This window comes from Thermobia domestica, chromosome 5, assembly GCF_964235325.1.
Source record: "Thermobia domestica chromosome 5, izTheDome1.hap1.1, whole genome shotgun sequence".
Classification (NCBI taxonomy): Eukaryota; Metazoa; Arthropoda; class Insecta; order Zygentoma; family Lepismatidae; genus Thermobia; species Thermobia domestica.
The window spans coordinates 237,911,085-238,034,527 of record NC_137458.1 but is presented as its reverse complement, the minus strand read 5'-3'; the positions used below and the strand labels follow the sequence as shown (position 1 = coordinate 238,034,527).

General features: G+C 36.4%; 2 protein-coding genes across 3 annotated transcripts; both read right to left on the bottom strand.

The window, feature by feature from the left end:
• Positions 1–1,918: 1,918 nt before the first annotated feature.
• On the bottom strand, positions 1,919–72,129 carry TyrRS (Tyrosyl-tRNA synthetase). Of its 2 annotated transcripts, XM_081759815.1 has the most exons (12): positions 71,970–72,129; positions 58,977–59,273; positions 45,274–45,501; positions 40,889–41,064; positions 36,231–36,352; positions 33,411–33,551; positions 29,673–29,858; positions 16,364–16,585; positions 15,238–15,351; positions 11,703–11,853; positions 9,373–9,511; positions 1,919–2,046 (listed from the first exon to the last, which is right to left on the bottom strand). In XM_081759815.1, exons 2-12 carry the CDS (start codon positions 59,226–59,228, stop codon positions 1,936–1,938), a joined length of 1,842 nt encoding a protein of 613 aa, XP_081615941.1. In that variant the 5' UTR covers positions 59,229–59,273; positions 71,970–72,129; the 3' UTR covers positions 1,919–1,935. The 2 variants fall into 2 exon arrangements, with proteins under 2 accessions (XP_081615941.1, XP_081615942.1); XM_081759816.1 differs by lacking the exon at positions 58,977–59,273 and having other exon boundaries at positions 71,970–72,124.
• Positions 22,059–29,666, bottom strand: LOC145686474 (uncharacterized). Its single transcript, XM_081759818.1, has 3 exons — positions 29,441–29,666; positions 26,770–27,029; positions 22,059–24,621 (listed from the first exon to the last, which is right to left on the bottom strand). The coding sequence occupies exons 2-3, from the start codon at positions 26,944–26,946 to the stop codon at positions 23,221–23,223; spliced, it is 1,578 nt and encodes a 525-aa protein (XP_081615944.1). The 5' UTR covers positions 26,947–27,029; positions 29,441–29,666; the 3' UTR covers positions 22,059–23,220.
• Positions 72,130–123,443: the final 51,314 nt, after the last annotated feature.

The following is a 123,443-nucleotide window of genomic DNA, read 5'->3' as shown; positions in this document are numbered from 1 at the left end:
TGGGGTCACAGCCCAAGTCCGTTATGAGTACATATGAAAAATCTGAAAGTTGTTGGAAAGAGATGGTTTTTAATCTAAGATGATGCATTTTTTTTTTTTTTTTTTTTTTTCTAATCGCACAAGCCGTTTGCGCTCCATATTGGTAAGGCACCCTATGTTAAATGAAAAAGTAAACATTTTCACCGGGCTGTTCGAACGTAACGTAGTGCACGTTGTTATGTAAGGGAGCTTAAAATACCTCTAATCAGTTTCCCAACAATGACATATTGTTGGTATGGTGAGGGTCCAAGGCAACATCCTGCTGAACTGGCAACTTCTATTTCTCATTTAACATAGGGGACGTTACTAGTGTGGAGGCCAAACAGCTGGTGCAATTGGAAAAATTCCACCATTTTAGACTGAAAATCATCTATTTCCAACAACTTTTCTCTCTCTATTTTTTTCGAATCTTTATTCATAACGGAGCTGGCCTACGGTCCCGGACTTTTGATACACCCTCTATCTAGATTACAAATCGTTCACGAGATTTTGACGGAAATAACATTTACTTCAGCCTTCCTCTGAGAATGAGATTTTCTAAAGAGAAAAGTGCAATCTACAGAAATAAAACCTATGTACAAAATAACCGCAGATATTTTGAAAAAAAAAAAAAAAAAAAGTTTGAAAGTATACAATAGGAGTGCTGGAAGATTAATTGCTAATTGTATATTCATGTCCAGAGATTAAGGAATTTACTTTACTTTCGAAACAAGGAGACTTCATGGGACTAAACATACTTTTGTAGATGCCAGAAAATGTCACGTCAGGACTGAGACAAATGACAAAATGTGATCACGTAAGTGACATCTAGGAGAATAATTAATTCTTCGCGGGTGGTACACGCAAGGGCAGCTTGGTAGTAAAATGTGAAGTATAGCGTATTCCGTGGAAAGCATTCATGGAAAGCATAGAGGATGGCAAAAAGGCATCTTGACAACATTACACGTCGCTGTATCATCAGATTAGAAATGGGGCAAAGCCAACATGTTGTGGGAGCGGAGTTATGATGTGGTATGTAATATAATTTCGCGGCTGTTAACATGTTTCCAGGGTGGCAGAAAGATTTGAAGACAAGTAGTAGCAGCAGAACCCTGTACCACATCCCTGGAGCAAAGTCCGCTATCTGGCATTAAATGCCCGACGACGTTCAATCAACAGCATCTGACTAGCTCCTCGACGGCTACACAAGGTGTCCCTTTATGCAAAGTGACCGCAAGAGGCGTTTTACTCATATGACACCATCATGACCCCCTTAAAACGGTGTAGATCACCGAGTGAACTCAAGAACAGTAGGGTGGAATATTCTTCACTGATGATTTGGATTGGATTTAAGTTTCAATGTCCCGTGTGTCACTTCTCCGTGATATATCCCTTAACTTCTGGTCACAACTGTATTAGTCTTGAATATGGACATTCCCAAGAATGTCATTCCTCAAATACGCATGATCTTGTAAGATAATTTGTTTTTTACGGCACTCACCAAATCTATGTATGATTACAAGCACAAAATTCGCTGTAATCACCACACATAGTTTGTTTCATCTTTTGGTTTAAAAGGAGGACAATTGTTTTGACCGTAGTGGGAAAGTATATAGATTGAGATTGTCTTATCGTCAATATTTAAAGCTCATGAAAAGGTGATTATTTTTTAAAACATATTTTTAGTGAGTATCGTTCGATTTACAGATATAGCGCCGTGGCACAGATACAATGTAGTTACACAGAGACTGGCTTGTGTCATTGACGTAGAAAAGTTAAGAGGTCATTTTTAAATTGGACATACCAATAAACTGAGGTGAGAAAGAATTCATTGAAGAATGTGGGATTGTTTCATTTTATATTTAAAGGTTACCTTTTAAAAAAAAATGAAAAATATATATAATCAACATGTAAAAATCATTTAATCGGGGCATTTTTTAAAGTTTTACAAACAATTTTCCCTAATTTTGTTGTAAGTGGATTACCCTGCCACTGAGCCTCTCCTTCAGACGAAGTTTTCAGATCAACCTGGAAAACAAAAATGTTAATATTAATCACAGAAAAGTCCTACATGTACCTGTTAATGGTGCAGACTTGCTGTTATTCTAGGCTATATCTCATTCCACACTGCTATCAAATGATTACACAACCATATATTGAAGGTAATCATTCTTTCATTACAATGTTGGTACATATAATATCTGGTTAAAGCCCATAGCTAAGGATCCATTTTCTATGACATTTATATACAACAGCAAAGGAATGGAACAGTGTGAGTATTCCAAGTGCTTCTGAAACCGAGGATGTTATGTTTTGAATGTACTATATTCCAGATGATTCGAACGTACTATTTGATACTCGATGTATGCAATCAAAAATGAGAGCTTTCCAATGGCTATATGCATAGTATATGCGCCTATAACTCAGGAAATCCCAGGATAAGCTCATATGTTCCAGATTTCACGTTAATCTGTACGTCTCATATAGCCTCCATACCTTAAGAGGGCTGATAGAACTACAAATTAACCAACGAATCGAATAAATATGACTTGGTTCCCCTACCGTTTTATCGAAACTGATCAGCTGGAGCGAATTTTTCTTTCACACAGGTTGTAATTCTCTGTACGTACCGAAAACTGCATTATTGCATACACTCTTGGAGTCTGTTTTTCCTAGTACAATCAACATGGTTCTATCTTAAGAATGCATCAATGTTCTTCTGTATGTACTCTTTGTTGTCTTAAATGCTAATCACTATGGTAGCACAATTCACCCTTGAACACAAATTTTCGTTCCTCTCCTGGGATCATGTTTACTTCACACATATTAAAAAAAGAAACGCACGAATCATAGATTAAGAGGATATGGAGGAATGCTTCACCTAGCGCGACTCGCCGAATTTAAAACATCACTTCAAATGAAGAAAGTGCTTAGCATGTTTCTTGTTACTCTCAAAGTGCATTCTTAGGATATTATAATGCAAATCGCCTGTTATCGTTTGTTTGTTGAAGTTTAGCACCCTCTTCAGCAATGAGGTTTTGTAAGACGTGAACCTACAATTTAAGGTAAAATCCAAACCTCTGTAATGGTTAAATGCTCTTCCATGGGGAGCTCCAATTATGTGCAGAAAAGGAACTCGCACTAGCCACCAGATCACAAGGGGGAGGGGTTTAACGGTTGTCGAGTTACAGAATTGAGGTTTCCATTAACTTATTTGGTAAGATCTAGTGGAATAAAAATGTGGGAAGAAACAAGGGAACATAGAGAAAATCCACAAACACGGTGCTGTTTTCGTGAACTAACCAAATCCAGTGAACTACAATCACTTACATCCTTGACTGGAGTAAGAGTTTGAAACCCGAGTCACTTAGGATCAGCACCCCTCCAGGTAGTTTTAAATTACGATTCGTTTTGACTTTTTATTATTATTATTATTTATTGCATTAATCCAGTTGTTTCATCTTTTACTTTTAGGTTTATGTGATGTAAACTTGATCCTAAAAGGATCGAAAATTTATGCCTACGATTGAGTAGTGAAAAGTGAACATGATGAAATGCTTCTGATGCTAATGTACAACCACCGGCAAAAATGGGTATACATATCCATTTTTCAAGACAATAAAATCGAATAAATTGATTTCAATACATTGCTATTATATTACGTGTAAGAGATGGTCTTACACTTACCACTACTTGCATATTTCTGGGGAAAAAAGAGAAGATAGATAGAAAGAAAGAAATGTTTCGAACCTATACGGAATTCTGAATGGAGAAGGGAGAAAAAGAATTTAAAACTAAAACATGAGCTTGTATGAATCATTCCACGTGTAGGTAATTTCACAGAGGTACTTCTTTTTCTATGGTAGTAATGAGCAATATATAATGCACTGAAGACCAGAACAAAAATGAGAACCATACTTGGGGGACAGGCAAATTAACAGCCTTGATTAAATACTATACCACAAGATGAGGCGAGTGAAATCACAGTGTCAGTCACAGGATTGAAAGTTATGAGCTACAAACGATATAACAGTTGTAGAGTTTGCTCTAAGTTGAAAGGTAAAAACGAGTGGATATTTGGCACACCAATGATCTGGCTTGGGCCTAAAATCCACCTGACGATTGCTAGGGAAGGCCATTTTAGGCTTATAGTAACGTTCGATTCCTGGGTAGCAGCACGCATTAACACAGCTGAAAAGTTATTGCGGATAGTTCAGAAGTGTTGTGTTTTGACTTGAGGGAAGACGGTTCCGAAAATTATGACGTTTCGGTAGTGTGGCTATTCTTTCTGACACTGGTGAGATACAGACAAGTAAATGAACAGTTATGAACAAGGGTTTCCATGTATCAAAGAAACGGATCAATGCCAACTTAATACAAACAAAACAGGTACACCAACTGTGGCTGACTACTTCATTAATAGCGTCAACAGTTAGATAATTGATTCAGCAATCTTTCGATTAATTTGACAGCTTTTTTCATTCTTCTCTAACCCGAGCGCCAAAGTTTTCCGTTCCTCATAGTTTTAATATCCTACATCTTGTATTATTTCTACTGCGACCTTTGTCTGGATATTTTTCCTTCTGCTACTCTCTCCACAACCAATAGCGTGATTCCTGTGTGTGAATGTGTTCACATTCCTATCTTTTTTTTTTTAACCTTTTCTCTCCTACCATTTCCAACACTTTCATTGGTGACAAAATTTATTTCACGTATATAAATTTATCTTCATTCCAATCATTTACCAACCAACTCCTTGCATTATTGGGAGGCACGGCGGGTCAGTACCTTTGGCGCGAGTGGCTCCTGGTTTGATCCCATACGAAGTAAGTTTGTGATGGACAATATCGTGTCCGCCAGTTTTCCCCACACGGTTATTCAGTTTCTTCCCACATTCTCATTTCACCAATTATTTCATAATGATTCACTTCCATTATTCATCTCCCTCTACTTTTAACTCAATAATACTGATTGTATTCAACTATGGTGCCTACCTGGACAACTACTTTTTCTGTTTATTTTCTTTCTTACTTCTCTTCATATTTTATAAAGCTTTTTTCCAAATGTACTTACACTGTACTTCTTTTTAAAGGATAGCAATATATATATATATATAGGCTGGACAATTTATCTTGATCATTCGCTATAACGGAGAAACGAAAAGAGAAAATCAAAACTTTGCACGAAGCAACTATGAAGAGGAGGACATCTTTGCATGTATTAAACAGAAACACTTAACGAACAGAGTTGCCAACCCAATATAAAGTTATGTTTATTCAAATGGCACTACGCCAGATTATTTCATATTTCAAATTGTGTCAAACGAAAACTAAAAATACCATATTTATTATTTAGTGTTGCAAACTATGGATGTTATACAGTGAAACCTGTCTATGTTGGCCACACATCGGTTCCATCGGTGTTAAAAAGTGGCCAACTTACAGAAAATAAGTGTGATTTTTTTTTTTTTTTTTTTTTTTTTTTTTTTTGTATTTTTAGAACAGGATTTCTAGTATTACTTGACTGTAAAATTTTAATAATAATGACACGTCAGCTACTTTTAAATAATGTATATAGAGTAATCATAACAATATACACTACTAGAAAAATACTATAGTATGTTTAATACACACAATTCATTCAACTTTCTAATTTTTGAATCCATTATGAATTCATGAATTCAATACATCAGCTTCCACTGAACGCGCACACACCGAAATCGGATTCGCTCTTTTGCTGTCTATAGGGCAGCGATTCCCAGCTGGTGTGCCGCGAATGGGCCGCTGGTGTGCCGCGAGGAAATGAAAACAAAATTATTAATTATATAGCAACCAAATTACAAGCAGGAAAAATGTGTATTTGTATTTCACATTATTATGAACCTCTACAATGGAGTTGAGTTGAGTTAATTTGACTGAGTTTAACGTTCTGTTCAGCAGCGAGGCTATATGAGACATGGACCTACTGATTAACGTGGAATCCGAACCACATGAGCTCCCGCCGGGAATCGAACCCGAGCCTCCACCTTTACAATGGAAAAAATACTGTAATTATATTATTGTATATACATACATTACTACTACACATATTGTATTTCGAAAACAGAATTTTATTAATATTTAAAAATTTTGAAGTACGTATATTAACCATGTAATTAAATTATAAGTTTCACACTGTGTTACTTGTCTGTACATTTTTAATGTTCAAAAAAGTATTTATTATCAATGTTATGACCATTATTGCTTCTTTATTGTTACAGGTTATTTCATAACTTAAAATTATAAAATCTCATTCTACCCTCTCGACAAAGCAAACATTCAAATTACCTTCATCTGTTTTAAAAGTACAAGAGATTTGTTTGTTCGTTCGTTATTTAATGATCTTCCTTAGTGAAAGTTTGGATACAGTCTTCAAAAAGAAAGTGTATTTTTAAAAGCCTGAGTCCTATATTTCGTTGGAATTGTTTTCTATTTTTGAATTAGAATGAAAAATAAGTATAATGATCTTCGATGGGGGAAAACCAGTGATCGAGCTTTCTTCTCTGTGAGAAGGAGGTCAGTAATTACAGAAAAAAAATTACGACGGAATTTTCTATTTACTACTACTAATAATAATAATAATATCTACGAGTGTGCCGCGAGAATTCAAGTTACACCCGTAGTGTGCCGCAAGTTGAAAAAGGTTGGGAAACGCTGCTATAGGGTAAGAAACTCATCTGAACTGATTAAACAGTGACAAATATTTTCTGTAGATACCTTTCGAAAAATAGGAAATCAGTTATTAAAAACAAATTTATTTATAATGGTTCATTCTAGAGGTGTACACAAATGACCACAACGACCAATACCTGAAAATAATACTCTTCAAACGCAATAGGCAAGAGCAAAAAATGTGTAGCCAAATGGTAACGAAAACTCGTTAAGGGTTAATACGTGCAAAGATGTCCCCCCCCTATAGTTATTTCGTGCAAAGTTTCTCTCTTTTGGTTTCTCCGTTATAGCGAATGGTCAAGATAAATTGTCCACTCTGTCTGTATATATATATATATATATATATATATATATATATATATATATATATATATATATATATATATATATATATATATATATATATATATATATATATATATGTGTGTGTCAAGGGATCTTGATAATTCATGTTATTAATTTACAACATTATTCATTTTAATTTTAAATTGTAATAATTCCCCAAGATTTTTATTTTTATTTTATTTTATTTTATTATTTTATTTGAATGTCGAATAATTTTGAATTGTAATAAAAAATATATAAAATACACGAAGAAATATTAAAATGGTAAACATAATTATATAAGTCAAAATAGAATTCTCAAAGATTGTTTGTTTTGGTTATGGTATGTGTGATGTCTGAAAACAGTCTGCGAATGTAAATGATATAAATTGTCTATGTGATTGTAAGCATTTTTGTAATTTCATGTTTAACATTAACACATTGCATCCGACAGCGTTATGTAAATTATGTAAATGCAGAGTGCTGACATGACGCTCCATTTTAAGAGGAATTGGTTAAAGCAAATTTCTTCAGGAAAAATCTCATATGCACGTCTATCATTTTTGACCCGAATTCTGAAAGCCATCTATCTATCTTTGGTTGTATAAATAATCCAGTCTTCTTAGTCAAAAGTCAGTGAAGGAGTGAGTCGTGAGGAGTTCGTAGACAGTCAACAGTCAGGAGACCGAACAGCGATAACAGTTATTGTCGAACAAGTAGCGAGATACTGGAACTCCACGAAATGCTTAACAATTGTATCGTCGACAATTAGTAAACTGGAGTTAGTGCTGAAATACTCCAAAAGACTGCAACATTAAGCAGAGTAGATCTCTCGTGAATTGGAGGTCAAATTCATCAAGATGCAGGTATGAACCAATTAACCTTTTCCTACTTATACATTGAGAATTGATCACCCACTTAAATTTACATAACTTTGATTTCGCTACACAAACACACACTTTACACACTAAATTTTTAACAGAATAAATGTCATCTTTTGTGATAATAAGTCTCTTTTATTTAGCTCTACGGTTCTGTTTTGCCGTCTCAAAACAGTGGTGGAGAAACCTCAAGCTCTATGTCAAAGCACATTATAGGTGCGTTCTTAAAAGCATTAGCAAGATAAGGTAATTTAGGAGGTACGTTAGGCTAATGTCACCAATCTGGGTTCGCTCAAATTCGCTCTACCAAAATTAAGGCTACATTCCACTCAGGTTTTAAAGGAATAACAACCCAGGTTGACAATATATATAGTCGCTCCATGCCCGCTTTGGGATTTGTGTGTGTCAAATTTTGATTAGTTGGTTGATTTGGAGTTTAGCGTCTCTTTCAGTAACGAGAGTATATGAGACATGGACCTACAACTTAATGTGGAATCCGAACTACATGAAATCCCACTGGGAATAGAACCCGGTTCTCCTGCGTACGCCAACTTTATAGCCACGAGGGAGCTCTTGTCCCAAACATAGTATTTATATAACTTCTTCCTTCACTTCTTTTTTCATCTAAATGGTGTTCCTATGAAACAAGAAACATAATGAGGTGCTCATCACAATAATTTATAATAATATGAGTTTACGAAACACCTTTAATATTACATTATCTCTTCAACACTTCCATGTATCAAACTTTAAATAAAATGAAGGTGAAAATATCATTAATCATTAATATCTCCTTACATTACTGGAGTTCCAAAACGTGTTTACAAAATATTTACGAAACGCTTTCTCTCCTGTCTCTATTAACCTTGTATTGCGCGTTTATGCCGTTGGCGACAAAGGGAAGTTCGAAGCTAGGCTCTCGGATCACTTCAATTTCCGCGCAATTTGATTTGAGAACCAGGACCATTTTGTAAACAGTTCAGATTATTAATATAATTTGATCTGGAAGTAAGCAGTAATCATCTACTATATCCACAAAACATTTTAAATTACTTATTATTTACTTGAAAACAGAAATCAACGCATTTTTAATTAAATAGTTAAAAAATGATAAAAGAAAACATTTACTCCATTGATTGCGTCTTTAGTCATCAAGGAAGTGAATGCTTTACTTATCTTTTTAATAATGACTTGTTATCTACACTTATAAAGCTATTACATTACAAATACTGGCATAGAGCTAATATAATACTAAAAAAATCTTCCCTCTTGTAACATCGATTCTTTCTTCATTTCTCCAATGTAGACGCAATGATATTACATCATTAAAAAGAAAGAAAGAGAAAAAAAAAGCTTACACACTACGTATTCAATTCCGTGAAAAGACTATTATCAAAATATTTCCTTGAAGACGTAGAAGTTCGTAGTGTGTTCCTTACCTGCAACTTTTCCCAGATTTTCTTTTTCGGGTTCAGAACATCATCTGGTGTTCCTGATTCGTAGCCCTCAACGACAATTCTATCTCCCGGAGCACTTCCTTCTGGGGGTATCAGTGGCTCCACTTGTCGCGGTGATTCCCTACAACAGGAATGCCTCTGTGCAAAATGTGTTTACATAACTTATCACTAAAGAAACCACTAAACAACTGAAAGTAACTTTTTATAAGGTACCAAGAAGAAAATGAGGCATGAGGTACTAAGCTTTATTTCGAACTCGAAAGAAAAAATTACTAACATTTTTTGCTTCCGTAGAAGTTAATATAGATAGCTGACGACAGCATTACCAAAACGACTGCGAGAAATTAACATTACAAAATAACTGTAAAAGCATCAGGCAAAGTAAATTCACTAAGTGAATGAATTTCATTTCATATTCTTAAAAAGCTACGAATTTTTTAACTAGTATTTTACTTAACATAAACTGAGGTTATAGATGAAGAGGAAAAGGATTGAAAAGAGATAACATTTCTAAAATTGATAACACATTTCCTTGCAAGTCATTCTAGATTGTTACATATACACTGAGTGCTTACTGAATTGCGACCACATATCTAAATTTTGTTGGTCCACCTTTTGCTCAGACGGCGACGGCCCGGACATGATTTGGCATAGATTCTAGTTGCAGCTGATATGCTTCCACGGAGATCTGATACCATATATTCCTGATGACATCCCACAACGAGCCCACAATGTCGGTGCAAGAGTCATGGTGCGAAAAGCTCGTTCCACAACATCCCATAAATGTTCTATAGGATTATGATCCGGTGAATTAGGGAGCCAATTCATATGGTGCAGCTCCGTTGAATGTTCCTTAAGCCAAGCAAGTACAGCCCTGGCTTGGTGGCACCGTGCATTGTCGTCCTGAAAAATGCCGTCTTCGTGTGGGTAGAAGTGTTGCATTGTAGGGTTTACGTGATCCTTTAACACATGCAGGTACACAATGGATGTCTCACTGTGGTCCATGCACACTAACAGTCCCATTCCATGCCAACAGAAAGAAGCATCCCCAAACCACAAAGTCGCCCCCCCCCCCCTGCCTGTACAGTACGCACAATGCACAAGAGGTCTATAGCTTTGTGCTGTTGGCGCCACACACACACGCGCATTCGAGAGGAGCAGGACAAACCATGATTTATATGAGCAACGCCCTTTTCCAATTTCCACAAATCAATTAGCGTGTTTCTGTACCAAGCGCGACAAAGTCAGCAGTGACGAGTCGTAAGGAGTGGGAGACGAGTGGGTAGACTGCTGTGGAATTTCAAGCGTGCCAGTGTACGCCGTACAGTTGCGTAGGATATGTGTTGTGCATCCACCATTGTAGTGGTCACGTAATTCCCGGACACTGATGGTTCATTTGGCTGTCCAACTTATCGGCTGGTGCGCTGACTACTACAACCATCAACTCTTTCCCCCAGACTATTTATATAATTTCATTCTTGTCACTGCTTTTCAAGTTAAATTACACCAAGCAAAGTAAATTCAGTAAGCAGATGACTATGTACGAATTTTAAGACTTCTTTACAACGTTTTATTAGCATTTTTCAGAAAAAGAACTTCTTCCATTTATATGAGTTCTATCTGCAGAAATATATTTAAAACCTCATATTCTGTCATATCTCATATCTTATCATATTTGCTTCGTGTCATCTCACCCTTAATACGGCGTGACATGTTATTACAAAAAATTGCTGCACACACATATCTATCTATATATATCTATATATATATATTAGCTCTAAGCACCCGTCGTTGTCGGGTCTTAATTCAGAATCTGGGTAAAACGAGTAAGGACCCTTCGTTGCCTACTCAAATTCAGATCAATAAAAAGAGACGAAACAATTCTTTACTCCATTCTCAGGTATTTATCCTCTGTTGTTATATAAGCCCACACAACCATGAGGTAATGAAGATTACACACAAGCAAGGCGTGTATGCTTTATGAAGATTACACATGTATACAACCTCCCCCCTTTCCAAATCTGACTCCCGAGCTAAAATTGAAAAAAAGGTTCGTACAAGAGTTGATCTGGTGAATATCTACCTATATAAAACATTTGGTTCACTCTTTTCTATTCGAAAAGCTGATGACAGACAGAGATATACATACATACACGTTGTTTATTTATATATTCATGCAGTAAACTCGGATGATTAACATTTTCTTTAAATTCTATTATTTCTTGCGCATAATTAACAAATATGAACTGAATTTCACAACGTGAAGTTATGTGTATTTGAAAAACAAATGCTAATTAAAAACAAATACTTACACAGAGCCGCAGAGTACCATGCCTGCAGATTCTATTCCTCGCATCTTTGCTGGTTTTAAATTGCATAATACAACAACCATTCTATTCTGCATTTCTTCAATCGGTACAAAATTCACCAATCCGCTAACTATAGTACGTGGAACGGGTTCGCCTAAAATAATTCCACGAAAAGAAACATAATTATAAGCTAAAGAAAATACAATCCCATATTTTTTTTTTTTAATTTCCAAATCTAATTCTACTGTACACATAATGTAATAATACAATTATCTAAACTTTAATTACATAATTTACTACACACGAAAGTTAATATCGGATTTATTAGTGTAACGATTACAAACCCTCGGGTATATCATGTATTTCAATCTTAGGTAGAATCAAATATCAGCCAGCTTTCTCAACAACATATTATCTAGAATAACGGAACTGGTTCAGATAAGGAACTTACTAGCACTGTGTTATAATGAATTAATGAAAATTATTTTGAAGACTCTTTTTAAATACTAACTGGCAAGTCTTATTTTGCCTATCATTATGTAGACTTAAAAAAGAAATATTTGTAATAATATGTTAACAAATAAAATACTTCTAAAAATCCTGATATATATATATTTTATGTTGTCTGATCAACTTATTACGCAGAGTCGTCTACATTTTACTGGAACCACTCATCTTTCAGCTAGAGTAATTTCCACAAAAATAATAAAATTCACTTAATTTACTGTTATATTATGATTAAAACTCACGGAAAGCTTTGGCGAAACATGTCCTAACTTTTCATGCATTGGTCCGCTCCGGAAATTAAAAATGTCCCGCCTTTCTGGCTATTAAATTACATCTCATATATGTATGATTTTGACATGAATTGCGTGACATGTAATAATCTGGTTGCACGTTAACAATAATATGCAAAGTGAATACTTCACACTCGTGTCGACTTTAAAATAAAATTAAAAAAAAAAAACTAATTGGCAATCCTGTAGGCAGCAGGGTGTTTACACAGTAGTTCCACTCTGACAACGACCCGCTCAAGTATGGAGGTCAGCAGTGAAGTTATTTTGTCATGATTTTGGTCATTAATCACCACTTAACACAATTTAAAACACACACAAAATAACTTAAAAGTATGATACGCTAAAACTGTGAGCAAAATTAAGTGTAAAAGGAAAAAGCTAAAATAAAAACAGCACGTAAAAATCTAAAAGCATAAAAATAAAAGGTTTCAAATAACGTTTATGAAATTGAGTCTGCAAATAAAAGCAAGAAATCTAGAAGTACATATACCGTCAACTCTCTCCCTCCAATAATAATAATAATTTGCAAAGACATCTGTTATCTGTATGTATCCAGTAAATTCGACTAGTACATGCTGCATATTTCTGGAACGACAGACACTCGCAATAGACATTACTTAGTAGAAATGAGACAGATGACAATGTCCAATAAGCGAATGCGCCAAAAGCAACTTATCTCTGTTACTATTACATGACGATGTCTGTCAATTTCCCAATAGCTTCACAGAACGGAACATTTTCGTTCACCAGGATTAAACTCATTTGCCTGTAACACGGTATCCGGCAGGGAAAATAGACACAGAAATTGAAGCAAAAGGCAGAATGCTTCAAAGAAGCCCTATCAAAGCTGCATTAGGTATTTTTCCTGAATGCTGACATGATCTGGCATTCGGCAAGGCAACGACGACAAACCTGCTGTTCTAGCTGACGGTATCTCGTAAGAATGTTTTGCATATTAGTGAAAGCATTTTACTGGCTTGGAAGAATGCGCTACAAATTAGAGCAAACGGTCGAGGACGAGATAAATTTATGTTAATTCAGCAGTGAAACTTGAACGCAAATGCCAAAATTCTGAGTTGTCCTAATTAGTATTGAATATACAGCCAACAGTATTTTCATCTTTGAAAATGTCCGTGAAACCGAGATCCGCGAAACGGGTCGGGCAACAATAGGAACTGTAGTTGTTAGCATTTCTGTTCGCATTGCAAAACGATGACTGAAATTTAAATGAGCTACAGCGGATGCTCTACGTGCTGCACCTATGAGCCCGTACTAGTAGCTGAATGCGACACTCACCCCGATGATCACCTTGCGCGTCCCTTAAGTACGGCAGCTTGAGCGAACGAGGGATCAGCCCTTCAGAAACTAACACTCTCTCACCTTTGTTCAATACTGACAAATCTTTATATTTACCCATCACACTTTCACTCTCAGTTACGTAGAGAACTGGCAGGGTCTTAAAAACCTTAGTGGGTGGTAATCGGAACTATCCGAACAGTCATATCCTCTTACTAGTGACATTGTAACTTAACTTATGTTCAACGACGTTGCCATAGATTTGGTCCCCATTACACTGTGATTAATGGCTTACACATTGGGTTCTTTCTTTCTATATAGAGAAGGGGGAAATAAACACTGACCAATTTACCTGCATATATAGATCATTCCTTCTCAATGGAAAAAGAAATATTCTGTTGAAAGCAGGTTGAAAGTGTCAAATAACAGCAACATCAAGCACTCGGAGTTTCCAGACTACTTTTTTCTTCGCCAAAACATTTGAGACATTCCATTCCATATTCATATGACGGAGAAGATCAGCTTTTGCCCACCCCCTATTTTTGCCGAGAGCTGCCGTCCAGTTCGAATTTTGTTCCTCTCCAAAGGAAGAAGGAAGATTTTTCTACTCAAAGTGTCAAATAACAAAACAACACAAACCATTCGGAGTTTCCACGCTGCTTTTTTTTTTTTTTTTCTTTTTCGCCAAAACCTTTCTCAAGTGACAGAGAGCAATATGCACTCACCCCTCTGGTCGAAAATTGTCAGCTAGCTTGAATTTCTTGGCAACACCGGATTTCGGAGAAAATATCGGTTTCACTACCATGTTGTAGGAGAAGAGGTTAATAGGTCAATTTTCCATACCTCCCCCCAAGGTTTTTAAGATGTTTCAAAAAGTTTAGCAATTACTTTCGTCACTTTTGTCAGTAAGATACCTACGCCCGTAGCAATACACTCACTACTGATATATGCACAGTGTCATTAACGTAACTCACGTGGCAACAAAGTAGAATTCTTTCCCAGGAGTGATCCTAATTCAGTGATTTTGATCGATCAGCAGTCTATATAAATATAAAAACCAGTTTTACAGTATTTTGTATCTTCTTTATTTCCTATCAGTGGTCGGAAACGCACATACGGAGAAGTTTTCCATGTATAGAAAATGGAAGAACAATAAAGGTGAGACAGTATTTGTCTTCTTATTTATTGCAGAAACTAAAGACTATCGATTTGCGACTTTACACCTGTTTGAAAAAATGCTGATTCTACAACATTCATTTTTTTTCACTAATCTTATAGTGTTCTAATTTGCTTGTGTAATGAATAAACCTGACTATTATATTTTGTTAACTTAATAACAATGTAATTTTCTTTACGGTTGAACATTATCGTATCATGAGAAGATAAACACTACTGTAATGGAAAACACTTCTGTACGTGACTGTTCAGAATGCATACTTACTTACCTATATCAATTTTCTCAACATACAAGGCATCAGCATCTGGGTGTTTTGATACTTCGACTATCTTGCCCACTCGAATATCCAATCGATAAGGAGCAATTTCATCTACTGCAGCTTCTGAAAATGAAATCGAATTTCATTGTAATTTATGAAGCCGCAAATTAACTACACGTAATAAAAACAGCCTCATACATCTAATACGAACGTATTATTTATTTCTACTATTCTTCGTATTTCTCGAAACAGGCATTTCTGCATATTCTCTGCATTTCTGACAGCATTTGTTTTGACCAATGCAGTGAATGTAGCACATACTACTTTCAGATACTAATTTATGGAATCTACTTGAAACAGAGCGAATTTCAGTAGATCGTTTCCAGTTTATACAACTTCACCGTTAAGATGATTAGCAGTCTTATTAAGAAACATAAATTGGATATCAACAAATGTTTGCTGAAGATATTTACATAATTTCAAAAGCTGGATCTTGAAACACAGATTTCACTTGGAATTGAATTGTCAGTTGAAAATTATTTCACACCTTCATATCCAATGCCAACACGAAATCTCATTGACCAAGCCTAAGTAAATATTCAACCACCTTTGTCATAAAATTCACAAAGTTTGCAAAGCATTAAATTTGCCAGAGAAATGACTATTTTTAACAGCCAAAACTGAATTGAAAGACAATCACACTGAGCAAAAAATTAGAGCCATATTATGGAATTTCGCATAATTATTAATATGAATAGAGTTTTCGTAAAAACAGTGAATTGACTAAGTACAGGGACAATTCCTTAATAAACCGAAACTGAATCACGGAATATTCTACATTAATTGTTCTTTAAAAGAAAACAATACTTAAAATAGTTCATGTAAACCCAAGAATCTGCTGACACGGCAATAAAAATGATGCTGACGACGTTCCAGAGAGGAAAGAAATATTCAATTAAAGTAATGAGCACGGAAGCACAAGGTAAGCCACCTTTTTTATTTTGCATTATTTTACTTAAATTGAAACAATATAAAATTGTAATAATCGGCTCTATACACTGTACTCTCTTTCTAATTTTGGAAGTAAAAATAAATTGAATAAAAAACAGAATATAGAATATACTTAAATACCTACTTTGTTTACCAGCTGGTGGATAAGCTTGTTGGATCAATTTCTTCAATGCCGGTGTATCAAACGCCTTCCTTACAGGTTCCAACAGTTTATTTAAGTAATTTTCCACTGCAGCCTTCAAATCACCAGGATGAACTTCTTGCTTAGCGAAAGCCTCCTCCAAAGCATTATAATTATCAAATGTCGTATCACCGCCGTGTTCTGGAGCCCTTTGTATTGTAAATCCTGGAGAAAAAATTATCAAATTAAATTGCTTTAAGAGCCTCCAATTTGCATTAACTATAAATCATCTTTTTATAAACGGGAATTAATGTGAAATTTTGAGAAAACGTTTTAATTTTTGAACAGATTTAAGTTTTCAGTTTTTTCATATACGAGGTTGTAGAAAACGTAAGATTACACAATTATTCGAGTCAGTTGTATTAATTTGTACTAACTAACTAACTAACTCTATGGCCTATGGAACCCGGAGGTTCAGTGCCGCGTTCACAAAAGCTCTCCACTGACTTCTATCCTTAGCTAATTGGATCCAGTTTCTACTTTGTATTCCTATCTCTGCGAGATCCATCTTAATATTATCCTCCCATCTGCGCCTAGGTCTTCCTAATGGTCGTTTTCCTATGAGTCTACCAGTCAAGACTTTGAAAGCGTTTCTACTTTCTTCCATTCTAGCTACATGACCTGCCCACCTAAGCCTCCTAGACTTGACGACCCTAACAATGTTGGGTAAACCGTATAGACTATGTAGTTCCTCGTTATGAAGCTTCCGCCATTCCCCATTCTCGTTCCTCTTGGGTCCGAATATTCTTCTCAGGATCCTGTTCTCAAATACTTTCAGTCTATGTTCTTCCCTCAGAGTAAGCGACCATGTTTCGCAACCATACAGAACAACAGGCATGATTATCGTTTTATATATTTTAAGCTTCAAATTCCTCGACAGAATTCGCGACGACAAGAGATTTTGAACCGAATAGTAACACGAATTCCCTGCTTTTAGTCGACATTTAATTTCTTCGTGAATATGATTTTCGTCTGTTAATATTGATCCTAAATATTTGAAAGTATCCACTTTATCAAAAGTATTATTTAATATTTTAACGCCTCCACAATTTGCCGTATTACGGTCCCGACGCACTTCCATGTATTTAGTTTTCTCAGCATTTACTTCTAAACCCATGTCCCTGCAAGCGTTTAATAAGATCTCTGCATTTATTTCTACTGTTCTCCTATCATCCCCTATTAAATTTACATCATCAGCATATGCCATAACCTGGTGAATGCCGTTCAACTCTAGGCCCTGGTTGCTATCTTTGATTTTCCTTATGGCGTATTCCAGCACAAAGTTAAATAATAATGGCGACAACGCATCTCCTTGTTTCAGGCCATTTTCGACGTGGAAGCTCGTGGACAAAAATTTTCCTACCCGGACTTTACTTTGGGATTCACTTAAACATATCTTAATTAATCTAATTAGCTTTCTCGGTATTCCAAGCTCTGTAAGAACGTTGTATAATGTTTCTCTCCTAACCGAGTCGTAAGCCTTTCTGAAATCAATAAATAGTTGATGTACCGGGGTATTGTATTCCCACTTCTTTTCGAGTATTTGGCGAATGGTAAATATTTGGTCGATAGTTGATCGATTTCGTCTAAATCCGCACTGATAATCTCCAATAATTTCATCTGCGTATGGGGTCAATCTTGCTACCAGAATATTTGAAAGGATTTTATAGGATGTTGACAGAAGAAAAATGCCTCGATAATTATTACAGTCAGTTTTGTCGCCTTTCTTGTGAATTGGAACAATGATTGACTCTTTCCACTCTTGTGGCAATTCTTCCTTGTTCCAGATAAGGAGAATGAGTTTGTGTATCTTGTTCCACAATTTTTCGCCTCCAGCTAAAATTAACTCAGCCGGAATTTCATCAACACCCGGAGATTTGTGTTTCTTTAATTTCTTTATAGCGGCTTCCACTTCTATTCGATTCGGTTCTGGAATATACGGTTCTGCGGTGTGTATCTCCTTTTCTCCACGCACATTAGTTTTTGGCTGCGTGTTCAGCAAATCGTTAAAGAAATCTTTCCATCTATTTAAGAGGCTATCCGTATCAGTGAGAACTGTTCCGTCAGATTTCTTTAATATATAAGCACGAGGTTGATAGCCTTTCTTAAATTCGCTGATCCCCTTATACATGTCCCGAATATTTTTATTTTTACTATTATCTTCAAGTTCCTTAATTTTAGCTTTCAAAAAATCCCGTTTCTTTGTTCTAAAAGTTTTGGAAGTTTCCCGCCTGATATCTGCGAAATTTTGTGTAGTTATTTCATTCGGATTTTGTAGCCACCGTAATTTTGCCTGTTTTCTCTTCTCTGCTAGTTTAATGCATTCTTGGTCGAACCATGGTTTGTTCCTACGTATTTCCGCGTGTCCCAATTTTTCTATTGCTGAACTTTTAATGCTATCTCTAATTTCAATCCAAGTATCCTCAACACTAGTGCACTCCGAGTCTTCTAAAACCGAGAATCTATTCGAAACTTCAATCTGGTATTCCTCTCTTACCTGGCTCTCTTCTAATTTCTTTAAATTAAATCTCTCCGTTTTCGGACATTGAGTATTACCTTTATTCAACGATAATCTCTCTCGTATTATCGCTGCTACCAGGTAGTGATCAGTGTCACAATCAGCCCCTCTAAACGACCGGACGTCAATTATGCTAGATTGTCTTCTTCTATCTACTAAAACGTGATCAATTTGATTATGTGTTTTTCCGTCTGGTGATGTCCAAGTGTATTTATGAACGTCGCGATGTGGGAGTTTTGTACTCTTCACGATTAGGTTTTTGGATGTTGCAAAGTTCACGAGTCTAACACCGTTGTCATTACTTTCCTTATGCAAACTTTCGTTCCCTATAATCGGTTTGAAAATATCCTCTCGTCCTACCTTCGCATTGAAATCCCCTAATAGAATCTTCATATGGTATCGCGGGAGTTGGTCAAATATCCGTTCCACTTCTTCGTAAAAACTGTCTTTTATATCGTCATCTTTATCTTCAGTTGGAGCATGTACATTTAAAACAATAATATCACACCACCGTCCCTTAAGAGTAATAAAAGAAAGTCTGTCAGTAACAAATTCAACCCGTTTAATTGCTGGTAATATTCGTTTGTGAACGAAAAACCCTGTTCCTAACTGGTGATTTTTATTTCCTTCCCCGTAAAAGAACGTAAAATTTCCGGAATTCTCAGATCCATTTCCTTCCCACCTAACTTCCTGAACTCCTACTAAGTCCATCCTGTATTTCTCTAACTCACTCGTTACAGATTTTTACGCGCCTGCCCTATAAAGACTTCTAATATTCCATGTTCCAAATCTCATGTCCATTTTCTTTTGCTGATGTCGTGCCAAGTTATCAGTCCTTGTCCGAGGCTTTTGTGAATGTTTCTGAACAAGTACCTTTTTTTACAGGATGAGGGTGTTAGCCTTACCCAAACCCCCAAGCTGGAGGACCACTCCTAGTCGTCTGTCCGCGACTGCTTATTCAGTATATTCGCAGCTAACCTCTATATCTAGAGGCCTTCTCCTCGATCCGCAACCTGAGGACGCGCCATGCCGTGGTGTGTATTAATTTGTACACAAATATGAATTGGGTTTCAAATCAGTAAATCTGATACAGAAATCGTCCATTCTGTTTATTGTTATTTAATACAAGGGTACTCTTGCTGAAATATTTTCACTAAAACCAGTCACAAAATCTTATTCTGTCTTTTAGCAGAATAAGAAAAGTTTACAGATATCGTAGAAGAAATTACATTATATGTATCTGAGAAGCAAGTATAAGCACACATTGTAGAAGTTCCAATTAAGTCCAAAAAAAAAAATAAAAAAATAAAAAAAAATAAAATAAAATAAAAATAAATAGGAATCGTAATTGTCATGAGCTTACATTCTGAATTCAAAGCACCAGATCAATCATACCGAGAGTTTATTCTCAGTTACGAGATGTGAATTTCGATCTAATAACTACTTTTAACTTCATATAATACTTTGAATTTCTCTCTCACTTAGGCCAGATATTTTCGTTCACTTGCAGTTCTGCTTATAATTTGCATCACTTGAATGCTTACCGTACGCTTCTGTATGCAAACTCAATTTTTCTTATAGTTTAGACTTAGATTAAAAATACAAATGATTCACTTTTTCCTTCTCTCGGCAAACCTTATACACTCCATCGTTTTCTGCTTCCTTGTTAAATTAATAGAAAAAAAGGCAAAAATAATAATTCCGCAGTTGACAAGGTGAGAAACAACACTCAGGATCTCTAAAAAGCTTTCTCAAGGATACACATATTAGAACGAAGAAATCTAGAAATACGAATTACGAAATAAACAAGGAGAAATAGGACTCATTCGACCGTATCAATCTCTCACAAACATCAGCGGTCCATGTTTCGTGTTCTCGACACTGTAAATTATGTAACTTGTCTCTACGTCGACAACTACAGTGATCGACGTGGTTCTATTCTTTGTTTGGATGGAATTGGGTACCGTGAATCAGTACTTCCCATATTGTTCAATAGGATAACATCCCAGACTTAGGTCAATCTTAGCCATTCAACACTGAAATAATAAGCCAAACTAGAATAACTTCCGTTGTCACAGCTCTCTTTATAACCACTACTTGGTACATATACTACATATAGAGGAAAAATATGCCTTCAAATGCCACTATTAACATACATAAATATCCAACCCATTTTCTAAGTGCCTAGTACGCAATTGTAACTAATAACTCAAGTGGGCTCTTAACTACAGTAACTAAGGCTCCGATATCAACAATAAATCGCCATTCAATTTTTGTTTATATCATCTGAGCAAAATACTTAATTATTCTTTCTCCGTTTCCCCTCCGTTTCCCTGGCTTAATTTCCATTATCTTCTGAACAAAAGGTTCCTTCCTGTATTACAGAAATATGCGTTTCATGTCTGTTAATCCTTTCCAACGACTTGCTTTGACTTCTGCGTTTACCCTCTTCGTTTCTTTCTGTCTGTACTACTAGAATCGGTTGTCTCCTTTGTTTAGGACCCATCGTCCCCTTTTGCGGTAAGGAGTGAAAACTACCTCTAGTTGAAAAAGTAAGATCACTTGAGGTACTTCAGTTTTCCTGTGGATGGAATAAATGTACAACCATATCTTGCTGTGATCCAAAGCATCTACAGGTAGGTATATGATTATTTTAAAATAGAACTTTCATAGGTCAGTATGAATACAGCTTAACGACAGGTATACTCCAATAGATGGGTTAATAATAACAAGAAAAGCAGAGAACGCTATGAACAGTGGCATTCTATATTCAGTCTTTCCACCGTAACATCAGCCACACAACACTCAGTTACTTTGTAGGGTTTCATTATATTTACTTTTGTATATTAGAGTGGCCGTGGCAAATTATAACCATTCACCATAGTACATGTATCCAAATGTGACTGGTCCCAGCAAAACTTTTCGTTATAATACTATAATTCAAGGGCTTGGGGCAACAAGTGGACAAGCCACAATATACAAATTTTACAGTACAGTGATTTTTAAGTTTTAAAAAATTCCATAATTCTTGTTATTGATTCTATATGTGCCGCTACTTGTTCCTTCAGGCATCAATATATCATGAATACGTTACTGCAAGTTAAAGTCTGATTTACCAATAAATTTTTGTAAAAATCGCTATTTTGGGGCAGAAAATGTTAACTTTTGTGGCTTGTCACTTTCTTGCTTAGAGATAACACATGAAATGAAAGTTTTGGGACAAGACTATGACATGCTTCATGAAATAAATTTTCAAAACCATTTTTTTTCTGGACGAAAAATATTTATTTGGGCAGTTTTGTAACACTAAAACCAAACATGGATTGAGTATAGCCCGCTCCCCCCAGTGATTTTTAACTAATCATAGTGATTCTAACGATTTATATTAGTTCATAATGAATCGGAATCGCATGTTATAAATATTTAAGATATAAATCTTGTAGTAGGAAGCTTTAGTATAAGTAGTAGTAGTCGTAGTAGTAGCGGTAGTAGTAGTAGTAGCAGTAGTAGTAGTGGTAGTTAGTAGCAATAGTAGTAGTAGTAGGAGGAACGGGTTAGAAGCCCCGCAGGGGTTTTTTGGGTTTTGTTCTCGATATAAGTAGTAGTAGTAGTAGTAGTAACTCTTCCAGTTCCGGTGACAAACAACTGGGGGGAGCGGGCTTACACAAGCCCCAAGCATTGAAGTAACTATATACATTCAAAACAAACTATTACATAATATTTTTTTCTTGTTACATTTATAGTTAAATTTACATTTTTCATGTTTGTATAACATTAGAGACAAACTCAATTTTGCCTGCCGTATAGATACTAAATAAGTTCCACATTGCTCTCATCATCATCATCATTTGGCACAAGTGTTTGGAAGTAGGTGCTGTAGATGGGAGGAATGAATGGTAAGAGACTTGTTACATCTTCAAGTTTCTTCTTATTTATCCTTAGTGGCGCATTTTTTTTTTTTTTTTTTTTTTTTTTTTGGTTTCAGTTTATCCAGTGAAATTGAAAGTGGTCGACCAACTCTAAGGAATTGCACCTCTTTGTACTCTTCGTTAACTGCATGCTTGATGAAAAAGCTGCAAGTATAATCAACATTAAATTTGAATGCAACTGCTGCTGAGAAATCAACTGGGCGTCCACACTTCGTTCTCTTTGTCTTCGTTACATTTTTTAATAATGCTTCAACATTTAATATGTCCTGTTGAGTCATTCGAGTTACGTGAAAAGGATTCTTTTTATTAGCTTTGGAAATTATGTCCATCCACATACTAGGATTATAAATTTGCTAATGTTTCCGCTGAAAATTCTCAATAACAAAAAAATCTCTATCAGATGGTAGAATGGTGTGTCCTGATATTAGAAAGTAATGAGTTATTTGCTTGAAGCGTCTCTCCCTAATAAGATGGAACCAAAGAGCCATCATAGTCCAGTTCTTATTCTTGCCTGGACAATTATCACTGAAAACAACAAGCTCCTCCACTTCGGGCTTCGTGGCTATAAATTTTATGAGAGCACTGCACATTTCATTACAGCCTCTGCGACCCGTTTCTTCGCTCCACACGAAAATGTAACCTTTCCCGTTCGTACAATCATGAATATTGAAATTGAATAGCCAAAGTTTCCGACAGTAAAAGGCAATACTGGTAGTGAGTTTTGGGACTGGTAAGGCCTGCTGCAAGTTCATGCTAATCACGAGTTTCTTATTATCTTTGCTCAGAGTTTCCCTTTTTAGAATGCCCTGCATGGCTTCAGCTCGCCTCTGGTGCAACTTCAGATCATTTTCGATAGTTTTTACTTCATCTTCTTTGCCTTCTGATCTTAAAGCAGCAATTTTGACCTTCGACATATCACATACTTTGTAAGTATCTGACTTAGGCAATTTAAAACTAATATTATATTCGGTGCAAAAAATTCTACGATATGCATCTTGACTGACTGGATTGTGAATGCCCTTTTCAGCGCACCATGGTAAGTAAAAATCTTCGTACAACCGGGAAATTGATAAATCACAGTCAAAAAACAATTTTTCCTGATTATCCGATCTGCTGTAATGGCTCTGGTACTTTGGTATGCTGTTTATGTGATCCCTAACAGACTGAAGTCGATTTTCGTCTATTCTGTTTGGCCTGTTCTTATCCTTGCCTCTGCTATCCGCTTTGGGTGTTGTAACTCCACTTGCAACTTGAGAAACAATAGAATTTATTCTTCCTTTTGAATTATGCAATCCATGAACACTCAAAAACTCACTTTTGCAAATTTTGATTTCCTCACCACTTACTTTAACTGTGTATTCGGCTGTAAATTTCCGTGAAGAAATATGTTTTTTAGTTTTTTTAGGATATGATCTCTTCTTAGGGTTTACTTTAATGCAACCAAATAAGTAAGCATTTTGTATGTCATAGGAACCAAGATCCCAAAATCCATTAAAAATGTCTACCTCTTTACCTAACAGTTTAGATCTGCACATTTTTTTGCAAGAACATGGGGGACCAAGAACTCGGCTAGAGACCCTTTTCTTTGAATGTTCGCTGAAGTATTCACGCCCTTCATTCTTCCTCCTCTTCCTCTTGGTTTTCGCATGTGACGAAGGGCTTCGTTTTCTCCATCGCTTACGAGACACCTTTTGGAGAGTTATTTCTGCTTGTCGTGCAGTACGTTGCATATCATCAATAGGCGCAGGTTCATCCTGAAACGAAATACAGAACATAATATATTGCAACAATACTTTAAAATCTTTTCACAAAATATAGCTAATATAAAAGTTTATTCAAATATACGAGCACACGTTGAGCAAAATTTGCAGGTGAAAACACTGGCTTCATTTGAAGACTGCATAGAAGAAAGACGAAATGTTAAGTTTCTTTTGTTCTGAGAAAATCGAGTCAAAAATAAGTCCGCCTTCCTCCATTGTGAAGATATTTTTTTTTTCCACAAGCAGTTTTAGATATGATAAAACAGTTTCTTCCTTAGTGTATTGCATTGTACTCCTCAAGGCGTACACATTGGTTTCAATAAGTCAATTTCGACCAAACAGAGGTATTCCACCTACCTTCCATGTAGTCTTCACTTAGAAAATCTTATTTGAAACATTGTCACAACTTAATTCGCTCGCCGGTAACTAAGAATACAACGGAGAGTTTTAAGTAGCTGCAGGGATTTCAACGATTCAACAATGAATCGGAATTCAATTCTTTTGCAAAGCTCGATATTCATCTATTCTTTTCATAATAGCAAGAACTACGCAAATTATAATTTTAACATAATTATGTATATTTACTTTAACAATAGTATAGTTAGCTATAGTAGTAGGTATACGTATATATTATCAGTCTTCTAATTTGTACTACCTTCAGAGATTTTTTTACTCTATATTTCTCTTGTTACCAGAAGAAATGATTTGTTTGTAGGAATCTACAGTGAATACGACTATTATCTACGATACTTTGTATGTCAACATCGAAAATATTTGAAAATTACTAAGGACAAAAAGAAACAACTAATATAATTGCACTGCAATAAGAGTTAATTACTAACCCCATTACAAGCAAATTAAACGCATTCAGCATAGTAACGAGCGTTAGATACGATTAAACTTTACATTAAATTTTCATGTATACAGTTTTTAGTCGTGTTTATGGTCCCACCAGGTAAGTTAGAGGAATATGTAATGTTTCTAGAGGACTCTCCTAGCAAGTTATATTCGTTTGTACATAGCACTGTCATGCCTTCGATACTGTTACAGGCGTGTTAAACAGTAACGTAACATGGTGGCAATTTCGACTTAATTTTTAAACAAACCGCTTAAGAGCATACGGTATACGTTTTATCTACTGGTGAAGATGTCTGGTAATATTAGGAAAGTGGTTATATGCAAGAAAATTGGATGAAAAGTTTGATAGTGTTTAACTGTCTTAAAAACCTTTGTTTTACGCCCATGCGTATGAATTTGGTGTGCAGGCAACACTGAAAGACATGACATCATAATTACGATTTTCTTCACGAAGAAATAATTCAGTGTTTTTTTCTTTGCTCCCTCTGGAACACCATGAATTTCAATATTATTAATTTAGCTCCATGCCGAAACGTATACGAACTTTCTAGTCTTTTGATCCTAAATTTACCGGTAGAATAAGGGATACTAGTAACTATAGTTGGGGAGCTAGAGTCAATATATTGTTCTCGTTCATTTTGTCGAATATGGAATCTCTTATTTTTGGATCAAGCCTGCTAAGCACATAATCCTTATCTTTGTATAATATACTAATTAGGCATATACACATTTTATGTTCTGGCTTCTTTCCCCTACTTCTGATGCGAAAAAATTGGAATTTACTCTGTTGCATTTACAAGAATCACTTACCAAGAATCATAGTGACACGATAAACATGTTCCGACTTGTGACAATTCTGGTTCCAAATAAATGGCAAAGTGGGGGCTGTATTCAAGGCTTTAAATAAGGTTTCATTCATATCATGCAGCAGGCGAACGTCATCTTGAGTGATTAGGACCCAGAACACTAGTACCACTTCCTGATTAAAGAGGAGTGCCTAGAGTAAGGAAAAACTTTGCCATGTTATTTGCATTTTTTAATTGTTTAATGCGAGTATTTAGTAGTACAAGGAGTTATGAGTAGAATTTTTTTCCTTACTTCAGACATTCCACTTTTCTTAACCAAATGATTCACTAGCCCAGTAAACTTAAAAGAAAATGAACACGTCGTCGATCTCTGTAGCTATCATAGCAACTTTATAATATAAGCCACAAGCAAAATAAAACACAAAAAGTTTCGATATAATACTATGACATGCCACAATTTATAATATGATTTAATTACCTGGCTCGATGTTGATGCATTGTCTGCGGACGGTTCGTAATCTGAGTCTTGATCTGTTATATTATGAAACACGCTCAAATCTGCACTACTTTTGCTCTCCAAATCATCATAATTGAACAATTTTCTTCTGCTCGCAGCATCATCCCAGCTGCAGGACGCCATCTTTCTCTGTGGCATGTCATTGTTTTTATCAAAAAAGAGATAAAAACCTTTTGGGCAAGAACGTGACTGTCACGATAGTGCTGCCATCGTGTCGAAATCTGACAAAATATATTTTTAAAAATGTAGATATACTTACAATACACCATTTAAACAAATAAAACGATTTTCACAAAAGTGTGGCTTGTCCACTTGTTGCCCCGAGCCCTTGAATTCATTTCACTCGCTAAGCCTACATGATTTTCTATTTACTGGTTTTACTCATCAACGACTTCCGTTACGGCAAACAGCATACTTGGAAAGATTTCAAAGAAATTACAACACTCGGCAATAAACTTTTTTTTTTCTTTCTTTTTTCTAACCTGATCCTTTGTAACCTGTTTCGTAGTACACGCTTATTTGGAGGGAAGTTGGGAGACTGAACTTAGTAATACTTCAGCTAGACACTGTTTTATATCCAATGTGTATCAAAAATCCAGGGCCATAGGACAAAAAAGCTGAGAGGAAAGTTGTTGGAAATAGGTAGTTTTCAATCTAGATAGTGGAATTTTTTCAATCGCACCAGCAATTTTCGCTCCACACTGATAAGGCGCCTCATGTTAGAACAATGTTTCCACTTCAGCAGGCTGCTCTAATGGAATGTAAGGGCAAGAAAAAATGACAAACAAAATGTACAAATGTACAAAAAATGACAAACAAAATGTGACAAACAATTGTGTGAGGAAACTTAGAACACTTCAAATCTTTTTTTTTTTTTTTTTTTTTTTTTTTTTGTGTGTGTGTGTGTGTGTGTATAATCACAGCTTACGGGAACAGTCTGCTGAACTGGCAATGTTGCTCTTTCATTTAACATAGGGCACCTTAGCAGTGAGGAGTCCAAACGGCTGGTGCGACTGCAAGAATTCCACCATATAGACTGAAAACTACGTGTTCAAACATCTTTCTTCTCTTTTCATTTTTCGTATCTTTACTCGTAACAGAGTTGGCCTTTGACCCCGAACTTATGATACATCCTGTACATTTCTACAGAACACAATACTAAATTTAAAGAAATTGCGTGAAAACTAACTTTGCTCTTAACAAGAATAATTATTTACGTTGAAATGTAAAATACATAAAAATAAACAACTGTTAATCTTGTAAAAACTTGCGCCTTCTTTCTTTCAAAATGTAATTTTAACATTATTAAGACAACAGATAGAAATAAAAAGAGATGACATCATTCAGTGAAGTATCTACTTAAAATATATAGGAAGTTAAAACTAAAAAGATAATCGGTAACGATGGACCGTTACAACCTTGGTTATAAAGTTACATTGCATTGCCTTTAATGATCGGACACACCCCCCCCCCCCCCAAAAAAAAAAAAAAAACAGACAAGTAGATTCGTTCAGACGTCACTCGAGAGAACATCATACAAGCGCTTGCAATCGAAATGAGCGGACGGCAAAAGTTAAGTGCAGATGAAACAGACATGATCACTGGAGCCACCGAATCCATCATTCAATATGTGAAAGTTTCGGCAAATTCCAGATCTCGCATGCTACAAGGGTGTACCGTAGAGGTAGAACAAAAACGAAAGTGATAACAAAAAAAAAAAAAAAAAATCTCGACCAAGAAAGTTACGGAAGTTTCAAATGAGTAGTGAAAGTATACTGGGAAAAATCGGACACTGTAGCTATTAGCTTCCGGTCGGCATCTGGGAATAATGCCAGTTTATATACTATTCCTCGCGCCAAGGATCACGAGTGAACGAGTAAATCGATTACAGTGGTGCAAAACATGGCGCGATTGGACAGTAAGACAGTGAAAGAACATCAATATGGAGTGATGAATTACGCTATACGTAGCAATCCGACGGAGCGTGTGAAAAAGGCGCATGTCAGGTGAGTGCTGCTTACCGGAGTGCATTGTTCATACTATGAAATTTGGCAACGTAGGAATCGTGATATTGGACTGTTTTTCATGGTTTGACTGGAATCCCTCGTGTTGATCTTGGAACAATGAATGCCAATGCCTATCAAACAAACCTAGACAACTCTATGCTACCTACGCTTTCAAAACTGTTTCAGCATGCCAATACCAGCAACCATGTAATTCACGCCATTACACCGTGGTTTGAGAAGATACAGGTGCAAGTACTCGATTGGTCGGCTCAAAGTCCTGACCACAACGACAGAATATCACAACCGCTTTATTTTCAATTTTGCAGAAAAAAATGGAGCAAATACCTGCCGAAGTCTACCGCAACTTTGCGGAAAGCCCTCTTATAAGAGTCGAGGTTGTTACCACGGGGAATGGCGGATGCAAAGCATACTAACTCATTATCAGAGAAAGATGAGTAACTTCTTCATGGTGTACGGTCATTAATGGCAATGTAATGTACGTATCAATATGTTACTTACATGTGCTAGTAGAAAACATTTAAAGGAAGATACATGATTATGTTTCAACTTTTTTTTTTTTCATGACTATACAAATATATGAACCAACGATACTTTAAATAATTTACCTTTTGTAATATCTGCCGTCAAATATTCCTGTTTCGTCAAGAATTTACATTATTTCCGGCTTTCAATCTCACACTAATATTGTATATTTTACTTCGTTTTTTATCGCTCATCTTCAACTGACTAGTTTACTTTTTAAACACTGAAGAAGAAAAGACTTCAATGAACTATAAAATTTTCCCAAAGATAAAGGGTTTGAGATATTCTTTCTGTATCACCCAGCAGAGCACTAACCTTCTCCAGGTTTAAACAAAGGAAACAGAACATGTTTGACGAAAGCAAGTACTCCATTGTCTTCAATGTTGCCAGGTTCACAAAAAGCCTTTTTCAATTTCTTCTTTACTGCTGCGGGATTATCTAATAGATCAATTTTGCTATCTTCTTCTGACGATGACATCTTTCCACCTGCAAGCCCTGGAACTAAAAACATTAAAAAATACTCAAACTTAATATAAAAGTGTTAAAGATTAAGCTGCATAGAGCTCAAAAACAAACTAAAAATTGATATTTTCTTTAATTGCATTTAAAAAATGGTGAAACTCTTCTCTTACTTTTTGCATATTATACGATCAACCTAAAAGAAATAGACGGATTAAATGTTTTTATATCATAAGTATGCATTTAGCACTTCTATAGGAAAAGTCTTAAAGACATCCACTTCTCGTTTGTTTTCGTGACATCAGCATCACGTGAGCACCTTGACGCCAGTTAAATAATATTGGCCCTAACAAGGTAAAAAAGGCTTTATTTACAACGCTCTTTTAGAACACTGTATGGTAAACAACCACCCATATGGAATGCCATCTATGATTGGAGCAAAGAAATTTGAGGAAACTGGTTGACTGAACATGAGAAAATTTCTGGAAGACCACCTGTGGTCTCATGTATTGGACGAAACAGTAATTCGTGTACATGAGACATACACGCACAGCCCAAGAAAATCTACCAGACGAACAAGTTTAAAATTATAAGTTCTAGAACAGATTGTGTTGAGGATTATTCCCTTACTGGTTACAGTTACCGAAAACCTTGATGAAAATTACATTTGTCCGTCATACTTTCTGCACGAAATGAAGAAGGTTATGACTTCTCTGACCGGGTAATTTTCGGTGACAAATCAACTTTCTACATTAGCGGGAACTGTAGTGAAAAATGTGAGGCCTTCGCCTAAAGTGAATGCTTCTATGCAATATCTCGTAAAAAGGTGCAGAGACCATTCTTTTTCCATGAATAAAAAAAAAAAAAAAAAAAAAAAGCGCAAATTAATCTACCCAGAGATGTTACGTAGGTGGCTACTATTTCAACTACAAGAAGACCAACAGTAATTTGTTTGTCCCTGATTGCGGTCCACTACACTTGTCATAAACTCGTTTGTACATTTAAACTCGTTTGTATATTGGTTTGTTTCTCTCTTCATTATAGTATTCATGTAACAGTCATCATTAAGATTATATCTATAGGCTTATTATATTATCTATGCTTCTCCAGGCAATCACAGCTCTGTCTGCTCTTACGTCATCCAGCACGAGAAACTCACGCGAACAGCGAGAACTAAAGAGAATTGGCGGTAGGCAGCACTAATTGGCGCGGAGACAAGGAGAATATAACAGCTCAAGAACCCTGCTGCAGAACATAATCTCACAATAATGTAATTTAACAATTGTATCAACATATATTATTATATATAAAGCATCGATATAAAATTTTAGTGTAATACCCAATACCTAATAGCAGGAGATGTAAGTATGGTTAATTATTAAAATTTTAAGTCCATTTGTGCGTTATTGATTGTGATTGTGTTATTGATGTGATTTATCATATCCTCAAGCCTCATGATAATCAATTTATGTGCATAGTACTGGAAATAATTCTTACTTACTGTTTGTGATGTTTATTATCTTTCGAAAATTATTATGCTGAATCTTCGGTGTGAAAGCATATTTAAGATTGTATTTGGAATCTTTGCTTATGTGTAGTTGACGTTGAAAGGAGCTATTACTTGTAATAATTTATTTCATCGTCAACACTCGGGCAAAATATTCTATCTACGACTATCTAAGGTAATGTTTGCTCTCTTTGGATTATCATCCTATAGAAATGAAATCTTTGAGTTTTACGTCCCACGGTTATGCCGGTTAGGCTAAAGGAGACGGTGATAGTGAGTAATGAATGAAATGGTGGAATGAAGAAAGTGGGAGGAAACGGGAGAACCCCGAGGAAATCCACGCACACGGTGTTTGTCCACCACAAAGTTCACTTGGCGGGGGCTGGGATCGAACCCGGGACCCCAAGCACCAAAAGGTGAACGCTCTACCACTGAGCCACCGCGGCCCCTATTATCATCCTATGGAGTAAACGTTATACACTGGTACCTTGAAGTCAGATATTACCTGGATGAAAATCTACTTCGACGTTGGATTAGTCGCTCAACAAGCCTGAACATGGCTGATATATTGGCCATCACGAATTCCGGGTCAACACGTTCGATACCATAAACAAAATTCATGCGTTCACTCAAGGGAAACATTTTAATAACCTGCTTATTTAGAATTATTAAAGGATTGCATCTTTCGCTATTTTATTTTCAAAACATGTAATTTCCTCTGCTTAACATGAAAATCTCGCACTGGACCTACACTACAAGCAAATACATAGGCTCTGGCCGATTTCTTTCTAATTTTTCTATCATTTAAGCGTTCCTTTGAATCTACTGGTGCGTAAGCGCAAAATAATACTGTATGTTCTATCATTTTCTTTCACTGTCACATTTCACATAGAAGTATTCACTAGTATCTAAGTGGTACTTGCCGTTAAATAAGACCAGATATCAATTCTCTGCAAATTCAACAATCACATTTCAGTTTTACCCATATGTACCTTCTCGCAATTGCTTAGATTATAGTCAGAATTAAAAATTTATCTTCATTTGTATTTCTACACAGGAATGACTGTAAAACTCAAATATCACGTGTAGTTTTTACTCTTAAAACAAGAACAAGTTAATAAACGTGGCCATTAAAAACACAAGAATATTATGTTTTAAAGTAATAAATGTGAATTCAAATATTATCAAAAACTTTTGCATAAAGATAAAATGTCTCATGTAGTTGCAAAACGCCTGAAAATATTTGCTATTACATGAAAACAGTAACTCATATTACTCATCTGTGAACAGTAACAACGGAATAAAGTATGTTTTAAAGGTCATGTATTCGAAAAATATACACGAATAGTACTTACACATAATTAGTATTTACAAGTATCTCACTATACCTTAACTTCGTTTTTAAAGTTCGTTGTGCAGTGGTCAGATTCTGAAGCATGAATATTTAAATAGGTGGCATACTATAGTGCTTAAGTAGTTCTTTAACCCGACACGGTAAGACCTACTACCAATTTCAAGCTACGTATCTTTGCTTTAGGTAAGACCTACTACCAATTTCGAGCTACGTATCTTTGCTTTATTAAAGTTCATCTTCCGTCGTTTCCAACAACTTGTAACTTCGAAAGGATGCTTTTTCTGCCGTATTAGACATTTTTTTCTTCTTTTAATGATGGATATTTCCGTGTTCGCAACTTTTTCGCTCTCGGCATATTTTACATTCAATCTGTATCATTTCAGTTCGACAAGTGAAGCGGCCGAACATGCCTGTTATAAAGTTAACCCTTAAGTACTACGCATGTTTTTTGTCACATAACTACTACGCGGAGTCTGTCAGACTCCGAACAATATATTGAGGAAAAACTACCGACACGTTGTTAATTTTCGCATATACACTTAATATAACTAAGAAGGTAGAGGAAGCGACAATTTGGAGAGGCGGTAGAACAGGAAGTTATGGCAAACGTGGAGTCTGACAGACTCCGCATAGTACTTACGGGTTAATGATCTGCTTCAACATAATTTATTATAACCAGTTACAATGGATATATTCAAGCTGAACATATTACACAATTAGAAATAAGCCTTACCCATGGGATTCATAAGATGAATTCTTTTTTGATAACCTAATTGAGGTAAATACTTTTCGGAAAAAGTGAAGATTTTTCGTTGATCTACACCACCAAATTGAGCATCCACATGCAGATACTCTTCGTCTAAAGCCTGTAAACCTGTAGGGAAAAATGAAAGATATAAGTGAATATTGATTACTAATACTATGACGGTTAATATAATCATTTCTATTAACGTATTCATTAAAAATCTTATAAGAATCCCCACCCCGAGATCCAAAATTTCAAATTAAGCGAAAATGTGATTATAAAAGACAGAAACTACTGCAATCTAGTCATCCGATCAATTTTAGACCTAACGAAACAGTTCCTTCAGATATAATATCCTGATCTGCCCTCTCACCCTAAAGTTTCGTTTTTTTGTTTATATATATATACAGGGTGGTTCAGTAATGTTGGACAGCCCTGAATAAATCGGAAACCAGAAGAGATATTAGCAAGAGTGTGGTGGATGCATATACTTGTGGAAGGGGGACGTCTTGTGAGGTACCACACAATGTTACCAGGTCAACAGTGTTGCCAGCTCAGTACAAAGTTGTATTTTTTTAAATGGAACATATAGAAGTTTATGCCATCAAAAGAATTAGTACAGAATGTGAATACCAACAAGCGAAACCGCACCTGTCAGTGTTCCAAATAAGGAAGTTATAAAGCTTCAAAGATCAAGAAATTAAAGTGTCCGTAGAGCAAAACTAGCAAAAAGGCAAGAAAAATAATACTACGGAATGAAAACGAGTAACCGAAAGAGTAAACCAAAGAACGCACAGCATCCAATGAGTAACAGGGTTGCCACAGTAAAGGGGAAAAAATTGAAAATTTTGCCGTTGCTATAGGAGGAAAAGTGCCCATATGACATAATGCTGGAAACACCATAGAAAGTCTATGTAAGATTCAGAAATCCTAATAGCGTTTGTTCGAAAGCGATATCTCTAACCGTTTTCGAGATACACCAAAGGTGTGCGGGGTTGGCAACACTGCATAATTGATTTGACGATTAGACCCGTGTAGTTCTTACATTTTGTTGGGCGTATCATTTTCATTACTCGTTCCTGTAGTTTGGAGGGCGAGGGAATTATTATGCAGTGTTGCAAACTCCGCACACCTTTGGTGTATCTCGGAAACGGTTAGAGATATTGATTTCGAACAAACGCTATTAGGATTCCTGAATCTTACATGAACTTTCTATGGTGTTTCCAGCATTATGTCATATGGGGACTTTTCCTCCTATAGCAACGGCAAAATTTTCAATTTTTTTCCCCCTTTACTGTGGCAACCCTGTTACTCACTGGATGCTGTGCGTTCTTTGGTTTACTCTTTCGGTTACTCCTTTTCATTTCGTAGTATTATTTTTCTTGCCTTTTTGCTAGTTTTGCTCTACGGACACTTTAATTTCTTGATCTTTGAAGCTTTATAACTTCCTTATTTGGCAACACTGACAGGTGCGGTTTCGCTTGTTGGTATTCACATTCTGTACTAATTCTTTTGATGGCATAAACTTCTATATGTTCCATTTAAAAATATACAACTTTGTACTGAGCTGGCAACACTGTTGACCTGGTAACATTGTGTGGTACCTCAAAAGACGTCCCCCTTCCACAAGTATCTGGATCCACCACACTCTTGCTAATATCTCTTCTGGTTTTCGATTTATTCAGGGCTGTCCAACATTACTGAACCACCCTGTATATATATATATATATATATATATACTTGGAAGGACGAAAGCTTACAAAATGTAAATAAAATTCGAAACATAAGATTGTTTTAGTCTCCTTCGACCAGACATGATCATTCTTTTTCAATAACAACAATTACAGTATTTTTACGGACAATTTCAGTATTTTTAAGAGCATATTTAATTTTTGAAAATTAATTCGCGGGTAAATAGCTAATGCAACAAACATACACACGTATAATATATATATATATATAACATATTCACTTTCTGATCCTCTCATCAACGATCTCCAAAACCACTGGCATGGGAAGGAGGGACTTATTTTTATTTTTTTCTAAGCCAAGAAATTTCTATGAGAGGACCATCTGATTAACAGAATACGCCAAATGAAAGGAAAGACTATAATTATCATTAAGGATTTTCAAGCACTATTTTATATGAAAGAGAGTAAATATATTACCTGTGTGGTGCGTCTTGCGGTATTATTTTTCTGCGATATTTCGTAAAACTCACTGTTTACTTATTCATGTAGTCAAAATCTCCGTTTAATTCTTCTCTTTGTTCGGTAAAAGAGAGAGCTTGATCACTAAGTTGAAATTCTGTAGATTTGTACAGTTTTTATTTTTATTATTATTATTATTATTATTTCATCATCTTGAAATTGAAAACTGTAGTTTCAATTCTAATAGGAAATAGATACAAATCTACAGAATCCTACAGTATATCCTAACCATTTAGCCATAAGTAAGACTCTTTGTGGTTATTACTTCTAGGCTTCTATTTCCACTAACATTTCCTTCCTTCACAACCAAGTAAAGTAGTTCGCGAACTAAATGCATTGAACCCTTGAACGAATCTTTCAATTAGAACAGAATGATAAGAACGGGTCTTACAAATGAACGGAACTTCTCGTAATTGTGACATTGACGATTTTTTCATTAATTCACATTTCTCTCTAAACAAATAACTTGAACAATTCCATATTCTTCAATAACCACGTTTCTACGTGTATGTAAATCGCTCAACACTGCCTCCCTAAAAGAAAAAAAGAAAAGAGAGAAGGGAAAAAAGAAGAAACTAAGGTTATTCAAAATTCGTACCTGGATATAACAAACCAGACAGAAGCGGGTGCTCTACTTGCTTTACAACTTCTGCCCCAGCTTTCTTAGCATCATGTTCTGTTATTACTGAAGATAATCTGTACATATCCAAAGTATATTCCCTGTGAACGAAGATTCAGAAAATTATAAGACCTATACATCTGCATACAAAAACATGGAACATAAAAATAAGAAAAAATGTACAATAAGAAACCTTCCATAAGAAAAATATATAATGTAGCTCAACTATCATCTTTGCACATTTTCTTATATAAAGTTTACTTGACACTTTGTAATACACCTGTGATTTGTAACGCGATACTAGAATCTGAAAAAGTAAAAGTAATTAAATGTACTGTCGTTTCAAAGAAGTTGAACATTTCTTTCATACCCACATGTGGTATATTTGACACAGAAGCTTGCAACAAAAGTAAAAATGAAACGAACATATATATGTATGTTTGCCAGTCCCACCTACAGGTAGTGTATAGGGTATCTGAAGAAGAGGAAATGTACATTTTGAACTACAACTAAGGTATACAGAGTTGGAAAAACACTGGCATGATTACAGAAATGTAATCGTAAGAAGAAAATATGACAGTGTTTCTGCTAAAGAAAAGAAGTAAAAAAGGCACTCTTCAATGAGTTACTATGGACAAAACTTTTAGTTTATATTTTAGTTATATGTATTCCTTTAAGTTTCTTACCGTATTTCTACTGTTGCCACATTACTTACAACGCTGCAAGAATAACAAATGCTACATATGACAACTCTGTACGTAATGTAAAACAAAATATTCTTATTTCTATTGTGTGTTTTCTATGAAAGAACACACTGAAATTCCTTTTATATAATAGTTGCAGAGAGAAAACCAACGAAAGATAAACAATTTATTAGTGAGAACTTTAACCAATTAAATTTCTCCTACTTTGATAACCAATTAAAAAGGCAAGAAAGATCTTGTAAAAATGAAATTAATATAAAACACTACTCAGTTGTCCATGAAGTGTTCTAGATCAATGTTCTGATGCATATAATTTCGATGATGTTTTCCTAAACTGGCACCTTCAACAAAGCAATAGAAAGGATGGTTTAAGAAATAAGTCTTACAGACGGTAAATTGTTTTTAGCTTGTTAATTTAAGGTCGTCAATGTGTATTCAATGAATTTCTAGTATTATTAATCCTTCTTGTCATATTCCTGTATTCAATTTTTATTACGGTTATCAGAACATGAATTGTCGTAGTTGACAAATGATTATTGTAAGCACCCAATATCGTAATAAAATTGTCTTCGTGTAGTTTTATTAGTTGTTGCTGAAGCTGTCAAATTTCTTCCGTCTGTATTGAGATCTGGATTCTTGGTTCGAATACAAAACAATGAAGAAACATTCCTTCCAATAAATGATATGCAAAACAATTCAGAAACATTCCTTCCAATAAGTGATAATGATTTATGTAAGAGTGTATGTTGTGCTTTTACTAAATAAATGTAGACTCACTATAAAACCCGTTCTAAGTACCAAAATAAAAATGTTGAGTAAAAAGCCCAGATTTTACTTCAGAACTGATGGCACATAGGCCCACGCGCATTCTTCTCGCGATTATTTGAACTACTTCCAGAGTGAATACTAGATAGCCCGATTTTAACTGAGCACACAGCCCACATTTCGACTTTAAACCGACCCTTTCCATTTTTGACACTCTGCACGGATTTCATTTTCAGTCTACAAATGTTTAAGATATACTTGAAATTGCAGGTTCCTCCATTGAATTTCTAACGTGTTCTTTAATTCATGTTTCATTCCAATGTAAGTCTATCGCACTTACATATTACCTCAATAGTCTCCTGATTGTCTTGATTTACAAAAAAAATTTCCGTACCGAATTAGTGATTTTCTACTATTAATCACAGGCTTAAAACTTGGCTTAAAAATATACTTTTGGAAAACTTGTTTTTAATCCGAGCAAAACGGAATCGAAATCCATTTGTTTTGTATTTGTATTTGTTCTTATTCTGCATTAATAGACTTGAAATTTCAAGTCTGCTTTCTTTAATGTAAGCACCATACCCATTTTCTAAGTGTAGTGAAATCAACTAATTGAAAATATAACTAATTCATTTTTTATTTTTCTTCTAAATTTACTAGCCAAAATGCTCCAATGAAGAAATTAATCCAAACACGTCGAATGTGCAGATATGTGAATATAAGAACTGTTAGATCTTAGTTTTAAGATTTCTTCATTTTCCAATTCAACAGTAAAGAACTAACGATCATGCCACTAGTAAAATGTGCCCTCGCTTGGATAAATTTTTAATTGCTTTTCTTGAGAATGCTGAATTTAATAGAACTATTTTCAAATGTATCTGTCCATGGAGTCATGAGGAAAATTTTTAAGAAGTTATATTCAAGTTGGGATAGTTATATTCTTTTATATTCCATATTTGAGATTACTTTTCTAGGAAATCCATGAACGCATATGCTTGAAAATAGTTCCATTGAATTCAGCGCCCTCCAAATTAGTATAAAAAGAGTAATTAGAAATTTATCCAAGCGTCGCACTTCATTCAACGAACCTTCTGATCCTGACGTAAATATTGCAGAATGGTATTACTCCCCTGTCATCGGATGATTGGCTATCGGCCAGCACTTCTTTCGAGGAGCAAGTGCTTGTACACTGTCTGTATTTTACATATTCCCCACACGCGGCCGTATTGTAAGCTGTGATTTGCGTAAGGTGGGTCAAATCCACTTTCTACGCATGCGTATTCTCTTTTATTACATTAATTCAATTTACTTCTTAGATGCAGTGTTGTTTCTGTTATTTAATTGTAATTAATTGCATTTCTGGTAATGAGCCTTATAAGCAACAAAAATATTGAAAAACAGCTTACTTGACAATGGGCTTTTTACTTCTGCCGCATGAATGTTCCAAGGCTCTTTAACCAATAAAATGAAACAATCACCACGTGTATTTGTTTGCATGAGGTACTGAACGTTCCTTGAATAAACTATAGTACCAGTATCGTTATTTTTTTTAATGGATATATTTTATTTTTATCGATGAAACTGTTATCATCAATCTGGTTCATATATCACGATCGCATCGTTCCACATACTGATAATATTCTACTCTTTACGTTTGTAGCATCTCAGATTCAAAATAGTTGATTATAGACCGCCTACAAACAAAATCAATTTTTTGTCGCGAAGGTCAAGGTATCAGAATATAACAATATTCAAGGGAAGAGTAGTGTGTCTCGTAGTGGTAATGGCAGGAGACCAGTTCTTTTTAATGATAGCAGCATTCTACTCCTTGACAGTCCACGAGTGGCCGCAAAAGCCCTTTGATAATTTTATTGCTGACAAGAAAAGTTAGTTAGTTTTAGTTTGTAACCCCACTATATGATTTTCGACAACAGGAGAGAGACTGTCCACTGCTAATCCTTCCCGCTGTTTAAAAATTGGGTTCTCAAAAATAAGAATTTAAGTTCACAATGCACGAGTATTTTTTCTTTCATTTAAATTTACCTTCCATAATATATCTACAATTTTCTGAACCATTATTTCTATTTGTAAGCGTTCTGATGAAGGTGACAGATTAGAGAGAAGTCACTAAAACTATAAACAACAATATAGTGTTTTAGAACATATGTCCTACGCGTACAATAAAATTATTAATACATGATGATCCACTGATCAGCTGTAAAAACTAACAGGGTGAGAGCGTTAAACTTGCGAAAAAAAAAAACTCGTTCCTCCTGTATCATTACCATTGATAAAATACACTAATTATAATTTAAGATATACAGAGGATCAACAATTGATGGAATGACAATGTGAAGTATCTCGAGAGAACTCACGAACATGATGTTCACTACACTCTCACATCGCCTGGAATTGAACCAGGGACCATAATATTCTAATCTACCGCGGTACAAATACTATATGTAGCATATTATTAAAAACTTGTCGGAGAAAATAATTAATACTTTATCAAATGTACTTAACAAGCAATACATGGAAAACTTAAAAATTTGGAACAAAAAAATGAGGGAAAATTTTCTTTTTTATAAAATTTTATCATCTACTTGTTCTAATTTTGTCTTCTCTCTTGATTGTTTTACATATACTTTTCCCTTGGTGTTCAGGGGAATCTCTTTCGAATTGTTACAGGGATTTTTTTTAACGTTTCAAAGGCTTATTCATTTTTAATCCATATTATCTAAATCTGTATTTAACTTTGATTTTGTGGATTAGGAAACATATTTCAGTACCTATTATTATTATTATTATTATTATTATTATTATTATTATTATTATTATTATTATTATTATTACAACTACTTGCGCAAACAATATGTGATGTCTGCAGTTTCAAATGTTGAGGTAATTCAGAGACAAGAAAACCATTATATTTGGTGTCTCTGTGTACTTCAAGAAACACAATATGAAACTCCAGTAACTGATACACAATGGATGCTGCAAATTACAGAATTTCTAGAAACATAGAAAAAGTGTACATCCATCGTGTTGCAATAATATAGCAGCAGAAATATCTGCCCAATAAATAAAAAACACTAATATCAACCTGTCAATGTGATGATCCTCTCCAAACGTTCAGAAGTCTTCGATTATACGCTTTTACATACATACCGTGAAAGCTGGTAGTCCGTTCCTCTGACAAACTTCAATTTTTCTAAAGGCACTCCAATAGATCTTAGCATAGCTTTAATTGCATTTTCGTAATACTGAACTCGAAGAGCTAACAGTTCCCATGGTGCTTTCATATTATCCAAGTAAGCATGGAGATCAGCAAACAAAATAGTAACCTGTTAAAAACGGAGTTAATATATTAAGAATGGTTACTTGGAGTGTCGCGAAATTTTAAAATTTAAAAATCATTAAGCACTTAGTAAGTAGTTAAAATAAATTTGGGACAGAATGTACCAGTCAACACCTCCAGCGGCAGCAACAATGTCAGTAGTACATAGTCACTTATAGGCTTACACTATTCTTTTATTATTAATAATAAAAAAATCAAAAAGGGTGTCGCGATGTCGTGAGCACTGAGTAAAGTGTATCGTCAGTCAAAGACTGTTAGGAGCTACTGCCTTAACTATAATGGGAAAGAATCGTAATTAAAGAATATATACGTTGCTGCACACAGTCCTCATTTGATTTTCGATTACAGCATTCTTTAATAATGTAGAAAGAAATTTGGAACGCAGGACAATATCCTGTGGAAACGCGTGGACGATTTGAACCAGAAAGGTGAATTGGATTGGACACATTTTAGGAAAAAAAAAAATCTTCTTCATAGCGCTATTAAGGGAAGACGAAAGGAAATCAAGGAGCAGAAAGGAAAAGAACGCAATTGATCGATGACTTGAAAAATAGAAGAAAGTATTGGGAGTTAAAAAAGGAAGCTGAAGATCGAAAAACGTGGAAGAAACATTCCCAGACTCGAACTTCATAGGAAAAGAATTATAAATACGAAAATTAGAATAAGTACAACAAAATGTTGCTAAATGGACAAGAAAGTTTTATTTTCGTTTTATTGATCTTATTTAATGCTTTTTTGACACGAAATTTGCCACACACACGTCTTTGCCGATTATACACATACTAACATTATAAGAAATATCGGGAGAATTCGTTATCAAATTATATTCCTACAACAACATATATATAGACATGCGACAATAATTTTCGACATGAGTGTACTTTGTAAAATACGTTCGGGTATTGGTAATGTTTGCCTCAAATACCATGCCCATATCCAGAATAGTAACGTAGGAAAAGTTTTCCCAATCATGTTTAAATGTATGTCCAAATATCGTATACAAATTGGGAAAAAATATGTAAAATATGTGTGACGTCATACCTTCTATTTTTTGGACACGCGCTTCGAAACAGTCACGTTTTAGCAATATCCTTCAAAGAATGGCTAGTATAAAAAAAATTAAAAAAGCTTTTAGTGAATCAAATATCTTCTAAATTCGATCAATACAATAAAATGAAGGGAGGGAGGGAGAAGGGAAATGTTGGCGGGGGAAGCCAAGTACATCATAAACTCTCACAAATATGTATTCTGCTTATAACATTTGACTGTCGTGGTAATAACGTCACAGTTCAAACAGTTGTTCAAAAAAGAAAGAAGAAAAAAAAAAGATTATAAACTTTCGTTCAAAAGGAAAAAAAAAAAAACAATATCGTAACAATGCGTTTAAGATTGCAATGTTTCGTCAAATATACAGAAGCTACAGTAACCATCACACGTAACTGTTTTATCCCGATGTCTACTGAAATGCTGTTAATACATATGCCAGCTAACGTTTCAGAGCTAAAGGGGGAGGGTAAAAATTGGGTTTTGTGAAGATAAGACAGGGTGGAAAAAAATCATGATTTTTTTTTAAATCATTTTTTTGATTGTTTCTATTTAACCTCCTCAGACCTGAAAACAAAGTTTGGTAGCTGGAGCTACCGTTGGCTATGAATTCTTTGGTCAACACTCATGCTAAGAAACCTCCCCAGGTCCGAATGGCATCTCACTTAGACGTCACTTACTTCTAGCAACCATCTAATAAACGTTAGTAATACTTTGTCTTTCAAAAGAAATTAACAAACACATCTATATGACAACTTACCTCGACTTAGAGAGCACGTTTTTGAAGCTGGTGTTCTGTCATCTATAAATATTTTGTTGAATTTTTCAAGTTGCCTACGATTCGTTCAAGGTTAGGTGATATGCCATTCAGACCTGGGGAGGTTTCTTAGCATCAGTGTTGACCAATGAATACATAGCCAACGGTAGCTGCAGCCACCAAAAGTCGCCTTCAGGTCTGAGGGGGTTAAACTTTGTTTGTTTATTTATTTAAATCACATCTTTCTCTTCGAATAACACAAGTTGCGAACAGAAGAAAAAACATAGGAATCAGTATTAAATGTTAATTATGTCATTTAAGTGAAAGTATTGGGATTTAATTTTGAATTAAATCCCAGTCGTTAACCTATTTAAATCCCAAACAATGTTTCTTAAGCATTAAGGAAAAAGTACAGCAATATTTATCAACATGGTACTTTTTTTTTTATTACAAAAGTTATTGATATTTGGCAGAGAAATATTTTTTAAAAACGGGCGGTCCAGAACTAGCTTGCGGTACAAATACATATAAAATACATAAATTTCGCTTTCGGAGAGAGGATCGGACTCCTCTAAATACGCCCCTATTATCTGGAAACAAACAGACGCTCACACACAAGAATTTTTGTCTTAGATGACGAATTCTGATTTCCCCGATTGAGCAATGGTTAAGTTCATCGCCTTGTATCAAAAGGGTTCCGAGTTCGAACCCCGGTGCGTAGTAAAATGGTTAGAAATTTGCATTAAACTATAGGTCCCTAGGCACTATAATTCAAACTTTATAGCGATGGGGGCACTAATAAGGTTCAAGGAGGGCTAAAACACCGTAACTTCATACACACATACACATCGTAACTTATGTAACTTTTTATGCAACTCAGGAGGGCGACACTTAAACGTAGGGAGCCGTCGCCCCCTTCCCCCTGAAATATGGCTGAATTCAACTATAATCCCTAGTCCCTACATTAAGATATCTTCACCCGATGGAAAGCACTGACAAAGACAAACCACCAAGCTTTATCTTAGACCACATTTCCATTTTACATGAATCTTGTAGCTATCATAAAAAAAGACCTTGGTACCCGATCTTTCTATCTACTGTTTAGATTTTACAACTTCTTGTAAACAAGGAAGGTATCACCACCCTTGCACCACCGCACTTTAGTGGACAAACAATTAACCTCCTCATTAAAAACGTGTATTTTGGCGCACTCCCCCTCCCTGTCCAGAAGAATCCGTTGTTTCGGAAGCGGCGAAACTGGTTTTTCCTTTATGTCAGCGGGAGGGCGATAGCAGGTAGCAAGCAAGACGTCCCAGAAAGTTGGACACTGTTCGACTCTTTGCAAGATGGAAAAAATGTTTTATGACCCTTACAACACTATGTGTACACGGTGAAATATGGTAGGGTTTCAGGATTTCTTTTTTTATGACAGCTATAAGATTAATTTAAAGTGGAAACGTGGTCTTACTCAGGGGCTTTGGGACAGTACATCAATCATAATTATGTCGAAACGAGAGAAAATTAATTCTTAAAGAACCTTAAAACTAACACAGCTGAACATAAAGAAAAGTGAGAACCAAGTTATGTAAAATGTGCAAAATTTTCAATTTTCAGGGAGGAGATCGGACCCCCCTAAAACGCTCATATCAGACACTGACAGACGAGCAGACAAAATAATTTAGTCTTAAATGTTGAATAGTGATTTCCCCGGTGCAATAATTAATGATTTACAAACCCTATGTTACGAAGAGAAGAAAACAGGATTGTCCCGTTAGCAGTTCAAAACTTAGAGACTTAAGTCAGTTAATATTTTAGAAGCCTAAAATATAAGTTGACCTAGATTTCAGTCCAGTATGACTCGACTGCTCTAAAATTTGCTACTTTATAGTTATACAATCTAGCTGTTATTTTCACTTCAAATTAATTTATTCCGAAATTTGATTTAAATCAATGATTTTTATTATAAAAATAAAGTTATTTAAATCTTGAATTAAATCGTGATTAAAATCAGACTGATTGAAATCAATCCACTCTGAGATAAGATGTATCCAAAAGATATTCCAAAACTTCCCTAAATTATTTCTACTATGTATGAGAGAATGGTATAGAACAACAACACATATCTTACATTAAAAAAACTTTTTGTTTGTTTGTTTGTTTTCCTATAACGAAGCTCCCAGCAAACAATATTTCATTCATATTCTTCCTTTTGAGATTCAAGAATGGATATTGGTACAGGTATCAGAATATTAACCGAGTTACAGCAAACATGGAGACAGAACAGGTATATTGGACATTAGTAACAGTTCTTTCGTGAATAATTTCACGTATTTTAAGACAAACGTAGTTCATAATGTATTCTTACAATAAATAATTATTGGGTAATTCACTTACCTCACATCCAGCCTTTAAAAAGTCCGCTATCTTTGACATAGGGACAAAATATGCAACATGAGGCTTCCCAGTCGTTGCAGTGCCCCAATATATCTTGACATCTCTCTGCTTCAGAACTTCATTTAGCTTATCTTCTCCTAATACTTCCTGTAAATTTCTTGTTATTAAAGCTTTCTTCTGTTCCCATGACATCACGGGACCATTAGCATCACCACTCATTTTTATCGACTGAAATATAAACAAAGGACAAGATGTCATCTCTACAATTTGTATTTTATGGCTTATTTTGTACTTTTTTTCTTTTAATGCAACAAATAAATTTATTTTCCACTTCTCATGATACCCGTAATAGAAAGCATGAAAACATACAATTCAAACCATGAGTTTTGTTCTATATTTTAAACCCATGTATGAATTTTAAGATGCAGTACTACAATTCATTTTTTTAAAAAATGTAAAAACTACTAAATGACGAAAAGCCATTATTGCTGTTATTACTACTACTCGAAGAAGGAAACAGGTTACAGACTATTTAGTCCAGGCTCACGCATGGCGAACAAAATTTGGATGGAGGATTTTTATTAAAAAAAAAAAAAAAAAAAAAAATCGACCGATGGGTGAATTGTAATCTCCGTATATTCGATTATACGTAAATATAGGGATCCAGTACTGCAAGAAAAACGAACTGTGGATGCCCATAGCTAGAAGTTTGGGTATCTCCTATCTAGAATGAGAACAGTAACATATTTTAGAAGGTAGTTAAGATTAAACAACTTGCAACTCCTTTTTTATTTTTATTTTTTTCCTGGAGAGCTCAAAGGTTGAACTGGAGTTGAAAATATGATTTTGAGTCTAGACTTGCTTTTGGCGTAGATTCGCAAAGGAAGAGAGGTTTCATGAATTCAGTTCTCGTAAGTTCAGTATGCTGATTGGGTAGATACACGATTTTAGAACTCTTCAGTTCCTAGCGATAAGATAAATATGAGAAAATCAATGTTCATTTTCTCATTTTCTTATAGTCGGCAACGATGAGATTGCTTCAAGAGCATAAACATGCCTGATTTAGTTCCTTCACTTTGTTATGTATTTGGTCTAGGAATTAATTCGTGCGGTTGGTACGCACACATTGAAGCTGTAGTACAAACACAAAATACATAAATACCTTAAGAAAAATATTGTCCATCGCTAGCCACCACTTTCGCCCATCTGTCAGGCAATGTACGGATTCCGTGGCGAAAGAAGTCCTCATCCTTGGAAGCGATCCAGTCAGAGACCCATGTTTCGATATCTTCTGAAGAAGTAAACCGCTGTCCAATCAAATCGTTGTTCATGCAATCGAACAAGTAGTAGTCCGAAGGAGCAACGTCTGGTGAATACGGCGGGTGGGGTAAAACTTCCCATCCGACATTTTCTAAATAGGTTTTGACCGGTTTTGCGACATGTGGGCGAGCGTTATCATGTTGAACAATAAGTTTATCATGTTTGTTCTCCCATTCTGGTCGTGTTCTGGCCAGAGCTTGCTTCAAACGCATTAATTGTCGTCGATAACGTTCTCCATTCATAGTTTCACCCGGTTGCAGCAGCTCATAGTACACCACACCTTTCATATCCCACCATATGCACAGCATAACCTTTGCACAGTGAATATCTCGTTTTGGTTGTGATGGACCTGGTTCACCTGGTTTCACCCAGGCCTTTTTTCGTTTAGGGTTCTCGTAATGGATCCACTTCTCATCACCCGTAATAATTCGATGCAGAAACCCCTTTCTGCTCTGTCGTTGAAGCAGCAATTCGCAAATGGTTTTTCGTCTTTCAACGTCTCTGTCTTTCAATTCATGTGGAACCCAATGTGACATCTTTTGAATCATTCCCATGACTTTCAAGCGTTTGGAGACTGTTGTTTGATCAACGCCTAATGCTGCTGCAAATTGTTCCTGTGTTTTGACACGAATCCTGCTCGAGCAATGCTGTCAATTCTTCGTCTTGAAATTTTTTTGGCTGTCCAGCTCGCTCTTGGTCTGCCAAGCCGAAATCACCACTTCTAAACCGTGCAAACCACTTCGGACACGTTCGCTCAGCTAGAGCATGGTCACCATACACTTCCACCAAAATACGATGACTTTCAGTCGCACTTTTCTGCATGTTAAAGTAATGCAGCAGGACACCCCGCAAAAACACTTTATCAGGCACAAATTGCGCCATGTTCACTTAACTACAAACTGGTGTTGTTGACGCTTTAATCCACTGCCCTATACTACGAACGATACGCGATGACAGGGGTTTGCAACACATGTGTGGATACACGGAACTGTGGGACGCTCCGTTCGTTGCGCCATCTCTTGTCCACCCGCACGAATTAATTCCTAGACCAAATACATTATCGGAAATGTTCAGTTTGGATGCAGAAATTGAAAAACTGTTTTGGATGCACTTTGAATCGGCGCTGTAAGTAGACACAAGCAAAAGATTTTACTCAATTTGGACATGGAAGAGGTTCAGCACGCTGTAACCCCCAGATAGATTTGTGAGGTTTTGACCTGTTTTCCTTGATAGCTCACGCAGCTTCGATGATCCTCTAGATGAGTTTCCCACGTGTGTCGGACTTCACTCAAGATACCAGAAAGGGCGAAAGAAATTTGGTCCATTGGACGTGCCCATAGATGTTCATTTTATATCCTCGCCCTTGCTCGCCCTCTTGTTGGGAATTTCTTCTTCCCCTCGCGTCATTGTGGGCGAGGAAATTTGAGGATGAGGATGCTCTCGAGAGTGCCATCCTCGCGAGGGTGAACATCTTTGGACGTGATAGCCACACCGACCTGGGAAATAAAAGTCCATCATGCATTGAGCTGAGTGAACCAGTGAATCGTCTAATACAAAGAATATCTAAATACAGATGACAAGGGACAAGTCCCCAGTTGCGGATAATGGGTATTCATTAAAATGTTTAAGGTTCCCATTTTTATCAGACGATGGACAATAACGATTTGACAAATGAGCACCTCCACCCTTAACAGAAATGCTTTATTGAAACTAACTTGATACATTAGCATGAGAACTGCCTTTTGCCAAAACACCAATCACTTTCTAGATAGTGACGCCGCATCAAATTTTCATTCACTTGCAGTTGCAAATCTGCTTTCTGTAAATCCTGAACACACATGTATCAACACATGACTGTTTTGAGTGTGATGTTTTGCGAAGCATTCTGAAGCATTGCTTAATAGACAAATTCATATCTAATGATTCGGAAGATGATCTAACACAAAACAGAGAAATAAGCAATCAGTTTAAGAATTATCACATTATTGCGAGCAGTGATATATTCAATATGAAAAAGCGGGAAGGTTATTACTCACAGCAAAAATTTGTAGCAGAATTTTCTTCTACATGCAACTGGTAGCGCTTTCGGAAGATGCTGCTTCCTTCATCAGCCTGTGGTAGACTTCAAAAAGGATAAAAAACATGAAAGATGGTTAAAAGGTTAGGTTATGTAAAAAAAAAAAAAAAAAAAATCTTCTGTCAAACATTAAAACTCACGGAAATGGAAACTCACTGACATTGTACACTACTGTTCACTGTTTTATGTTCTTGCTTTCCAAACGGTGAAAGTATGTAGTGAAAAGATTACCCCAAATAATATTTATTTCTCCTCTATCCAGGTTAAGTGAGGGCCTTTCTTTGTGAATATAATATGATTCTTTAATTTTTCATTCCGTTGCTGTTTTTGCTTTATCAATCAAACATGATTCCACGATATAATGGTTATAATCTCTAAGATGCGTTGCTAGACCGGATAACTGTTGCGAATTCCGAGATTTCGAGGTACGAACGTGCTCAATTATTCAAGTACAAATGTTCCTTTTTGTTTGTCCTATATACACTTTATCACACTGACATTTCACCCGATAGACCACTACTTTGTAAAGGGTCAGTAAAAAATGCTTTAAAATTGGTTATGTATTTATCTATAGAATTTGGAGGAACTTCTGAAATTTTGATGTGTCTTTGCAAAATCATCTTGATTTTTGCTGAAAAATGTGGAATCAAAGGGACACCAAAGCCATAACTGACAGATGGAACATCAAAATTTCAGAAGTTCCTCCAAAATCAATAGGTAAGTACACAACCAAATTTAAAGCATTTTTTACTGGCCCTTTATAAAGTAGTGGCATCTATCGGGTGAAATGCCAATGTGATAAAGAGTATATAGGACAAACAAAAAGGAACATTTGTACTAGAATAACTGAGCACGTTCGTACCTCGAAATCTCGGAATCCGCAAGTTATCCGGCCTAGCAACACATCTTAGAGATTATAACCATAATATTGTGGAATCATGTTTGATCGAAAAAGCAAAAACAGCAACGGAACGAAAAATTAAAGAATCATATTATATTCACAAAGAAAGGCCCTCACTTAACCTGGATAGAGGAGAAATAAATATTATTTGGGGTAATCTTTTCACTACATACTTTCACCGTTTGGAAAGCAAGAACATAAAACAGTGAACAGCAGTGTACAATGTCAGTGAGTTTTAATGTTTGACAGATTTTTTTTTTTTTTAAACATATTCTTAATCTTTTAACCATTTTTAACCATCCTTCACGTTTTTTTTAAGTCTACCACAGGCTCATGAAGGAAGCTGTATCTTTCGAAAGCGCTACCTATTGCATGTAGAAGAAAATTCTGCTACAAATTTTTGCTGTGAGTAATAGCCTTTCCGCTCTTTCTCAGTTTAAGAATTGTAGGAAAGACAAAAGTTTACATGCTCTTTAAAGGAAACTTAGAGAAATTTAACATTAAAAAATAATATCAAATAAAACCAATCTCAGAAGCTGAAGTAAGGGACATTATTAAAAAAATCTCAGAAAAGGCAAAGCGGCAGGTCCAAAAGAGATACAAGTTTAAGTAATATAGAAGCTGTAACACATATCATTTATTTTCATTAAAATGTACACCATTTACATAAATGAAAAGGAATTCCTAAAACACGCAATATATCAAACTTGATCATTCTAAAGAAAGAAAATTAAAAAGGCCCTACTAATCTAAAAAGATACAGACGAATGTCTACTATAAACTGCAGCAAATATATTTGAGAAATCTATTTTGCAAGAGACTAGATGGAATTAGGTAAAGACATGTGAAAAATTCAAGATCAATTTGTAAGAACGTGAAGTTTTAGTTTTATACCTGAAATCGGTGCTACTTTCTGCCCAAAATCGGAGTTATTTTCCACGATTTAATACAAGCAAATAGGGGTCATTTGCTTTATTTTGTAATAGGTGTGAAAAGCAAGTATATTGTAAACATTGAGAAAGTGATCTGTGAAAACTAATTAAAATAAAATATAATTTTTAAATTAAACGAATAGTTTTAAATTTTGACATCTTAAATTTAAAAGAATAAATTACATTTTTGGACTTATCATCTGAGAAAAAAAATGCCTCGATATCCTTCCTAAGCTTGGATTTATTTAATGTGTGATTTGAATACACATATCGACTAAAAACTACACTGTAGTGTTTCTTAACAATTTCGTCACTTCAAAAAACAATCAATTCACAATACACTTATCTAAAACGCAATTCATAGCATAGTGTTTCTTAACATTTTCTTCATTTGAAAAGAAATCAAATCACAATATACTTATTTAAAACGCAATTCATATCATTATCAACATACATTTTCACTTAATGGCGAATTTATAGTTTCTTTAATGTTTCTTATTTTTCAAAGGACAGAATTGTCAATATTTCCACATTTTTTTTCTTTAAGGTTTTGCCTCCTTACCGTAACTACGGAGTTGTATTCTGAAAAATATCTTTCAGAATCAACGTTGGAAGCTGGCAAAGATATTGCTTCAAGAGCACAGACAGCAAAACTTTTGTGTTCACTTTGCAGTACAAGGAAGGTTTCCTGGAGATTCATTTCTTTCCCGTTATCTATCGATCTTCTCATGCTATCTATCAAGGATAAATAGGCTTTAGCGAGCTCTGGAGGTGACAGTTTATCCAACCCGTTTACACGTTCAGTTGCTTTAAAATTTCAGGTGTCACACTATTTTCAAGAATACCCTGAGGGTTGAACACGGTGTAGCAACTGGAACAAGTCTTTAGAAGGGTCAGTTTCCATGAAATCTTCTAGTTTCTTCTGTAACGCCAGATACACTCGTGAACATTCTTGTAAGATTCTCTCTCATTGTGACAAATTCGACATTGCTGAAGTCGTTAAATTGGAGAAGATTCCATCTTTAACGGAGCGGAAGCCATATTTAAGGTTTTGAAGCTGACTGACCAGAAGGTGGGCAGTGGCGTACGTCGATCCTTCCAGAAATTCAATGGTCTGAACTAGATCCGAGGCAAGATCGTACACAAAATTTGCTGAAGTTTTCACAGCACTCACTTCTTTCGGTCTGTTTGGAAAGAAAATCCATTCCAGCATTTGAAATACATCCCATGTCCTCTCTTTGGAAGAATAACCCAGCATCTTCTATGTAAGTTGTTAAATAAAAAACAGCACAAAAGCATGAACTCCATCTTGTGTGGACAGGACTAGGAAATAACAAAGGAGCTTTTTCTTCATTCGGGTATTTCTCCTGGAGGAACTGAAAGTACAAATGCTTCCTTTTCCGTGTATTCAAAAATGCGGACTTTATTTTCATCACAACTTCATTTAGTTTGGCCATTTCTTTTCCCCACAGATTAGCAACTAAATTTAGTTTATGAGCCCAGCACTGTGACCCCACTGTGCGATAGATTCTATTTTAGTTCAAGGGCAATGCTCTTTTGCCATACATTTGATCCTCGGGGAGCAGTGGACCGAACAAAGCGTGGAATTTACCTCAGCGGCAAACTTTCACTAACCAACCGGTCTAAAAATAACAGGACTGATGGTCTTCTGTGAATCACATTTTGTTGCAATTTTTTATTTTATTAGTATTACCGACCAACATGATGATTTCGCGAATATATCGCTTTATGCATTGCATTTCGGTGTTATTTTGAAAAAAGAACCAAATTCGCGTTATTTCGCGATTTAAAAACACCAAAAACGGCCTTCTATCATCTATTTAGGTATATCTATATACTTTACTTTGCCTTTTTCAAGTTTTTGATGTTATCGTTAAAACGAAAACTTCACGTCCCTATCAATTTGGTTAAAGCAAGGGCAAGTCAATTGAAAGAGGCAGTGAATATTGCAATGAAACTAATTTTAGGAACATGTTGAAGTCATATTTCAGATATAATGTGTAGAAAAGATTAAGAAATATTAACTGTCCGGAAATATAATACTGTCTTCAAGAACTTTTAAGAAAGCAAGAGATTATTCACGGAAGAAGAATGTGTTAAATACGAGAGAATACCGAAGTGGTTTTTTTTTTTTTTTTTTCTTCCACAAAGGTCAGTTTGTGGCACTATCTTCTAATACTTGTTAATTGAATCCCTAGTTGAAATGCAAAAAGCAGAAAAGAACTCGAAAAGAAGAGAAGCAAAATTGAGAAATGTAAACAACTAGTATGCTGTAAATAATAGTATACTGTAAACAAAAGCACACTGTAAATACCAGCGAACAAGAAAATCACAAGTTATTGCCACTTGAAAAGTGAGAATTTCAAATATCAGGAAACCACTGTAACAAATTTAATGGCCTATGGCGCTAATTTACGTATACCAACTTAAAAATGTGAAAGAAAAACAGAAAAAAAAAAGAGTCAACAAAGTACAGAGATATTCCTACTCAAACTCTCAGAAGCAATAATTACAGTCGAATGGAATGTCTGAAGCATTGTTTCCTCTCTAAACTAAATATGCTGGTAGGCTTGCGTTCACATACTGATAAAGGAGACATTTTATTTCTACTCTTTTTAATCAGGATGATTTAAATAACACTAAATAATTTACTCAAAATACTTTTAAATATAAATTATAGATCTTAAGAAGGTGCTGGAAGACCCTTACGTTGTATGTTGACAGAAGAAAGAAAGAAAAAAAAAAACTCACCATTCATAAGAATTTCTTCTACTGGGTATCCTCTACTACAATGTACACACTCCATACATCCAACTATATACTTTATTGACTTTTCATCATAGCCGCAACTTCTCACTCATACCTTTCTTAACTCTGTTGTTACTTAAGCACAAACACTATTTATATGCTCCATTAACAAACTTCTATACTTCCATAATCCGGTTAGTACGTAACCCCTCTGTAATAACTCCATAACCCTAAAAGTTATTCTGTCCATTTGTGGCTAAGTAGTTCCGTGTTCGATGGCGGCTGGGGATGTGTGCCTCGGATACAAACATACGATGTTCAGGGGGATTAGGAATTATCTTTCTAGGGTTTCGGTATCTATGGCCATTTTACTCCGTCAAATATGAGAGATGACGGCTGTCAGCGATCATACTACCCGGGGAAGCGGAGAAGGAAGGAACCGGCCTGGGATATCAATGTTAAGTACCATCCCAGCATTTGCCAGGTGTAAATAAGGAGAAGCCATGAAAAACTCACTCGGGATGGCTGGCCTAGAAAGTGTTTTATACCTTTTCGACCGAATGCCTCTATCGAGTACCCTGTAGATGTTCAGATCTCACTTTAAGAAATATGTCCCGTCTCATGTAAAGGCATTAAACTTCAATTAATAAATCAATTCACAAAGTACTGGAGGACGGTGGCTCACTGATCTATTTCTAGTGGGAGAGATTACTAGTTCGATTTCATTCAATATCAACTTGAATTGAGAGCACTATCAGTGAGTTTTTCTAAGTCCTCACGTTTCCTTCAATATTCTTATGCTACTAATTCTTCCATAATCATTCAATTACGTTATCGCCCGACTCTGTTAACCTACAAGACATAATTGTGGGATGTTACGATGTTTTAAAACAATCATTCAATGTCCCTTGATGTTACACATCTAATACCTTACAGAAATCAGCTAGCTGAACGGTTATAAGGACTTGATTTTTCTTAATGCTGGTATATATCGATGTAAGTACAGTTTGCCAATCCACTATCCTGCCAAAAATAAATACATACCCTCAGGAATAAGACAAGTGAATAGCCGATAAATATGTAGGTATACCTAATAAAAGCACTGTTTCCTTTGATAAGTATATGAATTCATATCCGAAATTTTAATACGTAAATTGGAAATTTGCAGCACTCAACCATAAAATGAAAAATAACTTTTATAATCACGGATTCAATTGCTACATTGTTTTCAGTTCTACACTTGAAATAAACGTTTAGAAATCATACCAAGTTAAGACAAAAGTGTCTTCATTATAGTCGGGCATTTAATCTATTCCTTTGTTACAAATACCATGGAACTACTACAAGCAAGCATAAACGCATGAACAACCTGGAAGTAGTATATAAGCAATGTATACAAACGAAAGCATACCTGTAACAACATAGCAGCAACTACGATTCTAACTAAACAGGCGGTGAGAAAATTCTACTTTTCAGTATAGCTATCTCTATTGCACATTAAAATCACATTTAAAAAATGCAGTTATTCTCGTTTCTATGATAGGTTATATCACGAAGAAAAAGTGTTAAGGAGCAAGTAGTACCTAATCTTTACCTGCAATTTGTTTATCCGGTCAGACTAGACCAAGTATCAATTTTTGCGAAATTGAGTTACTCATACCAAAGTACAGATAATGATGTGAATTTTCATCTGGCAAATTTAATATAGTTACTAAATAAATTTCACTGTAGTTGGCCTTTCCTGCAAATTACAGTTGTTAATCAAACTTTCTTTTTCGTTTTTCTCAAAACTTTAAAAATGCTGGCTGGTCTAATCTGCCTGAATACCCTCCAATTCTTCGATAGTTACTGTTAACTTGCACAGCCGACGACTTCACGTAAACATTCTAAAGGGTGTCCCAACAAGAGCGAAATATTTAATATGCTTAATAGCATGCCTTGTTGAAGAAGGGGGACAAATATTTTAACATCATTACAGCCAACATCCCGATGGCAGAACTTTCTTTGTCTTTCTGCGATGAGCTTTTGTAAAGGAGGAATTCTGCAAAAATTTTCTGCAGAAGAAACACTTGTGATTCTTAAAAATAAGCTTTATGTGAGTAAAAAACAGTGCAAACTATATCAATGCGAGTAGTCCGTCCATTTAATACATCTATACATAGCAGGCATGTTTTTATTCTTTTCTGTTGGCTACTTTTCTCTCCTCTGGCAATTTTTTTGCACAAGCGCGGCAAATTTTCTGCAATCACATCGCAGATCGCGACATGTTCTACTATAGGGGCTAACATGAAGAAGAATGCCACATTTGTTTTACGCAACATGTCTTGCACTTGGGTTCGTAAAGCTGTTATTACAAGTGACCGTGTGGTGTCTATTTTGGGCTGATAGAGTGATAAGATCGTACTTCTCTACAATGCGGCAATAGGAATATCATGACAATTACTGGAGAACGGTTGAGTTGATTTTAGTTTAGCGTCCCTTTCAGCAGCGAGGCTATATGAGACGTGGACCTACTGATTAACGTGGAATCCGAACCACATGAGCTCCCGCCGGGAATCGAACCCGGGTCTCCCACGCCAAAGGCGCGTGCTACTGGAGAACGGTACCGCAATATAATTACCAGTACTTTTGTGACTACATTTGAACGGAAGTGGTTTCAAGATGTTACCTCTCATGATACCATTGTCTTGTTGCGTAAGGAATTCCCAGACCAAACCCGGGATGATTAGATCTGGCCAGCTAGGTCATATGACACTCCTTGTTACTACTTCCTGTTAGAACTTCTGAAATCTCTAAGGTATAGGTAAACACTAAACAGTGCGACAACTCAAGGAAGGAATTGAACGTGTTATCAGCAACATCAATGAAAAAGTATGTGCAAAAGTAATTATAAATTTAATCGAAAGAATAAAGCCCTCGTAGAGTAAATCGTCCTGGCCTGAGATATATATGGCAGATGCTATCTTTCATTCTTAAATCGGAATAATTTTATGTCGCAATATTGTGATATATATTCTGTGATATTGAATCACATTTTCGTGCAAAAATCAGACTTTTATATGCGGATATGGAGCTCTCTGGGTTAATGTTTTGAAATGGATTTTGGGTTAGTATTTCAATGTGTACATTGCAAAGAATAATAATACTAATTAAAACACTATTGCAATGTTCTTTTATATGCAATATGTGTTGGGAATATGTTTTTGACATTGTGAATAATGAACTGAAATTACATTCCTAATGCACTTATGGGTTGCTATGTCCTTTCGTATGCAATGCGTTATGAAGATATTTTAACATTCTAAAAAATTGAAATTACGTTTGTAAAGCATTTATAATATATGCATAAGTTGCAGGAAAATGTTTATACTAACATTTATTTTTTTTTCTTGTATTTTACTTTATTGCATTTCATATATATATATATGATCTTTTCCCGTTATGTCTTTGAAGCTTATCTATTTTCCTTTCTTGTCTAATAGAATAATGGTATTGTATTACATATAATATGTTAATAAGGCAACTGTATAATTGCAATCCTGTATGTCTTTTACAAATAAATAAATATTTATCCGCTGTAATATAAAAATATTTATCATTTTGTAAATACATATTATTTTATTAAACATATTAAATCGCTCGCTTTCAATAGGACACCTTTTAAAAGGGATTATCCATTTCCGTTAGCTATACAAATTGCTGTCATGCAATATCTGTTTCTCTTACGGTTTATACTCAGTACTGGCACTCTCAAACTATATCGTACTTATTTCTCTCCACTTCATTACCAACAACATTGACAGCTACTACAGAAGTTGATTCATTTACATTGAGCCTAAGTAAATATGCAACTATACCGCACATGCGCAACTCATCGCCCTGAGATTCTCGTGAGGCAAGTAACAGTATCTCGTTAGTCACGCAGCACATCAGTGTGGTCGAGCGTAGTTTGATGCAGTCGAAATTAACAGATTCTGGAAGAGGTTCATTATGGTCCTTTCCGGTGCTGAATTCCGGCATCGCACATCGTAGAAAGGTGTAAATCGCGTAAGATACGTGTAGGTCGTGCCACTGTGATGAGTATTATACGAAAATATGCGACACCAAGTCCTGGACATACAACACCGACGCGAGCAGCTAGAAACCGGCCTCCAATGAAGAGGATCCCACCGCAATTGCATGTGGTTCGGCGTATGGTGACCTTCGGAAAATCTCTCAATACAGCGTTTGATGGTCAGCAAACACCGCATATAGCAGGTGACAATCAATCGTACCATTCACAGGGATTTATGCTTCACGGTCGTTCGCAAGTGTAGCGTGCACAATCTGAAACCGTGTTATTGGACTAAGCGAAAAAAGAACTGCAGGAGGCTGTATCAACATCGTCTCGCAGGTGATCGGAGGCAGTTTGTTGTTATCCTTGATGAGGCGTGAACTTACCTCACAGACTACAGTAAAAAGAAGTTCGTGCCATCACATACAGACCTGTTGACGCCAAGGGGCGAAGGCGTCCTTCCGCCAGTGTGCAGTTTCCCAAAAGGGTTCATAATTGTGGCCGGTTTCTCGCACAGGGGCAAACTGCGACTCCGAAAGATGGAGAGAAAGGTCAAAATCAACCTATGTACTACCAAACTAATGTCCTAACTGAAATGTAGGCCTACCAGCATGAAATTCCAGCATTGTACCATCGAAATGCCAGTCTAATTAACTATTGTGCTTTCGGATTCTTCAAGCGGCACCTGTTCCATCGTAGAGTCCACGACGTCTCCGGCCTGTGGAAAGCTTGTAAAAAGGAGTAGGGTACAATACGCACGGTACTGTTGCAACGCTGTCTCCTGTAATGGAAACTATGGCCTACAAATCGAACACTACCAGGTGGTCAGTGGCGTATTTACGATTTTGTTTCGGGGAGGGCTTTACTAACTTTCGGGGGGGGGGGCTTTTCCTGAAAATGTGAACATTCTGCAAGATATTTCATATACTTTACTATAGTAAGTAAGATTTCGGGGGGGCTTAAGCCCAGAAGCCCCCCCCTAAATACGCCACTGCAGGTGGTATATTAAAAAAGGGCATGTCCTAGGTAAGAGACACACTTAACCCTTAACGGTTCACTATCTTTTCTGACTGTTTCCGGCACTGCTTGCAAAACAATATATCCACAGACTACCTTACGCGTAAAATTTACCAGAGTTGTCACCAGGAGGTAATAGCTTCTCTGGATCGCGGAAAGTATGTACACAAATAACCAGAAGGAAAAATACCTAAAAATAATAGTCTTCAAACGCAATAGGCAAGATCAAAATATGTGTAGCCAAATGGTTACGAAAACTCGTTAAAGGTTAAAATTCAGCTCAATATATATATGAATCAACCTCCGTATCAGATTAATGGAAATAAGCATATAATAATAATACATATTTCCACTAAAAGGCATTAATACAAACAATTCTATCCCAAAACAAAATGTTAACTGAACTTCGCACAATGAACGAACAGTTAAAAAAAAGCTATTCAAACTACAGCAACTGTTAATAAGGAGATCGATCAGTTAAATTACATTACATATTTTTTTTAATTCATCACCTACATACCAAGACACTAACATTTTAGATAATCTACGTGCATATATATTGTTCGTGCACTCCATTGCATAACAAACAACAGAGAGTGAAGACACTAATAAACATATATCGAAACCTCCTACCTCACGGAAGTTAAATTGTAAATTAAGCTGCTTTATATTAGCTGGAAAACTGAACCTTTCGCTTCCGTAACTTTCAATATGTTTGTACCATCGATAAACATGTGATAAAGTCACTGGAGGGTAACTGGAAATACTTTCAAACACAAGAGTATCTGCTTGGGTAGGCAGAAATCCTTCTATATAACTTTTGTCCTCTAAATATTTATTTAGAGCTTCCAACTCAGTGTTCAAAGAGCACCTCTTTTCACCCATACTAGCGGATATAAATGTCCAACATATTCCCCATTCACCCTATTCCTGAAACAAATTAGAAAATCATTCACATTACACAACTTGAAAACATACTTGCACATGTTATTCTGCCTGTACAAGCATGGGTGATATATGTCAAAAGCTTGCCAGTGCTACAAAAGAAAATGTGTGTTTACATTCTAACATCCTTCCATATATATATATATATATATATATATATATATATATATATATATATATATATATATATAAAACGATCAGTTCACTCGTATTTTATTTGTTCATTAATTTGTTTTTATACAGTACAAGCGTGTATGGAACAGAGTTTCTAAAGGAAAAATACTTTATCACTGCTGGGGAGAATCAACACCAGTTTGACAGAACCAATTGTTTTGTCACTGACGAACAACCTACAAAAATCTGTATTCTGTACATCCAGATGGCAGAACTTTCTTTGTCTTTCTGTGATGAGCTTTTGTAAGTCAAAACTCTTCTGCAGGAATTCCAAAATAAAAAATCAAGATGATACTATCATGATTTTATTACAGCGTTACATGAAGCATGGTAAACAGTTTCCAGCGATATCCCTAGTTCGAGTTACAACCTGTGAAGTCACATTTTTTGAAAGAGTTTTGCCAAAAGCAGATTTAAAATATGTATGATACAACATATTTATGCGAGTCGTCTGTGCATTTAAGACACCTACCCATAGCAGGCATATTTTTATATTTTTCTGTTAGCTATTTGTTTTTCCTCTGGCAATTTTTCTGCACAGGCGCGGCAAATTTTCTGCGGTCATATCGCAGATTGCGGCATGTTCTGCTATGGGGCTCTACATTTTTATTACTTCAATTCTTGTGAGTTTTATTAAATTTTGTACGTACATTTAAAGTTTGTATTCCTAATTAAAATACCACTTAAGGATTCATACTCTATGGTACTTACTTGGAATGAAACTATGGAATTCCCTTGTCGCATAAAGGGAATTCGTGAACACCCACTTACGTTTCGTGCTCTTAGCACTAGTTTTTATTTCGATTTCTAGAAAGGAAGTAGACAATTTTGTAGAGTAATGAAGTGGTGTAATTCTATAAGGAATAAAATCTCCTCTTGAACTCACGATTCAAGGGGCAGCGTCCTGACTGAAGATTTCTTTACCTTCCCTTAGAACATGCAATGTAAATGCCACTACCTTAAGTCAGGAGCAAGAGATGGAAGAAAATTGCTTTATTAACTCCTTTAGCACAAATGCTGTCATGTACATGTATTATCAATTATGTTTCCTTTAAAGTATTCTCTTTTTCATGTCCAGAGAGTATCAAGTTATAACAAAATGCATTTTCCTTTCTTTGCATTCGACAATATAAGTGATGACACCCTTTCAAGTTTGGGCTTGAAATGAAGCCGCGTGTTTAGGGGTAGCGTAGAAATATTTTTGTCTTTCTTCAGCAGAAGTAGAAGAAAAAGAAAGTTTATCAGTATTGTTTGTTGATATCTTAGGTCCACAGTTCATGAAAATAAATTAAGAATTGAACATTATGGCATTTACCCCACTTCTCTCTCCATTCCTCTCCTTACACTCAGAAAACTTTATATGATTTAGTTCTTAGACAAAGAAGGGAAGCGAGTGTTGTTTTAGATGCTATTTACATTGATTTGTTGCATTTTTATTAGCGAATGGAAATTGGGTGGTGTTAATTCGAGTGTAATGTGTGGTATATTATCAGGATAAGAGTGCTGTTACTGGGCTCGATTCTCTGACAGTATCTTATTTGTATTGCAATAAGTATGGATTTTTCCATATTTATATAAGAAATTTTCTATTCATACATTATCAAACAAGATTACGAAATATTTTTCTCTCTCATACCTATTCTAGATATTGTAGTTAAACTTGGCACATGTATTACAAACAGATCATATTTTTCGAAGTGGATTGTATCTGGAAATGAAACAAACTCTTTCAGTTTAATGTTCTACGACTATGCCTTTTAGGCTAAGGGAGACTAAGCAAGTGAATGATGATGGAAGAATCGGTGGAGTGAGAATGTGGGAGAAAACGGGAGTACCCGAGAAAACCCAGACACGATGTTGTCCACCACAAACTTATTCGGCCGGAGATCGAACCAGGGAGTCCACACCAGAGGTAAGGGTTCTACCATTGAGCTACCGTGTCCTCCTGAATTATATTCGGATATCCTTCAGAGAGCGCAAAACTTAACAAATGGCATTTTTTCTCATTTTACCCCAAATTTCCCTTCTCCCGTACATCACGCACATATACGTATAGTATCATTTGAAATGAAATGAAATCTTTGAATTTTATGTCCCACGGCCATGTCGACTAGGCTAAAAGAAACGGTAAACATGAAAAATTAATGAAATGGTGGAATGAGGGGAGGAAACTAGAGAATTCCGAGAAAACTGACACACACGGTGTTTGTCCATCATAAAGCCCACTTGGCGCCAGCTGAGATCGAACCAAGGACCCCACACATCAGAGGTGAACGCTCTAGCACTGAGCCACTGCGGCCCGGTATCATTTGAAAGATTTGAAGATAACGTATGAGTCATGATACTCAGACGAATAATACTGAAGGAGTAGCTACGTAACTGAAAATCAAAAATTTCCTCTTAAAATGCAGGAATTTAAAAGGTCTAATTAAGAGGAAAAACTTAACGTACATAACTGCGGCTACCAGGTGAAAGGGATAGTTAACTGATTTTATTTACATGCGTTTCAATTAATAATACAGCCATCCACAGAGTGGGGTCAGCCCGTACTCCAATAAGGTTAATGAGCAAGATATCGATCTAGCGCAAATCTCATTGAGCATAGCGATCCCGCAGTCGCTAGTGTGAGCCTCATTGAGACTAGTAAGCGGGTGAAGCAAGTGAGTGTGACTCTGAACCCGAGTGAACCTTGATTACAAAATGGCCAAGGGGATAATGTATGAACCATGTAACATATATAAAAACAAATTAATTCATTACAGTGTATATCACAATAATGGAACAGGTAGTATTGGTAGTATAGTTATAGTGCATTGCCTGTCACCTGAAGACCATTACTTAAATGATCCATGACATTTTATTTAGATGTGACAGATAGTAGAATAAAAGAAATTGGATAAAAATAAAAATAACGTTTGCATAATAATACTAATTAATTATTTTGAATAAAAGAAACAATTTTGTATATATTAAATATTTAAATAACAAAAGATAAAAACATAAATACACAAATACTATAAGGTATGCAAATTGTCGATAGATAATTTTAAACTGTTATACTATACTATACCATACATTAGTGATATATATATATATATATATATATATATATATTAATTTATACTTGATGTCCGGACGACTGTTACTCCGAAATTTAATGACGAAGCTGTGAACGCTGGAAGAAAAATGATGCGAATGACTGCTGTAGATAGAATGATGATTCGGTTGACTTTTTTATATTCATAAATTTCCTTGCTTGTTTTAATTGTTTTTGCTTGTTGAAAATTTTAACATTGTGTTTCTGAATTTTGGAAGTCCAAATAATAGTTTCCTAATAAATATTGTTATTACATTTAAAAATATAAAATGTTAATTATCTTTTTTTTTTTTTTTTTTTTTTTTTTCCCAATTTTTGGGAAAAAAAATATTTTTTACATTAGAACGCTATCAAATGTTTTTATGTTTTTAACTATTCTCGCAAACAACAGATCACAAATGTGCATATTAAGATCAGTTAGATGTTATAATTTTCGTTCTTGTGAAAAAGTTTATTTTCCAGTTCACACAACTTTGGCCTTAGGTTAATATCACTTTTGGCTGTTTTAATTATTTACACACATTCCGTGTACGCAAATACTTGCACTGAAGAGTATGATTTTAAATTTCTATTTTGTTTCTTTGTATTGTCAATTATATAGAAAAAACTTCATGCATTATAATAATAAATTACTTATATGATACATCACACTCGGATGATTAGTTTGATTTTACTTTGAGTTTAGCGACCCTTTCAGCAGCGAGGCTTTATGAGACGTACACCTACAACTTAACGTGGGATTCGAAGCAAATGACCTTCTGTCGGGAATTGAACCCAGGTCTCCAACTTCGGATGATTAGAACTGAAGCAGTAGCTATTTAACTGAAGTCAACAACGCCCTCAAGAGACGCAAAAATCTAAAAAAGGTTAACTGAACTTATAAAAAGCTTTCTTTATTAAAAAAAAAAAAAATGATCTGTGGAGTTTTTAAAAAGTCCTATCTTAAGTCGTCAATTTCCTTTCTTATAATATTTTTGTTTGGTTTGATTTCGTTTAACATCCCACAATTATGCCTGCTAGACTAAAGGAGACGTGAAGCTACTGATTATACTGGAATTCAAACAACTTTGGTCGTTCAACTACACCCCCACTGGGAATCGAACCCGGGACCACGCGAACCGGTCATCAATATAATATATTTGATGGTTAAAGGACCTTTGTACATTTCATAATCATACTATACGCCACTTATTCCACCAGATATGCTAGAAAAATTCGATCGCCTCCCGATCTCCTTTTCAATGCAACTACTTTAGTTCTTGTGTGTGTGTAATTATCCAAGTGTAGTGTTGGTAAAATAGAGGCAGATCTTTAGGAAAAACGTTTGTAGTGTATTTAATTTAAATTATGGTATTACAAAAGAAAGGGAAAAAAAAAGAATATCCAAACAAACATCGCTATGTTGATTCATGTTCATATTCACTTATATGAATAGACAAACGTCATGGTACTAAAACCATCATAGAACCTCCTTCAGCTTGAATCATTATCCACAGCTGCAGATGAAATGATTCACTGCGCTATAAATGAATCTGGTGCCTTGGATCATTGGAATCGACAGAAGCGCGACTCTTCAGACCATATTACATGCTTCCAGTTCGCAACAGTCCAATGTCTGTGCTCCTGAGGCCATTAAAGACACGCAACTTTATGCGCCGCAGTGCGTGGTACTCGGCTCCAAAGATGTTAACTTCGCAATATTCTCTCGGAAATTGGTGAGGATGGACCTGCATTCACGGACTGCGTCAATTCCCGTTGGGATTGGAGGAATCGTTTTGGGTTAGCATCTTTTTTGTTACCACAGTCTTGGGGCCGTTTTGCGTTCACATGCCTGTTAAAATCATTCCGGCTGATATTTAGTATCTCCCCCAATCTTGCACGTATATGATTTACAGTGTGTTACTTTACAAAATATAGCTGAGCTAGGGACAGCTAGCGAAGGGAGTTAGAAGCCCCCAGTGCCCTTGTATTTCTACCTTTATCGCAATTTAGACAAAAACATGGTACTCGGTTCTGGAACTATAAAACGAATTGGGGGAGATACTAAATGCCATCCATCATTCCCTGTAGATATTCTGGAGAGTCTACTTCGATAAGCCAACTGACCAGGCTTCATTCGTTGTGTGCTTGCCTACGAGCAAGCCCGAACACCCATTCTCACATTTTCGCTTCGATAATCTTGGCAAGCTATTTCCATACAGCAACTAGCAATAATCACTCCAGTTAACAACAATGGTCACGCAACAGCAGTGATAGATCATTTAGTCACGTGTTACTAGTGGAACACAATCTATAATTATACACATGCTTAGTTCATAAGAGACTTGTCACCGGTTATTGCTTTAGTAAGATCCACTTCCTTTGTAACGGTAGCATGTTTCATTTTAACAATCTCAACTACTTTTCAAAATATTCATTTTCGATTGCTTTTAGTTAAAATGACTTAAGAGCTGTATCCACTTTTTTATTATTTTTCCACAGTGGCAAGGAACGCGTATTGAAAAACGAATTGTCCTCACTGGATATTACTCTTCTCGGAAGGTAGAGAATCAGTTCATGTATCTGAGCATCTCCATAGCAGAACATGCCGCGATCTGCGATGCGATCGCACAAAATCACAAAATTTGCCGTGCATGTGCAGATTTTTTTTTTTTTTTTCCTTTAAGCAAAACTCTTTCAAAAAATATGACTTCACAGGTTTAACTCGAACTAGGGATACCACTAAAAACTGTTTACCATGCTTCATGTAACGCTGCAATAAAAGCATTATAGCATCAATATGATCTTGAAGCTTTGCTGGCGTCTACTATTAATCCAATGTTCTCCGGACTGCTGCCAGAGTGAGTGTTGCTGTGCTGAGCTTTCGTTACCATACAGCGGCAACATCTTCAGAGCTATGTGTTGAAGTGTGGTGGTCGTACAGTTTATATTATGGTCTTTAAGAATCGCTGTGTTCCTATTGGTTGTTTTTGTTGGCCAATGGCGTGCTCTGATTTTGCTGGTGGAAACTGCTCTCTGATTGGCTGATGGTTCTTTTCGTACTGAGAAGCTGGATCCAGATGTCAGGTAGATGATAACCTTCGTCTGTGTTGATGGATGGCTTGTATGTACGGATGAATAGAGATTCATGTATTTTCCTGTCCCAGAACTGTTTGCTTTTCTTTAGTACTTCAATTTGGTCCCACATGGCCATATGATTGTATTGTATGCATTGTTCGGCTATTGCAGATTTTTCAGGTTGTTTAAGTCTGGTGTGTCGCTGGCGTTCTTTCATTCTGTCTTCAATGTTCCTTCCCGTTTCACCTATATAAGTGGCGTTACATTCACAGGTGATCCTATAGATGCCTGGTGTCTTTAATCCCAATGAGTCTTTTGCAGTTGGTAGTAAACTCCTGATCTTCGGTGGAGGGCAGTGTACAGTCTTGATGTTGAATTTCTTCAATAGTCTTGCTAGTTGGTTGGAGGTTTTTCCCATATATGGAATAACTGCAATATTTTCCTTGTCTGCCGTGGCGTCCTCTTTTGTGGTGCAATTTCTGCTACTGTATTTTCTCATGGCTGTGTTGATCTGTTTCGACGAATATCCGTTGAATTTGAATACCGTTTCCAGATGAGACAGTTCTGTGCTTATATTATCTGGATCTGCTATTTGGTATGCTCTGTGTATTACAGTATTTAACACCCCCATCTTCTGTGCAGGATGATGAAAACTGGTCGCATCGAGGTAGAGATCAGTGTGTGTGGGTTTCCTGTAGATTGAATGGCCTAGACTTTCATCTGGTTTCTTGTATACGAGTACGTCCAGGAACGGGAGTCTTCCTTCTGTTTCTGTTTCCATTGTGAGCTGGATGTTGCGGTGTATAGAATTCAGATGCTGCAGGAATTCGTCGAGTTTCCGTCTGCCATGGGGCCATATGAAGAATGTGTCGTCTACATATCTGTAGAATACTGTAGGTTTGTATGTTGCTGTTTCTAGCGCTTTGTGTTCAAAATCAGAAACTCCAGCCATTTGGCACAACTACTACACAACATCAAGACAAACACAGATGACATACTCGTCAGCTTTGATGTGGTTTGTCTCTTTACGAGGGTACCACTAGAAGATTCTATTCAACTCCTGGAATCGCACTTCAGCAAGGATGTAGTACATCTCTTCAGACACACCCTAACGTCTACCTACTTCAGTTACCAAGATAATTTCTTTGAACAAAGTGATGGTGTGGCAATGGGCTCTCCTCTCTCTCCAGTAATAGCGAACTTCTATATGGAGTATTTTGAACACAAAGCGCTAGAAACAGCAACATACAAAAAAACCTACAGTATTCTACAGATATGTAGACGACACATTCGTCATACGGTCCCATGGCAGACGGAAACTCGACGAATTCCTGCAGCATCTGAATTCTATACACTGCATCATCCAGTTCACAATGGAAACAGAAACAGAAGGAAGACTCCCGTTCCTGGACGTACTCGTATACAAGAAACCAGATGAAAGTCTAGGCCATTCAATCTACAGGAAACCCACACACACTGATCTCTACCTCGATGCGATCAGTTTTCATCATCCTGCACAGAAGATGGAGTGTTGAATATTCTAATACACAGAGCATACCAAATAGCAGATCCAGATAATATAAGCACAGAACTGTCTCACCTGGAAACGGTATTCAAATTCAACGGATATTCGTCGAAACAGATCAACACAGCCATGAGAAAATACAGCAGCAGAAATTGCACCACAAAAGAGGACGCCACGGCAGACAAGGAAAATAATGCAGTTATTCCATATATGGGAAAAACCTCCAACCAACTAGCAAAACTATTGAAGAAATTCAACATCAAGACTGTACACTGCCCTCCACCGAAGATCAGGAGTTTACTACCAACTGCAAAAGACTCATTGGGATTAAAGACACCAGGCATCTATAGGATCACCTGTGAATGTAACGCCACTTATATAGGTGAAACGGGAAGGTACATTGAAGACAGAATGAAAGAACGCCAGCGACACACCAGACTTAAACAACCTGAAAAATCTGCAATAGCCGAACAATGCATACAATACAATCATATGGCCATGTGGGACCAAATTGAAGCACATAAAAAAGCAAACAGTTCTGGGACAGGAAAATACATGAATCTCGATTCATCCGTACATACACGCCATCCATCAACAGAGACGAGGGTTATCATCTACCTGACATCTGAATCCAGCTTCTCAGTACGAAAAGAACCATCAGCCAATCAGAGAGCAGTTTCCACCAGCAAAATCAGAGCACGCCATTGGCCAACAAAAACAACCAATAGGAACACAGCGATTCTTAAAGACCATAATATAAACTGTACGACCAGCACACTTCAACACATAGCTCTGAAGATAATTCACATCTTCAAAGCCAGAGACTTCGGTGATAATGCAGTAATGCTCAACCAATTCAACGAACACGAAAGAGCAGAAGGTCTCGCATCAGAAGAAGAACTGACACCCCAGCTTTCCGGCCCTTTCAAGGACCAGACGCCACCGCAAACAGAAGAAAACAATGAAGTCAACAAACCGGCAGACGAAGAAGAGTTTACTCCACTCAAAGGCAGGCACACCAAGAAGATGAAGTAAGATCCACCATCCCAGCAAGAAGACTCGCAAACGAAGAGGAAAGAAGCTCTCAAGGGAACACAACAAAAGAAGCCAATATTCACGTGTGTTGTCAAGAACGTGCCAATCTCCACAGATGTAGAGAACTTCAAATCTGAGTTAAGGGAACTAAAGATCAACTTCACTAACGCAGTCAGGATACAAACCCAGAAGGGACCGGCACCTTTACTCAGATTATTCTCAGAAGATCCTGCTCAAATAAATAGACTGATAGCGCACGGAATCACCATAGGGACAGCACATCATCGAGTCGAAACATCCAGAGCACCGCCACGGCCAATGCCGTGCTACAAATGCTATCAATATGGCCACCAGAGAGCTCAATGCAAAAACAGAAGAGTGTGTCACCGTTGTGAGAAGGAACACGAAGACTTGTGCAATAACCCCATTAACAATAATTTCTGTGCGACCTGCAGAAAAACCGGCCACAGAACAGGAAATGCCAACTGCCCGAAAAGACCACACCACAATAGATCCATGGCCGTGAAAAAAATCACAGAAAAGCAGCTTACTCAACAATAAGCAGCAAAACCCCAAGGAAAAATGGACGATGGCCCTAATAAGGACCAGAGCAGCTCAAAAACAGAGAATCGCAACGTCAGCAAGGAAGAAGAAGCGAAACTGATGCAACCACCAGCAGAAACCCTCCACGATTGGATACAAGCAGCTATGTTCAGTCACCAACAACATGATCACATGGATAACTTCAGTTCTAACACTAACAACAGAACCAGCCAAGCAGCAGCGACTAAACAAAGCAATACACGAACCTACAACCAAAATCTTCCAGCAGTTTATAAACCCTATCCTAACAACAGATGAACAGCTATACGTTCCTTCCCTACAATGATTCCCAGGAGCCAAAGCAGAATAAATAATAATAATAATAATAATAATAATAATAATAATAAAATCTGCAGACAGGTGACGACTCAAGCAACCGACCAAGGATCAAGAAGATGACCAGATTTGCATGTGCATGTTTAAAAAATAACAGAATCCCCTACTAACAAAACACTCCCCAATTAAAGACATTCTTAACACATTAATTCAATACAGATAAATAATTATTTAAACACAGTAAGATACTTTACATGGATTTTTGCCACCCCTTCAGTGTGGTTTTGCCATGTAAATTACTTATGCATGCAGCATGACCGATTTAGGGTTTTTTTCCCCTGGTTTCCAGGTTTTTTGTCCCTCTCTCAAAACATAATCAACCTTCTCTCGCGCTTTCCTATCTTCTTCTTTACCCTTCTTTCTTTCTATCTACACAACTATAGATCCGTGGAAAATGTCTCCATCTAAGATAGAAGTCGCGACATACATCCCCACCCGACAGATGGTTGATGCCTTACTCTCTGTCAGGACGCGGGCTTAACTGAGGGGCGTCCTTATTTATAATTTTTCTGTTTCTGTTTCTGCCGCTGATGGTAACGAAAGCTCAGCACAGCAACACTCACTCTGGCAGCAATCCCGAGAACATTGTATTAATTATAGTATCTTCTTGATATTTTATTTTGGAATTCATGCAGAAAATGTTTGACTTACAAAAGCTCATCAGAAAGACAAAGTTCTGCCATCGGCTGAGCATTAAGAGAACCACACTAAATGCGGATTCTACGAACTCTATTAGAAAAAAAGAAATCATAACACTTGCTGGATACTTCGACTGTTTAACAGTATACGCAAGTCTAAATTCTTAACCGTACATGTAATATATACTGGGATCTTTATTATTTCAATAATTATTGGAACTTTACGCCTTCCATCCTTGTTAATGTAGCATTTTTCTTCACTAGTGTCTGACGTAAATGTTTAGTAAATAACGTAGATATTTAGTATCTCCCCCAATCTCGTACATATAAGATTTACAGTATGTTACTTACTTTACAAAATATAGCTGAGCTAGGGACAGCTAGCGAAGAGAGTTAGAAGCTCCCAGAGCCCTTGTACTTCTACCTTTATCACAATTTAGGCAAAAAAAAAAAAAAAAGTACTCGGTTCTGGAACCATGAAACGAGTTGGGGAGATACTAAATGCCATTCTACTTCAGGGGGGCTAGTATAAATAGTGTGGACTATAGCATAAAAACTGCAGTTCATAAAACGCGAACCAACTTGTGCTAGGAGGTCATTAAGAAAGCATGAATGCTATTGAGGGCAGGAGCGCAGCAGCGGCAGCCCGAGCGACAGCAAGGGGTTGCGTCTGTAGGGAGCAAGCGCGTCAACGACGGAGGCTGTACACATAAACGAGGACAGTGGAAAAGAACACTTACGATATTTTTCACTATCACTCAAAATACATTTCAGTATGCTGTGCACTGAAAGAAATAGTAATTGTTTAGAGATGGGAGGGGGGGCAACATTAGTGAAAAACTGAACGATTTACAGGAGAAATGAGTTGATAGTGATGAGAAAATATCGTACACACTTTTTTAAAGGCAGTAGTTAAAGGTAAGTGAAAGTGATTGCCCATTTTATGTCGAGAAAAGAATTCAACGAACCCCTGCGGGCCTGGTAACCCGTTCCTACTACTACTTATACTATGGATCTGTATAGCGAAACTGCACATCTAATTGGCATTTATTCCGAAGTTGGGCGTCCGCTTTCGCCACGTTCTTACGCTCGTATCTCCTTTCCACATTTTCTGCAATTTGTTATTAGGTTCATTAATCCGTGCTCTTCACAAACTTTTAAAAGATTTTGCTCGTTATCAACGTATTGCTTCACAAATGTTAAAACCGTCAGTTCATTGCCCTTGTACATTCGCCATGTTGATAACATAAATGCTCGTTTCTTTCCGTTCGGTTACCTTGCGCCAAGTAGTTCCCTCCGCTCGCCATATAGTCTTATGTTTATAACCGCTTATATATAACAAATAAACAGATTTTTCGAGACCCTTATATATTATCAAGCACACAAACGATCAAATTATCCATCTCTTTCCTGTAAATTTTAAAAATTTTGCTGGAAACGGACGCCCAACTTTGGAATTTAACCCATCTAATTTAACGTATGAACCCATAAAACGCCCGAATCGGAATAGAATATCGCAAAAAAAAAAAAAAAAAAACTTGATGAAGAAAGTAATTATTTATATTCACATCATTCCTTCACGAAAAATGTTTCAAATCGTATCTTACCATAAATTTTCAATTTGGTAGAACCGTCTGCTCGAGTGAACCCGTGCAATCTTTAGAATGACATTACGCTTGTAGCGAATAACCTCATGTTAGTGGAATTATCCATGAGCAAGCTGGTGTTGACAGGTGGTTGGTCTTGGTCTCAGAGTAGGTCATCATGTTAAGACTTAGATTTAGTTTCGGCTAGGTTCCATATTCCTGGAACTACTCTGCAGCACTTAACCCGGCAATTTAATATTCGTCTAGCCTGTACGAAAAATTCAACATACTGTAAGCTACTAGTCGTCTATTCGAATTTTGACCCAGATAGTTCTATTGTATTTCTCTATATACTGTATTACAGCTTAAAGTGTACAGCTAGCATATGTGTTTCACTTACTTTAAAGCACACAATACTCTCATCAAACCAAACATAATGCACATTTCAAGGAATACAAGACAAAAATATGCTAGTTCCTGTCAGTTTTGTTGTACACCAAGCAGACACGAAGAGATCATTTTCACTTTTCGCTTCCACTAACAGATTGCGAATAATTTACGTTTCGTTTCAATTTGATATTATGTTATGGCTTCTGAAATGCTTGAACTCTAAATATATATATTTGTTACCTGTAGAATATTTCTTCCTTGTACCAAAATAGTACCACGTGTCACATCTTCGCCCTGAGCTCCTTGCATCCAAAACCGCAAAGATTCTAGCAAACGGATGTTTTACACATCCAACCAAATCGTTCCAACAATCTCGCCACCAGATAGCGTTCATGGGCTCATTCTATCAGAATATAGCCAATGCATTCTGTAACTGTTTCCGCAAAATTTGCAGATAGCAACACCACCAAATAACCCAATAATTAAAAAACAAACTAAATCTATGGTCTATGGAACCCGGAGGTTCAATGCCGCGTTCACAGAAGTCTCAGTTCACAATCTTCATCGACTTCTATACCTAGCCAACTGGATCCAGTTTCTACTTTGTATTCCTATTTCTGCGAGATCCATCTTAATATTGTCCTCCCATTTGCGTCTAGGTCTTCCTAATGGTCGTTCTCCGATTGAACTTTCACTTAAAACTTTAAAAGCGTTCATATTTTCTTCCATTCTAGCTATATGGCCTGCCCACTAGAACCTCCTAGATTTGATAACGCTAACAATGTTCAGTAAAGATATAAATTATATAGTTCCTTGTTATGAAGCTTCCGCCATTCCCCATTCCCATTCCTCTTGGGTCCGAATATTCGTCATAATAAGTTGTTCTCAAATACTTTCAGTCTACGTTTTTCCCTCAGAGTAATCAACTATGTTTTGCAACCATACACCGCAACAGGCATGATTATAGTTTTATATTTTTTTAAGCTTCAAATTCCTCGACAGAATTCGTAACGACAAAAGATTTTGAACTGAATAATATGAAATCCTTGCTTTTATTCGACATTTTTCTTACACTAAATAATTGTAACTGAAATGTCAACTAGCGCCAAATATATATATATATATATATATATATATATATATATATATATATATATATATCGGGTGTTGCAAAATAAGTGTTACAACTCTTGGGAGGCGACTCCTGCCATTGAGACAAGAAAAAAAGTTCTCTTCAACTTTCTGCTATCGGACATAGTTTCAGATCTACAAGGTGCCGAAAGCGTGGGAAAATGACTTTCGGACGCCAATAGTTCGGAAACTATCCAACATAAAGAGAGCGGGTAAAAAATTCACTGAAGAAGTCATACCTGCTCTATTGAATTTTGCACGTTTCACAATCCTACCGTGCACGCGCAAGGGATTCCCCAAAGGAACGTAGGGAGTCCCGGATAATCTGCCAAATGAAACTTGGTCTAAATGGATATGAATTGATAGGCTTTCTACCAGGTAACAATAATTCGTTTGTCTTAAGTCGATATTTGGAACAAATACAAAATGGCGGATACATTTATGCCCGTTGTGTGTGGTTGCATAATCGCCAGGTACGGATGCTGGCCAACAGTGACGTTCTGAGTATTAATTGTAGCGAATTTGTACTCAAATGCTCTAGAAAGACATCTGGAGTGTCGGTAGAGCATAACAGATGAAGCAGGGTGATTAACATGTGTGGAAACACTTAACGAAAAATGCCCAAAAATGCACTCATACTCAGTAAACGTGAGTTCAAAGCGTCGGAAATGTAAGGATTAGCGTCAAGAACATGAAAGCCATTGCCAATTCAACAATAATATTCCTTCAAACCGATGCAATATGATGTGCACGGTTGCATACCAATACGTATGCAACAACTGAGGCCAAGTTCAAATTGTGCAATGGGCTCAGTAAGAAACTGTGTAAACTAAATGAATGTCACTAGTGGGATCGCATGGTCGATATTGAAATGTGGCCAATGTGTGTGTTGATATCAACATGTAGCTAATGAACAAATGCCAACATGTCGCACTACTGCTGGGATACCATCGCACGTGCGAAAACTAGGAAAATAACGTTGTACATTCTGCTATTACATCTGGTGCACCTTTTGGTAGAACGTAAGCTCTTTGTTTGGGACATTGTCCCACAGTCGACATATATGAAAAGAAATATCTTAATGCATGGTTCAAATTCTGATAGAGCGTGAAAATAAGAAACTTGTATCATGTCCCACGTCTTCTGAAACATATGACGTACTCGAAATATAGGAAAATACTTCCAGAAATTCGTATCTTACACACAGTGCACATGCCAAGACAAAGACAAAAATGAACCGATTTGGCACATTTAACACTACAGCTGGAACACCATACATATGGAAAATAAAACGACATGAGAAATAGGAAGAAACGTCTGAAAGTTCTGATTGTTTACAACTGTGCAGTAGGAATAACAAAATGAAACACACAAGTATGTCGGGAGGCTGTACAAGAGGGCTTGCCAAACAAAGTGGGTACTCCTCAAAGAAATGAATACAGAGAAAGTGCTGCTTCGAATCTCAGGGCTAGAGCGCTCGCGTTTGCTCGCGTGGTCGCAGTTTCCAATCCTACTGGGAGCCCATGGCCTCAGATTCAAGACCCGAGTAGTTATTTTCCTATTTTTCCCACGTGGGACGATGCCCCGGCAGTAGTGGGAAATGTTGACATTCGTTCATTAGCTACATGTTGATATCAACACACACATTGGCCACATTTCAATATCGATCATGCGATCCCACTAGTGACATTCATTTAGTTTTTCCCAGTTTCTTACTGAGTCCATTGCACAATTTGAACTTGGCCTCAGTTGTTGCATACTTATTGGTATGCAACCGTGCACATCATATTGCATCAGTTTGAAGAAATATTATTGGTGAATTGGCAATGGCTTTCATGTTCTTGACGCTAGTCCTTACATTTCCGACGCTTTGAACTCACGTTTACTGAGTATGAGTGCATTTCTGGGCATTTTTCGTTAAGTGTTTCCACACATGTGAATCACCCTGCTTCATCTGTTATGTTCTACCGACACTCCAGATGTCTTTCTAGAGCATTTGAGTACAAATTCGCTACAATTAATACTCAGAACGTCACTGTTGGCCAGGATCCGTACCTGGCGATTATGCAACCACACACAACGGGCATAAATGTATCCGCCATTTTGTATTGTTCCAGATATCGACTTAAGACAAACGAATTATTGTTACCTAGTAGAAAGCCTATCAATTCATATCCATTTAGACCAAGTTTCATTTGGCAGATTATCCGGGACTCCCTACGTTCCTTTGGGGAATCCCTTGCGCGTGCACGGTAGGATTGGGAAACATGCAAAATTCAATAGAGCAGGTATGACTTCTTCAGTGAATTTTTTACCCGCTCTCTTTATGTTGGATAGTTTCCGAACTATTGGCGTCCGAAAGTCATTTTCCCACGCTTTCGGCACCTTGTAGATCTGAAACTATGTCCGATAGCAGAAAGTTGAAGAGAACTTTTTTTCTTGTCTCAGTGGCAGGAGTCACCTCCCAAGAGTTGTAACACTTATTTTGCAACACCCGATATATATATATATATATATATATATATATATATATATATATATATATATATATATATATATATATAATTTTACGTTGCGTTGATGCAAACTGGTATAGAATGAGGCATCCATTGTAGTGGTAGCTGGAACCGGAATTTCTTTGAGACATCTTGATTTGCTACTCTTCCTGCTTTGATCATTTCTCTCCCCCTCCCTCGTCCAGTGATCCTCTCCGTCTTCACACTGCTTTCTGTTCTTGCCTTTCCCAGGCAGTATCACACTCCCGCCCTGATCCCTCTCCCTCAATTCGTTCCTCTATTGTCCATTCTCCTTATCCTAAATGGTGGACTAGGGAATGTCAGCAATGGATTTTCCGACGGCGTCAAGCCCTTAAAGCATACCTCGCCACTCGCTCCTATTCCAATTTCCTGGTATATCAACAAACTCAAGCCACTACGACCCGTATTCTTCAACAAACCTGTCGTAATGCTTGGCGACAATTTTGTTCCAACCTACGTTATAGTTCATCTTTGTCCTCCATTTGGAAATTTTAGCGGTCCCTTCGTGACAAGACGTGTCGTCCTCCCTCTGGTGAATCTATTTCCTCTCCCTGGCTCCATCAATTCCATTCCCAGTTAGCACCATCCACGTGTCTCTTCCCTCCTCTCTGGCTCTCTCCTTTTTATTCTCCGGAACCATCTACCCCTATCCATCTTCCTTTGACTATGTCTGAACTTTCTCCCATCTTATCCCGTCTACCCAATTCTTCATCTGGCAAAGACGGCATACATTACCGACACCTACAACATCTTCCTCCACTGTACTAGAACTTCCTACTCACCTTATTTAACTCTGTCTGGTCTTCTGAACGAATTGCCCCTCCGTGGAAAGATTATGTTATTATTCCCATCCTCAAACCCACAAAACAACCTGGTATCGCTGAACATTACCGCCGTATTGCCCTCTCCTCATGTCTTTTAAAGGTCTTCGAACATCTCCTGAAACAACGCCTCCAATGGTTCTTTGAACACCACCTTTTATTTTACAAACAACAATACGGTTCTCGACTTGGTTCCAGTGTTTCTGACTGTCTGTCTGTTCTTATCTCTGATATTTGTCTTGCTTTTTCCCGTACCCAGTTTGTTTTTGCCGTCTTCATTGACCTTTCTCAGGCTTATGACTCTGTTCCCCTTTATGATCTTATAGATATACTTTGGCAACAAGGCATCCTTTCGAAATATCTCCGTATTATTTACAACCTCCTGGTCCAACGCACATTGTATATTCGCCTCGGTTCCGAACTCTCTGAAGGTCGCACCACTTCCCAAGGTCTTCCTCAAGGATCTGTATTATCTCCTCTTTCGTTCAATCTCTTTCTGGTCCCTATTCTTCGCCAAACCAGTAACACTGTACGGGTTCTTTCCTATTGTGATGATTTAGCCTTCTATAATAATTCTCCCTCCCCTCAACTTGCTATACCCAACTCATTTCAGCTCTCACCACATTCTCCACCTGGTGTTCCCAACATGGCCTAAGAATAAACTGGAACAAAACCTCCTTTCTAGTCTTTACTCGCAAACGCACTCCCGCCCTACCCTCCCTTGCTTTTACCGGTATTACTCTTCCTCGCTGTCCTTCTGTTAAATACCTCGGAATCGTCTTAGACTCTTCTTTACGTTGGACCCCCACTATCACCTTCCACATCAAAAAAATCATCCGTTTTACGTTTAATTCGTTCTATTTCCACTTCTACTTGGTCTACAGATTTCCGTGTTCTCCTCCTGTTATATAAACAGGTTTACTTACCTATTTTAACGTATGGTGTTTTTTTTCTATCTCCTTCTCCTTCTAAAGTCTTTAAAAAAATCCAATCCCTTCAATATACTACTCTCTGCCGTACTCTTAGCCTTCCATCCACCACTGCTGCTACTGCGCTTTATTCTGAGACCCGAGTTCCACCTTTAGTAATTCAGTTGAAACACTTCTCTGACAAATTCTGTCTTCAACGTTTCCAATTTACAGGATCCTCTCTCCTCCCTAAACTCACTCTGCTCCGACACCTTCATACAGGCCGCAAACGTTCTCCATATTTCGCATCTTTCCCTTTTATATACACCAGCTACCTAGGTCTTGCACCACATCTGTTACACATCCAGCGCACGTATACACTCCCTTGCTACTTGCACGACTATCCAGTTTTTTCCCAATCTTTTCCTATCATTTTTCCCCAATACCCTCCCGCCCATCTTTTCCCTTCCGTATCTTACCAACATTGTTTTTCCTCATCCATTCCTCCTCTCCCTAAGCACACTGTTTATTTGTACTGCGATGGTTCTGGCCAGGGCTTGCATCTTGAATCAGCCTTCTACGATTCCTCTCTTCAGCAATGTTTCAGCTTTAAACTGCCCCATTATATCTCTACTTTTCTCACTGAAGCTTATACCTTGTTTGCGACTCTTCTTCATTCTCTACAGCATCAGTATACATCTATATGTATCGCTACTGATTCTAAATCTCTCCTCCAATCTCTACAATCTTCCCCTTGGACTTCCAAATCCTCCTGGCTTCTTTATGAAATCCGTTTTCTTCTATACCGTCGGACTTCCCTCAACTATACTAATTGCTTAATTTGGTCCAAAGGTCATGTCAACATCCTTGGGAATTCTCTAGCTGATGCCGCAGGCCGTTTCGGAGCCCTGCACGGCACTCCCATAGGTCTTTCAATCTCGCCTATTGACCTTTTTCCACGACTTAATACACTTCATTATCAACGTTGGACTGCTTATAATGACTCATGTACAAAGGCACGTTGGTACTGGCACCATCCTTGTTCTCTCCGCTCTCCATCTTGGTTCATTCAACATACTTTCTCTCCCTCCCACCTCCATTTTCTGCTCCGTAACAGACTTCATATTCTGTATACTCCCCAACGCTTATATCTTCTCCGAAAACGTACTACTCCACTTTGTAACTGTGGTCTCGATACAGGCTCCATCGATCATCTTATTTTCTCTTGCCCTCTCTATCAACAATATCGCCCGCCATTTCTCTCTATTCTTCATAAGTTTCACGGTTCTGGTCCTTTTAATGTAGATTCGTTCATTTTCACCTTATCCCCACCTGTTCCTACTGCCTATTATCTTTATTTACAGATCTACGTTATTTAGCATCTTATAAGCATCTTTAAAGATTCATCTCAAGTCATCATCTGTTTCTTTTGATAACACCGTCTATAATTGCCGGGAGAGCGATCTTCGCTAAGGCAAGTTGCAACCGCAGAAGTAGATGAAGAAGATTTGCTACCCTCTTTTTCAGCTTGAAATTTCAACATTCTTCTTGGTCATTCCATTCTCGATTAGAGTGTGGGTTGTCATTACCTGTATAACTTCCATTTACACTTGGTTTTATCATTTTGCCCTTTAAGCACGAAGAAAACAATCTCTGAGCTTCAAGAAACCAGTTAACTAAATGTAATTATTTTTAAGTAAGAGCCTACCGACAATTGCATATACAGAGTGGCCCAAAAGAAGGTATATATATTTCTGCATTGATCACGCATGACATTCTAAAGCGTTTTTCACAGTCCTTTGCAACTTTCAAAAACAAACCGCGTAACTTGATGTTGTATCACTGCGCGCACAACTATTTGCTGATTGGTGAAGAGGAAATTGTTTCGTCTGTTTTCCGCAATATTTCTGCTGCAGCACGTGCATGTATTTCTGCTACTGCGATGTGCATTACTCGTCTCACTCTCACACCATTGCTGTGATATTTTCCCCTCCTTTAAGAGCAACTGAACATTGTTATTTTTCTCCCAACTGTAATTATAGATGAAATTACAATGAGTTATGTCAAATTATGAACTGAACGATAAAGAGATGGCGCTGGTATGTAACAGCAAGCATATTTATCATTATGGCAGGTTATTTCCTTTTCATCTAGTACCTACATCATTACGCATATTCATGAAAAACAGATGGTACTTTTCCCCCTTAAGTTCAATTTATTGATGTGCTTTCTTACATTGTATAGCATGTGAATGTACACATAATAACTTCAGTACTACAAAGTAAGTAAATAAATATTCTATGAGAACATTACAATTAGCTATTATAAGTCTTAATTTTCTTCAAGTGAATTGAACAACGTTGATATCTTTTGATAAAGTATTTGCTTTTCTTCTGCACGTACGGGTATGCCTTGTTTATGTTTAGTGGAATAACAAGGAGCAGCAGGTAACCTGCTGGCTTCCTTGGGCGACATCTTTAAATTGTGTCGCGCACTTCGTGTGTTTTGTCATTTGTTGTAACAGTTTTCTCTTACAAATTCGATTTTGGTTCAAGATTTCGATCCCATATAGATACATACTTTGAGTCGGATCCTAAATGTTCTTACGGTGCCTTAACAATACATTAATTACCATAATACGTTGCATTTGTTGTGTACTATTTGCTCATGGAAGAACAAACTGTTAGTCTCATTTTCAATGTTGCTAACTCATGGTTATTTTTCAGTTTTTCACAAAGAATGGTTGTCAAACAGTTGTGTCATTTCATGAAAATGGGCTAAGAAAATGAACAAGAGAAATCAAGTGAACTCGCTGTTCTTATTGAAGATAATTAGTTCCTTATAGTATTTCAGATCTTTGTTTGACCTTTCATTAGAGATGAGGGAATAGTTATTAAAGAAAAAGAAAGAGAGAGAGGGGGATAGAGAGAAGTTAAAGAGGATAAAACCTGTTTTAGTGATTCATTACGAAGTAATATGAGGCTAATTTTTTCAGTTATAATTTGTATATCGCCTTTTAAAAATGCGATCAGAATAAATGACCATTTTAAAGATGCAAAAACCGAGTATTCGGTGCCAGAAATGAAATAATGTACAAAGGAATCTTCAACATTTAAGAATTTTTGTAATATTGGATAGGAATGTTCATAGCTTTTGAGTCTTATTTTTTTCTGGCTGCAGTGAAATTAAGAGGAGGTACTATGCCCATGTTAAATAATGTGTCTTTATTCCTATGTATAACCTTAAAAGTTTCTTGGAATTTGTTGAATAAGATGTCGATAGAGTCTTCATACTCTCATGACTGGTATTAGTTTATGGCGTAGCTTTTCTGTTAGATATCAAATGAAAGGATAAGTCACGAGGATTCAAAATATATTTTATAGGTAATTTATTACATATAGCAAAGGAAATAAAAAAATAAATTCTCTATTTAATAAATAAGTAAACTCAGTAGTTTTCAAGTTCTTGCAGAATGAACAATTGCTTGTTCCGAACACTCGCTTGCCTGTAATGGAAACGTACAAGGAGCTCAATTTTGAAATGGAATGAGATAAAATCTTTTGAGTTTTATGTCCCACGATTATGCAGGCTAGGCTAAAGGAAACGGTGATGATGAAAACATGAATGAAATGGTGGAATGAAGAAAGTGGGAAGAAACTGAAGGACCCAGAGGAAACCCACGCACACGATGTTTGTCCATCACAAGGTTCACTGGCGCGAGCTGGGATCGAACCAGGAACCCCATGTGCCAGAGGTAAACGCTCTACCACTGAGCCACCGCGGCCCCACAACAGCTCAATTTTGAATAGATGTCGTGAGTACAACTGCACATGTTTCTAGATCTGATAATTAACTCCTTTGTGGCTATATGATCCGCATACTCGTCGTCGGGCTGGAGACCCGCGTTTGATTTCCGGAAGAAATGCATGTAGTTCGGATCACTCGTTCGGCTGTAGGTCCTAATCTCATAGAACCTTGTTGTTGAAGGGGACGATAAACTTTAATCCATCCACCCAACCATAGATCTGCTAGTAGGAACACTAAGTCATCATGTAATAGTGGATCTGAATCCTAAGATTTTAGGTAGATTCTCAGGTAGAGGAAACGTTAGGAATGGGAATAGTAAGTTTTAGTTGTAATTTACACTGGTAGAAGAAATTCAACATTCTTCACTTCTTCCTCCTGGTGCGTGTCTGTGTTTACATAGTATTTCAAAGATTCAGGAGAGCAGTGCGTACGCCACTACAAACGAGTGAAAATGGTTCCTGATTGTTCTATCACAAGCCCATGCCATTTTATTTTTAATATAATTGTTTTTGCTCCTTCAGTTTGTTTATTCATTTCTTAGCACAAAATTGTATACAACATTTTTTGTTTAATTAGTTGGCAACATTTCTGCACTGCAGTCTGCATTGTTTACAAGGGGTGCAAAGCTTCGTGAAAATCAGATTAGTTTATGGGTTTGTTTGCCTCGGCTGTTCTGAGCTTAAGGTATAAGACAAAAACCATTAAGAACAAATAACAAAGAAACTAAGTCTACCTGATGGCTAACTAAAAGAAATTATATAAAATGCAGTGAACTGATCAGTACCGTGCTGTATAACTATTTTTGGGCCACCTTGTAGTTACTTTAGTCTCATTCATATCTCTCTATGAATGCCTACTTTAGATGGCTTCGAAATGTGATGTTGGAGGAAAATTGAGAAGAAAATGAACACAGAGAATGACAAATGAGGATGTTTTGAAACGGATAGAAGAGGAGAGGATGCTTTGAACCAGCATTCTTCGTAGGAAGGCCAATTAGATTAGACAAATCTTGCAAAGAAATTGTCTTCTTCAGACCGCCATAGAAGGAAAGATGGAAGGAAAGCAAAGGAATAGGACGAAGAAGAACACAACTGATCGACAATTTGAAAAATAGAAGAAAATATTGGTTGTTAAAAGAGGAACCTGAAGATCGAGAAACGTGGAAGAAACATTTCCAGATCCAAACCTAAAATTACAATTTTTGTTGTATTGTTGTAGCTTTGTGCGTGTTTAGAAGCGTTCTCCTGTGAGATTTTCTAATAAGTGAGGAACCGGATGTGGTTGGAGTTATTGAATCGGTGTAAGTAGGATTGTAGCACATTATCGCCTCGCCTTTTTTAATCCTTGGGACAGGTATACAGGTATATACGGGTTTACGATAGTTTTTATATGCTTAGAGGTACTTTTTTACCTGTTTGTGGACCGATAATGACGTAATTTTACCCATAATTCACCTGATTTTTCATTAAATAAACACAATTCATTTTTATCACTCTACAAAAAGCCCTATTTATTTTTTATTAAGCATTAGAAACCCCTATTTATTTTTTATTAACCCACAGAAAGCCCTGTTTATTTTTTTATCAGCCCTGTTTATTTTTTATTAGTCAACAGAAAGTCCTGTTTATTTTTTAACACTGGTCCATGTTTATGTTTTATTACGCATTAGAAAGCTCTATTTATTTTTTATTAAGCAATAGGAGTTTTATTTATTTTTTAACAGTGCTCAGAAGCACTGATTGTTTTTTATTTAATTTATCACGTATGTGTGACCTTTGCGCTGGCGCCATTATCGTCGCGAGTTTCCCGCCCGCCCGCTTTGTATATTTGCCGCCCGCCCGACACTCGCGCTGCATCGAACGCTAGCTTTGATAGCGCTATTATTGTTTGATTGTGGTGCAAGTTTCCGCTCATTTGATTTGTATATTCGCCGCACGGCACTTACGATGCACCGAACGTTAGCTTTTTTTGCTGGTGCCATTAATGTTTGACCGTGGTGCGAGTTTTTTTTTACTTTTCACCCGTTCACTTTGTATACTTGCCATTTATTATTTGCACAATAACGGACAATTATGGTATTTTCCTCCCGCTTTGTTTAGTTTTAAGGACTATACATGATGCATGTATGATATTGCAATTATGTATTGAATTGCCTTATTATTATTATTATTAGTAGTAGTAGTAGTAGTAACGATCCTAGCATTAAATTATATAAAAATAATTTTTGTTGCCAGGGACGCGTTTCGAACTCACAACCCTTGCATTACTGATCCATCATCTTACCATTTAGCTACCGTTTAGCTGACGAGTACAACTGTTTCTTTGGCAGTAATGAAAAAGACCTGTAACGCTATCTATTTGTTATGTTTGAAAATGCTTTACTATCATAGATCCGTCTAGCGGTAACAGCTTGAACTACGTGGTCATTTGTTAAGTTTGAATAAGCGAAATTTAATTTTAATGGCCATATATGATTTGATGTTATCAACTACAGAAATACACTTGTATTATTGATTGATGCCCCTTTGTTAAAAAATTGAAGAGACCATACATTTTTATTTAGAGACAGCTAAGTTGAAATTTATAAACTTCCATATGATTTTATGTATTACGCCTAGAAATGCACACGGATAGGTGTAACTTATAATCATGCACGTCTTGCAATGTTGAATATTGTTTCAATTTTTATTTTCAATTTTCCATTTTTGATTTTCAAAGTTTTAGTTTTAATTTTGTTTCTGCATTTTTTTTATTTTCAATTCTACATTTTTGTTTTTCAAGTTGCACTTGTAATTTCAGTTTGCGTTTTTTCATTTTCAGTTTTACATTTTTTTGTTTCACGTTGCAATTTTTAATATTCGTTTGCAGTTTTTCATTTTCATTTTGACGTTTTTTTGTTTTCAAGTTGCACTTTTAATTTTAGTTTGTGTTTTTTCATTTTCAGTTTACATTTTTTGTATTTCAAGTTGCACTTTTAATTTTAGTTTGTTTTTTTCATTTTCAATTTTACATTTTTCTTTGTTTCAAGTTGCACTTTTTAAATTCTACTTCTGCACTTTTTCATTTTCAGTTTTACATTTTTTGGTTTCAAGTTGCACTTTTTAAATTTTACTTCTGCACTTTTTCATTTTCACCTTACATTTTTTTGTTTTTTACTTGTACTTTAAATTTTGTTTCTGCATTTTTATTTTCAGTCCTACATTTTTTGTTTTCAAGTTGCACTTTTAATTTTGGTTTGCACTTTTTCATTTTCAGTTTTTACATTTTTTGTGTTAAGTTTGTATAATATTTTTTACTTCTGATTTAATATGTAATACAAATAACTTTTATGAAGCTAAACATTTCAATCTGCCAATCATACAATTAAAAATTCAAATATGATAATATTTGTCATTTGATGTGATGCTTCATATTTAATGTTGATACATAATTGTACTGTAGTAAGCAAATATTAATCTGTAAGAATTCATAAGCCATATCTTATTATAGAAGTTAAATTAGCAATTATAATGTGTACTTGTCATATTTCAAATAATATAGTTATTGATACTAGATATGATATACTATATCTAGTGCAAAATGAATAACACTAATATATCAATCATATATTGTTCTGTAGTATTATAAATCAAATAATTCTTATTATAACCCAAACACATTAGCATGTCAATTAACTCTCCATATTTCATAAAATATCAATGTTTATTGTTAATTATAATGTGCTGCATCTATCAATAATAAAATTCTCTACCATATCTTTCTTGATGTCAAGTCCTAAGTTTAACTGCCAAAATGTATCAAAGTACCAATCGCAAAGTTAGTAGCTAACAAGAATTAGGTGTAATGCCTCCCCCCACACAAATCTAAATAATATGTTTATAAATGTTATATTATCCAATCTTTAAATATATAAATAAACTACTTCAATCTGGTAATTGTATATATAATGTTATGTTTCCTACTATGTCAATCTTTGTCTTCATTTCAACTAAATGCATGAGCTATCTAACATAATTATAATCTCTTTAGTAATAACCCTTATGGTTTGTGTCAATGCAAGCAAACATATGGCATACCATTTCCAACAATCGCAGCAAATATCATAACTGTTTCAAACAAAATACAATTTTACCTGTTGTTATTCTAGTAAACGTTTTAAATGATTATAAAAGTACTCAAGCATATGTAATACAGTACTGGTAAGTACAATAAGAATAAACATTCAAGTAATGTGCACAGCTAATAATCGTAAAACTAATAAATCTTGTCGTACTTATGGAGATGTTTAAATATCCTTGATATATTAATTCGTAATTGTGGCAATGTTGTCATCCTCAATAAGCTATAACCACAAACCTTTCTATAAATTCAATGGCTATTATATATGTCTAAATTAATAATCATACTACCGTAATCATTCTAAGTTTTAAGTCCAATTATTATAATTAGTTCCACACCTCAGTCTATCATATAAAGTGGATAAGTTTTCGCTATACAATTACACTGTCTAATAAATTTAGTAACAGTAATTATAAATGGCTGATTCTGTTCGATATCACATTAATAGTTGAAAATACATAAGGTTTCCATCATATACAGTATCGATGAAATGATAAATTGTAAAACAGTTGTGATGTCATAAAATAATATAAATATGTCATATTTATAGACATGTGTATCTTCCATGAAAAGTTCCTGTTAAAGAATGACCCTTCATAAGACACTCTTCTAAAGAAATTTGCAATATCTTGTTTCCTGTAAAAGTAGTTCGGACTGTATGCGTCACATACCTAGTCTTCAAACGTATAATAAAGGTTTTCAGGGAACAGGCATGCTGGTAACTACAGTGTTCAAACATCATAATACAAACGCTGGGTTATTAAAATGTCTTGTTATTGAAATTATACTTCATTCAATGACAGTTCAATTACTTCTTTCACAAGTTAAAGTTAGTGGGTAGTAACCAAGGAAATTATGCCATCAACAAAGTTTATAAAATGACTTAACAATATCTAAATAAAAACTTTAGCATTGCCGGGGATCTATGTTCTTGGATTTTTCTAGGAAAAACAATGTATAAAAATGATGCTTGTTTGTCAAAGAATGTTCAAAGTACATGTTATTGTACAATCTTACTGTGTTCTCTCCAATGTGTGGTTCTATGTATACATATTCGCAATATGACATTCCGTAAATAGTAACACTGGTTGTACTAATACTACTGCATTTTGTGTTTAGTAGTATTTCATAAAGTTTCTTATTTTCATAATATTTAAACAATCTATATCGTCAAAAATGCAACATGGACAAAACATTTTGATTACAATGACAGAATCTTGAGGCAAATATCTAAAATTACCGTCAATGTAGTTTCTATCCGTCCAAATAAAAAATGATAAATACTATTATCACTAGTTTCTCACTGAATTCTTTTCAGCAATTGGAACTCCCTATTCTTACTTATAATTGGGTGTTAAGCACTCGTTTCGGCTGCATATGTGGTCCCTAATTCAATGTTAGTTCCGAAGTTAATTTGAAGCTGACAATATTATGGTTATTTAATTTTTCATTTCAACAGTTATTCCATCATCATTCACCTTCGTATCGCCTAAACATGTTCCTGTAACGCTAAACTCAATAATTTTATTAATTGATCATCTCTAGTACTGATAATTTAAATTCAATCTTTAATTCTTGACGAAGCTATCTGCAAGTAATTATTTTTGTAAAAGTGATTTATTCCTTCTGTGTTGGTATACCATTCAGCTATCAAACAATAACTGTCCTACAATAATCATTTATTCTGCTCCGTATAGTATCAAACTTTTCAAATAGTCATAAATATATAAAATTTCCCTATATAAATAAACGAAATTAGTTTTTCAAAGGTACATCTATATACGTTTGTCGATAAGAAATTTGTTAATGTTAATTTCATGCAACCAAAATAAATAAACGAAATTAGTTTTTCAAAGGTACTTCTATATACGTTTGTCGATAAGGAATTTGTTAATGTTAATTTCATGCAACCAAAATAAATAAATCTAACTATTGTTAATCAAAATAAATTAAAGTTGTGTTCATATATCTATCACACATTCTGTAATGCATTCTCTGTTGTGAATATAAAGTTTAATGATTGAAATATGTTCAAACTATGTATATATATTCAATAAAAAAGTTCTGTGTGCTTTAGCAATATATGCATCTGTACTACCAAATAGTATATTCAACATTAAATATAACAAATCTTTATTACTGAAATGAGTCATAACTCTATATCCCTATCCACCAACCATGACAGTTCCCAATTTCCTATATAAAGTAAATTCATGTACTGTCTAAATGCATCTCTTGTCTAAATAAGTATACTTTCCCTATATCATGTTGCACAAACTTGGTTGCTTTAGTTTGTAACATGGCTATATAATAGAAGTATCAACAGGTATATGCAATGTAATAAAACATCAGATCAATAATACGTTCTGTGCTGCAAACGCTATAAATTGCTTAAACAGTATATCCATAATATGTCCTGTACCACCCAAGGTATAAATTGTTTAAACAGTGTATCCATAATATGTTCTGTACCACCACGGTATATACTGTTAAAACAGTGTATCCATAGTATGTCTTGCGCTGGAAGACGCTATTTAAACATATGTGTTCCATTCTTCAATTAGGAGCTATTGTGTCTAATTTCTTACTTAATGCCCATGCCAAAAAGTACTAAAATACACTGTCATGTTAATAAAGGGTATTTGTTCGTAATCATAATCAACATTCATTAGTTCTGTTTATTGTATGCTAGTAAAATATATCTCAATACATTTTTTATGTAAAATGTGCGTAAAATAAGTTTAACTAGTCAATTCTATGTGGTATAAATCCTCAAAGGTTCATAACGGTATTCATGAAAACTCTCCACTACCTACCATAATCAAATTAATGTCATTCTAAAATTTACCCTAGTTAGTAAACTAAAATATAATGCAACCAGTAGTGGGTACTGGCTATCAATGTCTCATAACTAGATATAAAAGTGTCAAAGAAAACAGCCCATGGCAGTACTCAAAGTATTTATAAGTCAAAGTGCTTAGGTAATATTAACAAAACAGAAAATGTATAAATAGGGGTTAGTTCTGTTCATAAAATAATAACTATTGTAAAATCACCTGTTGTACTGTAATAGGCCTGCCAGAAAATAATATATATACACAATTTCACAGTAAAATCAATGTTTGCATCATGTTCATAGTTATTAATGTTAAGTGTGGTTTCAAATAATGAGCAATGTTTCCCAAGTAACACGTCGGTATTAAACCTTCACCATGGCTAATCAAATAAAACTTTGAGTAAATAAAATTTCTATATATAATAAGTTATATTAGTTTAATAGACATCTTTCAAATAATTTCAAGGTTTCTTCATTATATTACTAGTCAAATTAAAGGCATAATTAAAGTTTCGTGAAGAATATATGTGTCTGAAATATGTGATGCTTTGAAATCTAAACAATTATTTGCTAGTTGTTAATAAGAAATATCGCTTAAATCATATCATTGTAAATATCCAGAGTTCATTATCCATAGATATTACGGTTATTGTGTGCCAACTACATGTACACTATATATATAATTGTGTATTAAACAAAATACTGTCACCAATAGTTGTAATATTTCCAGCTATTATCGAAATCTTATAAATTTCGCGAATTCTTATATCATAATTGTGATCCGTAATTATATATATATCCGTTAATTTAGTTTAGTTTAATATATAATGGAAATAATGAATAACTCATAATTTTTATATAAAATAATATGGTTAAAACCAAATGTCAGTAGAAAACAATGTGAAATTCTTACATTCTGTACACCTATATAGACATTCGGTGTTCATTTAAATCCAAATAAAAATGATGGTTCAATTAGATGCTTATTTCTAGTGTAAAGTATTTCTATATAAACATAATACTATAAACAAATACATATGTATATTCTCTGTAAATAAGTAAAATAAGCACTGTATCTATATTGCAAAGCATGTATTTCATATTGCACAATAAATAGCTGCAGATATTTACATAGAAATCGATATTACTACCGTTTTCACCACAAATAATTAAAATATTATATCTACTAATTCATAAGCAAAATAAAAAATGGTATCAGAAATTCTCTCTTGTAACTATACAGCAATTTTAAATAAGTAAAAATAGTTCTGTCTACAACATTTTTCGCACTACGTTCTCATAGATCTCATATTTTAAGTATCTCCAAGGATGTCCAACATTAAAATCTATATTGTGTAAATCCGTTCAAAATACTAATGCAAGTTTTCCTATGATCGTACATTTCTGTTTTTTCCACAATTAAAGCATATGTAAGGTTCTTCTCTTTGACATATAAAAAATAAAAATAATTCAGTCTGTATTATTATTAAACTAAAATATGTACACATATATCCTAATAAAAAGATGTAAATCTTATGTACTTTCACGTTGCAATACATGCGCCAGCATTATTTAAATCAATTCGGTATGTGTTTCCAAATAAGTATAATACATGTAATATATACATAGATATATCTGACCATTTTCTATTCACCAGTGCAACAAGTTCTAATCCTGATATTATTTCGTTGTAGACCTCTTTAGCATTACACTTCATACACAATATCTATAATTAATATATAGTAACGTATTACATAAATTATAAATACTAAAGTCTGTATGTATTATCTTGTTTAAACCGTACAAATGGTGAAAAACCTTATACCTGCCAAAATGCGTCACAATTTTAATTCAGTAAAATATATCGAAGATTTGTAATAATCAAGTATAGTACATGTACAGCCATGAAAATATATCCTAATAAGACACACGACCTTACCTGTAAGATTTTAGCTCTATATTATTTCCGTAAGTTCAATAAAAATTACTGCAACTAATTCCATACCGCTTAAATGCACATAATATTCAAAGTGTACGCACATTGTCCTATTCTGTCATACAGTTACAGCACATCATTTGTTTTCCTTGTAGAATATATCCAATAGCATCTTCTTGTATACAATATTATTCCAAAAAATACGAAAAAATGCAAGCTTTTCATTATCTTAATCAGCACCATGGTAAGAAACCTTATACCTGCTAAAAATGCGGCACAATTTTAATGCAGTAAAATGTATCAAATTTTGTAATAAACAAGTATAGTACATGCACAGTTATAAAAAATATATCCTAATAAGACACACGACCTTACCTGTAAGATTTTAGCTCTATATTATTACCGTAAGTTCAATAAAAATTACTGCAACTAATTCCATACCTCTTAAATGCACATAATATTCCAAGTGGTACGCACATTGTCCTATTCTGTCATACAATTACAGCACATTATTTGTTTTCCTTGTAGAATATATCCAATAGCATCTTCTTGTATACAATATTATTCCAAAAATACGAAAAATGCAAGCTTTCCATTATCTTAATCAGCACGATGGTAAGAAACCTTATACCTGCTAAAAATGCGGCACAATTTTAATGCAGTAAAATGTATCAAATTTTGTAATAAACAAGTATAGTACATGCACAGTTATAAAAAATATATCCTAATAAGACACACGACCTTACCTGTAAGATTTTAGCTCTATATTATTACCGTAAGTTCAATAAAAATTACTGCAACTAATTCCATACCGCTTAAATGCACATAATATTCAACGTGGTACGCACATTGTCCTATTCTGTCATACAATTACAGCACATTATTTGTTTTCCTTGTACGATATATCCAATAGCATCTTCTTGTATACAATATTATTCTAAAATACGAAAAAATGCAAGCTTTCCATTATCTTAACCAACACAATGGTAAAAAACCTTATAGCTACCGAAAATGCGGCAGAATTTTAATTCAGTAAAATGTATCAAATTTTGTAATAAACAAGTATAGTACATGCACAGTTATGAAAAATATATCCTAATAAGTCACGCGACCATACCTGTAAGATTTTAACTCTATATAATCACCGTAAGTTCAATAAAAAGTACTGCAAGTAATTCCACACCCCTTAAATGCATGTAGCATTAAAAGTGGTAGGCAGTTTGTCCTATTCTGTCATATAATTACAACACATTGGTTGTTTCCCTTATAGGATATAACCAATAACATCTTCTTGTATAAAATATTATTTCCTAAATAGCAAAAGTTATCAAATAGTCATTGTCGTGTTTCCATATGTAACATAAAGCATCTATTCGTAACGTTTTTTTTTTTGAGTAATCGATAATTTTTTTCTGAAAATTGTAGGGTCTGTGTTAAGACGCTATGGGGCCTACATTCATATATAACAATGCTATTTTACAAAAATAAAATATTTTTACTTACATGAAAGCACTCTGTACACATTTAAATTGTTGTAAATACATCAAATATCTGGCAGTCTATTTAATGTTGTTTCAAAGTTAACCCAATTCCTGTAGCAAAATCAATCGTCATATAACACTTCTCAGCACTTAAACCAAACATTATAAGAACTATATTCTTATAATCCAGCACACAATAAATGGTAGCTAATATATTTATCTCTGGTACTTGTTAATTCCATAGTAGCAATTACATATATATATTCCGGTTCTCAATCATAAAAAAATACAATATACTTAAATATTATGCTTCATACCGTAATCCAATTTAAAATATTTTCAAGCTATTATTTATCTAATTCTTTCAAATGGAAATCGTGGCGGCAATTAGCATAAAAACAATCTTCACCATTTCGTCAATCTGTGCGACATATATATTCATCAATGCAAAACCGTAGTACCAAATCCTCCAACAGATACAAAGTTGTAATACTCCGCCCGCTCCAAATCCATTATGTGCCGTTCCGTACATTCAAATACGCTAACGCAAACCAATACTAAACTGCACCCTTGTATAAACATGGGTGCATCTATAAAATAAAATACAAATTGTTCTATTTTATAGCGATTCAATATACTTCTACACACCATATTATTAAATAAAAAATCTTAAATAAAATAATAAACTACCCTACAGAGTCCATACGTATCCAATTAAACCTAATTTAATAACCTCCTTGCAAACTAATATATTACGCTTAAATGTTGCTTCAATTCAATAAACAATAATATTTTCTCTATTTATTTTATTCTGTTCTCTTCCTTGTACATCAAAATCACATGTAATTCACCTTAAGTCTCCCTTTCATTCTGTATCAGTCTCCCATATAACATGCCTGTTAAATGGTGTTGCGGTTATTGCCAATAGATGGCAGCACAGTTGTACATATCGTAGTACTGTGGGGTTCCGCTTTCTTTATCAAAATGTATCGTTATCTATTATTATTATTTGAATTTTATAATAATTAAACACATGTTAAAACAAAATTTAATATAAATTAAACATATAATGCAATAATGTATTAAGCTATGCAACTTCGCGCAACCAAATTCTTCACAAGTTTAATTAGCATTATACGGAAATGCAAGAGAGATGGCGTAACCCTCTAATGGCTAGGGTTAGGAGACACTCTACCAGCATACCATTTTGAAATGAAAATATATGAATAAAGTTTAAAGTACCAATCCCTAACCCTATAACCTTTAAAAAAAAATGCAAGATTGCCATACAAGAAGCAGGTAACTTATACATCCCAACCTCTAAATCTACTTCATACACACCTCACCTTCCTCCACAATACCTCACACTGATCAAACGCTCACGTCAGTCATACAGAGAATTTGTACATACTCGCAATCCAGAGGCATTACGCCATCACCGACAACTACAGCGTATGGTCCATAACTATATTAAGGCCTATAAACTTCGTTGCTGGATTAAAGCTTGTAATAATCTCTCAGACACTACCAATCCCAGCAAATATTGGAAACGTTTCAATGCACTTTGTGGCAAGTTCTCCAAACCAAAATACCCTCTCTTACTCGGCGACATACCAGCAGATACTGACACGGACAAAGCAAACGCCTTTGCTGATCATTTACAGACGATATTCACACCTCCCATGATGGGCACTACCCCACATGTGGTCGATAGGCTTAACACTTCATCAGTACAACTCCAGCCCAGCAATAACCATATGCTCCACGCCAATACACCTTTAACGACACCAATTACACTCCAGGATATCACTGCAGTTGTTCGCAACAAACGTAATACAGCACCTGGCTTAGACAATATTACCTATCGTCATATTAAGGAATGTCCTGGCACTCTGTTAATCTTACTTGCTAATATCTACACGTTCATCTTCCGTACTGGATTCTTTCCAATCTCTTGGAAAACTTCTAAGACGCTCATGTTCCTTAAACCTCATAAACCACCACAGGATGTTGCTTCATATCGACTCATACAACTCACTACCACATTCAGCAAAATCCTGGAACGTATATTGGTTAAACGACTGCACGTTTATTTGGCCGATCGTCATCTTCTTCCTATCACACAAGCCGGTTTCCGACCATCATTCTCTATAAATGATCAGCTTCTTCGACTTACCTCACTTATCACTCAGCACTTTAATTCCGCACAACCATCCTGTCTGGTACTATTCGATCTGGAGAAAGCCTTCGACAAAGTATGGCATAATGGTCTCATCTACAAACTTCTTACCCTACAGCTTCCGATAGTATACATCCGTTTCCTTTACAGCTTCATTTCCAACCGCCTCGCATACATCTCTGTTAACTCCAGTCTGTCACATCCTATTTTTCTACTATCAGGCGTACCACAAGGTTCGGCCTTGTCTCCGTTACTTTATTTGCTCTATGTTGCTGACATGCCTCGGCTTCCAGAGGGAATCCACTTATTTCAATATGCCGACGATACAGCGTTCCTTGCCTTGTGTAACACCATACAACAAATAAACTCAGTTCTACAGATTGCAATCAATCGCTTCACCTCATGGTGTACTCGTTGGAAACTCACCATAAATGCGGCTAAAACTCAAGCTATTGTCTTTCTACCACCCCGCCGAAGAGCAAGAGTCCGTCGAAATCCTCGCAATATCGCACTCCATGTAGATGACGAACCTATACGACTCAGTAACACAGTCACCTATCTTGGGATTACTTATGACCGTCACCTAACATGGAACAAACACTTAGCAACTATCACTGCAAAAGCCTACAATAGACTCAATTTGTTGAAACGCTTAACTGGTACGACATGGGGACTTAAGGCACAAGTAATTCTAAATACATACAAAGTTTTCTTACGGCCAATCTTAACATACGGATTCACGGCGTGGATAGCCGCTTCACCTAAATTCTATCAAAAGCTTCTGATCCTAGAACGACATGCGTTCCGCATAGCCTTCCGTGTCCGATTACCTAGCCCCACCCAGGAACTATACCAACGCATCACTTTCCCTACATTACAGTATTACATCGAAAAACTACGTCTCACCTATATCAACAAACGTTTCCAAAACCAACACCCTTTACTTTATGACACTATGCGATACCTGGAGTTGCATCCCACACTACATCGTTATTATCATCCACCTTTATCTCTCCTGTTTACGCTGTATCAATACATTTTACCCCCGAGAGATCCTTCGTTTTTTATCATCTCTGACTACATTATTCACGACCACCTTCCACTCATTCATCCATCATATCCTGCACAGTAATTACCTTTGTCTACTCACTTGGGCTTCCCCTGTTCTTCATCATCGCCTAGAGATGCCCCTAGGCAGAAGATAATTTCATTTGTCTGATTATCAAAACCCATGTGTTGTCCTGTGCTTCGCACCTCGCCTCATTCTTCATCCTCATACGCTTATCAAATTTCCATTAATTTTCATTTTCTTTTCTTGTATATTGTTATTGAATCTCACCTTTTACATTAATTTGTTATAGTTAACACTTACTATATATGAATATATGTTTCATTCCTTTCATAATGGTAAGGATCAAAGTTCCTTACATCCCATTTAGTTCTTTTCATTTTGTTGTTTTGTTATTTATGGTAACATTTGATATTAATAAGTTCAATAAAGCACATAGACCACCCATTGTCCTCTGCACCTAAAGTCCTTTCTCTCACTCACCTCACAGAGGGCGTAACCCTCTTAAAGGTTGCTAGCCACTTTGGCTAGCCGGTAAAAAAATGCAAGCAATACTCATCAGCTTGACGTACCATACGTCAACAGCTGCCTTTTGTAAGAACCTAGCCTAGCTGGGAAGTGTTAACGTGCCTTCGAGGACGTTGTTTATTTATTTATTTATTTATTTATTTATTGTCTTCAACAGAGAATATATTCTCCAATTACAGAAGACCTGTACAATATATTTTACAAGTTTACTATTGTAATATATTTAAAAGAAAAATAATAAAAAAGTAATAAGAATATAGATAAATATATACAATTAATTTTGTAACAAACTATTTAAAAGTGAAATAGCTACAGTAGCAGAAATACATGAAATTAATACGCTTATACATAAACATGTGAATATGCTTTTAGGAATTCATAAAACATTTTGTCGCAACAATTCACAATAGGTTCGAAATGACATATTAAAATCTAAATACGGCAATTTTTGTGATATAATATTATATGTTTTGCACATTCGGATCAATGGTGAACTGCTGTAATGCTCCGTTCTAGGTGTATCATATAATAATAAGCACCTCTGTCGAGTATTAGCCATTTTTGTGTTAAATTTTAATAGTCCCAGAAACGAACTGTTATCGTATATACCTTTAATCAGTTTGTATAAAAATATTTGTTCATGTAGTTTTTGTCTATTAGATAATTTAGTATAATCAAATTCATTTAGCAAATGCTGGTATGATATTCTATGTCTTGTAGCTGAGATGTGGTATTTCCGGAAATATAAATAACGTAGAAAACGTTTCTGAACTGCTTCTATTTTATTGGAATGGGAGAATGTAGAAGTTTTCCATATTAAGGATCCGTATTCCAACTTACTTCTTACTAGACTATTAAATAAAACTTTACTAGAATTAATAGTTCTAAAGTTTGCAGCGTTTCTGATGATAAAACCTAATTGTTTGTATGCACATTTAACTATATAATCCCGGTGATTGTTAAACGTAAGTTTTGAATCTAATATTACACCCAAATCTTTAATATAATTTACCCTCTGAACTAACTGTTTATTAATTGTATATTGAACTTCCGGGCTGTGCTTAATATTACTAAACACAATATAATTACATTTCTTAACATTAAATTGAAGTCTATTTCTTACTGACCAGTTATACAATTCATCAATGTCCTGTTGTAGATATAGGCTATCTCTTTGATTATTTACTTCGATAAATAATTTAATATCATCTGCGTACATTAGGAAGTTGGCATATTTAACAGTATTAAATATATCATTAATATATAATATAAAAAGAAGAGGTCCAAGGTTGGATCCTTGAGGTACTCCAGTATTACATCTATATTCTACGGACTTAAATTGTTTGTACATCACATATTGCACTTGATCCGTAAGGTACGATCGGAAGAGTTTTATATATTGTGAACATAATCCAAATTTATCAAGTTTATCCAATAGTATTGTATGATCAATCTTGTCAAATGCTTTGGAAAAGTCAAAATAGACTGAGTGGACAGATGAACGCCTATGGAAAATAGTATATATGTATTGAACATAATTAATTAAATTTGTAATTGTAGATCTGCCAGGGTAAAACCCATGTTGAAATTCCGAAATATGTGGTTTGACATGCTTTAGAATTCGATCAAACAAAATTTGTTCAAATATTTTTGCTGGTGCACATAATATTGCTATAGGTCGATAATTTTCAATTACTTTGCTATCTCCTGATTTCAAAACAGGACATACTCGAGTTGTTTTCCATAATGTAGGGAAACAACTAGTTTTTATAATCATATTAAAGATGGAGCAAAGTGGATTCATAAGTAGTTCAGAGCATGCCTTAAGTATATAAGGAGGTAATCCATCAGGTCCACCAGCCTTTTTTGGTTTAAGTTTCTTTATAGCAATTCTATATTCATTGATGGATACACTATTTAAAGTTAAACTATGAGAAACAAACATATTATCACTAGTGGGCCAATCCATGTTATTGGGGGAGGTTTCATATACAGATTGAAAGAATTGGGCATACCCATCAGCTATACTTTTACCAGTTTCCAATACATTATTTTGATATTTTAGTATGCTATTATTATGTCTCTTCTTTCCCTTTTTATTTTGAACTAAATTCCAAAAAGAACGGATATCACATTTAATGTCTTTTTCAATTTGTTTTACAAAATCAGAGTATGCAATACTTATCATTTTCTTTAATTCTCTCCTGATCTGTACGAACATAAATTTATTATATTCAGAAAATTTTGACTTTTTTCTATAATATTCTTTTAATTTTAATTTATCTATAATATTCTTCGTGAACCAACATGGATATTTCTTTTGAGTATATATCCTTTTCCTGGGAACAGTTACATCAAATATTGAGTTCAAAATCTGATAAAAGTTATAAACTGCGTCCTCTACATTACAGGAGGTACTTACAACGTTAAAGTTAGCTTCACTTAAGAGTTTATATAATTGCATAAAATCCGCTCTTTTAAAATTTCGTTCAATAATATATTCTTTTTTTATATAGTTAATTACTCTTTCTTGTTTAATCATAATAATTAATGGAGGATGGTGTTTATCCGGTTTAACCATTGGGTCATTTTCTTTGAAGATTTCAATTCTTTCTTCAAAATTCGATAAAACTAGGTCAAGAGTTCTATAATTACAATTCCTAATATTATTCAGTGAACACAAACCAGAAATATTCAAAAAAAATCTGAAAGTGTTTTGTAACAAGTTCCTCCTGTTGTAAGATCATACTTAGAATCAGTGATTAAAGGAAGATTAAAATCTCCTATTATAATTACATTTTCATTAAACCACTCGTAATTTGTTTCAAATAAATTATAAAAAGATATATAACTTTCAATTTTAGATGCAGGGCAAAAATAAATTCCAAAAATGTAATATACTTGGTGGTTTAAAATTATTCTAACACAGATAACTTCATTTTCATTACCCAGATCAATTCTATAAGAGCTGATATCCTCTTTTACTGCAATCAGCACCCCACCACCTCTTTTGTTTAATCTATCAGTACGATAAACTTTGTAAGAATCAGTAAATAATTCATTATTTGTAATTCCATCATGCAACCATGTTTCTGTTAATACAATAATGTCATATTCACAAGACAAGCTATTCAGATAAAACTCATTAATTTTAGTATTCAAACCATTTACATTTTGATAATAAACAGTCATGCCATTATGACAATCCATCTATTATATATTTAAAACATCTTCAAGTGTTTTTAATACAAATACATTCCTATCATCTACCCTTTTTCTCAGTTTTATTGTACCTGCATCATCCACCCACAAATAAGCATAACCCTTTTCCCGTTTAACTTTCCTAGCCTGTCTCATGATATCCTTTCTATATCGAGTTAGACTTTGATTGATGTACACGGGTTGGTCTTTACTGAAGCCAACTTGAATTGCGTTCAAATTTCTTTTAACCTTCCTTTTTCGCAAGAATTCCTCTTTATCAACCCTCCTAACAAACTTAACAATAATACCACTTTCAGGCTGATTTGCAGTCTGTTTCAACCTATGACATACATCAATTGCTTCCGTTTTAACATCTAAGTCCGAAGCATGACCGACACTTTTTACAATTTCATAAGTATTTTCATTCGGTAAGTGTGGAATTCCATATATTTCAATAGTATTTCTCCTGTTATATTGATCTACATCATCAAGCAATAACCGCGTTTCGTTTAGTTCTTTCTTTAAAAGTGAATTTTCTTCCTTTAGTTGATCAATTTTAACAACACACTCATTTATTGTCTCAGTTTGAGTTTTTATTAGGGCTGTAGTTTCATCTAGTTTCTGGTGAGCAAATTCTAATGATTTTCCCAGTTCACGTTCAAGTTCTTTATTAGAGCTTTTTAATTTCGTCATTTCGTCTTTGAGATCCTTAAGCAATTTGTAGATATCTCTCAAAGATGGAATATCGGGATCTTGAGCAACTTCCGCGTGCATACTAGCGCGTCTGTTTTTTGAGCAATTTTTACACCTCCATGATTGATTCATAGATTTCATGCATTCAATATCAGTATTGGTTAATTTTGCACATTTCAAATGGCATAGATTATAACAGTCTGTACACTGAACTTTGGACGATTCTTGTCTTGGTATAGATTTTTCACATTCAATACACGCACTCATTTTATTATCGTGTTTTGTTTCTTCTACAACTGACAATCTAGTGATATTAGGACGCACTTCGAATATATTAACTCGGTGCTGGCAACTATGTCAGTAACTATCAATTGTTTGTTTACATTTACACCTCACAGCTAACCAGCAGCATGGTTTTCAATGTTTAAATGTAGATAAACTAGACAAATGACGTCTTAGGTAATTCAAACAAATCTACATTACTTACTGTTTATGCTAGTTCACTTCACTTGAGATCACAACACAGAAAAACCATCACATTTACATAAAAACTTCGGAGCACAAACGAATACGTGTTACCTTCCCATCGCCAGTGTAGCCACGTTGTGTTGCATACGCACAATCGAGACCAGCACGCATACGCTCTCACTAGGATTGACAGCGCTTTTCAGTGCTGGAGGGTGAAACCTTTCATCATCATCATTATTCATCTGTAGACGCAACACATCTCTTCATTCGGGCAATCGCCCAAGGACGGATTTTTCGATGGCGGACTCACGATTAGGCCCTGGCAAAACGAGAAAAGGCAAACATCACGGGTTACCTCAAATTCTTGTTGGACCATCCGAGAGTACTAAGAAGACTCAGCTTCGGAAGGATCCTAGGCAATGTCATTCTTCCACCAGTAAATCACAGCAACGCCGAGGTTCCCATGCTTCCGTTGCTTCTGCTTCTTCAATTGTATCATCCGATTCCGTTCGTAGTAGATCACCACAACCACTAGCATCGAACGATAGCTATTCTGAACGTCTTCAGCAATCTCCACCATCCAAGAAACAACATCTTGCATCCACATCGAATCTAGATCAGATTCCACTGGACACTGCTGCATCTACAACCGATAACACCGTGCCTCCTTTGTCTTCTATCTATTCCATGCTGCTCACAAATATCGATACGAAGTTCAGCAATGCAAAGTTCGTTGCAATTCAACTTCGTAAATATCTCCTCGAGCTGCGATCACACAAATCCTACATACTCGAAACGGCATCATTCTAAAAACATCCGATCCAACTCTTCTTACTACCATTAAAAACAAGGTGCCTATTGATACCTTTGGTCGGGATGCGAAGATTCAAGCACTCACATCATCCACTCGCAAACAGCCTCCACCTCCGAAACGTTCCCCATTACTATCTGTAGTCATCCGTGGGATTGACCCATCTTATACAGATGACGAAATACAGGAGGAGCTCAAGCTGGAGGGTCATACCATCACTAAAGTCTTGCGAATTCGTAATGATCAAGGACCCACATACATGGTTCGTGTCCTAACCACGCATCAAGACACTATTGATGAGTTATTGGCAACAGGTGCTTACATTTACAATCATAAACACCGTGTTGAACCATCTAGGACACCAGTTCCTATGCCAGTTCGGTGTGAACGGTGTCAGGTCTATAATGCTCATCATACAAACGATTGCAAAAACACAAGTAAATGCGGATATTGTGCAGGCCCGCATACCACCCGAACTTGTAGCAACTTACAGTTACCACCTAAATGTGCCACTTGCAATGATCAGCATCCGGCATATAGCTACAAGTGTAAAGCTAAACCAGAAGCTATTCAGGACCATCCAGAACTCGTAGTTCCACTCAGACCACCTGCACAAACCCACACTACTCCACATCCGATAGATGCGCCTGTCTCGTTAGATCAACTCTTGACTTTCCTGACTTTAGCTTTACAGAACATCCATCCCTTTATAAGACCCCACATACTCCAGCAAATCATTCTTGCGGCTAAAACCACTTTTCATGTTAATTTCACAGCCACTTATTCAGGAAATACAGTTCATTTTCATAAATCCCATACAACTAATCTTGACTAGTTTACTCTATACCATGGCTGTTACTTTTCTCTTTCTTAATATCCGGTCTTTACCCAAAAACAAAATCTTATTCGAACAGCTTCTTCTTGAGGAACGTGTCACAGTGTTCTTACTAAATGAAACTTTCCTCACAAAATCACGAACATGTCGTTTACCACGATACACTATGTTGCACGCAGAAAATCCTATACCTTCACTCCGAGCCAATGGGGGAGTGGCCATTGGATTTTCTCCTCATCTACCGTTTCGTCAACATCATTATACAACGACACCTCTTCCGGAATATCTCCTCGCCACTGTCTATTTCAAAAACGCCATCATCACATTGGCAACAATATACATCAGACCCAACCATCCTCTACCAGAGCAATTCGTGCAATACATTTCAAATACTTATAAGACGTACATTATCATGGCTGACTTTAATATGCATAGCCGCACCGATGGCGAGAGGACAAATTTTGTTAATTTCATTACGACCAATACCACTGGTATCATACTTGATCTTCCACAAGCAACCCGTCCTATTTCCAACACAACGCCAGATATAGCTATAACCTCAGCAAACCTTGTATCACATTGCACGCTCGATATTCTTGATCTTCTGGGTAGCGACCATGCTCCAATTAAACTCACCTATCAGCCAAATACCACCACCAGGCATATTTCATCTCCACCACTCCGCTTAAGCGTCCGTTACGATAAGGCTAACTGGGATAAATATCGCACACATATCTCTCAACTCACTGATCATCTTACTGAACCAAATACAGGTGAAGATTTAACTGCTGTCGTTGATAATATTACTTTAGCTATTCAAGAGGCCAGTCATTTGTATATTCCAACTACCAAATCTCGTCCATATCAGCCTAAACTTCCGCCGCAATATCTCACACTAATCCAACGCTCACGTCAATTCTATAGAGATTATCTTCGCACCCGCAACCCTGAAGCACTCCGCCATCACCACCAACTACAACGCACAGTTCACAATTACATTAAAGCGTATAAACTTCGTAAATGGGTAAACACATGCAATAATCTATCCGAGACTTCTCATCCAACCAAATTTTGGAACCGTTTCAATGCATTATGTGGCAAATTTACTAGCACACCCTATCCGATTCTGCAAGGCGACACGCCTGTTTCCACCGATAGTGATAAGGCAAATGCTTTTGCTGATCACTTACAGGAGATTTTCACGCCATCATCCGGCAATGCTCCAGTCGCTGCAGATAGGCTTAACACATCCACACCACACCTTCAACCAAACACTGCCCATCTCTTACAGCCAGACACAGCCATATCTCAACCCATTAGTGTTCACGAGATCTCACAGGTTCTCCACCATAAACGAAATACTGCACCTGGTCTAGATAATATAACATACCGCCATATCAAAGAGTGCCCTGCTTTGTTATTACTCCTCCTCGCTAATATCTATACGTTTATCTTGCGCACAGGCTTCTTTCCCTTAACATGGAAAATCTCTAAGACACTCATGTTTCTAAAACCAAATAAACCACCCCAGAACGTTTCATCATATCGTCCTATTCAGCTAACTTCGACTTTCAGTAAGATTCTGGAACGTATCCTGGTCAAGCGCCTACATATCTACCTAAACGATCGCAGCTTAATTCCTATCACACAAGCCGGCTTCAGACCCTCCTTTTCTATTAACGATCAGCTTTTAAGACTCACATCACTTATTACTCAACATTACAATTCTGCAAAACCATCCTGTCTAGTCCTATTTGACTTAGAGAAGGCGTTTGATAAAGTCTGGCACCACGAGCTAATATACAAGCTTCTTCAGTTTCGACTCCCCATGTGGTACATCCGCCTAATATACAATTTCATTACCAACCGTCTCGCCTACATATCCATTCATGACTGTTTATCGCATCCGATCTTTCTACTTACTGGAGTGCCACAAGGGTCTGCATTATCTCCTTTACTCTACCTCTTGTACGTTGCTGACATGCCCAGACTACCTGATAACGTTCATCTTTTTCAATATGCCGATGACACGGCTTTCCTTGGACTCGGAAACTCTATCCAACAGATCAATACCGTTCTCCAGCTTGCTATCGATCGTTTCAGTAACTGGTGTAATCACTGGAGACTTACTATTAACGCAACAAAAACACAGGCCATGGTCTTCTTACCTCCACGACGCTCTTCCAGAGTTCGCAGAAACCCACGTCGCTTATCTCTCCATGTTGATGAAGTACCGATTCAGGCCAAAAATACAGTACCGTATCTGGGAATTACCTTTGATCGCCATCTTACATGGTCGCAACATCTGAAAACAGTCACTACTAAAGCCTATAATCGCATCAATCTTTTGAAACGTCTTACTGGTACTACATGGGGTCTGAAGCCACACACAATCCTCAACACCTACAAAGTTTTTCTCCGACCAGTTTTGACTTATGGTTTCACTGCCTGGATAGCCGCCCGACCTCAATACTATCATAAACTTTTCATCTTAGAACGCCACGCTTTCCGTACAGCTTATCGAATTAAGCTCCCTAGCCCTACGCAGGAACTTTACCGCCATATTACTTTTCCAATTCTGAAATATCACCTCGAAAAACTGCGGCTAACATACATCTCTAAACGCTTTCAAACTCGCCACCCCTTACTTCAAGATGCAATGCATTATATAGCAGTTCATCCCACACCTTGCACCTACTTTTATCCACCACCCTCTCTACTGTTTACATTATATCACTACACGCTTCAACCACCAGACCCAACTTTGCGATTCATATCAGAATATGTTGTTCACGATCATCTCCCTCTCATCCATCCATCATTTCCCGCACAGTGATGACCTTTGTTTATTAACTTGGGCTCCCCATGTTCTCATCAGTGCCTAGAGCAGCCCCTAGGCTGAAGAATAAGCTCATTTGTCTCACTAACATCACCTAAAGTGTTGTATTGTGTATTGCACTTCGCATCATATTTCATGCTTATTGATATATTTTGAAATGCTTTGTATCATTATTTCTATTCTTATATTTCACGCACATTTTTCAATGCACGTTTTCACGTATTTCTAATCATCATGTTTTTGTATATTTAACTTTGTTTTATGCACCTCACCAAATGTTAAGGATCAAAGTTCCTTAAGTCACCATGTTAATTCATTTTGACAATTTGAAGTTAATAAATATTTAATGAAACACTTAGCCCAACAACAGTAAACTTAACCTATCCTATCACTGCACCTCATTCCTAACAGAGGGCATAACCCTCTTAAAGGTGGCTAGCCTTTCTGGCTAGCAAGGAAAAAAAGAAATGCAAGCGAGGTGTCCTAAGCTCAACGAACCCTCCAGATGCAACACTTGCGACGGGGAACATCCAACTTACTCCTACAAGTGTAAGGGCAAACCTAAACCACTTCCAGATAAGCCCGAGACTGTTGTACCTCTACGCATCCATGTGTCATCACGTGCGACTAGTACCACAGCGACCACACAAACATCTTACTTACCACCACCTACTGTGGAAAGTATTTTGAAGTTCATCACTATCGTTCTACAAAATGCCTTTCCCTTCCAGCGTGAGGCTATTCTAAATCATGCAACCAAAGCTGCCTTCGATATATTCCAGCTCCACATGGCAGCTACATATTCCGGCCTGTCTACCTACTTCCATTTTCACACAGACACCCATCATGAATAGTACAGGTCAGAGAAGGAAGATTATTACATTGCTATTCTGCAATATTCGTTCGCTACCTACCAACCGAGTTCTCCTAGAAACTTTAGCAACTCAGCAAAATGCAGATAGCATCCTTCTTAATGAAACCTTTCTAAAACAATCTGACCGCTTCTATCTTCCACGTTATCATCTCATACGCTCTGATCTGTCACAAAACATCGCACGTGGTGGTGCAGCAATAGCCGTTAAGCATTCTATTCCACGGCGCCATATCATACCACCTTCTCCCGGGCAATATCCCGAACACGTCATACAGACGCTCTATTTTCCAGCTACTACTATTACCATCGCCACCATCTATGTTCGATCTACACAGCCACTTCCGTATCGTTTTCTGACGTACTTAGACCTCAACTTTAAAACATACATCTTCTTAGCAGACATCAACTACCATTCTCGTACTGCAGCTCAGAAACAACGCTTTCATGATTTCCTCCAAACTACTCATAGTTCTTTACTGCAGCTTCCGCATCCTACTCGTCCGGAAAGCGACACTAGTCCCGACGTGGCAATCATCTCCAATAATCTGTTACCACTTACTACTATAGATGTCCTTGGTTCCATAGGTAGTGATCATCTCCCAATACTTCTCTCTATAACTCCACGTCTGAAATCCACTGCATCTGCATCACCACGCACACCCAGGTATAACTTTAGCAAAGCTCGGTGGGATCAGTACAGCACTTATATTACTGAAAATCTGCCGGCTCCTGCACCTACTCTCACAACAGTTGCATCTATTGAAACACTCTCACATACTCTGACTGACATAGTCTCTCACGCTACGGATTCCGCAGTTCCTAAATGTGCCAACAAATTCTCTAGACCTCGTTTACCAGCACGTGCCCTCGATCTTCTCCGGCGCTCACACGAGTATTTAACAGAGTTTCGTCGCACACATGACCGCCGATTTCTTCTTCTGCATCGTCAATTGCAACGAACGGTACAGAGCTACATAATAGCCCGCAAACGACTAGACTGGCGCGCCTCCTGTAATGCTTTGCGCCAAGAAACAAATCCTACTACATTCTGGAATACCTTTAAACGTCTAACATTTCAGAAACAGGGCCCACAATACCCCATCATTTGTGCTGGCCAAGTACCAACGACGGATGGAGAAAAGGCGACTGCTTTCGCAACATATCTTGAGGGAATCTTCACTCCACACACTACACCTTTGTTCACTTGTCCTACAGATACTCATATCTCACACGCTGGTTCTCTCGTGCAGCCATCATTTCAACCTGATTTCCATTACCATCTTGATCCCACAAATCAGCTCACTGCTCCAATAACATCAGATGATATTACAGCTGTTCTTAAATGCCGTCGCAACACAGCTCCGGGAGCAGGCTCAATTACATATCGTCAACTGCTTAAGGCACCTGTGGCGTTTCTAGTCTTACTTGCTTCTTTGTATACAACTATTTTATCTACAGGATATTTTCCAACTAAATGGAAACTTGCTAAAATTGTGGTCTTTCTAAAACCTCGCAAAGATCCAACTGCTGTATCATCCTACAGACCCATTAGCCTTACTAACGTGTTTAGCAAGACACTAGAACGCATTATGGTAAAACGGCTACATCACTATCTACAACTCACGAACAAACTACCAACTATTCAAGCTGGATTCCGTCCACTCTATAGCACTGCTGACCAATTACTCAAACTTTCTACACTACTAGTCAACCATTTCAATAAGCGTTTACCATCTGTTTTGATCTCCTTTGATATTGAACGGGCGTTCGATACTGTTTGGCATGAGGGGTTAATTTATAAACTCAAACGTCTGCTTCCTCACAGCTATGTCCGATTAATAGCCAATTTTCTGCATCACCGCCAGGCTTTCGTTCAGATCAACAGGGCAAAGTCACACACCTTTCAACTCCGCGCCGGTGTGCCCCAAGGATCTGTTTTATCTCCTCTCTTATATATTCTTTATGTAGCCGACATGCCTCAACCTCAGCCCCCACTATATGCCTTACAATTTGCTGATGATACCGCTTATGTAGCATTGGGATCTTCTGTGGATCGCATTAATCAACTCCTACAACCAGCTTTGGACAAACTAGTTACATGGTGCCTGAAATGGAAGCTCAAGCTGAATTCAACTAAGACTCAAATGACTCTCTTTGGGCTCAAACGCAATAAATACTGTAACAGTCGCAACCCGGAACGTCTACATTTAACCCTTTTTGACTCTCCAATCCCAATTCAAAACAGTCTCAAATATCTGGATGTAATATTCGACAAACATCTTACTTGGAAGCCTCATCTGAAACAATAGAAGCTAATATCCGGCGCCGTCTGAACCTTTTACGAAACCTTAAAGGCACCACGTGGGGTTTTAATACAAAATTACTACTGTTAACATATAAAGTATTTGTACGCCCAGCACTCACGTATGGACATCTTGCCTGGTTATCAGCAGCACCAACTTACTATGAACGTCTGAAAGTTCTCGAAAGACATGCCTTACGTCTGGCCTACTCTCTCGCTTTCGATACTTCCACTGCTGAAATATATCGTCGTGCGAAATTTCCAACCATTTTGCCACACCTCCACCATCTACGCCAACGCTACATAGCGACACGAATCCAATTGGCACATCCCATCGTCCATGAGCTCTTAGACCAAGTTCCTGCTGTACCACGCTATGCCTACCCACCACTGGATCATCTCTTAGCAATATACGAAAGTACCGAAGCCATAGATCAGTATAATCCTGACCGCCGTATCTACCACGAAAATCCACATATATATTGCCCATAACCTCCGTACATGTGCTCAAGACACATTTTAACACAATAGCCAAATCTGACACATTCTCGTCAACTTGATTTTGCTATTAGTTCCCTACTTCAATCCACATTATTATATAGCCTGAAATCATTCTCCATGTCCTATAAATCAAAAAGGTTGAAAATATCTCTGGCCACAGAGAAGGTGTTGCCTTCTACGGCCCGCCCATCCATTGGATGGGAATGAAACTCTTGTTAAAAAAATGCAAGCGACACACTTTCTTATCAGCTTGACGTACCATACGTCACAAGTTGTATTTTGAACGAAGCCTAGCCTAGCTGAGTATCGTTAACGTGCTTTCGAGGACATTGTGTTGCACACGCACAATAGAGACCAGCACGCATACGTTCTCACTGGGATTGACAGTACTTCTCAGTGCTGGAGGGTGACAGCTATCATCATCGTTATACACCGTTTCATCATATCATATATATCATCTCATATCTTCGACATCAAACCAGACTGATCATTGTTGTTCTCGTCTCATATTGTACTGGCTTCGGCCACTCTGCAGTCTTCCCGATCCGTGGGTGTGTCCCCTGTGAACTCGATGGAGTGCAAGGGGGCCAAACCCAGAACGGGTCCCAATTCTCAAAACCGAACAGGTGAAACACTACAATCACAAAATCAGAACAAGCAACCTCGATCAAGATCTCCTGTCAGTCAGGCCTCCGAAAGTGACCTCTATAATCTAGCTATGGACATCGCTTCAAACCAACCTCCAGCAACCTTCAATTATCTTCTCACAAATGCTGACAACAAATATTCTAATCCTAAACACATGCTAATTCAACTTATGAAATACTATCCGCGAGCTAATGTATCAGAAATCATCTTCACTAGGAACGGAATAATTATCAAATCTCCAGACGAAAACTTCCTTACTACAATCAGAAACAAAGCTGGCTTTCACATTTTTGGCGACAAAGCTAACATCCAAGCTCTTTCTCAAACCAGAAAAAAGCAACCACCACCACCTCGACGCCAACCCATGTTTTCAGTGGTGATAAAAGGCGTTCCACCAGCATATTCCGATGAAGAAATCCTGGACGAATTAAGACTCGAATGCTATGAAGTACACAAATGCATTCGCATCAAGTGTCAGTCAGGTCCCACCTATCTCGTTCGAGCTCTTACAGCATCCAAGGAAACAGTAGACGATCTACTGCAAAATGGTGCTTATACCTATCGCAGACGCCATAGAGTAGAACCATCCCGCACTTCACCACCACTTCCAATCCGCTGTGAAAGATGCCAAACATATGCCTCACATCTGACTAAAAACTGTCCAAACTCACCCCGCTGTGGACATTGCAATGAGGACCATTCCACTAACAACTGTCCTAACCTGCAAAAACCACCTCTCTGCAATACCTGCCATCAACAACACCCAACCTATAGTTATAAATGCCATCAAAAACCTGCTCCACCAACTGATAAACCGGAACTATCCGTTCCCATCCGCACCACCGATTCCGCTACACCACCTGCTAACTCCTTACGAGAACCCATCACAGCTGAAGACTTGCTCCGTTTCACCACTCTTGTTCTTCAAAATATCCACCTTTTCTTACGCCCACACATTCTTATGCAGGTCGATCATATAGCCCAACAATTATTTGGCCTAAACTTTCTGCTACTTACACCGGTCCACATGCCCACTTTTCCATCACTTCTACTAAAACAGATCCAGAATGGCCATCTCTATAATTTACAACCATCGCCCAACAACTTCTAAAACACTATCAATCTTCATGGCAGTCACTTTCCTCTTTCTTAATATCCGATCTCTTCTCACTCACAAAGCAGTTTTTGAACAACTCCTAAGGGAGAAACAGATACAAGCTTTTGCGTTGAACGAAACCTATCTCAAACCTACACATCATGTCCGTTTTCCACAGTTTCAACTACACCGTCATGATTGCTCTAGACCATACCAACGAGCAAATGGAGGCACTGCAATTGGAACATATCACAATATCCCTGTACGCACTCACTATTTTCCAAAGCCACATAACCTTCCCGAGTATTCCATAGTCACACTATATTTTCGCACCAAAATCATCACTCTATGCACTATCTACATTCGACCAGGCCACCCCATACCATATGAATTTTTTCAATACATTGACAATACTTTAAGGCATTACATCATCATGGCAGATATAAATATTCATTGCCGTCCGCAGGCTGAGAAACAACAGTTTCACAACTACATCTCTAATATCCTTGCCGCCGATTTTCATCATCTCCCATCGCCATCTCGCCCCATCAGCAACACCTCCCCAGACATAATTATCAGCTCTGCGTCTCTGAATATTCAAAATCTTAGGGTTCTCCCACCTTTCGGCAGCGATCATGCTCCGATACTACTCGATATTATTCTCACCCACTCGGCTCAATCACAACCACCGCCCATTCACTACTTTGATTATAATCATGCAAATTGGGCTAATTTCCAAGCGGATCTTACAAATTCGATACAACATCTTCACGAGCCTACCACAGAGCACGAACTCTATGACCTTGTCGACCAACTCACAGCATCTCTTGACACAGCCACCCACAATAACATACCCCTACGTATACGTCATCCACACAAACCTCCGATCCCTCCACAATATCATTCCATCCTTGCTGCTTCTCGCCGCTCTTTCCGTGACTTTCAACGTACTCATAATCGTATATCCTTAGCACAGCATCGTCGTTGGACTCGCATGCTTCATAATTACCTTACTGCCTATAAAAGAAAACGTTGGATCTCCACCTGCAACTCCCTCTCCACTACATCGCATCCTACCAAATTCTGGCAAAAATTCCATCAGTTAACCGGTCAAACTCGACATACATCATACCCTATCATTTCACATCATCCTCCTCTCCAAACCGATACTGATAAAGCAAATGCTTTTGCCTTCTTCTTTCAAGAAATATTTACCCCTACCGTACAACTATCACATCCAACTATCACCCGACGTGTCGAACGCCTTACAAATCCGCATTCCCCTCTCCTACAACCCAACATTCACCATCAACTCACTGAGTCACCTCTTAATGATCCCATTACTCCTGCAGATATCTCAACCTCCATCAAATCGAAACGTGCCACGGCGCCTGGCTTTGACCATATAACTTATAAACTCATAAAAGCCTCTCCTCCCGTCTTATATACACTTCTTGCAGCCATATACAATTTCATTCTCCGCACCGGCTTTCATCCACCACAATGGAAAATCTCAAAAACTCTGCTTTTCACCAAACCCAATAAATCTCCTACAGAACTCTCATCATACCATCCTATACAACTGACATCAGTACTCAGCAAAATCTTTGAACGCATTCTTGTCAGTCGCCTTCATACCCATCTTTCTGAACGAAACCTCATTCCTCTTCATCAAGCTGGTTTTCGCCCAAACATCAGCATTTCCGATCAACTCTTACGCCTCACGACTGCCATAACTAATCATTACAATACCTCCAAACCTTCCTGCCTGTTATTGTTCGATCTTGAAAAGGCTTTTGACAAAGTTTGGCATGCCGGCCTCATCGCAAAACTTCACTCTTTTCATCTTCCTTTCTCCTACATCAGATGTATCCATTCTTTCCTTTCAAATCGTATGACTTACATTACCATTAACCAATCACTTTCACATCCGATCTTTCTTCACTCTGGTGTTCCTCAAGGCTCTGTTCTTACACCCCTTCTTTATGTATTATACGTAGCAGACATGCCCCCACTACCACAAAACGTCTCATTATATCAATATGCCGACGATACAGCTTTTTTCACCACAGCCAACACTGTTCAACACATAAATCGAACACTCCAACCAGCAATTGATGCCTTCACTTCCTGGTGTGACAAGTGGCGCCTAACCATAAATCCCCTCAAAACACAGGCTATCATTTTTCTTCCACCTCGCTGTCGATCACGAATTTATCGCAATCCTGCTCTTCTACATATTCACGTCAATGGCACTTTCATACGCCCATCATCACAAGTAACATACCTCGGAATCATCTTTGACTCAAAACTCAGCTGGAAACCTCACTTACAGAAAATCCGATCACAGGCCACAAATCGATTAAACCTTCTCCGGCGGCTCGTGGGCACCACTTGGGGCTTGCATACTGACACTGTTATTAAGACTTATAAGGCTTTCCTTCGACCTGCTCTCACACATGGCCATATATGCTGGATCTCTGCCCCTGACGCACTATATACTAGACTTGCAATATCCGAACGTCATGCTCTCCGCCTTGCATATCGCATAAGACTGCCAGCACCAACTGCCGATCTCTATCGTCGTATCAACTTTCCCACCATCTTACAGCACCTGGAAACACTCCGCACAAAATACATAACAAAAGTCATTGCCGAAGGTAATCCGCTCTTCCTCGACACCTTTCACCAGGACATCATTCATGATACCCCTCCTCAACATCAAGCCACACCTCTTCAACATCTTCTTACTCTTTACCATAAGACTTTAGACGATAATGACCCGCACAAGGCCGATTTTGCTATATACCGTCCACCTCATCTTAGTCCATGCATTAATCCATCTCTGCGCTAGTGTTTTCATCAATGTTGTTAGCAGCGGGCTTCATCTGTCATCATCAGCCCTGTGACGCCCCAGGGCAGAAGATAACCATTCATTTGTCTACACTAACCATATCCCTGTGTTTGTTGTGGCGTCTATCAGCACTTCACCTCATCTCTCATTTTACAACCATAGCCCGGCCTCCTTAATGCAATAGTGAATAATAAATGGATACTGATGCCTTCCTTATACCAATGATGCCTCCAAAGCCATACTGAAAAAAATGATGACCACAAAAGAATAAAATAATTCAATGCTCCTCAAACTCTCAATGCCCAACTATGAATAAAGTAAAACCCTATACCTAGATTTTCCTCTTACCGAAGAAAGGGCGTAACCCTTTGATCGGGTTAACCTTTAAAAAAAAGAAATGCAAACAAAACGCGCATATTCGCATTTCAAACTCCTACTATGGAGGAACCGCTGTTCAACGATCACGCAACGCAGCCATATTGAAAAACAAATCCGTCCATCAAAGACCACAAGTGGCAAAGCTCAATTCTTCATACGTAAGTATATACATATGGTAAGTATTATAGGTTAATTAAATTTGACCATTTCCAATTATATAAATAAAAAAGTGCGAAGTAAATTCCTAATTAATCTAATAGAAAGTAAAAGTATAATTCATAATTAGGGTTTGGTCTCATTACGTGGAATATTATATTATAGGTAACTATACGTAGTCTAATCACTGTACATAAAAGGAAACACTCAATAGCTTACATACAAATTATCGAAAATCTAGTTACCTTTTTTCGCTGCAACAGTACAAAAAATCCCTAAAGAAAGGAAAATGTACCTATTTAGGGGAAAAAGAATCACTGTAATTATTCTCATTACAGACAACACTGCGATATGGCCATAAATTATATACAACTGCAACAACAAACAACCAGGAAATAAATAGCAGCAAATGTGTTATCAAAGATAAGTAAACTTTCTCTTCTTACTTAAGTTAAAATATTAAATAAACATACAAAGTGTGCCGGTATCTATAAAAGGAAAATACCATTAGCGTCAACGGCTACCAAGCGGCAAAATACAAAGTGGGCGGGCAAAAAACTCGCAACAGTAATGGTGCCAGCGCAAAGCTAACATTCAATACAGTGCGGCTGCCGGGCAGTCGGTACTATACAAAGCGGACGGGCGGGGGAAAGTATAAAGGGAACTCACACTACGGTCAGACAGTAAGGGCGCCAGCGGAACCATCTAACACGTGTTATCAATCCAGGATAATTGCAATCTCATTACTTCAATTGAAAAAACTAATTGAAGTGTACTTAAAATAAGTCATAAAAGGGAACAATAATTACATTACATACAAAAAATTATCAAAAATCTAGTTACTTTTCGGTGCAACACTGCAAAAAATCACTAAAAATCCCTAAAAAATAAGGAAAATTTACCTATTTAGGGGAAAAAAGAATCACTGTAATTATTCTCATTACAGGCAACACTGCGAGATGGCAACAATTGTAGGATAATACTACTGGTGTAGAATCTGCAGAGTGCCTTGTAGATTTCTTCTGTGAAATCCGTTTTTAATTTGGTTCAGTGGTTTTAGTGTAAAAAACAAAAATGTGATCTCTGTTTCATTAGTGAACGTTACGAGTTTTTCTTTATAATCTCTCAACAATGGGAGAAAAAGTAACGGATATTTTTTATACGTTAGTATTATAAATGGAGAACAATTTGAATGAAATAGACTTTTTCCAACACATCCCTTTAAGTAATACCGAGCATCAAATATGTTTGGAGTGCGGAAAAGCATTTCCAACCAAATAGGGCTAAATATACACAGGGCAAGGAAACATGCTACACAGGAGCACCAAACAAATACCGAAGATTTTGTACAAGAACTCACAAGGTTAAAATCAAGCACGTGGGTGATTTAAAAAAAAAAATCCCAAAAGGAGCACATAATGTTGTCGCAGGCAAACTGGCATCTAAAATAGATGATTGTGTCAACAAGAATGATTTTTCCTCATGGAAAAACTTATTCACTTTCGCATTTTGTAATTTGTCTACCCAAAAATAGAAGCTCAGTGTCAGTAACAAAAATTATTAAACAAAATTTAAACGAAATCACTTCTACAGACCCTCTGTCTCTTCCAGGGCAAAAAAATAAAAACACAGATGTAACGAATAGAATAATATCCAAAATATTTGAGTTCGATACAAGAGGGGCGCTAAGATTGTTAGCTTCAGACGATAGTTTAGCTCCTATAAACGAAGAAACGTACAGCATTCTCGAAACCAAACATCCCTCTCCATCCAGGATGCTTGAAATGCCAGACCTCCTGAAGAAATAGACTCATGCATAAAAGTTAATTCTGACATGGTTTTAAAGGCAATTCGTAGTTTCCCCAGTGGTTCTGCGTCAGGAATAGATGGACTGACACCACAACATCTAAAGGACTTAACTTCTAAATCCGCTGGTGATTCAGCATATATTTTACTTAATTCGATCACGAAACTGGTAAATCTAATTTTAAATGGAAAAGTGGATCAGGATCAGTGTTGAATTCAGACATTTTCATCCGGGGGAGAATGTGAACTCCTCGGGGGGAGGGTTGTTTTTCTATATTTTTAAAAGAAAGCAGCATATTTAACAGTTCCATTCACATGCACATCTTACCTAATATTGAGACTAATTGCTGATAAATATTCAATGTGAGATTATAATTTTAAAAAATAATCGTTTAATTTTATCTAAAACATTAAATTAAGACTGGCAAAAATATTTTAGACTAAACTTTAACTGCTATTTACAGTAGCTATTTTAGTTATTTTTTCCTATATTCAGTAGTTACTGTTTGTTACTAATGTACAAATTTTTAAAAAAAGATTTAAATTAACTCAAATATTTTTTGTCCTAAAACAAACATACATAGGAATATGTTAACAGAAAGTAATCATTCTTTCTCACATTTCTGATTCTAAATCAAGCTTATTGACCTTGGTTTCTTGACTGCATACACATCAATGGTTTAGTTTACGAAATCTTCAGTATGATTAGTGCCGTGTCGTGGAAAATCAGCGCTTGGCGTGAGAGTATACGACGGCACCCCCGTACATATGAGTGAGATCGACAGACCAGCCGCGAAAGATGAGAACATTTTAAAAAGTAAACCCTGCTTTTCCTTGATTTTGAGCACTTTTTATTACTTTTTTCCTTTCATTTTATATATGTGCACATGCGTTTCATTCCTCTCTTTTTTCTTTCCTTCTTTTCTTTTTTTTTCCTTCCCGAATTTTGCGCCCCTTTCTTCGGCGCCCGGGGCCGTCGCCCCGCTTGCCCCTCCCCCATGCCACGGCACTGAGCAGAATCTTCGTCACCTTCAATAGCAATCTTTCCCTTATATACTACTATTATATTGATAAATTCTATATAAATCTCTAACCCAGGAGGGATAACTGTTCCTCCCTGATCCCTCTAAAGGACGCCCTCTGAATTTCACCCTTTAACTGACTTATTTTTAGTTAAAGAAAGGTGTGTTTACTTTAACAATCGTAAAACACATTTACGTCTGTTACTTCCGATGCGAGAAATAGGATTTAGGCGCTCTATTTCAAATAATGCAAGAACTGTACATTTTTAAGAACTGAAGTCTGCTGACATCAGAGATCATATGGAATGATCGAAAGATCTTCCCTATCTTTCCTTTCCTTTCCTATCTCAACTGTGCTAGTGCTACCTACTAATATATAATATAGGGCGAGAGTATAGTACCTACTAAAATACAAAACTTTCTTCAACAGTCGACAATTTCATGTTCTGCCAAACTCGGTCATAGCGTTAAGAAATACAGATTTTATTGACTATTTGGTATTCTATCTTAGATATTTAATATTTATATAGAATGGGTCTGTGTAATTTGTATGTATATTGAGAGATGGATTTCGTCTGCACGTGCACGTAAAGAAAAGAAAATAATTGGGTGAAGTAATTTCTACATTTTGTGACTGAAATTTTGGAAGTTTCTCCGGGGGGGGGGAGATTCCCTCCAAGCTACCCCCTGAATTCATCCCTGATCAGGATGTATGCAAATTTCTTTTTGGAGCTAATTTGTGTGCACTAAGAAAAAAAATGGTGGAATTAGGCCCATTGCAGTAGGATGTGTTCTCAGAAGATTGTCTTCTAAGTTAGCTGTATCATTAGTTTATAGCAAATGCAATATTCATTTACAACCTCATCAGCTCGGCTTCGCAACCAAAAAAGGAAATGAGGCAATCATACATGCTACTAGGACATATATCAAAACCAACGAAAGTACAAACAAGGTGATCTTAAAAATCGATTACAAAAACGCTTTTAACTCGGTCGAAAGGGATTCTATATTGAAAGAAGTGAAGCTGGTTGTACCCGAATTATATCCATATTTGTGGGAAAGCTATGCTAATCCATCCCTATTATTTTATGGAGACAAAACAATAACGTCGCAGGTAGGATGTCAACAAGGTGATCCTACAGGTCCTATGATTTTTAGTTTGGCCATCCATCCAATAGTGCGCAGTTTTCCTTCAGAATTAAACTTGTTTTACCTAGATGATGGAACTTTGGGAGGTTCACCAGAAACGGTAATACAGGACCTAAATACTTTAATCAATGAATCTGAAAAGATAGGTTTACAAGTAAATCCATGCAAGTGTGAATTATTCTTCATATCGGGAAAAGTTGATCCTGTCACTGAAGCCAAGTTTCAGACATTGTTGCCTGGAATACGGACAATACAAACCCATGAGTTGTCGTTACTAGGGACGCCACTCCACGAGGATGGCTATGTTCATAAATTTGAAGAACATTTAAATAGTATGAAAATAATAATGGACAAATTGAAACAATTGCCCGCACATATAGCTTATTTTCTTCTAAAAAACTGTTTAGGCATTCCAAAACTGACCTATTTTCTACGTACCACTCCAACGTGGACCAGGCCATATGTTGTCCTTCAACTAGACAATTTACTGAAAAGGGGTTTAGAATCAATTATTAATTATACATTAAACTAAAGTCAGTGGAGGCAAGCAAGTTTACCCATACGATTAGGTGGTTTAAGCATACGAAAAGTATCTGATTTGAGCTTTCCTGCTTTTTTGTCTTCGTGCCATGAAACAGTTTCACTCGTCTCCAACATTTTACATAACACAGTTGATGAAGTGAAAATTGCCCATTTGACCGAGGCACTAGAGATATGGAAAGACACTTATAACGAAATCCCAGAGACAAAAGGAGTACAAAGGAAATGGGATGACATATTATTAAATCAGATAAGAGAAAAGGAAATAGTTTCAGAAAATCCTATTGATACTGCCCGTCTTAAAGCGCTTCACAAGAAAGAGTCCGGAACATGGTTGCAAGCTACACCCTCAAAAAACATAGGAACATTTATGGAAAATAATATCTTTCAAATAAGTGTAGCCTTACGCCTTGGCATAAACATTTGTCATGAATTCACGTGTGTATGTCAGAATCAAATGGATGCTAAAGGTCTTCATGCATTGAGTTGCATTAGAAGCAGTGGGAGATTTTCACGCCACGGAGAATTAAACCAAATAGTAAAGCGAATTCTCGCCAGCATAGACATTCCTAGCACTTTGAAACCAACAGGAATGTTACGGGATGATGGCAAAAGACCAGACAGAATTACTTTAATTCCCTGGAAAAGAGGCCAAAGTCTAGTGTGGGATGTTACATGCGTAGACACTTTCGCACCCTCATACATAACATTAACCAGCGAGGAAGCAGGAAGTGCAGCCGAGGCAGCTAGTAAACGAAAGCATTCGAAATATTCAAAATTAAAAGATCATTTTTTCATTGCTTTTGCTACTGAAACCATGGGTGTTTTTAGTGAAGAAACAAGTAAATTTTTGACAAATTTGGAGTCAGCTTTAATTAATTAATCAGGGGACCCTAGAAGCAAACATTTCCTGTTCCAACGGGTAAGCCTTGTCATTCAAAGAGGCAACGTAATAAGTGTTTTAAATTCATTCACATTCACACACAAAATGGATGAATTTTTTTATTTAAAATAAATCCTAAAATATTTTGAAATAAAAAAAATTACCGTATTGCAAGTTTGGTTGAGAATTGTCAAGAATTATACATGAGAAGCTCAGAATAGTACACGTGTACAAGATGTTCAACATGTACCGTTAGAAAATTAAATACACATTGTTTATAATACTCAAAAATTTCCGTTACAATATTGACCGGTTAATTTCCTGTGTTTTATTATGACATTTTAAAACTTCAAAAATCCTTTACGTAATATCTATGTTTCTTCTAGAAAAATATATATATATATAAAATAAAAAAAAATTGAAAAAATCCTCATTACTCCCAGGATCTACCAAAAAGCAGAATATTTAATAATAATTATTATTATATATAAACCGTCCATTATATTCTATAATGTCCTAACTTTCTCTCGGCACACCAGAGGTTCAGCGACACAGCGTTTGTACATTAAAATATATGTTATTTAAAATTCTGAAAATTATACACCGTGTTTCAAAAAGAATACACGTATTTCGAATGCATATATTTATTAAACTTTAACACATATGGATATGAAATTTTACACACATATTTACGAACCTCTCATGTTCAAATTACAGTTCAAAGTTCAAATTACAGATGTTCAATATGTCCTCCATCAGCGACACGAACAATATCGCATCGATACTCAAATTCCTCCCATACTCGGAAAAATTCCTCCCATACTGATGTTATGACAATACGGATCCAGTTCTTCAACTCTAGGTTCTGTGCAAGTGGTGGTACATAAAAGTTGTCTTTAACGAAACCTCACAGGAAGAAGTCACAGGATATAAATCCGGTGACCGTGGAGGCCAGCTGAGACATGCTAAGTCGCCAGCTCCTTGACGACCAATCCAACGGTTCGGTAGAGTTTCATTCAGATATTCACGCACTTGGCGACTCCAGTAAGGGGTTGCCTCGTCTTGTTGAAAAATGAAGTTGTTTTCGTGCAGCCTCGGAAACAACCAGTTTTGTAACATAGCGAGATACTGCTGACTGTTAACCGTGTTTCCATTAAAGAAGAATGGGCCGTAAACAGATGACCGGGATATCGCACAAAACACATTGACTTTGGGCGAATCTCGTACATGTTCAATGACTGCATGTGGGTTCTGTAGGCCCCAAATTCGAACATTTTGTTTGTTTACCTGACCACTAACACGGAAAGTCACTTCATCACTGAACACGATGCGTTGTGCAGAAGTGTTATTATTGTCAATGGCATCCAGAATCTCGTTACAAAATGCCACACGTTTGCGTTTGTCATCAGGACGCAGAGCTTGTAACAACTGTAACTTGTACAGCTTCATAACCAACCGACGTCTCAAAACACGACAAATTGTTGTTGTTGCCACTTGTAACTCCTGACTGGTACGACGAGTTGATTTTCAAGGACTACGTTGGAAAGCAGTTTGAATTCGTGCAACATTTTCTTCAGGAACACGAGGGCGGCCAGGACTCTTTCCTTTACATATACATCCTGTATCTACAAACTGTCGATACCATCTGCGAATGTTCCACCCACTCGGAGGATCAATTTAGTACCTCAACCTGAAACGTCTTTGCACTGTAATCACGGAATTTTACTTCGCAAACTCGAGAACACAAAATGATTTCTGCTGCGGAATAGCCATTTTAAACACATGACGGTTACCAAGCAAAACAGAAGACAACTGACATCTAGCGGCTATTAATATAAACTAGACTATGTATTCGTTTCTCCAATAGCCGAGCCGAGGCGCAGCGATCGATAGTTTGGACAAAATAATTCTTCGTAATACGTATATTCTTTTAGAAACAGGGTGTACTTTCACGTTGAATGCAGCATTCACAGTTTGACCAGGCGGCACAAAGTCTCTGTGAACCACTCTTTTGCAGTCAAAAAAGATGATCAACATCAATTTAATTTTCAAAACAATTGATTGACCCATGACATCACTCCCACAAGCCGTCTTGGTCATGTCATGGGGTCACTGGCAGTTTTACCGAGTTTGACGCAAAACTTCACCGCACAATGTTGCTCTGACAAACGATTCATTCTGGAGATGACATGGCACCTTGAAAGGGGTTCACCTTAAACTCGATCTACACCCCGTAAAGGCTTGGAAACGCCTGGCGACTGGTGCACTGTTAGCTAAGACCCCCTACCATCCAACCAGTGTAGTAATATATCCCTCCACAAGCCCGTATCCAAGGGGGGTCTACGGAGGGCGGCCAACCCCCTAAATTTTTGCTGGCCCCCCCTAAAATTTTCACAGTAGTATTGCAAATGAACTATATTATGGTGATGAACTATGATATGGTTGGATCGGGCCCCTACTAACTTCATCCGGGCCCCCCTACAAATTTGGGCTGGCTACCGGCCTGCTCCTTCACCACGTTTTGGTGGGGGGAAATCAGCTTACTACTTTCCGGACAACCCATGTATATTCCTTTGACATAAAAGTTAGTTTGTCTCTATTTTCTCTAAAATTAGAACTACGAGTGAGAATTTACCCTCAAGGATTTCTATGTGATCTGTCAATTGATATGTTTCGTCTGTACGAAATTTTATAGTTAAACTAGCTGAACCTGCGCTCTCTACACAGCGCATCATTCGCATATAAGCATAAATCTCCTTCTCATTCCTCACAACATATGTACATGTCCCTTTACGGACACAAGTGAAAGACGTCTTGATAAAAAAAAATCGGCAAGGGGTATCATAAAGGGGTTCGATTATTTTTCTCAATATCTCGCACCGTTTGCAAGATTTGAGCCTACTTCCGGTTGGAGTTTCTAATTCATGTAAACCAGTATTTTCTTTCTTCTTGCATGCAGTATGTAATAAGCAAATACATTACATATACTGTACAATTAATTATAATGCCAGTTATATATGGTGTTCATTGGGCAAAACACTCAAAAAATAAAGATTTATCTTAGACTCGAGAAATGGTTATCCTTCCTTTTATTATTTGGCCATGAAACAAACGCCTGAGAGATATACAACCCCAATATACAACAATGTGCTGTTGGAATGTATAACGCATAGAATGTGATGCTTTAGTTTTTTTTTATTTCAACGCTTCCAGAGTACCCTAAAAATGTAATAAAGAAATAATGGCCATGTTTTTTAAATATTCAATTAGAACTGGACAATCGCAAAATTTCCAATCGATCAGTGAAAACGTCATCTTTCTAGAGCCTGTAGTTTCCGAGATCTCCTTGTCGAAAGAATTGGCCACAAACATATAAACATAGTTTAAAAGAACTCGGAAGATGGAAGCACAATTCAGATGCATTGATTTTAGAGAAGGCTTATTAAAATACAAAGGCTTTGGACACTAATTTTATATCATAAACTTTATGAAAAAGATATAGTTAACTAATTTAGACTATTTAAACTACAAATACTTAAAATTTTTGTCTATGTTAAACGTGAAATCACACACAACTGTAAATGATAGATTTGAATTCTAAAGTTATAGGTTGGAGCTCAGGCGCTTTTAATTCCTATTGTAGCATTTTAATAGATAGATAAAAGCTATAGTTTTAGCGTTAATCACAACTTTGGGCTTTACCTCATTAAACATATCTGTTATCTTGCTAGTGTTATTATGAAGAGGTTCATAAGGTTATGCTTCATTTATAGTTTCATCTTAATAGATGACGCGTTTGTCGTATAGCATCCATTTTTAGGTTTACAAACAAATTAATTGTTCTCGATTTTTCAAAAGTTATACAAGAGGTTTCGCGCTCATCCATATAATTTTTTTCAGTTTGATTAGAGCTATTGGTTGCTTTATATCTTTGGATATCTTTTTCATTAAACGCTAAGCAAATTGTAGAATTATTCCAGTGTCTATACACCGTTCGCGGTAAAGTAAAGAGCTTTTAAAGCACTAACATGAAAATATTACATGATTACATAACAAATACATTGCGAAAAAGTGTGAAATAATATGAAACCTAAAAAGTGAATTTTAACCCTTAAGGGATCCGGGGTTTTGGGGGTATTTTTTAGACTTTCAGTCAAGCAGCTACTGCATCGTCACTATTTATCCTAGGATCATGGTTCATACCTCACTCTCTTCAGAATGGAGCTGGCTTTCAAATGCTACCACTGGCATGCTCATACCATATATCAGGAGCGGGAAAAATGATGTCAAAGGGAAAATTTCGGAGGGATTTTTTTCTCGCACTTTGGGCCCCTCTGGAGCGGCCCTATGTGAACGTAACCATCTAAAAAATCTGATAAATAGTACTTGGTATACTGAATGTGTGTGCCAAATTTAAAGTTTCTATCTTGAATACTAAGGGAGGGAGAAATTTTATCAGGAATTCCCACCATGCCCCAAATTACCGTAAAACACCATGATCTCAGGTAAAAAAAATTTCTGACACATCCCTAATTATCCTAGGGTAATGTTTCGCCCATCATTCTCTTCAGCTTAGAACTGCCTTTCAGGCGGTATGACTCACGTGTCTCCACCATCTATCTAAGGCGAGAAAATTCCGTGAAAGGGATTTTTTGGTAAAAATTTCCCTTTTTCAACGTTTAGCCCCTCTGTACCCCCCTGTTCTAACACAGAAGTACGAAAAAAATCTGGTAAATACTCCTCGGTAGACTGAATGTTTGTGCACAATTTCAATCTTTTACGTGCAAAAATAAGCCTGCAAAAAATAATACCGAAAATGTCCAAAATTCCCCTATACAGAAGTATATTTTGATAAAAAAATTCCCTGACACTTCCCTAATTACCCTAGGGTCATGTGTCGCACATCATTCTCTTCAGAATAGAAATGCCTTTCAGGCGGTACCATTCACTTGTCTCCATCATGTATCTAAGGCGAGAAAATCGCGAAGAAAGGGATTTTTTGGTAAAAATATCCCTTTTTTCAACTTTTTGCCCCTCTGGATCCCCCCTGTTTTAACACAGAAATCTAAAAAAAAATCTGGTAAATACTACTCGGTGGACTGAATGTTTGTGCAAAATTTCAATCTTCTACGTGCAAAAATAAGCCCGCCAAAAAATAATGAACATAGACCGGCCCCGCAATATTAAAAGAAAATATATATTTTAGAATTAAGACGTCATCACCTTCTATGTCTCGACGCAGGAAGGTGTGAAACCATACGTAAGGTCTTCTACAATGCCTCTGGACTTGAAAAACAAAAAACAAA

What these genes read in the sequence shown, in the direction of transcription:
- LOC145686474 (XM_081759818.1), bottom strand. Translation starts at nt 26,946, where the DNA reads ATGCCACAGAGAAAGATGGCGTCCTGCAGCTGGGATGATGCTGCGAGC. An exon ending in ATGCATCAACATCGAGCCAG is followed by an intron (nt 24,622 to 26,769) that starts GTAATTAAATCA and finishes ATTTCGTTTCAG; the next exon opens with GATGAACCTGCGCCTATTGA.
- TyrRS (XM_081759815.1), bottom strand. Translation starts at nt 59,228, where the DNA reads ATGGGTGAAAAGAGGTGCTCTTTGAACACTGAGTTGGAAGCTCTAAAT. An exon ending in TCCACCAGCTGGTAAACAAA is followed by an intron (nt 15,352 to 16,363) that starts GTAGGTATTTAA and finishes TTTCATTTTCAG; the next exon opens with AAGCTGCAGTAGATGAAATT. An exon ending in TGTTGAGAAAATTGATATAG is followed by an intron (nt 11,854 to 15,237) that starts GTAAGTAAGTAT and finishes GAATTATTTTAG; the next exon opens with GCGAACCCGTTCCACGTACT.